At 45.3% G+C, this 120,123-nt stretch overlaps 5 protein-coding genes and 2 long non-coding RNA genes across 13 annotated transcripts; 4 read left to right on the top strand and 3 right to left on the bottom strand.

Moving 5' to 3' along the window:
- Window positions 1-37,468: 37,468 nt before the first annotated feature.
- On the top strand, window positions 37,469-40,453 carry Sdr39u1 (short chain dehydrogenase/reductase family 39U member 1). Of its 3 annotated transcripts, XM_046465196.1 has the most exons (6): window positions 37,469-37,553; window positions 37,789-37,895; window positions 37,983-38,065; window positions 38,442-38,563; window positions 39,284-39,427; window positions 39,712-40,453. In XM_046465196.1, exons 1-6 carry the CDS (start codon window positions 37,538-37,540, stop codon window positions 40,122-40,124), a joined length of 885 nt encoding a protein of 294 aa, XP_046321152.1. In that variant the 5' UTR covers window positions 37,469-37,537; the 3' UTR covers window positions 40,125-40,453. The 3 variants fall into 3 exon arrangements, with proteins under 3 accessions (XP_046321152.1, XP_046321153.1, XP_046321154.1); XM_046465197.2 differs by lacking the exons at window positions 37,469-37,553; window positions 37,983-38,065; XM_046465198.1 differs by lacking the exons at window positions 37,469-37,553; window positions 37,789-37,895; window positions 38,442-38,563 and having other exon boundaries at window positions 37,984-38,065.
- Window positions 40,454-41,550: 1,097 nt separating this feature from the next.
- Khnyn (KH and NYN domain containing) lies at window positions 41,551-50,323 on the bottom strand. 3 transcript variants are annotated; one of them, XM_046465195.2, is made up of 8 exons: window positions 50,144-50,323; window positions 49,308-49,525; window positions 47,701-48,821; window positions 47,439-47,569; window positions 47,260-47,356; window positions 44,270-44,377; window positions 43,962-44,063; window positions 41,551-43,273 (listed from the first exon to the last, which is right to left on the bottom strand). In XM_046465195.2, the coding sequence occupies exons 2-8, from the start codon at window positions 49,506-49,508 to the stop codon at window positions 43,024-43,026; spliced, it is 2,010 nt and encodes a 669-aa protein (XP_046321151.1). In that variant the 5' UTR covers window positions 49,509-49,525; window positions 50,144-50,323; the 3' UTR covers window positions 41,551-43,023. The 3 variants fall into 3 exon arrangements, 2 of the variants coding, with proteins under 2 accessions (XP_046321151.1, XP_046321150.1); XM_046465194.2 differs by lacking the exon at window positions 50,144-50,323 and adding an exon at window positions 49,646-49,971; XR_009228720.1 differs by lacking the exons at window positions 41,551-43,273; window positions 50,144-50,323 and adding an exon at window positions 49,646-49,972 and having other exon boundaries at window positions 44,195-44,377.
- On the top strand, window positions 50,256-53,807 carry Cbln3 (cerebellin 3 precursor). Its single transcript, XM_046465199.2, has 3 exons — window positions 50,256-51,509; window positions 51,841-51,960; window positions 52,256-53,807. Exons 1-3 carry the CDS (start codon window positions 51,210-51,212, stop codon window positions 52,451-52,453), a joined length of 618 nt encoding a protein of 205 aa, XP_046321155.1. The 5' UTR covers window positions 50,256-51,209; the 3' UTR covers window positions 52,454-53,807.
- Window positions 53,808-59,659: 5,852 nt separating this feature from the next.
- On the bottom strand, window positions 59,660-80,221 carry Nynrin (NYN domain and retroviral integrase containing). The gene is made up of 9 exons (XM_046465206.2): window positions 80,110-80,221; window positions 79,754-79,968; window positions 70,378-71,036; window positions 68,635-70,248; window positions 67,587-67,717; window positions 67,357-67,453; window positions 65,714-65,815; window positions 65,397-65,498; window positions 59,660-64,278 (listed from the first exon to the last, which is right to left on the bottom strand). The coding sequence occupies exons 2-9, from the start codon at window positions 79,949-79,951 to the stop codon at window positions 61,425-61,427; spliced, it is 5,757 nt and encodes a 1,918-aa protein (XP_046321162.1). The 5' UTR covers window positions 79,952-79,968; window positions 80,110-80,221; the 3' UTR covers window positions 59,660-61,424.
- Window positions 78,700-102,311, top strand: LOC124107256 (uncharacterized). Its single transcript, XR_006856346.1, has 3 exons — window positions 78,700-78,873; window positions 99,951-100,132; window positions 100,568-102,311. It is a non-coding gene; the product is annotated as an uncharacterized LOC124107256 (long non-coding RNA).
- Window positions 86,340-94,401, top strand: LOC124107257 (uncharacterized). The gene is made up of 2 exons (XR_006856347.2): window positions 86,340-90,249; window positions 91,781-94,401. It is a non-coding gene; the product is annotated as an uncharacterized LOC124107257 (long non-coding RNA).
- Window positions 102,312-102,922: 611 nt separating the features above from the next.
- Window positions 102,923-111,957, bottom strand: Nfatc4 (nuclear factor of activated T cells 4). Of its 3 annotated transcripts, none has more exons than XM_046465174.2 (10): window positions 111,698-111,956; window positions 109,533-110,628; window positions 107,966-108,128; window positions 107,172-107,281; window positions 106,716-106,888; window positions 106,123-106,263; window positions 105,177-105,232; window positions 104,776-104,902; window positions 104,018-104,599; window positions 102,923-103,324 (listed from the first exon to the last, which is right to left on the bottom strand). In XM_046465174.2, the coding sequence occupies exons 1-10, from the start codon at window positions 111,795-111,797 to the stop codon at window positions 103,257-103,259; spliced, it is 2,616 nt and encodes an 871-aa protein (XP_046321130.1). In that variant the 5' UTR covers window positions 111,798-111,956; the 3' UTR covers window positions 102,923-103,256. The 3 variants fall into 3 exon arrangements, with proteins under 3 accessions (XP_046321130.1, XP_046321129.1, XP_046321131.1); XM_046465173.2 differs by having other exon boundaries at window positions 107,172-107,371; window positions 111,698-111,954; XM_046465175.2 differs by lacking the exon at window positions 104,018-104,599 and having other exon boundaries at window positions 107,172-107,371; window positions 111,698-111,957.
- Between the last annotated feature and the right edge of the window lie 8,166 nt (window positions 111,958-120,123).

Here is a 120,123-nt window from a genome sequence, read left to right as displayed (position 1 = left end):
CTGGTCTTTCCCCCACTACAAGTCAGTGGCAACCCCTCTCCTGTCCACCAAGTTATTACAACCAAATGTTACCAGGCATTAATAAATGTCCCTGAGGAGGGGGTGGGGATCACCCTCAGGAAAAGACCATTGGTTTAGGTACATAATATAAAGAAGGCAGTTAGTGCCACACAGTGTCCTCCTCACAGTCCATGAGATAAGAGAAATCTTCCATCACCGCAGCTTCAATCTGAGATACAGAGGAGATGGCCTCTCACATGTTGCTGCAAAACAGATACCAGGAGCAGGAGAGGACAGCATCACAGAGTCTGCTTGAGCAGAGCTTTCCACAAAGGGCTCTGGCCACTCCAACAGGAAGACTAGAGCCTAGAGCCTGATTGGCACAAATATTTGTCAGGGGAAGGACTAGCTGGAGGAGAGAAACAGCAGGCCAGGGACATGCCAACAGGAGCCCGGGAATACCCACAGCAGGTGAGGTGTGGTGATTCCCTTTGAGAACATGAATTATTTTCAGGAATTTATCTTTAAGAAATAACAAAGACATTCATGAAGATTCATGTATATTTTCATCTCAGCATGTTTAATTATTTAAAAAAAAAAACTAGCATCCTGGCCATGAAACAACTTTAGTCATAAATTCATGTGACTGAATATTTTTAACTCATTAAAAGATTAAGTTCAAATACACTCTAATGAAAAAATTCAATATAATTTAATGCTTTTGAAAAGCAATATGCAAATCTCCCTATACTATAATCTCAATTTTTAATTAAATATTTCATGTATGCATAAGAAAAAAAACTGGAAGTAATTATATAAAAATAATTATGGTGGTTATCTCTAAAGGATAGAATTAATAGCCATTTTTATTTTGTTTATATACTGGCTCTGAGACCCATGTTTTACAACTATAGAGACTCACCACTACATATTAATCCACCAGGGGATAAACACACCCATCCACATTCCCCTACTGGTCAAGGTTTGCTCCGTGGGGAGTAAGCATCCTTGTAAGTCATGTCACTCAGCCCACCCAGGAAGCTACTAGGGAAGCTGAGGCTCTATGAGTTCCCTTTGGCCCATACTCAAGCATGGTGGTCTTTTCTTGTCAACAGGCACCATGTATGGGTGTTCTTTGTTCTTTAGCAAAGATTGTTGTGGCCAGGGATTTATGATCATGGAAATTATGTGAACTGGGAAGGAAAGCTGATTGAGATGATCAAAGAGAGTGGTTAAAGAGTCTTCGCTGTGCCACCCAAATCCATTTGCAACTTCCTATAGTATCTGGATCTTATTTTATCTAAGAACAGATGCTTATCCTTCTTTCCTAAAAGGGAAGGTACAAATAAGTCCAAACCTTATTAGCAAATCAACCTACAATCTCCACTGCCAAGTCCAAACTAATATTTTCCATCTCACCTCCATGACCCACTATAGATGCCTCCCACATCTAGCACTTCAGTTGGTCTGAGCTATATGTCTGATACAGGGACCAGACCTGAACCCCTAGGGTCTGAGCCTTTAGTTTTCTTGCATTTGTCAGGTTTTTATTGCTACTATTGTCCATTTACAATCATCACTGAGCACAAAGGTACAAGAGATCCCCCAGTGAATCTCCTGAGCTTCAGTCATACTCACTGTCTCCTGCTGCATTGTAGCAACCCTAGCTTCTCATGGGAATCAAGACCAATTACTCCAGTAACTCTTTCCTTTGCTTTCTAGCTTACTGATATGAGGAGCCCAAAATAACTTCCAGTTCAGTGGAGTCTTTCCAACCTCCCTGGTGAGAGTATATTCTTCCTGGAAACTTGGACCTCTAAGCTGGCAGAATTTGAGACTGCAGGGACAGAAAGGTATAAATTCCACAAGTCACTAGGAGGGACAACTAAAAGGGTCAATACTCTGACCCTTTCTTTGGTTTCTGGACTCACATTCTGGTTATGTGGGGACACTGAACTATAGATTGCTAATTGATTCAGTACATTTACCACAACCTGGGAGACAGTGCTCCAATCTCAAGAGTGTTACCTCTGAGTTGGACCTTAACTAATCTTTCAACAGACCAGTTTATCATTCCATTAGATTGATTGCTTCTGGGTGACATGGTATATGATAAGACCAATGAAGCCATCATTGTTCCTCCGTTGCCATAAAATGAGTCCCTTGGACTGAGGAAACACTGTGTAAGAGGAGTTTGATGGACTGGGTAATTTGTAAGCCCTAGGATGATGGTGCTGGCAGAAGAACTTCAGGCAGAGATGAAAAACTCAAAGGTATCAATGCTGGTAAGGATGAATGCCCATCCCCTCCAAAGTAGAAGGGGTTTGATATAACACTCTCTCACAAACGGCCTCTGGTCTCTGTAAAAGTGGGCTTAGTAATAGTCTCTCCTATTGGCAGCTTAGATTCAGATAGGACCTGCCTCAACCTTGGTGAAAGAGATTCTTGGACCCATGAATTCCTCTGTTCTGCCTTCATTATCACTCTATCCTGTTAATGGCCCATTGTTCTAGCAATGGAGTAGTCAAGAAAAAAATTTTTTCAACATCTACAGGATGCATTATCCCTTCATCTGGTTGTAACATTCTATGCACCCATCAAGCCAGCACTCAGGCTCAGCAATAAGCAGCACTATGAATGAGGCATCTTTGTTCTGTGATGGCAGAGGCAGCAAGAACCAGGGATTTATTAATATGAAAACAGTGTGAGTTGTCACTAGGAGTTTCTCCAAGCTAAAAGCAAAGCAGCAAAAAGTAGTCCACAAAAGTTGGGTCTAATGGATCTGGAGTGGTGCATACACTAATAGCTTCCCCAGAGCTTAGTTGGGAATGCTAATGAACTAAATTCACCTAGTTTTTGCTAACAATTAGCTCATCCTAGCAAGGGTATATTATCAAGTTTTGGACCTAATTATGAATATAAATACCATGTGCTAGTATGGGTGAGGAGTTGGGGAGTGATGCCAGTTGAGTGAGAAAATGAAAACTACCCAGTTGAATGTGATTTTTAAAAAAATGAGCCTTGGTAGTGTAAGGGTGGACTTTAGAAGACATCACTGATGCCCTTCCCAGGGCCACCTTATGAGCTGGTGCACCCAGTCCCAGCTGTTGTGACTACTAAGACATTCATCAATTTCTATGAGTCCATATATATGGACTGAGCCAATTTTCTCTCTGTACAAAGTGGGTGACCAAACTGATTTTTGACCAAGAACACACAAGCGAGAAAGAGCAGTCTATTCAATAAATGGTAGTGGGAAAACTGGATATCCACACACATTAGACCTTTATCTCATATCACACACAAAAAGCCAAGGAGCTGGGGTTGTAGCTCGGTGGTAGAGCACTTACCTAGCATGTGTGAGGCACTGGGTTCAATCCTTGGCACCACATAAAAGTCAAAAAAATAAATAAAGGTATGTGTCCATCTACAACCAATAATAAATTTTAAAAAAATAAAAAAGTAAAAATCTATTTGAAAAACTTAAGCATAACACCCAAAACTATAAAACTACTAGAAGAAAATATAGGTGGAAATGACATTAGTCTGGGCAATGAGATATTTTTTAAAAAATGCTAAATGTTCAGGCAAAAATAGACAAATGTGACTACATCAAACTAAAGAGCTTCTGCACAGTCAAGGAAAGAATTGACAAGAGTGAAAAAACAATCTAAAAAATGGGAGAAAATATTTGCAAATTGTACATCTATTAAAATGTTAATAACACCCAAAATACACAAAGGAATTCAAACAACTAATAGTAATCAAAATAGTCCAATAACAAAATGGACAAATAACCTGAATAGAAGACTTAGTTGTTATCTCTTGTATTTTTTTAATTTTGTTTAATTTTTTAATTTGTTCTATCTCTTGCCTTTTTGATAACTTTTTAACAATTATAATATTAGCTCTTGTGATATTCTGTATGCAACATAGCCACTATAATATTAACCATTCTAATAGCCAAAACTTGGTATCTTCTTTCTCTTAGTAGCAATTCTAACACTTATGAGGTGATATCTTATTGTGGTTTTAATTTCCATTTCCCTGATGATTAATGCTGTTGGCCATCTTTTATTTTGTCATTGTTGTTGTTGTTTTGTGGCTTTTTGTTTGGTTTTCATATAGCTGTTCCAGAAATCCTACTAAGGGATATATATCCAAAGGAAATAAAATCAATATGTGAAAGAGGTGTCTACACTCTCATTTTTATTGAAACATTATTTTCAATAATCAAAATATGGAATTAATCTAAGTATCCATCAGTGGATGAATGGATAAGGAAAATGTGGTACGTTTACAGTTTAATAAAAAAAAGAAATTCTGTCACTTGCAACCACGTGAATGAACCTAGAGAACATAGTTAAGTGGAATAAGCCAGACCTCAAAAGATGAATACTGCATGATCTCACTTACATGTGGAATCTAAAAAAGTCAGACTCATAGAAGTAGAAAGTATAATGGTAATTACGAGGAGCTGGGAAGGGTGGGGAGGAATATTGAGGAGATGTCAGTTAAAACACAAAATTTCAATTAGACAGAAGGAATAAATTTTGAAATCTATTGCATAGTACAATGTCTATAGATAATTAACATATATTGTATAATTCACTTACAGAATAGGTTTAAATGTTCTCAGTACAAAAAAATAAGTACATGAGGGAATGTTAATCTGCTTGATTTAATCATATATATTGAAATAATACATTATACCCATAAATATATACAACTATTATATGTCAATTGAACTAAAATATTCAATTTAAAAATTTTTAAATCAAGTTTCAAACCACAAATGTATTTGTTAATTTTTATTTGTTAATTTAAATTTTTTTCAGTACTGGGGATGAAATTCAGGGCCTCACACATGCTGGGGAAGTGCTTTAGCACTAAGCTTTAACGGCAGCCGTTTTTTTTTTTTTTTTTCTGGCATGATCTCACTAAGTTACCAGGATCGCCTTGAACCTGCAATCCTCCTGCCTCAGCCTCCTGAGTACCTGGGATTACAGGCATGTGCCACCATGCTTGTCTAAAACAGTAATTTTTAAATGGATAACGTGATACACACATCCACACGTTTGCATGCATACACACACATCATAGAACACAAAGATCCCATCAGAAAATCACTGAATGACATACAAAAGGACTTGCCCAGTAAATAAAATTGAGATCAGTGTTATTTTCACAACTTTTTCTCCCTACCTCCTTCACTGTTAATGACCTTGACATCTAACTTCTTAGCAACCACAGCATCATGGCTTTTAACTTTACTCCCTCCATCTATAGAAGAGGCAGTAATTGAAAGCAGTGCTTCATATAAATTGCCATCCCACTTCTCTCACCCCTTTTCATATTCTTTGTGTACCTTCTCTCCCCTCCAGATCTCCACATGCCCGCCCAAAAAAGGCCAGGTGACAGATAAACCAGCATCAATTCATCATAAAAGTCCCATGGCTTATGGCAATCTCCATTGCTCACACCCCATCACCTATACCAGAACCATGATGTAGCTAAACTCAGGAACAGATCCTGAGTATAAGACTTTAGGACAAAATGAGAATATATGTGGCTCTCAGATACTCTCAGGTCTAATTAAGTCATCCACAGTAAAAGAAAGATATCAAGCAATACATGAGAGTCCTATCCAGGAAGCGCAAAGTCTCCCCAACACAGGATCAGAGAAGGGACCTCAGGCCTCAGCTAAACCTAGCCCTAAAGCCACCTCTGAGTGCACCTCAAATCCAGACTGACCCCAAATTTCTAGAGAATTCCAGTTGGAAACTTAGAAAATTAAGCTAAATCTCCCAGCAAATCCTTTTTTTTAATTTCACATAAAACATATCATATGCATTACTACCTGCCCCTAGACCCAGGATCAACAGACTTTAGTGTGTATGCTCTCAAGCCCCAGGAGACCTGAGCAAAAACCAAAGGTGGCTATAGCCACAATTTTGAGATCATCAATCAGATTTCACCATGGTTTATAGGAGGCCAGGAAGACCAGTCTTCTCACAACTTGGGTAAATCTAGAGGAGTTTGTACTAAGGAAAATAAGCAAGGCACAGAAAGACAAATACTGCAAGCTCTCACTTATATGTGACATCTAAAAAAGTCAAACTCACAGTAGTAGAAAGTAGAATGGTAGTGTTACCAATGGCTGGGGAAGGCTAAGGAAGGGCAAGGAAGAGGTACTGGGGGCTGGGAAAATATCCTGGTTCTGAAGCACTTCCAGTTCTTCCATGGTCACCCTGCCCCAAAGGCTCCAAAAACCAAGGAAACTTCAACAACCCTCTCTCCTCCCACATTAGAGTTTGGTCATCCCAACTCTACTCAGTTATATGTTCAATACAATGTGAACTGTAAAAAGCAAAAAATATGCAAAAATGCATGCTCAATTTGATTGCAAGAGTATGGAAAACTATACATGTAGGGGGACTGGAAATAATCCTTCAAAAATAGTAGTAATTACATCAGAATTATAATTAAAATAATGGCCTTTGATTATTTAAATTATTTTTACAAACTACTAAAAGTTGAAAAAAACATGAAGAAGCAGGACTGCTAAATGCTTAGCTGATATTCTTATTCCCCATATAGCCTATACAAAGCACATTCCCCATGAACAAGGCAACTTCAGAACATAGTAAGTACTCTGCTTCCCAGGGTAGACCATGGGGAGGGAGGACATTCTCAGGGTCGTTCACAGCCAGCATTTGCTGAGAGGAACCCTCCAGGGATTGCTTTAAGGGTGCACTGAGTCCTGTGGCCACATCCACCCCTAGCATGAACCCAAAGAAAACTAGTTCCTCTTGGGAAGGGAGTGGAAAGAGCTGTTGGTGCCATTCTGGCCTCTTCAGCCAGCCCATTTAGAAAAGACAAGATCAACCAACAGTGCAGATTTGATTCAGAGATTTGGAAAATGATATTGCTCCTGCTGATACATGCTGGGGCTTGATAAGGGGAGAGAAAAATGTCTTCTGGAGAATCATCAGAGATGTAAGTGGGGTTCCCCCTGCCATGGGAAGGGAACTGTTAAAGCACAAACACTAGGCAACTGCAGTCCAAAACAGCTCACCTTCCCTGCATTCTGCAGAAAAGGCAGAGACAGAACTACCCAGGGCAAACTGGGACACACACACACACAAACACACAGCTAAGCTTTCACATAAAACACTGCAATATGTTCACCTCCCTCCAACCCATCATCTCCCTAACTATTGTGTGTCCTCAGAATCCCCTTTAATATCAACAAAAGGTATTGAAGAATTAAGTGTCCCCTATGTTACAAATTATTTTTAAATGATCACATAATAAATTATAACAAAAAATGAAAAAGAAAAAAAATGGCTTTTGCATTTCTATTGTAAGAGTTTATATAGAGTGTTGCTCCAGAATGTCCAGGGATTTTTTTATTCAAAATACTGTGCTGTTAAGTGAAATAAGGCAGACCCAGAAAAATCAAGAGTCAAATGTTTTCTCTCATCTGTAGAAGCTAGAGCCAAAAAAGGGAAAGAAGGCAGTTGGAGAGGGGATCTGATGTCCAAGTTATAAGGAAGATCAGTGGAGTAGAAAAAGGGAGGGAGGAAGGGAAAGGGGAATAAATATGGAATGAATTTAACAACTTCATTTTATATACATATATATACATATACATATACATATATATATATAAAGATACCAAAAGGAAATTCACTATTATATAGAAAGAACCCATCAAAAATAAATAAATAAATAAATAAAGGGGTGAAAGGAAGAACAGTAGAGGAGGGAGAATTGGGGAGAAGAAAGAGAAAGAAAAGGAGGGAAATAGAGATTGAAATCAAATTCCTTGCATGTATGACTTTGTCAAAACAAACCCAAATACCATGAATAATGCTCAAAGTTAAAAAAATATTGTGCTATGATTGTTCCCCGTACTCCTCTCTTGATGCACTGCCCACCACACTTGATTTATCCCAGCAGCTATCCCTTCTACAAGAAAAATTAGAGCCATTGTTCTCAGAAGTGAACATCTATCTCTGCCTGGCCATTTGATAACTAAATGGTTAACTTTTATCACAGGCAAAAATCAAAAAGGATCTACGTAGGCCTTGATGACCAAGGCCAACAGCATTTAGCAGGCCTGTGCATTTCAAATTGTCACACTGTACACCATAAATATGTACAAATATTATATGCCAAATTAAAGAAAAAAATTAAAACAAGTGTCTGTGTAGAGCAGGACATAGCAATAGTCTGGAAACTGTACTGTGTACCTGAAATTCCCTGGTGGCATAGGGGAGGTCCAAAAAAATGTGAGGTACGTGCTCTCTGATCTTTCCTCACAGGTTTTCAACTACAGGGGGGACCATCATTAACTGAAAACTTTTATAAGTAAAATATAATTAAATAAAGCCAGCTAACATAACTGAAGATCTATTTTAGAGATTTATTACACAATTGGTGACTACAGTTAATAACAATCTATTTTATAAATGAAAATCACCAAAAGAATAGATTTTTAAATGTTTTTATCACAAAATAGTATCTAAGATAATGAATATGTTGAATAGCTCGATTTAGTCATTCCACATGTATAGATATATCAAAGATCACATTGAAGACCATTGATTTAATCAATTTGTATTTTTCTACTTAAAAATATAACGAAAGAAATCTAATATGACTGCCACCTGAACCCTTCACCCTACAGATGGTGCCCCTGGGGGGTTCTGCTTTGGTCTCTTGTTATTGATTGATTTGGTGCCCTCAGGCACAGTTGTTAGATCACTTTGGTGAGAGGTCCATATTTCATCTCTGCATAACATCTCTGCCACCAAGCTACTTTGTCCACGAGCCCATTGAGTGAGCCCCTGCTGGCTGAGGCTAGCTGGCAAATATAGAATGAATTATCTTTTCAATCTGAATACTGGGAATCTTTTCTGTGGTGACCTTTCATGAACATTTACGTGTGATGCAACATCCACACACTTGAAGGCCATCCAAGAAACATCCCATCTCTAAGAGTGGTTCTCACCCAACACTGACCATACAGACAAATGACTGGGTCCTGCCTTTGAATCAGGGTGGGTGCAGATCTCTGGCCATCTGTCACTTTCAGACAAAGTAGTAAACTAGGTGTACCATTTGAGGTTCTGCAAGTGTCCTTCAGTGACACTGTGACTGGAGCTCTAGTGCTCCATTAGTCCTCACCAGCTAATGCCAACAAATCAAGAGGAACCACCTGTAAGCTGGGCCCAATTTTATCCTCTCTTGTTAACTGGGTATAGGTACCAGGGTTAAAGGTTTCCAAGAACTGAGGGTTAACTCAGGTTGAAAGGCCACTTAGTCTCAACAAGAACTCAACAGCAAACAAGAGGATGTTTCTCAAAAGGAGAACAGATATTTGTGAAACAGGACATGGCTTTGCTTTAAAATCTTAGGATTCTTTACTGCAATCCTCCTTCAAGATTTTCCAGAATCCATGGAGAATTCAAGCTCCATTAAGTCTACCCTGTCAAGAAGCCAGAATGACAATACTGTTTGCACTACAGCTGCTGAGCTTTTCCTCACTCTGGGCTCCGTTTTGAACTGATGGCCATGGGAGACTTTGTATCAGACCAGAATCAGTCAAGAAATTAGAATCACAGTACCCAAGAAACAAGGAATTATCATGGGAATTGGACCTCAGGCAAATGAGGGAGGAGCTAGAGAAGTCAGATTCTGGAAGGGAGGAGATCCCAGAAGGAAACACAGAAATCATTCCCTGAAACACTGGTACAGGTGGGCAAGTCAACATTTTGAGGAGAAATAGGTGGGGGATAAGCACATCTGACCACTGCAGTGGGACAATGAAGGGTGAGCTCCTGAAGAGGACCATAGAGACTGCCACCTCTAAAATACCTGCTGCCTCTGTGTAGCTGCTGCTTCTGTGGGTGCACAGCCATACACCGAGGGCGGGGGGGTGGGGTGTCCTGGGACCACCACCATTCTACAGCAGTTGGGAAGACAAGTTGGACACAGAGCAGAGAGGAACCAAAGGTCATGATAAGCTCTCAGGCACCGCTGTACTTTTCTGACTCTTGCTGAATGGTCTTAGAGGTAATTGGCTTCTGCGTTACCTTCTCCTCCTAAATCTTGCACACATTCTTTTTTTGGTCAACTCTAACCCAGAACCATTTAGGCAAAGGTATTCCCAACCTTAGCCAATCTAACGTAACACAATATGTTACACTGTTTATTCTTATAGATGGTTTTTCTATCTCTAGGAATAAAGAAACACATTATAACTATGTAGAAGATTTATGTCTAAAATGTTAATCATAGTTTTTTAAAAGAAAGCAGTAGATGGTGGGACTGCAAATTGGTGCAACCATTATGAAAAGCAATGTGGAGATTCCTCAGAAAACTGTGAATGGAACCCCCATTTGACCCAGCTATCCCACACCTTAGTTTACACCCAAGGACTTAAAATCAGCATACTATAGTGACGCAGACACACCAATGTTTATAGCAGCTCAATTCACAATGGCTAGACTATGGAACCAACCTAGGTGTCCCTCAATAGATGAATGGATAAAGAAAATGTGGTATATATGCTCAATGGAATATTACTCAGCTTTAAAGAAGAGTGAAATTATGGCATTCGCCATAAATGGTTGGAATTGGAGAATATCATGCTAAGCAAAATAAGCCAATCCCAAAAACACAAAGGCTGAATGTTTTCTCTAATATGTGGATGCTAATTCACAATAAGGTGGGGGGCACTAGGGAAGAATAGCATTACCTCAGATCAGGCAGAAGGAAGTGATGGGAGGGAGGGGAGGGGATGTGGGGATAGGAAAGATAATAGAATGAAACAGACGTTATTACTATATATATATATATATATGATTATATGATCAATATGATTCTGCAACATGTACACTCAGAAAAATGAGAAATTATATCCCATCTATGTATGCTATATCAAAGTGCATAAATGCATTCTACTGTCATGTATAACCAGTTAAAACAAATTTTAAAAAATTTTAAAGCAGTAGACAACTTATCCATCTAAAAATGACTTGCCAGTTAATTATGGTAAATCCAGTAAGTGGAATGCTATTCAGATAAAAATATGTTTTAAAAATAATTACTGAGATGGTAATTGTGATAGCTAATTTTATGTGTCAACTTGGTCAAGCTATGGAGCCTCTGTTTGGTCACACACTCATCTAGATACTGCTGTGAAGGCATCTCAGATGTGCCTTCCAAGTCCCACTTCAGTGGCCAGATGTAACTATGACTGCCAATTTTCTCTCCCTACTCCCCAGAGCTGAATTGCCTCCTTGTTGCTCCACCAAAAGTTTAGAGGTTTATTTACCAGAGAATATAAAACAGAGAGTATCTTATTTGAGGTTAAAAGGTAAAGTTTAAGTTTGGTATACTATACGGAAAACAGGAGAAGTAAGTCAACTTTGAACACTGAATTCTGAGACCTACCATCTGTCCTCTTCTCCATCACTCCTCCCTCACTGCTTCCAGAACACTAGCATCTGTCTTCACCATCCAGAAAAGCCAAAGAAGTGTCTTCTTTGGAGAGTCCCACTAACCCAAGAGGAGAAAAACTAAAGCCTTCTGATATGACAGGCTCCCCAACTATCTAACCAGAGCACCCTGTAAGGAAATTAATGATCAATGAGCTTTATTTAACTTTTTACTTCCCCACTATCAACCAGACAATCAAGAATTCCATCTGGGGATATCCTCAAAAATAAAAAATAGAAACAAACAACAGTAAAAAAATGTGAGGAAATGAAGAAAATTCATGGAGAAATTTTTTAATACGTATATCTTCAGACAGATAAAAGACAATACAACACCCATGAAACAAGAACAGAATACTATAAAAAATAACTACTTCAAGAATACACAAAAACACGACAAGAGAGCCTACAGAATAGAAGAAAATCTTTGCAACCTGCACCTCAGATGGAGCATTAATCTCCAGGATATACAAAGAACTGAAAAAACTTAACACACACACACAAAAAAAAGCTTAACACCAAAAAAAACCAAATAACCCAATAAATAAATGGGCAAAGGAACAGAACAGACACTTCACAGAAGAAGAAGAAATACGATTGGACAGCAAATATTTGAAAACTGTTCAATATCTCTTGCTATAGAGAATGTAAATTAAAACTACAGTGAGATTTCATCTCACTCCAGTCAAAATGACAATTAGCAAGAATACAACTAACAATAAATGTTGGCCAGGATGTGGGGGAAAAGTTACACTCATATATTTCTGGTGGGACTGCAAATTGGTGCAACCATCTGGAAAGCAGTATGGAGATTCCTCAGAAAACTTGGAATGGAACCACCATTTGACGCAGCTATCCTACTCCTTGGTTTATACTTAAAGGACTTAAAATCAGCATACTACAGTGACACAGTCACATCAATGTTTACAGCAGCTCAATTCACAGTAGCTAAACTATGGAACCAACCTAGGTGCCCTTCAACAGATGAATGGATAAAAAAAAATATATGGTATGTACATACAATGGAATATTACTCAGCCATAAATAAAAATGAAATTATGGCATTTTCCAGTAAATGGATGGAACTGAAAACTATCATATTAAGTGAAATAAGCCAATCCCCAAAATCCAAAGGTTGAATGTTCTCTCTGATATGCAATGAGTGTTTAAAAGTAGAAGTTTATTGAATTAGACAAAGGGGAATAAAGGGAAGGGAGGGGAGATGGGAATAAGAAAGTAGAATGAATCAAAAATTACTTTCCTATATTCATATATGAATACAAGACTAGTGTAACTCCATACCATATACAGCCATAAAAATGGGAAGTTATACTCTATGTATGTAAAATATGTCAAAATACATTCTATTGTCACATATAATTTAAAAGAACAAATAAAATTTTTAAACAATACAAAAAAAATATTGGATACTGAAATATGATAACAGAAATTAAGAACTCGGTGGAAGACACACTTAAGGAAATCTCCCAAATGTAATAATGAAAAATAACAGAAAAACAAAAAGAAAATCCATTGTCCAATAAATCCATTGTCCGAATGATAGAATATAAAATTAAAATATTTTCAAATAATTTACTCCCCAGATACCCTTTCTCAGGACTGAAGAATGTTCCACCAAAACAAGAGAGTAGGCCAAGAAACAGGAAGATAGGAGATCCAGGAAACAAGAGAGCAGAGGAGAAAAGAAGGAGATATCCTAGACAATGGCAAAGCAAGATCCAAAAACGACAGCATTATCTCAGGCATGCGGCCCAGATTAAAGTAGGTCAGAAAGCTCTGAGAGAGACCACTTCTAAGAGCGAAATTAATAGAATGCCTGCCGCTCTATATGTGTTAAGAGGATATTTAGACACCTGGAAATTTTAATTTGGGATTTAATTAGTAAGGTAGAGGTTGAAAACTAATCAAGGGAGGAAAAAGGTATTAATTCTGGTAAAAACAAAAGTTGAAAATTAAAGGAAATCTAGTTTGTTACATGGCTCATCTGTAAATGATATTTACATAATTGAGAAAGTATATTGAATATTGACTTAACCCAATTGCATCACTCCTATATGAAAAAGAGGAAAAAATTAGAAGAAAAGTAAAATCTCATTTTCCTCATATTCCTTAGGGAAATCAACGATGATGCCTTTGTCAATAACAAGGTGAGGCAGGAGACTGGAGGTGCTGGGTAATTGGTTACAATGGAATGGGGCACTCATTCCAAATGACAGCCGTAAGAGTTGGCGAGAGACTAAGGTCAGTTGGATGGATGCTCTGAACAGCATAGAGAAGAAGGCGTGGAGACTAAAGGCAACCCAAGTGTTTGCATGTGAGGAGCCTGGCAAGGGCGGACAGGTGATCAAGGCTCAGCAAAGTCAGCTGGCCTTGAGATTCTCCTTTGAACTCCAATGGCCTTTGCACAGAGCTCCAAACTGACAGTGACTGAAAGGCTGTGACTCTGAAAAAGTCAGCCCTATGGGAGTTGGGGGGAGGTGACCTTGGTTTTGGAGTTTGACCTCTCTTCCAGAAGGCCAGCTCCTCCAGCCAGATGTCCAAGCTGAGGGCAGAGGATGGGTCATGGGGCAGGGAGGAGAGCAGGCAAGCTTTGGCCTTGGTTCCCTAGAGGCCTCACTTCTGACACCCTTTCAAGAGTTCCCACACTAAGTCAGGCCCAGCTTAAGCAGTGATTTTCTTCTCCTTCTGTTTGGGCTTCAGGTTCACAGTTCCAGTTTCAAGGTGAAAAACCATGACTCTGACAGTAAACCACCCATGAGTCCCAGTTAGGACACTTGGCCATTCACTCGCAGACTCCACTGTACTCTGTTATCCTGTCTCCTAGGTTCATAAGTATTACCATTATCATCGTCATACTGAGGATCATTATTCTCACTATTGTTACTCATCATTATTGCAATTACTACTGTTATTATTATGTATCATTATTATTGCATTGAGTAAAGTTTCTCAATACGTTTTGGGGAAAAAAATCAGACCTGGGGACTCAGCACAGTCAAGAGGCAAGCAGTTGGCCCTTGGTCTCCAGGTACAGCAATCCACCCCAGGTCCCAGAGAAGTAATCAGCCCTCTTCTCTGCAAAATTTAAACCACTGCAGAGGTGCTTAAACCAAAGTCAGCAATCATGGGGAGGCACAGGGGAGAGGGAGTCAGGGCCTCCAAGGAAGCAGGACGCTAACTCTAAACCCTAAACCCTAGGGTAGACTAGCAGCTGATATACAGGAAGGACTGAGCTGAGTTCCTCACTGTCTTGGTGACTCATGACTATGAGAGACTCAAGCTGCAGCTTCTATTCACAGACCCAGAATCACTGGTTCGACAGAACCAAGACACTCCCATACTCTCCCAAATCTGCCTTCAGTCTAGTCACACTCAGAGGACACTCCGAAGTGGATCTGTGCCTTCCCTCTTATTCAGGAGTGTCAGTACCAGTGTCCAGGGACTAAAATGCCAGCCCAAGACCATCCCCCCAAGCATTTATCCCTCAGGAACAAATAGCCCCCACTCACCCAGAACCCTTAAGGGCTGCTCAGATATCCTGGGACTCCCAATATGAAGAAGAGCCTTCCCTAGTCTTCACAACTTTCTTTAGCTGTGTGGTACTCTAACAGGGAGGGAGTGGAGAAAAGCCATCATCCTCTAGCTCTGCATACTAACCAGTGCTGGGGGGTAGGGGGAGTGGGGGGTGTAAGCAGGAATCTTTCTCCCTGAGCCAGCAACAGCAAGCAGCATAGGCTGAGTCTCACCCAGCCCAAGAGCTGGGTCATATAAAGCGAGAGGTAGAACACAGTGGGGATGGGGGAAAAGGTGCTCTGGACCAGCCATGGGCACCAGCCAAGAAAAAGTCAGAATAACAGCAGAGCTAACACTCTCCTCAGCGGATGAAGTATCCCTAAAGGAGTCTTTCTCTGCACTTACTGCCGTGGGACAATTTTTAGGGGCAGTAGCCCCAAGAGTCAAAGTGGCCCTGGGAATTCTAAAAGTAGACTTCATGCACAAGGGCAACAAAGACAAGTTTAGAGATGGGAGTTGGGGTACTGAGTAGTAGAGCAGGTCGATGGAGTTCATGTATTATCTCATTTAACCCTAGAATCAGAATAAGATTAGAGATAAAACACTCAAACTTATCTTAGAAAGGTAGTACTGTATAGTGGTCAACTCTGGAACTAGACACCTGGATTCAAATCCCAGCTCTACCATGTAAGAATTATGTGACTTTGGACAAAATAATTATCTTTTTGTGCCTCAGTTTTCCCATATCTGAAAAAAAATAGATAATTATAGTACCTATCACATTCAGTTGTCAGTATTTAATGAACAAATTCTTGCTTAAAACACATAAGGGCTCAACTTAGTTACTCGCCATTGCTCCAACTGCTGTCACCTAATCCAAAATCCTAATTGTATGAACAGGACCCAGAAATGTAAAAGGACTTCTGTGGTCACACAAGGTTTCTGACTCTTAGCCAAGGTTGTTTTTCCTGTGTCATTGAGCCTTTAGGAACTGGAATATTCATTCAAAGGAATTCAGTGGTTGACTTTACCATGTCCCACCCTAAACAGATGTTTACATTCCTCATCCCCTGGGGACCACCCAACCTAGGTGGCTACTCCACTTTCTGATCACTCCGATAATTAGAAAGTTTGTGACCTAAAATCTGCTTTCTGGTAGTTTGTGCCCAGGAGAAACACCCAGGAGACATCCAGGAGCCTACATCTGCATTCTGTCTTCACACAGAATCAAGTCTAATACCTCAAACCAAGACCACCCTCCAAGAGCTTAAAGGTCTTCTCTTTCCCTTGCTAATAGCTCTCATTTCTCCAACTACCTCACTCACTTTACTGGAAATACCCTCAGAATGGAGCCCGTGCAATCCTGGGACAGGTCCCTCATATATCCAGCTATTGTGAGATACCACCTACAAGAGCAGGAGGCAAGAGCTCTGCCTTACCCTGACCCCCCACAATAAAGAAGGGGACAAGATGAGGTGTTGCTGAGGTCACTGGAGGAGTGGGGCAAGTCAAGGTCACAAATTGGAATCAGGTCCCTCTCCTGACTGAGATCCAATCATTCAAGTGTCAGAGTCATGGTGTAGCTGATGAGTGTTGATATCTGAGATTTGCTTCGATAATGAGGGGAGTGGGGGCACAAGAAGAGGAATGGAAAGTACAAATGAAACTAAATTGGCCATCTACTGATCATGGTTAAAGCTGAGGAACAGGCACACTATATAATCCTCCCCATTTTTGTATATTTGAAATTTTTTATAATAAGACTTTTTTATTCAATTCTTTTTTTAATTTGTTCTTTTTTGTTATATATGGCAGTAGAGTGTATTTTGATATATCATACATACATGGAGTGTAACTTCCCATTCTTATGGTTGTACATGAAATGGAGTTACAATGGTCATGTATTCATGCATAATAAGACTTTGAAAATGTTTCTGATATAAATATCTAACACAAGAATATGGCCCCCTCCTTTGTCCTTGAAATATATTCTTCCCTGTACATGACAAAATGAAGGCCAGACTCCACCCCCCACCTGCCCACATGAAACCATTGTCCTGCCTCTGGTCCACGTATAACACCATGTAGAGGCAAAGGAAAAAATGTTTATGTACCATATCTCCAACAGTGTGATAATGCATGCACTTGTTTGTGAGATTATATGTAATTTTAAATTAATTTCAAAGTTATTACATTGATTTTCTCCAACATACATGATTAAACAAAAAACCACAAAGAAGCAAGAGACTTTTTTAGAAACATCATCATAGGGGTGCAAATGTAAACTAAAATAGCACAAATACCAGAAGGACCTTCCCAAAAGATTAAAAAACTTGGTGCCCAGGGCAGAAAATGTGCAAGAAAAGACTCTTAAGGCTCCAGGCCCAGTGCTGGGAGAACCACTCAGGAGCAGCTGAAAGAAGGCCTGAAAGGTGGACACAGCCGAGCCCTGCCATCTGGGCCTAATGCCATGATTCAGCCCATGGCAGTGACTCTATAAACAAGCTCCATCAGGCCTGTAGTCAGGAAAGATGGGAGTAGCCAGAGGTAGAGACTGGATTCTGAGAAGCTAGGGTTGTTCCCATTGCTGGCTGCTGCCGGGCTGGAGCTAAAAGCCAAGAATGGGAAGTTGTGTGGGTTTTGTTCCTCAGCACAAGAGGTTTCACCAACATCCAGGAGACATCCAGGCGTCCCCAGCACAGGCACTGACCAAGATGAGTGCAACTAATGAAGCTCCATCAAAAGAGTGGGGGCATGTGGTAAAAGGGGGCATGGGTGTCAGTGCAAAGGGTCTAGGGGAGACTTGGCTTTTCCTGGAAAACCCTGAGCTGCTTCTCTTCTCCCTGTAAAACATCCCGTGACTAAACATTCTTAACACAAACCGACTGTGGCTGCCCTTCTGTGCCCCAGACCTCTCAGTCTGCCAGGCTAGAGAGAGGTGGAGAAAAAGCTTACAGATCTCCACCCAGATTATGTGATTTGTGGCTGGGGCCGTTATTTACTGAGTTTATGGTTTTAATTAAATGACAAGAGGCTCCTGTCCTCACTCAACCTTCCAGTACTTTCAACTTACTTGAATAGTTTGTTTTGGATTATTTGGTTTTGTTTGTGTTACATGGCTTTAGGGCTACAAATGCAATCAACCCCAAGAAGAGGAGATGGCAGCATTACTTTGGGGTTCATTTCCCCATCAATAATTGCATCATTAGGCCAGGATAGCCAAGAAGCTGAGATCTTTGCTAGTTATCATAATGCTTTTTCTAATGAAAATCTGCTGTGGTTTTCCTCTAGCACATGACCTTATCTTTACTCTGTCTGCCAGGCTCTAAAAAGTGTGCCATGACCAAAGGCATGTTTTCCATCACCATCCCCATCTCTGGGCTATAAAGCAGTGATAATGATTTGTTCTTTGGGCCTTTATCCTCAATGGGCCTTTTTGTCAGGTCCCAGCGGCAGCAGACGGCACATTCATTTGGGACAATCTGGGTAGAGTTCAGGAAACTAATGGGAAGTGCCAGACCCCAAAGCTTAGAAGGCTGGCTAGCACTGCCTTTTCAGCATGAAGAGGTCTCAAGAAGGAGAAGCTGCTGGAACTGGAGAGAGAGTTGAAGTGCTATTTCTACTAGCTCTAGTAGTAGCTACAGGACAGCATCTGTGGGCTGTGATAGAGGAAGAACCCACAGCTGATGATATCAACTCCACCTGCAAGCAGAGAACAGGAACAAGGACAGTTTCCAAAACAGCCCCAGTGGAGAGCAGATTGATCTGTTTTGTGCTACTATAACAAATACCTGACACTTAGTAATGGATAAAGAAAAGAGGTTTAATGGGCTCATAATTCTGGTATCAAGAGGGTCCAAACAGCATGGTATAGCTATCTGATTACATCATAAGAGAGCAGAGGAGTGGGAAGGGAGCCAGCCTCATGCAGAATGAGTCAAGCACAGGGAGCACCCCTGTTTTATAACAACTCACTCTAAGAAATATTTAATGCAGTCACATGAGACATACCACTGTCAAAAGATAAGCACTGACTTCTGACTGAGGTTGGTGCCCCCATGACTTAATCATTTTCCATGAAGCCCCATCTCTTGAAGATCCACTGCTTCTCAATATCAAAACATTAAGACCAAGATTGCAGCCCATAGAACTCTGGAGAGCAAACCACATCCAAACCATAGAAATGATAAATGGAAAATAACTAAACGTGGTCCCTTTACTGTCTGAGCCCAGTCACTAAGAGAGCCTTCCATAGAGTGCTTTAGCCTGTTCTCTTTCCCGTGTCTTTGGTTGAAACTCCAAAAATAAGCCACACTCTTTTTTAACAGGATGTTCCTCAACTCTTCCTCTTCAAGGACAGATGAAAAAGAAAAAAAAAATCACATTACTTAGATTTCCATATTTTCAAACCTATGCTAAGTAGGTTTTTGTACAAGGAAGGCAGTAAGCCAAGAGCATAACTCAATTTCACATGGGGGACAGGAAATGCTACTTTTTGAGGTCAAATGCCTCAAGAAAAAGACTTCTGGTCCCAAGGTAAAAGAGGGCACCAAGGGGTCACAGATATCACAGGAGCCAGGAAGACATCTGATCGCTCCATAGCAATTAACTTCAGTCTTTCTTTTCTTTCTTTCTCTTTTCTTTTTTTTTCTTTTCTTCTCTTCCCTTCCCTTCCCTTCCCTTCCCCTCCCCTCCCCTCCCCTCCCTTCCCCTCCCCTCTTCTCTCTCTCTCTCTCTCTCTCTCTCTCTCTCTCTCTCTCTCTCTCTCTCTCTATCCCTGTGTAATATTGGGGATTTAACTAAGAGCCTTACACATACTAGGCAAGCTTTACTGCTTAACCACTGAGCTACTTCACCAGTCTCTTTTGTTTTGAGACAGGGGCTTACTAAGTTGCCCAGGCCAACATCAAACCTGTGCCCCTCCTGCCTCAGCCAGCGGAGTAGCTTGAACTACAGGCAGGCACCACCATGGCCAGGAGTAACAAGTTCTAATCTCGGCTCCCACTAACAGTGATGTAACTTGGATTCCACCCTCCCATCACAGAAAGGGAATGTTCACCCATACCAGAAAACAGGGAACAACACTTACCAAAGCTCAGCTAACAGATTTAGGAGAACAAGGAATTTAACATCACTTCTGCATTGAATTTTGCCCTCTTTCTTCTACACTGTGTGCTTTTTCTAGTCTCTCACTGCTCCACTTACATCTGAGAGAGCAGATGACATTGGGTCCTCCCATTACACTTGATTGATCTGTAGGAGGTATTCTTCCAATGCTTTGCTAAAGAGAGCTATACTTTTAAGGGCTCTTATGTATAGGATCTGAGCAGGGAGTAGTACCAGGAAACCCAAAATGCAATCATGGCCTATCTGCTAGAGTTGAATTTAAAAGATGCAAAGTGATAAATGGAACCCTAGCCTAAATTCAACCCATAGTGGCCAATTAGGTACTTGAACCCCCCATATGATTGATCCTTGGTCCCTGAGGGTATATGTGGAATGTATATACATTACCTTGAAGATATCAGAACTCTCATAATTCCCTGGTTTATAAAATAAGAGACATTATAACAAGAAAGGTTGACTTCAAGCCCACCACCCCTGACCACGATGGTAAATCATAAATAGCACAACATTCTAGGTAAAATGGCACAGTTTGATGGCACCCTCAGTGACTGAATGCAGGATATGGTCCCCTGGAAAACCAAATATACCATGTGTTTAGTTACATTTTTTATCACTGTGACCAAAATATCTGACAAGAACAATTAGAGGAGGAAAAGTTATTTGAGACTCTTGGTTCACAGGTGGCCAATACCATTGCTCTGGGCCCAGGGTAAGGAAGCACATCATGGCAGAAGGGCTCAGCAGAGGAAAGCTTCTCCCCTTGTGGTAGCAAAGAAGCAAGGGGGTCGGGGAGGAAGGAAGAGGAAAGGGTCACGGAAAGAATAACCCTTTCAGGGCAAGCCCTCAGTGACCCACCATTTCCAGCCACATATACCCCACCTGCCTACAGTTACTATCCAGTCAGTATATCCAAACTAGGATGGACTGAGTAGGTTACAGCTCTCGTGAGCTAATCCTTTTACCTCTGAATATTCTTTCATTAACAGGAGCTTTTGGGGAAACCTCATATCCAACCATAACACCATAGATGACAAAGACCACCATCAATTTCACCAAGTGGTAGCCTCAACTGCCCAATTGCTGCCATTAGATTGCATGTCTTTTTAAAAAAAAAAAACAAACAAACAAACAAAGTCTTGCTAAGTTATTGACAGTGGTATGAGACATACCACTGTCAAAAGATAAGCACTGACTTCTGACTGAGGCCTTGAATTTGCAATCCTCCTGCCTCAGCCTCCAGAGTACTTTGCATTAAATGCACACATCAGCATGCCAGGCAGATGTATGTCATATCTCTACTGGAATACACCAACACAACCTCTAGCATTTGATATGTAAAGGTTTTGGTCATGAAGGTGTATTTTTTTCAATCCCATCAGGGAGAAGGATCTGAGCAATTTTCATTCAATTGGGATGGAAAGGAGTCTTATCCCAGCACTATGTTAACCCTCCTGTTCTCTCCCAATATAGTCCAAAGGGGCCTTTAAACATCAGACTGGCCCATTATATTGATGACGGGGCCCACAAAGAGGACCAGTGCTTACCAGGCCTCTTTGGATTTGTAAACAGATACAACATACTTGAGAATACTGCTCTAGACCATTTATTGGGTGTCTCAGAAGGCTGCTATCAGCTCTTAGACTATTTCTCACTTTAACAGTATCAACTGAGAACCAAAAATGCACATATTCTATGACATCAGTTCCACAGCAGGAATACACCCAAAAGAAATCTCTGCATCATAATGCATGAATAAGAGTTGTTGGGAGCTGCCACATAGGAGCTGAGCGCCCCCTAGTTTTGACCAATGGAAATGTGGAGACTGGCTTCACTGCGTACTTATGCAGGTGGATCCCCATCTCCACTCAGCAGAGGAGCAAAGCTTTGGAAGTGGGCATTACCCAATGGAATGGGCTGCCTTCTGTTCCTTTGTAATACTACCCCTTAATTTTTTTGGACAGAATTTTCCATAGAACCTCCCCATGTATACCCCCTATAAAATAAAGAATTCAGGTGGCTCTCTCTTTCCAATGGACCCCTAAAGTCAAGAGCCATCACTGGACCCTAAGAAAAAGGTATTTTCTGTCTGTGTAATTATTTCATGCCAACCCAAATTCACCTGTGGTGACCCTGAATGATTTAGCCACGTGTCACAGCAAAGAATGTTCCTAACATCTGTGGAAACAGCACAAAATTCCATCAACAGTACAATGAATAAATAAAAATGTGATGTAGTCATATAGCAGGATACTATTCATCAATAAAAATTAACTGTATTACAATAACAGATGAATTTCACAAACATAATGTTGAGGGAAGAAAAAAACAGAAGTAAATGAGCCTTTGAGTCATTCCACTTATTAAATTCATAAACAACCAACTAATCTATGTGTTAAAAGTCAAGATGGCAGTCACATTTTGTGAGGTGGGAATTGGGAGGAGGCACATGGTTGTGGGGTGCTTCCAGAGCATTGCAAATGTCTATTTCCTGATAGGGGTGGTGGTTATGTGACTAAAGTTCACCCCTTGATGAGTGCAAAACCAATAAGCACAACCAGGAGACAAAGGAATGAAGAGAAGTTTACTGCTTGCTGCAGGGAGAGCCCTGGGTTCATTTGTAAAGTCATCTTCTCCTCAGGGAAAGCAAGGGGTTTTTACCAGGGGAAACTTACACATATTCATAGAAGACTCACCATCACATGCAGAGGCAAGCATCTCAGGTCAAGGTCATAATCACACACTCAAAATAAAATGGCAGATGTGACTGCCTCTGGGCAAAGAATTTAGTGTTATAACAAAGTTTATTCTAAGTCACAAATAAAAATGAGTCAGAGTGACTCGGTGATTTTGGCTGGTTCCTTATAGGTTTCTCCAGAAGAGTTTTAGCTCAAACAAAAAGAAAAAAAAACTTTGAAGGAACACTGAAGTCTCTCTTAAAGGGGCTGCAGTTTCTGTCCTCCCCACACATACACACACCACTCCCACCAAGTACAGGAGATTCTCCCTAAGTGCCTGCCTTGCTTGGTGAGTAACAAGTACAGGCACATGTTCACTGCAGTTAAAAGTTTGTTTTTCATTGGGTTTTTTTAAAAGTCAGTTTTCAATCCCTCTAAGTAATTTGGCTACCTAATTTCTAGTCAACATTTAACTCTTGCTTTTTAGTGGCTTCACTTTTTTGTCTTCCAGCCAATTATACTACATTTTTAGAAGGTATATTTTTACTGTTGGCAGTCTTTTTGACATGCTGGTTAATCACAAAGGAAGATATTTTACATGCTTGGGAACATTGATCCCGAAATCTTTATTTCTTGAACTTTCACTATCTGTAATTTACAGGGTTCTTATAGGCTGTTGCCTTTTAATAGCCTATTTTTCAATTTTTCATTAACTAATTTCCCTATTATCTCAGTTACCTCTATTGTCCCACAAGGATGTTGAATTTAATTAGGCATAAACACTACTACTAAAGGAATTACAGCTAACACCTGGCCTGGTTTATATCCCAGTCTATCTCCACATCCCAAGATCTTAAAAACATCATCTTCATTTTCCACCATTTGTCTCCTTAACTATTTAAGGAGTAGTACTGTTTGTTAGCACAAAAGGACCCAAGCCATGCAAACTCCATGGATCAGCATAACCTTTATTCAGAAACAGAATTACCTCAGATGGACCCACTCCCCTGGTAGAAAATGAGCCCCTGAACAAAGGAGGGGACTAGACTTATATAGGTTATACTGAGAGGTGACTTAATTAGTGTACTTGTCAGTTTGGGGCACTTAGGAATTTGGGGTCTGTCTTACTGGAAGAGATGGGGGGCATCTAAGGTCAGCAGTCAATTTGGGGCACTCAGTAAACAGGCTTGTGAGAATTTGAAATTTTGTTTTTACTGGGCAATGTTTTACTTGGAGAAGAATGGAGAGTCTGGGGTCACCGTTCAGTGTGTATCTCTTTCCCTTCAGGGTCCCATGGTACTGTCACTGGGAAAGGATTTATTTGGGGAAGGATCAAATACTTTGGCTTCCTTTCTAGAGATCATTCTGCCACTGGAAAGAATCAATGCCATCAATGTGCTGCTTTTTCTTTGCTCCCTCTGCCCAGGTAATGATATTTTGGGGTTTGTCATTTTCCATATCTAATACTGTTTATATTAAACTAACAGCTTCTCTGATCTCATTTTTTACTCTGTTTTCTCAGACAGGTCAGGTGATCCACAAGAGTACGTCCACTTTTTAATATTCATGTTTCACCTACAAAATTGCAAATAATAGAAGTATACTTCACAGGCTGGGTTGTGGCTCAGTGGTGGAGTGCTTGCCTAGCATGTGTGAGGCACTGGGTTCAAGTCTCAGCACCCCGTATCAATAAATAAAATAAAGGTCCATTGACAACTTGAAAATTAAAAAAAAAAAAAGTATACTTCGCTTCTCACCACCTCACCCACTCAATGGATGCCAAATTTGTTCTAGTAGGTCAGTGGATGGATGTCTTATTCATCTGACAATGATCTTTTCTAAAGCAAATTCCACGTGTACATTATGTTGTCACGAGAGTGGGGTGTTGAAGCCCCAAACCTCCATTTTTGTGTCCCAATGTGAGAAAATTTAAAGTCAGACATGAAAAGACAAGCAAGAGAATTTTATTATGAGTGACAGTGTAGTAAGAGCTCTCCTGGAACAAAGAGAAAGTGAGGCTCTCAGTTGGAGTCTATATGCGCAAGGTGTGCAACTCTCCAGCAACTCTGTCCCGACTGTTACAATGTATGCTACCGTATAGAGGAAATAAAGGATCTAACATGTAAAGGGGGAACTAGCTGAAGATATATAAGGCAACATCCCACTGCAGTCCAGGCTCAACTTTTGGATGCTAACCTTCTGGGCCAGTGCTGGCTCTAATAAATGCTGCTTCCCTGCTGACAGCCCGAGTCTTGTCTTTCTGTGCCAGAATCCCACAACAAAAGTAAAGTAAGACTCGAGCAAAGAACACTCAGAGTGAGTGGGTCAATGCCCAGCAGAGAACAACAAAGGAAACAATGCTGTCTCCAAATTTATTACTGTTTGATGTTTACCAAAAGAACTGGGATCCCCCTTCTGCCATCTTTACCAATAAGATGTCTATCTCCTCTCACATCAGGTAGGGGAGTTTTTGACCCCAGTAGTTCCCCTCAGGAACTGTCCTGGAAACCATCCTGTTCAGGGAGACTTCAGCTACAAGTCAATTCTATGTTAGTGCAGGTGCTGGGATCAATAACTGAGAAGACTTTATATTAGTGCAACTGAGCTATCAATGAAATTTCTCTTCTGAAATACATTGAGAAATCTGTGTCCATAAATCCTAATTTTACAATGACCTCAGTAGACCCTGTCAGGAGTTATTTCCATTGATCTTTCCTTTTTGATGTATTTCTTAATCAACTTCCTTTGTTTCTACATGTTTATTCCACAGGTGTTTATACACCTGTTGTTGTTCTACAAGCTACTTGATTGTTCATTAAAAGCAATTCAATGAAACCCATGACGCTGCTTTGTTATTAGTTCATATTTCACTGTTCGTTACTAACTACTACCTAACAATGTCAAAAAAAATCCACAAACATATTTTTTATGTATGAATGTGATTTTTGACCCTCTTGGGAGAGTGTGATTTCCTCCCATAGACATTTTACAAATTTTTGCTTCAAGATTATTCATGTCTTCCCAGCACATAGCATCCCCTCCTTATTTCACTCTGGAATTATGTCCCATGAACCATCTTCCCATTACATCCCTGATCATCAGATATGTTGTAAAGGATTTCAGTCTCCTGTTTAATGATCTGCAGTCCAGCAATGAAATAGGAGGATCATTTGTCACCTGGTTCCTGGCCTAGCTTCTCCTGCCTGGATTTACTTGTTACAGTGTTGATCAGTCTTTTGACAAAATGCCCAGTTACTGTTGCTGTGCTACAAACTGTTCCAAATCTAGTGGCATAAAACAATCTTGGTATTGTTTCATGGATTCTATAGTTCAGGAATTCATACAGGGAACAGTGGGGATACCTGTTCTCAGCTCCATGAAGACTGGTGCCTCACTCTGAAAGACTTAAAGGCTGATGACTCAATAGGGGCAGGTGTCACCAGCAGTATCTTCATTCACACATCTGGCATCTCTCTCCTTCCTCCCCCCCCTCTTGGTTAGGGCCTGTTGCTCAGCTAGGCTGACAGCAGGAACACTGATATGTGGCTTTTCCATGTAGTCTATCTCCATGAGTTACTTTTTACTTCTTCATAGCTTAGTGGGTGGATGCCAAGAATGAGCATCTCAAAATAATAAGGTGGAAGTGTGTGATATGTCTAAGATCTAGTCTTGGAACTCATATTATCTAAGGCAGTCATAAATTTCCATCCAGGCTCAAGGGAAGGGACATGCCATCCACTTCTTGATAGGGAATGAAAAGATTCCAGAAAAGCATGTGAAAACGAGACATTGTTGCAGTCATCTTTGGAAAATACAATCTGCCATAAAAAGCTCCTACCAATCCCAGCCTCATGTTCTGCATCCTCTAGTTTCTCCTAAATTTGGAGATGACGATGGTGATGATGATGACAATGATTATAATTGTTGACATTTATCAAATCTACACACTGTGAACTGCTGTAGAAGAGTTAAATATATTAATTAATTGGTAAATTATAAGAGAGCTACCACTGTTACTTTCATTTTGCAAATAAGGAAACTAAGAGAAAGAGAGGTTAAGAAACTTGCCCATCACAGAAGAAATATGAATAGTCAAAAATACATGAAAAAATGTTCAACAGGGGATGTGGCTCAAGCGGTAGCGCGCTCGCCTGGCATGCGTGCGGCCCGTGTTCGATCCTCAGCACCGCATACAAACAAAGATGTTGTGTCCGCCAAAAACTAAAAAATAAATATTAAAAAAAAATTCTTTAAAAAAAAAAAAAAGTTCAACATCTCTAGCAATAGAGAAATGCAAATTAAAACTACAGTGAGGGGCTAGGGCTGGGGCTGGGGCTCAACGATAGGGCACTTGTCTGACATGTGTGAGGCACTGGATTTGATTCTCAGCACCACATATAAATAAATAAAATAAAAGTCTATCAACAACTAAAAAAATACATTTAAAAAAAAAACTACAGTGAGATTCCATCTCACTCCAGTCAGAATGACAATCAGCAAGAATACAACTAATAATTAATGTTGGCCAGGATGTGGGGGGGAAAGGTACATTCATACATTGCTGGTGGAACTGCAAATTGGTGCAACCACTTTGGAAAGCACTATGGAGATTCCTCAGAAAACTTGGAATGGAATCACCATTTGACCCAGCTATCCCACTCCTTGGTTTATACCCAAAGGACTTAAAATCAGCATACTACAGTGACACAGCCACATCAATGTTTACAGCAGCTCAGTTCACAATAACTAAACCATGGAACCAACCTAGGTGCCCTTCAACAGATGAATGGATAAAGAAAATGTGGTTTATACACACAATGGAATATTACTCAGCCATAAAGAAAAGTGAAATTATGGCATTTGCTAGTAAATGGATGGAACTGAAAACTATCATGCTAAGTGAAATAAGCCAATCCCCAAAAACCAAAGGTTGAATATTCTCTCTGATATGCAGATGATAACACATAATGGGGGGCGGTGTCTAGAAGAATAGAAATACTTTGGATTAGACAAAGGAGAATGAAGGGAAGAGAAAGTAGAATGAACTGGACATTACTTTCCTATGTTCATAAATAAATATATGACCAGTGTAACTTTACATTATATACAACCACAAGAATAGGAATTATACTCTATATATGTATAATATGTTAAAATACATTCTACTGTCATGTATAATTAAAAAGAACAAATAAAAATTCTTTTAAAATATTACTCAGCCATAATTTCAGAAGAATGAAATTATGGCATTTGCCAGTAAATGAATGCAACTGGAGACTATCGTGCTAAGTGAAATAAGTCAATCCCAAAAAACCAAGGGCCAAATGTTCTGATATGTGGATGCTAATACACCATAAGGGGAGGAGGGAAGAACAGAAGTTCATTGGACTAGACAAAGGGAAATGAAGGAAGGGAGAGGGATTAGAATAGGAAAGACAGTAGAATAAATCAGTCATAACTTGACACAACCAGAGTTAACTCCACATCATGTTCAACCACAAGAATGAGATCTAATTAGAATAAATTATGCTCTATGTATATATAATATGTCAAAATACACTATACAGTCATGTATTTCTAAAAAGAACAAATTTTTTAAAAAGAAAGAAACTTGCCTAGAGTCACTAAAGTGTTACCGAGAAGATAGGGAATTTGAACCCAGGACCTCTTCTTCCAGGGCCTATACTCCTAACCACCATTCTTTCATTTATCCAATTAATACTAATAAAGCATCTACAAAACGAAGAAATTTGTTTTCAAATTCAAGGGTAAAGCAAACAATGAATAGATAAAAGTCCAGCCCTTATAGAGTTTGTATTCTAGTGAGAGGAGACAGATGGCAGGCAAGTAAATACATGAAAAATGAGATGAAATGTAAAGAGGGATAAAGGTGGTAGGAAGTTTCAGAGGTGAAATTTACTTAAAATATGCTGATCAAACAACATCTCATAAGACATCAGATTAGAGACCTGAAGGAAATGAGGTCTGGGAGACCCAGGTGGATATTTGGAGGTATGGCATCTCCGGCAAGGAGGAGCAAACAGGCCCTGACACCTAAACAGGTTTGGTGTGTTCAACTAAAGTGCCAGGTGGCTTCAGCAAGATAGGCTTTAGGGAGAGTGACAGGAGGTGAGGTCACAGAGACAGGTGAGGACCAGATGGCTGCAAGTCTTAAAGGTCATAAGATCTTTGGCTTTTACTCTGAAAGCAGAGAGGACTCAGAGCAGAGGAGTGATATGATATGATTAAAAATTTTATGAGTATCACTCTGCCTATCCATGTGGATAGGCACCATGTGGATTAGGAATTGTAAGGAAGCAAGAATTGGAGCAGGTAAATAAAATAGAAGTTCTGATCATAATCCAGGAAAAAGACAGCATTAGCTTGAGCCAGGTGGTAACTGTGTTGGAAGTGGAAGTCTAATTAAGGACTGATTGCATTTATGGATTTACTTTAGAGAGAGACTAACAGTACCTGCTCATAGATGGCCTGTGGGAGAAGAACAGAAAGGAGTCAATGATGACTTCAAATTTTTTACCTAAGCAACTAGAAAATTTTCACTGACATTGGCTTAGACTGGGAGAACAGCAAAGAAGCAAGTTTGGAGCCATGGAAATGAAGAGTGAATTTCAGGATATTAATTTTAAATGCATTTTAATCATTTACAATGTGAAGTTGAATAGGTCATTTACTAGTTATGTCTGAAGTTCACAGAAAAGGTTCAGGTTACAGTCAGAAACCTGGGGTTCATAGTTCATGTGTGAGACAATGCAAAAAAGTTTAGAGGTGAAATGATTGGGTTATGGGAGACTTAACCTCATCAGTGCCTGAATCCTCTGATAGGGATTAACTGGGTGGTAACTGTGAGCAGGTAGGGTATAGCTGGAGGAGAAGAGTCTGTATCTCTCTCTCTCTCTCTCTCTCTCTCTCTCTCTCTCTCTCTATCTCTCCTTCCTCCCTCTCTCCCTCTCTCTCTCTTTCTCTCTCTCCCCCCTTCCTGGTTCCATGTCCTAACCTGCTTTTCTTCTACCATGATGTTCTGCCTCACCTCAGGCCCTGAGGAATAGAGTCAGCCATGTCCTGAGACTCCTGAAGCCCTGAGTTCCAAATATACATTTCCTCCTCTATAATTGTTTTTGTCATGTCTTGATCACTGTGGCAAAAACACTGATTAAAACAATTGGATACTACTTGAAAACATGAGATTCATACTAGGGAATAAGTGTATATGGAAAAGTTGCCCAAGGCCAGAGACTGAGGCACTCTTATATTTGGAGATGAGGAGACATTCAAACCTACCAAAGAGGACTGAGGAGTGGTTAGCAAGGTAAGAGGTGGGAGGATAGAGCAGGTCCTGGAAACCAAGCAAAGAAAGTGTGTCCACAAATGCTGCTGAGAGACACAGCACGTCGAGGTTTGAGAAGAGATCAATGAGTTTAGCAATGAGATGTCACTGATTGGAACGGTTTCAAAAAACAGAAGGGAGGCACTAAATGGGACCTAGCTTTCCTTCAAAAATTGTATTTCTCCTTAAAAAGTTCTTCAGTATCGACACTGAAGTCCCTGTTCTATGTACAGAACAGAGTCTTGTTTCTGTGTTCTCTTGTGTCTGCCTAGATGTGGAGTCTTATAAATGCTCCATTAAATGTCCTGGTTTAAACTTTCTTCCCCACAATCCATACCAAGCATCCTGAACTTTCCAACTCTGCCCTCAATCTAGTGCCCCCAGGAGCCCACCCAGACCCAAACTGGATACTGAGTTAATAGTTATCTCCTAATTACAGGGAATATAAGCCTTGAAGATACCTATGAGTCCTCTCTTGCCTTGGTCACCTAGTTCTCCTCTCCCAGTTTTTCTTCTTTCCTGTCATCTTCTCTATCTAATCAAGTCCTCAGTGAGATATCTCTGTGGTACAGGGACTTTCTCCCTAAACCAGCAAGAATGCCTCAGCCTCCCAGATGGATCTGGCCTAGGTTGATTCATGGAAGAGAAGATGGATCAATCCACATCTTCCTCCCTAAGAAACTCCACAGCTTACTGACTGCTGTATGGTCTAAGAAAATGTGAGCTGAATGGATAAAAAGTGGAAGAAGACAAAGAAAAAGGTAGCTTTGGTAAGCATTGCCTCAACCCCCCAGAGCCACAAAAACACTTCATCCCATGCCCTCACCACACACACACACACACACACACACACACACACACACACACACTTCAGCACTACTGACGGAGCACATGGAAAGGCAATCTGTATACCATTTCTTGTTCCCCTCCCTAGACACCAAAAACAGAAAGCTCTCAGATCCCAGCAAACTGCAGAAAGAGATGGGTCTGATGCTGGAAGCTGAGGTGGCAACTTCTGAGTCAAGTCCCATGGGAACAGATACTGGATAGGACTGCACAAGGAAGGGCGGCATCAAGAAATCTTTGTGGAGGGGAGGCAAGAGAAGAGAGGGTGCAGCCCCAGAGAACAGCTGACATCTCCACAAAAGGTGAAGTTCAGGGAATATAAACTTTAGTGCCACAGACCCTGGGATCAAGGAATACTATTTTTTTAAAAGGGGAGTAGGTGAATGGGGTATCTAGGATCCTTTATTTGATGTGTCTCCAGAATGAGGATTAAGATGGTTAGTTGGTTCTGTCACATTTTCATCCGAAACTATGTGAAATGATGATTATGATGTAAATACTATTCACCAAATAACATTCCAGAACCTGAGAGAAGTTGAAAAAATCTATCCAAACAAAACAAAGCAGAGAGCATTCACACAGTTAGAGGAGGCCTCAGCTAAGCTTAAAGAAGCAGCTAGGACTCGTCCCCAAGACCTGACTTCCTATTCTGCCCCACAGAGAAGGCCTGACCAACCAGAGGGACTGTGCTCAGTTCCTGTTGTTGTTTCAGGAAGCAGCTTTTGCAGAAACAGTCCCATTTTTTCAGTTATCGAAGTCCCTGTGATTGCCACAGACTTGGGAGGGACACCCACCTTCCCTCATGACAAAGAAGCTTCATTTGCCCCTATGCCAAGACATGCAAATGGAAATATCTCATGTCTTGCTGCCTGACTAAATTTGAATGTTTAAACAAAGTGTCAAATCGACAATGAGAGCTGCAAATAATTTAACTGAAACAGTTCTGTGGTTAAAGAAGTTGAGGAGGAAGAGAAAGTTAACTGACCCATCCCAGAAGATGAAAGACTTTAAGGAGTTTTTGAAAAGAAATCTGAGCACACTCAGCAGAACATGCTCCCCAGTCAGTCTCCCTGGAGAGGAGGCAGTGATTTCTGGGACAATGGTTCCTTCCCTATGTATATTGGGAACAAAGCTCTAGAAAGGATTCCTATCTCACTTTCATGAGGATATTGATGGATCCTCCACCTTGTTGAATCTATGATCCAAAAGCATGTGATTTAGTGAAACCCTCCTCACTCTTCCCACACCATCTCCAGTTCAGTGAAGGAAAGAAAGAGCCGGGGGAGACAGGAAAGGGTTGTCAATAACTAGTGTGTGTGGTTGAGTTGGGGAGGAGTCCCTGATATCTCAGCACTATAGTTGGGTTTACACAATGAAGTACAGTCAGTGGGGACTCTCTAAGCCAATAGTAGACACATGACCCAACCCTGGTCATTAAAAGAACTCTCCATAGTTGGCCTCATGATTAGTTCAGAGGTGGCTTGTAACCCAAATCAATCCAATGACAGACAATCTGAGATTTTTGCTGGGGTTAAGGGAAATAGTCACTGTGCTAAAAACAGAAGCCAAGAATTCATTCTTGCTCTAAAAGGGGGGGGGGGGGTTCCTGAAAAGGATACCAACCTACAAAAAGGAAGAGCTGAGAATTAAGAAAGATCAAGATTCCTGTTGACATTAATTTAGTATTTGCATACAGCCATGAGTGACATTAATATGGTTCTCATTATTATCCAATGCATTTTCCCTTCCCAGGACTTCCTTCTCTCTGCAGTGTAAGGGAACAAATAAGACAAGTATCACCTTTGACTTGATAATTAACTTCTTTTTTTCCCATTTATAAATAATATCCTGAAAAGTAGGGAATTCACATGCAAGAGCAAGGTTTTGTTCAGAGAAGAAAATATTCAGAAAAGATTGAGCAAAAAAATGATCCAATAAATCAAGAGAGTAGGAAAGAAACACCATATGACATCAGAGCAGTTGCCCATTATAAGCTTTTCCTGAGTTGGAACTAGAAGAGAATTAGAGAAGATAAAACTAGATTCTAAATGCTGCCTGGGTTCTCTGAGAAGGAGCTCAGCTAGGGAAGTATGCAGATGTTTTAAAACCCAGAGGGGCAGAGGAGTATATGAAAAAGACAAGGATTGGCCAGGTGCAGTGGCACACACCTGTAATCCCAGTGGCTCAAGAGACTGAGGCAAGAGGATAGTGAGTTCAAAGCCAGCAATTCAGCAAGGCCCTTAGCAACTCAATGAGACCCTGTCTCTAAATAAAATACAAAAAAAAAGGGCTGGGGATGCAACTCAGTGGTTAAGTGCCCCTGGATTCAATCCTTGGTACAAAAAAAAAAAAAAAAAAAAGAAAGACAAACAGACAAGGATTGCACCACAATTCCCAGGCATAGCTGAAAGACTGCAAGCCCCTCAGAGAAGCCCTTAATTGCAGCACAGAGCTTGTGGTGATTTTTAAATATGCCCACAATTATCCTCCTTTCAAAAGTTGCAGCCAAATTTCCCTGCCCTTGGACTTAGTGGCTCGCTTCCAATAAACAGATTGTGGTAAAAATGACTATATGCAAATTCTGAGACTAGGACATCATTAAATGCATTATGGCTTTCTCCTCATTCTCCCTCCCTTGAGTCACTCATTCCAGAGAAGTTAGCAGCCACATCATAAGGATCTCGAAGGAGCCCTATATAGAGGTCTACACAGCAAGAAACAACCAGCAAGGAACAAGACCTCCTCCCAACAGCATGTGAGTAAGCCTTCTGAAAGAGGATATTTTTGCCCCAGTCAGGTCTTCAAATGATTGCAGCCCTAGCTAAAATCTTGACCATGACCTCTTGAGAGACCCTGAACTATAATCACCTAGCTAAACTATTCCCAAATCCTAACCCACAGAGAGCACAAAATAAAATTATTTCAAACCACTATGTTTTGAAATAATTTCTTACCAGCAACATATAACTAACTGATGGACCACAGCAAATTGTCTGGCAGTAATAGCTATGGAAAATAAGCAAGAGATAAACCTGAAGAGAAGAGCAGACCCCTCAACCATTGCTGGTTGTTTCAAGATCCACACATTCTATACTGTCAGCCAAAGGGCAAAACAAGCATTTTTCTTCCTCTAGGGGACATTCTCAAACACTGATATCAAGGCAAGAATTGGGGGTATCAGAAATAGAATACAAAATACTATGCCAAGAGATCTGGCCTGACCAGCTGTGCCTTAGCTGGTCTCAGCAAGCAATATCCAAGATCCAAATGAGATGAGATCCTCTGAGCAGGCACTGGTGACTAAATGACAGTGACTGACCAGAGGACCTGCCAGACCCAGGTGTCTAGTTGTGAGAAGGAAAGAAGAGAGACAAAGTATTACAAAAGCTAACAAACTGAGAATGTGAGAAGTTTTAAACTAAAAATGACAGTTACCTTTGTTGGGTGAGTTTAATTTACTATCAAGGAGAATCGTTTGTAAGCAAGTTGTATTTAATTATAGAAAATAAAATTATGTCCTTGCGCATCAAAATGTGACTATAAATTTTAAATCCACTATATGTTTATTATTATGAAATATTTCAGAGATACCAAAATACAAAGAAAAATAAAATGAATATCCACATACCTGTCACCTGGCCTAAGAAATAACATCAAGTCCTCTATCTGCTCCCTGATCATATTCCCACTCTACCTCCACAGGTAAATGCAACCCTGAATTTTTTTTTATTTAGTTTTAGATGGCACTTTATTTTAAAATCTGATCTGCCAGTTTAGCGTTTTCAAACTCATGGAGCAAAACCTTCACAAGTTTGCTTTTGCTTGTGGAAGCCTTAGCAACAGTCATTGCTCCCTTTTCAAATGCCTGCTTAGCCTTTTTTGCTTCCATGGCAGTCCTGATAGCTTGCTCTTGTTGAGCCTTTCCAATTTCTGGTTTCTGATTCCTCAGCCATTACATCAGCAGGAGAGACACCAGTGATGACCCTCTGGAATTTGAATGCATATCAGGCTCACTTTCTTCTCTAGAGGACAGCCCAGTTTATCTGCTGAGGAAAGGAACACCAACTCACATTTTGCATTAAGAAAAGTGGAAAACCTGGGCTGGGGTTGCTGCTCAGTGGTAGAGCAGTTGCCTAGCATGTGTGAGGCCCTGGGTTCAATCCTCAGCACCACATAAAAATAAAAAAATAAAGGTATTATGTCCAACTACAACTAAAAAATATTTATTAAAGAAAGAAAGAAAGTGGAAAACCTTCCTGTCAGTCCTGGCGCAGAGTCTCCCCTATCCGTGTTATACCTTGTACCCACTAAAACTACACAGCCCAGCTTGCCCTTCATGGCTGCAGCTACGGAGAGAAGACTGATGGTGAAGAGGAGAGGATTCTGTGAAGAGCACTAAGCACTACTCTGAATTTTCTATCATTCCCATGCATTACTTTTTACTTTATAAATTTACTCATCCCAATAAAAATAGTGTTTATTTTTAATCATCAAATAAATGGCATTATAGTATAAGTACATTTCTACAATTTTGTTTTTGCTTAACATTACAGTTGTGAGAAAATATCAAGGAAAGGGAGATTCTGACAAAACCAGTCTAACATGATTCTTGCTAAAGATAAACCAGGGTTACCAGACATCACCTGGGGGTAGTGATAGAGGATGAGGGACCTAATAGTATATTGCAAGTGACTAGATATGGAGGGGAAGGGATTCTTGCCAAATTGACTTAGTAGGGCTTTTTGTGAAAACTGGATTTTACAAGTACAAAAATAAGCCTAAAAGAAGATTCATAAGTCTGACTAGGGCTGGGGTTGTGGCTCAGCAGTAGAGCACTCACCTAACATGTGTGAGGCCCTGGGTTCAATCCTCAGCACCACATAAAAATAAATAAGTAAAATAAAGGTATTGTGTCCAACTACAACTAAAAAAAAAAGTCTGACTGAAGTTTGACCAAGCAAAGCATCTTCATGTTAGCCTCAGTCCCAAATACTCTTTGCTTTTTGGTCTCTAGAGATTTCCTTTATTTTTCTGGAAAACCTCACAATGCATTCAAATGGAGGTATGTTAAATTCTAACCAACATATCCAGGAATTTTATATTTGGAAATGTTTCAGGATCACTGTAGTGTTCCTTCCACATGTTATTCTATTATCACTCGGCTTGCAATAGTATGGTGAGGAAAGACTAAGTAGGAATACCTATTAGAAGCCTATTACAAGAATTTAGAAAAGAAGAATAGCTGGAATGAAGGTTGTAGTGGCAGACACAGAGAGAAACCGATCTGGGAGATATTTAGTAAGTAAAATCAAAGGTTTTCAGGCAACCAAGAAGAGATCTCTAGTGGGAAGTTTTCTATAGGAGTCAAGAGGTCAGCGGACAAATCTGAATTGCACAGGAGATTTGGGATGGAGAAGCTACTGTAAAAAACTAGTAACTGAACTCAGATGTAGATATTTGTGAGAAAGCACAGGATGGGTAAAGAAGTCCTAAGACCCAGCTCTGAGGAATACTAATATTTTAAGAATTTAAAGGAGATAAAGCAAGCAATGGAGACTGAAGAGTTAACAGAAAGGCCCAGAAGAAAGTGTGGTTTTTCAGAGAGGTCAAGGGACAGCATTTCTAAAGAGAGAGAAGTTGGTAGGTGCCCAGTGATCCTGAGAGGTCAAGAAAAATTGTCAAAACTAGGCGTTAGATTTGGTGACACACGGGAAAATTGTTTTCTTGGAGAGAGGAAATGAATGACAAAGGCAGAAAACAGACCGTGTATTGTCAAGTACAAAAGAGAAAACACGTGTGTATGTATGTCTGCGTTTGGCCGGGGATTGAACTCAGGGATGCTCCGCCATTGAGCTATATCCCCAGTGTTGTTGTTGTTGTTGTTGTTGTTGTTGTTTTCAATTGTCCAGGCTGGCCTCGAATTTGTAATTCTCCTGCCTCAGCCTCCCCAATCGCTGGAATTACAGGCTTGTGCAATCGCACTGGGCGGAAAACACTTTTGAGCAGAAGAGCTATGAAGGTAAAAAAACAGAAGATGGGCAGGAGAAAACAAAAGGCTGGAGTGGATCAAGAATGAGAGGAATTTTGTAACTCTTTAAATACGAGACCAGAACAGTGAGAAGATAAAATAGGACGAGTAGGAAAAAAAATCCCTGTCAGCGGTGTATTCCTGACCCACCTAACCAACCGGATTTGCAGACTTCTGCAGTTTCAGTAGTTTTGAGCTTCGGGTCTCAGTTTTTATTGGTTCCTTTGGGCGATGAGTGAGATTGAACTTCCTTCCTCTGCCTCTTTCCCCGCCCTACGCCTCCCGGTAAAATTCAGTGTCTGTCTTTGTAAACTCTTCCGGGTTGCTGGGCAGGGCCACGCCCAGTCTCGACCCTGTCAGCTCCCAATTGGAGCGCGTTTTCCAAAATACGCATGCGCAGAGGGTCATAGTCGCGTCGAGAGAAGGAGGGGGAGCTTTAAATCTTGCGCAGGCGTGTTAGGATCTGATCGCTATGCGGGTGCTCGTGGGTGAGGGAGGGAAGAAAGGGAGAGTGGGGGGCGGCTTACCAGAGATGAAGGGTTGGGAGGCCTTGCCGAAAGGGCACAGTTTCCTCCACAAGCAACCTGACCTTAGTCTCCTAGCCCGAAAAACCGAACCTCCCTGACCCCTGTGACCTGTGTCTCCTGTCTCGAGGGGAGAGTAGGGGAAGCAAAGCATCAGCCTTCATCCCCGAGGCATAAACAGTTTGTATTCTCCGACCAGGTGGTGGAACGGGCTTCGTTGGAACAGCCCTAACCCAGCTGCTGAAAGCCAGAGGCCACGAAGTGACATTGGTCTCCCGACAGCCCAGACCGGGTCGGATCACGTGGGTATGCCCAACCTCTAGAAACTGGGTAGGGAGGCAGTTTGTCAGCACAGGGCGGGGCCCGCAGGCACTGTGAGCTTTTCTCTGACAGGATGAGCTTGCTAGATCTGGGCTGCCCAGCTGTGATGTCGCTGTCAACCTGGCCGGAGAGAACATCTTCAACCCTCTCCGAAGGTCAGTTGGGTCCCTAAAACAAATAAAATATCCCCCAGAGCAGAAAGAAGAGAGGGTACAAAGGAACCCTGTAAGCTGGAACTAATGGAGCTGTCAGAATGAGAACTGAAGATATGCTAGAGTATTCATCCCATCCCACCCCACCCGTCTATGCCCACCTGCTCCCCTACCCAGTCAGCCAGTTGATTTAAGTTCTCACGTATAAAATGCCCAAGGAAGATATGTCTTTTCCACTTTCAGTACACATGAACCATTTTTTCTTTAGCCACATGCAGGATTTTACTAGAAATTGGTATAGAATAAGTCCCAGAGACAGAGAGGAGAAGATGTGTGTATGTATTTAGTGGCTTTTCATTTCCTCTTATTTTTCCTGCAGGTGGAATGAAGCTTTCCAAAAAGATGTTCTCAGCAGCCGCCTGGAGACCACCCAAATGCTAGCTAAAGCTATCACCAAAGCCCCACAACCCCCCAAAGCCTGGATCTTAGTCACAGGTGTAGGTATGCCCCTAAATCACCAACTTCTTACATTAGCCAAGGGAAATGGGGTGCAGATTAAGAGGGTAGCTCAGCCCTTGTAGCTGTATACACTTTGGAGAGCTGCTCATTCCCAGATATGGTAAATTCTAGGCCCTGGATCCATGCATGTTTCTCCTGACCTGTGTCCTTTCACTGAGAAATGAAGAATCTCAGAGAAAGAGGGGGAGTGATACCACTCCTAAGGCCAAGGAAAAGCCCACCTCCTCCCAAGTCCCTTGCTTTTCATACCACAGTTCTTTAGGAAGAGCTCTTGACTGTTGTATTTCATTATAACATACATACCAGCCACGATTCTAAGTGTTTTATACATATTACATTGTTAATCCTCACAACAACCCTATGAGGTAGGTACTATTATTTCCATTTTTAAAGATGCAGAAATTCCATACAGAGATTCCATACATAGTTTGTCAAAAGTCAGAGCTGAATTAAAACTCAGGCAGTCCCATGTATTCTATTCTTAACCACTATTATGCTAGCAGCCTCTGAGAGTAGCCCTGCAACCAAAGTTGAGAGTTCTTCCAAGCAGGACCAAGTCAGGTCATAAAGAAGCTCAAGGGGAAGGTATCCATGGCTTTCTTCTCATGGGGTCTAATAGGAGAGGCCAAGTGGAGTCTTAGCTGCCTAGTCTAGGACTAGGCAGGAAAAAGACACCCAGAACAAATAAGTGCTTTCCAACAGCTTACTACCGTCCCAGCCTGACTGCAGAGTATGATGAGGACAGCCCAGGAGGGGATTTTGACTTTTTCTCCAACCTTGTAACCAAATGGGAAGCTGCAGCCAGGCTTCCTGGAGATTCTACACGCCAGGTGGTGGTACGCTCTGGTGAGAACCAAGGGCCTGGGTCCCAGACAGGGTGGAATGACTTCTCTAGGCTGTGGGTAGGGAGGATATCCAAGGAGCTAAATTTACAAAGAGAGTATGCCATCACTCTCGTCAGTCTGCGGAGGGAAGAGTAGAAAGTCTAAGGAGAGCCATAACCCTCAACTCTTATTATAGAACTGGGTCCACACGGGGAGTAAAAAAGGGAAAACTGAGAAATGGGAACAGCATTCAGGCTGCTTTAAGGCTGAAAGGACTCCCTATACCATCTCTCTTGCCTGTTCTAGGGGTTGTGCTAGGCCGTGGAGGTGGTGCCATCAGCCACATGATACTGCCCTTCCGCCTGGGTTTGGGGGGCCCCATCGGCTCAGGCAACCAGTTCTTCCCCTGGATTCACATCCAGGACCTGGCAGGAATCCTAACCCATGCCCTTGAAGTAAATCACGTGCAGGGCATCCTGAATGGAGTGGCTCCAGCCTCCACAACCACCAATGCTGAGTTTGCCCAGGCCTTGGGCACTGCCCTGGGCCGCCCAGCCTTTATCCCTCTCCCTGCCACTGTGGTGAGAGCTGTCTTTGGGCGAGAGCGTGCCATCATGCTGCTAGAGGGCCAGAAGGTAGTTCCGCGGCAAACACTGGCCACTGGCTACCAATATTCCTTCCCAGAACTGGGGGCTGCCTTGAAGGAAATTGTAGCCTAAGTAGGGAGGTGCATAGCAGGGGCAGAAGCCCATCCCTCAGCAGAGGCTTCCTGTGAATTGGTTCAGGTGGTCCTCTACTTAAGATTAAAAACTGATCTGGATCTAAGAGATTTCGTTCCCATTCTTCTTTCTTTTCCATTGTTCTTGCACCTTGTTTAAGTGAGAAACTCTCCACAGTTTCAAGATTATAATCTCATCAAGTTAGGACCTTAACTTTTTCCACTCCTTGTAAAAGAATTTCCAAGTTTGGTTTATGTGCTACATTGTTGTCCCAGTTCTGTGTAAAAAATGCTCTGTAGTTTTGGCAATAAAGATAAATTATCTCTCTAGCTTCTGCTCAACTCTTTGACCTAGATTCTCCTGGAATTTATTTCAAGGACTGTCACCCCAGATGATTCATTTCTCTACATAGAGTTTTGAAAGTTATAATAGGCAACATCTCTCCTCACCTTTTCTCTTCTTGGTCCCTCAGTAACCAAAAGACCGGGTCACAGTTCTGGGGCATGAAGTTATGATGAAAGTGAGATTAGAAGACAAGAAAAATGATAATCCATTTCCAGTAAGTTTTGTGGTCATCCTGCACACCCATTCAGAGTGCCATTAGGATGCCAGCAGAGGAAGAAATGAAACCCCATTGTAGGGTAACCTCCAACCTGTGTCATCAAATGGTGGTGAATTAATAAAAGCAATCACATGTTGGTCCCAATTTATCAAACTGCAGTAGAACACGAAGCCTAGGATTTGCCTTTCAACTAACGGGGGCCACTTCATTCTACCAAGGCCTTCAGCACAAAAGGGTAGAAAATACTTCTGTCCTCTGGGTATTCTCACAGTCATAGAAAGTAAAAAGGGCAGAGAACCAATCACAAACAACAAACTTGACCCTATTAGGAAGAAGTAAATCCCAAATGTTCATCTAGTATCCTAATCTACCTGAATTTGTGATATCTGCCACAGCTTAACCAGAAGTAATCCTCCCAGCTCCCAGTTTGGACCATATTAACCCATCATCTCCTTTCTTCCCAGGGTACTGTAGATTGTCTGAGTCATTGTTACCTCCCTAACTTCCCTGCACAGGTTAGGGAGCCTGTGCAGCCACAGGGAGACACACCTAAGATTTTGTCTAGGTACTTTTTTCTCCAAAGAGCTTTCCTCCATGATCTCATTTCTCCTCCCAACAGGTAGTTTACTTGTGATTTATAGGCCAAGGTCTCCAACATTTCTGCTCCTAGCATGAGTCAATACAATCTAGAGATATAAATCACCACTGGGGACACAGGCAGACACTGGAACCTAGGGACCCTTCTCCCTCATTCTGCTCCCCATGCAGTACACAACTTCCTGTGCCAGTCAGGAAAGCAGAGGAGTAAGCCTGAAAAGGTTCTTATTCAGGGAGACTGGGGGCCCAAACAAACAGAACTCAGGGTAACTGTCTTATCTTTTTATTTGGTCTTGGACTCTAGGAAAGTTGACTGTTATTCCTGGGGGAAGGAGCAGTAACATAAAAGCATAGTTTAGGCTACACTAGAAGACAGACTACTGATTAATACTGTCCCCAGGAGGAATGTGCTGCCTTGCTGGAAGAAAATGCCCCAGAAGAGGAAGAATTCAAACAGATACAAGGCACTGTCCTGTGGGAATCAGGATGGAAAGAACATGTTATGATGGACAGTGGGTTTGGTCTTGTGGCCAATCAGATCCTTCCAACTCTGATTCTTCAGTTTTCATTTTCTAGATAATTGGTTCATCTAATAAAACTTTCATAGCCCTCCCACCTCCATACATACACCAAACAGAACTGTGCCTTACTTTAAGCAACGTATGTCTTCCATAATGAAAACTTTAGGGGCCGATCACATCTACATTGTCATTGCACAGCATGGCTTCATCAATTTGGTGAATGCTGTCAACATTTCAGCTAGAGGATCTAACTGGGCTTTTTGACATATATACTGTAAACAAACCCTTGAATATAACAGAAGAGCTGCCATTTATAGGAACCCTGAGAGTATTTCGGTAATGCAAACAGTCAGTCCTAATTGAACTATCTTGTAAATGTGGACTTTAAAGGTTGCCCAAAAGGGACGCAGCCATTATAGGGCATGTTATACAAGGACACAGTGTTAAAATCTAGGGCATGGACGCTGGACATTGGAGGACCCACATCTCTGAAAGTGAGGTTTGGTTAGGGAGCCTGTGCAGCCACAGGCAGACATACCTGAGACTTTGTCTAAGTACTTTCCTCCAAGGAGCTTTCCTCTATGATCTCATATCTCCTCCCAACAGGTAGTTTTACTTCTGATTTACAGGCAGAAGTAAAGGCCAAGCAGCTCAAGGTCACAGGCAGGCATATCTGGACTGGAAACCAGGTCTCCCTCAGCCTTTGTCACCAGCTCATTGCTACCTCCCTGCAACCCAATACTCTATAGCCCCTCCAGGGTCCAGCATTCCCTTTGACACTCCCAGGAGACAGCCCAGCCAGCAGAGCTTCCTGTCCTCTGGCCAACCAAAGCAGCAGCAAGGGAGAGGAAAGACTCAGCTTTTTTGCCACCTCTGGCCCACCCTAGCCTCTGCCCAACTCAGCCACAGTCCCAATCTCCAGGATTTACCCTTTCTTGAAGCCCTGTGTTAAAAACAAGGTTGAAAAGTTAAAGCTGAGCAGACCTCTTGAGAGCTGGCTGCGGTCTTCTCTTGACATTGGGTCAGTTTGTGGATCTGCCCCCAAAGGGCCCAGGCAAGAAATGTCCCTCACTTACATATTCTTCCCCAGTGCTTCCCTGACCCAAATCACCAACTCAGAGTAAGCCTGGGTCAGAGTATGAACAGCAGAGGGACTCTCCCAGAAGGTGCTGCGCTGAGGGAGGCTAAACAGGGCAACAGCCACAAAAGCAAGTAAGGCTCAAAAGTTGAGACCAAGCAGGGCCTCAGACAGTTGGTTGATGTCCCGACAGTATGGTTCCCGCTGCAGGATGAAATCCACCTTGTGATCCTGACCCCGGAACACCTCCAGCAGCTGGCGCCGGAGCCTCTCGGTCTCCCGGGTCTTCCGAATGCCACCAGTACCTTTTTCCTCTTCCCTCCCCTGCTGCTGATTACCATGTTCTGCAAAGGCCCTGGAAGGATTCTGAGCCTTAGAAGATCCCTGTTTCCTGGGAAGAAGCAGAACAAAAAGAGGTGATGAGCATCTAGAGGGAAAGTAGCTCTCAGTGCGCCTCCTCCTCTTAACTAGCCTGCCTATTCCTGACTCTGGGAGAACAATTCTTAAGTTCCCTAAACTGACCACTGAGTGGCAGTATCAGTCCACTTCTGAAAGGGAGATAGACCCTTTACAAGGTGATCCTGGCCATTAATAATGTAGTTCTAGCCCTAAATTAACCACTTACTTAATGGTCCAGCAGAGAGCATGCTGAATACAACTGGCTATTAGTACAAACAACCATTTTCCAAAGAACTTCATCAAACACATTGACATTCCTGAAACAGGAGTTTCCCTCCCAACCAGGACTTCTGTGTCAGGATTCCCTACAGAGGTTTTATTTATTTATTTATTTTAATGATTTGTTTTTTAGTTGTAGATAGTCACAATACCTTTATTTTATTTGATCATTTTTATGTGGTGCTGAGGATCAAACCCAGTGCCTCATACATGCGAGGCAAGCGCTCTGTCACTGAGCCACAACCCCAGCCCCTTACAGAGGTTTTAAAGGCCATGTGCAAAGCAATTCAAACTACTGTAGAATGAAGCTGTCTCAAACTGAAGTCACCCTCCCACTCAAGTCTCCAGGTCTGCAGAGAGAAGAGAGCTCAGAGCTGCTGGCAGGGAGTCTGGGGCATTACCTGGCTGGCTTCTTCAGGAACTCATCCAGGGTGGGGCCATTTCGCCCCAGTGGGTCATCAGGAACCATGAAGTGGTTTCCCACAAAGGTGAAAGGCAGCAAGCTAGATGAAGAAGAGAAAGAGCGGTCACAGAGAGGCCCTTATCCACTTTCAGAGAGCTGAGACCACCACTACCAGAATCTCCTGGCTATCATCCTTTCAGGCAATTTCAAGCCCCTTCCCAGAGTTCTCACCCAGTGGCCAGAGGAGAGCTGCTTTTAGAGAAAGGTCTGAGTCCGTGCCCTAGTCTCAAGGGAGAGCTCCCTCACCGCTCTCTGATGATTGCCATCCACTTGTCAGACTCCTCTGCCAAGTCCCGGAATTGGTCATTGGAGACAATGATCCCGTTGGTCTCTTCTGCCAGCTTCACCATGAACCTGTCTCAAAAACCATGGCAACATTCCAGCAGTCTTCAAGGCCCAGAGTATTACCAATCCCTGTGACTTACTTCTGGGGATGGAGAAATGACGTCCCTACCTCACACTGACCGCTACAGGTGGCTTACTGGATACAGGTATCATGGGTTAGAGCAGAAATAAAGATGAATCCTAGGTGGTCCCCCAACAGCATTCCATCCACTAGCCACAACCCTTCACCCAACATTTTGTGCCTCATTTGTAAGAGACAGATCTGGTATTGACTCTGTCTTCCATCCTACCCAACCAATCACTTAAAAATCCACTATGTTCATCCTCTGAAACGCCCTCCACTCTGGAAGCCCCCTTCCTTCCTTACCACCTTAATAATTCAGATGTTACAGGTGAGATACCACAGAGCCTCTTCACCATTCACCTACCTCTCACCCTTCACCACCCTCCTGGTTCGCCTGCCCTCCCGCAAGAAAACATGCTCTTTCCCTGTACAGAGCTTTCCCACACCTGCCTTCATCTACTAAGTCCACATGCTCAGGCCTGGCAGCTAAAGCCCTCTAGAATCCAGTTCTACAGCACCCTCACAGACTTCTCTCTCCCATTATTCCCTGATGTGCCCTCAACTCCAGTCAAAATCAATTATCAGATTACACCCTGCTCTCTAAACATGGCCTACACTGTCTCTGACTTTATGTTTCTCAAACCATTCCCTCCATCTGGAAAGTGTTCCCCAAACCTTGCTGATAAACACAGTCACCAGGGGAACTTTAAAAAGGTAAGCCAGGCATGGTGGAGCACACCTGTAATTCCAGCGACTCAGGAAGCTGAGGCAGGAGGATTGCAAGTTTGAGGCCAGCCTCAGCAACATAGCGAGGCCCTAAGCAACTTACCAAAGACCTGTCTCACTAAATAAAAAATACAAAGGGCTGGGGATATGATTCAGTGGTAAAGCACCCCTAGGTAAAATCCCTAGTACCAAAAAAATATCGATGCCTGGTGTCTCACTTTAGCAATTCTGATCCCATCACGTAGATTCATGTGGTGAAAGCAGTCTTGTTAACAGTTTTAGAAACCAAGAGATCCAGCCCATCCACATCCTTCTCAACAAACAATTCACAAACTCTCCACTCCTGCAAAACACCAGTCAGAGAGGGCTCCCTTCCTCTGAGTTGCTGTAGTATCTGATTTATAAGTTTCTTTTGGCTCTTTGAAGTCAAGAGTCAGATCTTGTTCCCCATGTTCCTTTTGCAGACCATGTACCTAACACTAAGCAGGCAATTAGTATTTGACAGGATTAGGCAGGAGCAAAGTCTGGTTCTGAGTTTCTGGCTGGGAAGCAAATTTATGTATAAGGTATACAGATGGTATACAAAAGGTATTTTCCAGTTAAGCATATTTTACTATTAATGCATTACATGGCATGTTGTTCATTTGTCAGCCTATGCTGTGTAGCACGGTGCTTATTCACTGTTACCAGGAAAAACTCCCAATTTACATTGTTATCTGCCCATCAGGTCCTACACAACTGCACAAACACATGCCTTTAAAGGTCATTAAAACTGACTCAATTCAGTCTCAATTCTCTTTCAGTGCTGGTGTGGAAAGAAGGTCCCATCTTGGATTCACTGTGAAATCTCAGCATAAAACAAAATTCCACTAGAAGGAATTTTGTAAAACAGTATTTATTCATAAGAAGTTTTTTTTGTTTGTTTGTTTTTAGGGGGGTACCAGTGATAGAATTTAGGGGCACCTGACCACTGAGCCACACCCCCCAGCCCTATTTTGTATTTTATTTAGAAACAGGGTCTCACTGAGTTGCTTAGCACCTTGCTTTTGCTGAGGCTGGCTTTGAGCTCACAACCTCTTGCCTCAGCCTCCTGAGCCACGCGTGTCACCACAGTTGGTTAAGTTTTGAAAAGACAAAATGTATAATCACCGCAGTTTGAAATTAACTGTTTAAAACTAAATAATATCCTAAAGGACAAAGAACCTATAGTTGTTAAATTTTTAAACTGGTTAATTAGCTTTCAAATCTGCCCTTTTCCCCACACCATGTATGTATACTGCAGCTGGAATATGCCCTGGATTTAAACTATCTGGCAGTTCTGAGGTCTATTTTTCCTTTGTTAGGGTAGTTCACCATTCTTACCCTTTGTGTCCACAGCTTTAAAACAGAGATAATATTTTATGCAACACATAATTTGGTCCATACAAGGAAATGTGATGGACTCTTGCCCACCCCGTTGAGTGAGGCAAGAACACTACTTTTCTTCTTTTGATATTCATAAGGAAGACAAATGCATGGAGGAGGAACCTGAGCCAAAGAGGTTAATTCACTAAGGTATGGGCCTATAGATGAAATCAATGAGAAGTGAACTTGAAGCTCAAATTCAGATATTTAAATTCTACGTCCTATGATCTTTCTACCATACCAGTTTGTACAGTCCTATTGTTCACAGGCTGTGTTTCTTCCTCATACTTTTAATTGTTTACTCTGGTTTCTCCAGAATGTTGGGGGAGTTTCTCTACACATTTGGAAATTTAGCTTATAAAAACACATCTGTCAGCTATTTGTGTCAGTAGCTTTCCCATCTTTCCAATAAACCAGTATTTCCTAGACAGGAAGGCACTACACAAATACAAGATGTCATTCAGGTTGATGAATGAAGAAGAATGATGAAGGGGCAAACACGGTTGTCTAAGTCTATCCCATCTCAGCTACGGGGGAGGTTTACCTAACCCGTCATAAGAGCACATGGAGGAATAACTCTCTGCCCCTACTCCTGAGGCTTGGAGACAAAGAAAATGGTCAGGAGATTCTCTCTCTCCCTCAACCTCCTACTGGACTCCTTAAATAATCAAAGCTCGGGCAAGGAGGGTAGCAGTACCTGTCGTCATAGGAGGAGATCCTTTTTCCATCCATGACTCGTGAGGGAGTTAGGGAGAGCAAGCTGAGGGAGTACAGCTTTTGCAGGAAGTGACTCTCTATAGAAAAAGAACAAACAGGGTTCTCCTCAAGGTGGAAACAGAGCCAATCCCAGGACACAGATGATCAAACCCAACTCACCTCGAACCTTGGCATCCTTACTGAAGCGCCATTGAGGCACAAAGACGGTTATGTCACGATGGCCACGGTCCCAGAAGTACTGCACAGCAATGGCAATGCCCCGGCTGGAGAAGTAGTGCTGGAGCCCATGGCTACAGGGGGAAACCCAGGTGAGGGGCCTGACAGCCTCACTGCAGTACTAGCCCCTCAGCCATGTCCCCAGGACACATAAAGATGACTGTATCATCCTCCCTCCCCAACACCAGCCCCGCTAGGTACTCACACCATGGCCACATTGCTGCCATCAATGACAATATGGCGGAGGTCTGGCTGGCCAGGCACATTGGCAAGGCACAAGGTGAAAGGATCCTTCAGGGCCTCCTGGAAACGCTGTGTGCCAGTCACTAAGTTGCCCCCACGGGTACCTCGTCTCCCAGGAAACCCTCGACCTCGAGCCACGGCCTGCTGCTTATCTCCCCGGTCTCCCCGGTCTCCACAGGGCCATGGGGGTTCGGGCGCAGGTGGAGGGCTAGGTACTCTTGGAGGTGAGGCATTTCCATTGTGCAACCGCTGAAGAAGGGAAGCTCCCCGGGTTTGAGCTGTCCTCTGACAGGGACCAGGGGCACCAGAAAACTCACCCTGGACACTAAACCCACCTCTTTCCTGAGGTACCCCCTCCTTTCCCAGGGCCTTTCTTTTCAGGGGCCCATCTTCCCCTGTCCCTCCACCTGCTGAATATGGCCTGAAAGCCACTTCTCTGTCCCAGGCCTCTTCCTTAGGCAGCTCCTTCCACCACAAATCCATCTCCTTGGAACCACCTTGTTTCCCTTGATCCTTCTCAATAGTATGACTCCCTCCCTCTGCTCCTTTTGATTCTCTGCACCCCACAGATCCAGGGCGCAACGACTCCCCACCTCCACTCTGGAAAGCCCTGACTCCCCAATGCTGAGTACTCAGCAGGTCTGGGCTTCTCCCCTGCCATGAGGTTAACACTTGTGGCCCCTGCCCACTGGACGCCTCCTGCACTAGACTCAGAAGCTCCTCCTGAACAGCCAGGGGCAGCTGCAGCAGGGCCTCTGTGTGGACATCCTCCCAGGGCTGCAGCAAGGCAGAGAAGTCACTCAGCACTCCAGCACTCTGAGAGGCTCTGGGGCATGGTCCTGGCTGAAAGTCCCAGCTCAGCCGCCCCACTAGCTCCTCCACACGGCTCTGAGCCATAACAAAGGCCTCAGTTAGGCCACTGATCATCAGTGAACCAGGTGCCTGAGGTACCAGATGGGCTGATGTGCTCCAAGCCAGACAGTCAAGGAAGAAACCCTGGGCTCCCAGGAAGATGCAGTGCAGTCTGGAGGGGTAGTGGATTTCATTTTGAAGTTCTGGGCTGCAGAGACCCTTCAGGTACTCCTGGAAGGGAATGTCAGAAAAGGAAACTGCTTGAATCTACCCCTCATTATTCCCAAACTCCAGGATGCCTGCTATTTTTCCCATTTTATAAATAAGGAAACTAAGACTTTGATCACAAGGCAGGCAGGTAGTGGAGCCATATTAGAACCCCTGCCTGACTCCAAAGGAAGCAATGTGGCTGGACCTCCCCACCCCCACCCTACCCACATACAGTGACCTCCCACATACAGTGAATTCCTTGGCAGGGCCCACTTGCTCAGCTGGATTATCTCTATTCTTCAAAAGAGCACAAATAAGTCCTTGCAGAACCTGAGCTGTCACAGCAGAAATGAAACCAAAACTGAAAACAGAGCTAGAAAGTGCCTCAAAGCTCAGGGACACTGAGGTTGCTAGTGGAATGATGAAGTTTAGATCGTCCCCTGCCTCCTCCTAGAACTCTGCCTCTGTGCGGAAGGGCTCCCTGGGAAGGATCAGGGGAGGGTTCACCTTCGCTCTGCTGACGTTCTCCTTGGGGCCCTCAAGTTGCAGCCAGATGTGAGGATTCTCAGGGCAGTCCTTAGGGAGGACACTCATCCCCACGCTGAAGATGCGCTCCAAACGGGCCTGCTGCTCCCGAACCTTGTCTTCTGCCTCCGCAGACACCGCAAAGCGGTCAGGGGTTGAAGAACCAGCCCCCAAAGTAGGCATGGCTTCTTCCCCTTGTCCTGGAGGGAAGAAGGAAGCTCAGAGCCTCACTATCCCCTCAACCCAAAACTTGATCTCCCCACCTATATCAAAGATCAACAGGTAGCACCTAGTTACAATTCTGGTAAACAATTGCTAACCAGTATCTGAGTCCTTCTTGGCAGTAGGAAGAGTGTCAGAGTATCCAAACATGGGCCTTCTATCTTCCTAAGAAGAAGTCATGGTAAACAAGGCTATCTGGGATGGGTGGATGCCCTCTGGAGAATGACCACAGGCCTGAGCAGGAAGGGTGGGGGGCCAGCTCCGTCTGGAGGTAAGCAGGAATCGAAAGAGTCTCTCTCCTCGGGGAACTCTGCAATCTTCAGGTTTCAAGACTCTTAATGAATCCTCACCAGGGGCTTGTACTGAGCTGTACTCTGGGGCCCCTCATCTGCCATTTCCAAGGCTCTAGCCACTCCCACTTCTCCGCCTGCCCCTCCCCCAGCTGTCCACGCCCCACTCCGTCACGCCACGCGCCCCACCCGGGGTCCGCCCCCGCCACAGTCCCCTGCGGCCTCTGCCCCGGGGCAGGCCGTGCTCCCCGTAGCCGCCGCGCGAGCCCGGCTGCTGGCTCCAGGGCGCCAGGGAAGGGCGCCTACCCGCCTAAGCCGCGGGCTCCAGCCTCACGTCCCGCTGGCGCCTCTTGGTACCCCAGGGCCCCAGCTTCGCCCGTGCCCCCAGCCCAGAGCACTAGGGCATGGGGCCCGAATCTGGGCGGGCCTTCCTGGGTTCCTCACCCAACGAGCACCTCTTCTCTCCACCTCTCAAACTATTTTTTGAGTCACTTCCTGGGTTAGGGCGGAGTCAGCCCCGCTCCTCCCCCGACCGCGCCTGCACTGTCCTGGCACGCAGCCCAGAGGCGCGCTTCCTCCTCCCCAGCGCGCGCCGGGCCTTCTCTAGCCACCGCCCCGTGTCCCCGACTCCGCCCAGTCCTGTCGCCGGCAGTGCTCTAGGCCACTCAGCCTTCTGGCTTCCCTTCCAGCTCTCGTTTGTCTCCGGGCCTTCGGGGTTCTTGCGTGTTCTGCTCATTTGTTTCTTGGGAAAGAGGAATCATTCGTTGAAAGTTTGATCCCTTGGCATGAAAATATGGAAGATCAAAAAGAGAAAGTGACTGGGCCAGGGTCACAAGATTGTGAGGCTCTTGGTGCAAGCCCTTTCCATTAAAACAATTGTGGGGAAGACAGGACACCCCTCTCTCCTACTAAATGTAAAGGCGCTACAGGGAAGGGCTGCTGTTTTGTGAGGGGTTTTGAATAGAGGAGGAAAGGAAGGAGCTTTAGAACTGTATCTCACATGTTCACCTATACCCAGTTCTCCATCACCCCAGGTGGAGCCTCCCGTACTAGCCCATCCATAGGGGCCAACCTAGAACTCTGGCTTAGCCTTTCTGTCCTGTCTTCATCCCTCTTCTCCCTCCCAGAACCCAACTGCTGTCACTTCATGTTCTGCCAAGGAGGAGGGAACTGCAGTGACAGCAGGAGTAACCGAGTGGGAGGCAGGACAGAGCTGCAGGACACAGAGAGGTATGGAGAGGGAGGTCCAGAGGCTAGATGACAGTGAGACCCAGAGAGAGGGCAGAGGAGCAGGGTGAGGGGTAGTGAGTGCCCAGGGCAGCAGAAAGGGGGCAGAAGATAAGACACTTGTGGGCCGAAGAGGCACTCAGCCATGTTGGGAGCAAGAAGACACTGGCTGCCAGATCCCTTGCACAGCCTGGAGCTGCCCGTAGCCCTGTTGCTTCTGGCCCTGGGAGCAGGGTTGGCCCAGGAGGGGTCAGAGCCTGTCCTGTTGGAGGGTGAATGCTTGGTGGTCTGTGAGCCTGGCCGAGCTGCTGCAGGGGGCCCCGGGGGAGCAGCCCTGGGAGAGGCGCCCCCCGGAAGAGTGGCATTTGCTGCAGTTAGAAGCCACCACCATGAGCCAGCAGGGGAGACCGGCAACGGCACCAGCGGGGCTATCTACTTTGACCAGGTAACCTCCCCTCCACCAACCCTGCACCCCTGTCCAAAGAACCACAAAGACCTGCAATCAACTGTCCAAGCCCACTTTGCTGACCCTTCAAGAAAAAACTCCCTACATCTTCCCCTAATGTCGCCACTGATTGTTTCCCTTCCCTTCATACATACACACACTCCTCCTTGCCCCTTTTACCATTTTTTTTTAAATCTGTACATTCCTGTTCACTCCTGCTTACCACCTCTTCTTTCCCATACTCATTGCCCCTGTCCCATCCCCAGTGTTATCCCAGAGAGCCCCACTCTGGCATCCCTGAGCCCCACTCAGCAGGATCTGCTTCCCCCAGGTCCTGGTAAATGAGGGCGGTGGCTTTGACCGGGCCTCAGGCTCCTTCGTGGCCCCTGTCCGGGGAGTCTACAGCTTCCGGTTCCATGTGGTGAAGGTGTACAATCGCCAAACTGTGCAGGTGATCTGAATGCTGGGCCCATCCCCAGCTCTTGAGGGAGGGGAGGGGGCATAAGTGGAGCACCACTGAGCCCTGGGCAAACTCTCCACTGACTTGTGTCCTGGTGGCCAGGAGCAAGCAAGGAAAGGTCCTGCCTACCACAGTGTGGATAATGTTTAGAGTCAAACACTGGCCACCCCTCAGCACTACCAGGAGAGTCCATTAAGCCCCAGGTTCTGGAGAGGAAGCCCTTGGCAAAGGGAGGGTCTTGAGCTAGGGTGTGGGGGATGGATGCTAACTGGGCTCCCCTCCCCAGGTAAGCCTGATGTTGAATACATGGCCTGTCATCTCAGCCTTTGCCAATGATCCTGATGTGACCCGGGAGGCGGCCACCAGCTCTGTGTTGCTTCCCCTGGACCCTGGGGACCGGGTGTCCCTGCGCCTACGTCGGGGGAACCTGCTAGGTGGCTGGAAATACTCAAGTTTCTCTGGCTTCCTCATCTTCCCACTCTGAAGACTCAGATCCTTCGAAGACGCAGCCCCCATCACTGCCTTCTGCCCTCCCCTGTCCCAATAAAAACATCTTTGGGGCAGGAAAGTGGTTAGGAGAGTGATTCCCTCAGGTTGTCTATATCCCACCTCTTTGCATGTGCCAAATACCCAAGGTTAAGAATAGAGAAGAGCAGAGTTGGGCAGCTCAGACCTGGCCCTTCTCACAGTCCACCCCTCATCCCTGGTTGCCCTTCTAGTCTCCTGCCACATTTCTTTGTACCTGCAGCTCTAGAATCAGGGCAAGGTCTGGCAGGGAGAGAGACTTGCTCTATTTTGCAGTTTTTGCTCCTCCTATTCCCCTTTCCCAGCTTCCTGCTCAGCGCTATTTGGAGACAGGTGGTGCAGGTAGGCCTGACAGGCTCCTACAGGGGCCCAGATGGACCAGCCTTAGAGTACCCTGCAGGCTCCTTCCTGTGAAGAGTGCCAACATCGTGGGTCTCAGCCATCACCGTATGGGCTGGGGTAGGAGGCTCAGCTACAAGCAAAGTATGGGGAGGGCCACAGAGCACTCCACAGGGTTCATGAGCCAGGAAGGGGCATATGCCTAGCCTAAACACAGTACATATTTTGCATGTACTGGGACAACTGGCAGGCAGGGATCCTGGCTGTACACTTATACCAGGACCCAGATGGACTCTGGCCCTCATCTTCCCACCCAAGACTTGGGTGTGTATGTTTGCTCTGGCTGAGAGCAGATGTACAGAGCTGGAGATGCGGGTAGAAGGTCACACATGGACCATGGAACACATCTATGACCACATATCCTTTGCTTGACCACCTCCTAGAATTACTCCACCTTTGAAGTCTGAACTTAAGTCACTCCACACTTCAGAGTGACCACCACCTCCTTACTCCTGGGCTCTCACTCATTTACCTTCACTGTACCTGTTTCAACCTGTCTCCACTATCTCTCTTCTTTTTAATAATCTGTACTATCTTATGCTCCTTCTTAAGCTTCCTATTACCTGGTATTCTATAATTTGTACCTTCAGCTACTCTCTGACAGTATCATAAGCTCTTGCATGCTCACGTTCACACTCACACACACACATATACACCCGTCCCCCCCCATCCCACTATCCCATTGGTCCAGCATGGATGAATCTATCAATATAGTAATTACAGAATGGTAATCACTCTCCCTGTAGAGAGAAGATGTATTTTGGATCAGGGATTGCAAGATAAAAGCAGATGTGGTATGTTGTAAAGAAAATAAATATAAAACTATGTATTGCAGTCAAATAAAAAAGGATATAGTAATATTCAAGTTAAATAAGAAATGCTGATGTGAATTTATGGTTTTAAAAAGAAATACCGGCTGGGGTGTAGCTTAGTGGTGGGGCGATGGCTAGCATGTGTAAGGCTTTGGGTCAATCCCCAATGCTAGGAAAAAAAATTATAAACACACATGTACACACAACTTTTTCTTTCACCATTTGGCAATAATATATGACCAGGAAGACTAGCTTAAACAAGATAGGAGATTCTTTCTGTCTCACATTGAAGAATCTGCAATTAAAGAGTTCAGGAATGGATGGCTATTTTATGATCATCAAAGCCCAGCCTCCCTCCTCTCTTCTTGCGGTACTACTGTCTTTAGCATGCCACCTCATGACCCAAGATGGCTCTATGAATGTCAGCCCTTACACTAGTCTAACAGTCCCCAGGAAGTAGGAAGGAAGAAAAGGCACACCTCTTTTTTTTAAAGCAGCATTCTGAAAGGTGCAACCAACATTTCTGTTTGTTTTGTTTTTGCAGAGGTAGGGATTGAACCCAGGGGCAGGCTACCACTGAGCAATACCACCAGCTCTTTTTATTTTGAGACAGGGTCTTGCTAAATTGCTACAGCTGACCTCAAACTTGTGATCCTCCTGCCTCAGGCTCCCAAATAGCTGGAAATACAGGCATGTGCCACCACATCTGACCACACCCAACATTTCTGATTACATCTTATTGGCTAGACTTTAATCACATTTGTCCACACCAAACCAGGAAGATAGGCTAGGAAATAATCTTTTGTTATTCTAGGTAGTCATATCCAGCTCATAGTCAAGAGTTTTACATTAAGAAAGAAGGGGAGAACAGACACTGGGGAAGACAACTAGAAGTGTTTCAAAATGCAAATAGGCTAGATTGACTTTGTTAATTATTACGGTAAATTTGCTGTATTAGTTTTCTACTGCTGTGCAACAAATTGTGGCAAACTCCTTGGCTTAGAACAGCCCCTATGTATTACCTCAGTTTCTATAGGTCAGAAGTCTTGCAAAGCATTGCTGCATTCTCTGCTTAGTGTTTCACGAAGTCAAAAGCAAGGTGTAGGCTGGGCTGCTACCTTCCTTACTGGAAGGGAAGAATCTACTTCCAAACTCATTTAGAATTCAGTTCCTTACGGTTGTAGGGCTGATTCCCTGGGCCCTCTGTTTTCCTGCCAACAACTGAGCCACTTTAATCTCTCTGATTTCAGTGGAAAAAATTCTCTGAGTTTAAGGATTCACATGCTTAGATTGGGCATACCCACCTTATCCAGAATGATCTTCCTACCTTAAGGTCCGTAATCTGAATTACATATGCAAAGTCCCTTCTGTCATATGACATAACAGACTTACAGGTTCTAGGGATCAGGGCATGGACATCTTCAAGAAATCTGCATCATAGTCTTTAAACATAAAGATGACATCTTGTAGAGAAAAGGCATCCAGCACAATACACTAAACGCATGGAAAATGTGTGGGCTTAAAAAGTTCAGGTTTTACCCAGAAGGTAAATCAGTTCCCAGGTCTCAATCAAGAGTTCAGTGATTAATAATCCAAAATTTCCTCAGCATTAGGATAATATTCTTCTATTTTCTAAATTAAAATTTTGGTCTGAAGTGAGGTAGTATTCATCTCTGGGGTCTATCAACCCATTTTTATAATAGTTTCAGGTGTAGGTTAAAAAATTTTATACTCTTCTTGGGGCTGAGGTAGTGGCTCAGAGGTAGAGTACTCACCTAGCATGCGTAAGGCACTGGGATTGATCCTCAGCACCACAAAAAATAAAATAAAATAAAAGATATTGTGTCAACTTATAACTAAAAAGTAAATATTTAGGAAAAAAGTTTATTATCTTCTTAATGATGTGTTTGCTTTTCCAAAGTGTTTAAAGCTTTTAGAGGAATTGACACATTAGACTGGCAGTTCTATTGAAATATTTTAGAAGGACTCAATTTTTATGATTAATGTTTAAATAATTTCCCTTGTAACAGGTGTAGATTTTGATTTGTTGTTTATATAAAGTATTCAAGTGTTTTGGTGATTTTTGCTCAAGAATGTTAATGAAATATAGAGTTAATAAATAAAACCCAGGTGATGGTATGTGTTCCTCTCTAGGTACCAAAAGCTCCTCAGACTTAAAGAATCCTAAAATTAGAGTCCAACTGTTCACCTTCCCTCTGCCTGCACCATGGCAACTGAGCTCTACACAGGAAGGTCCCACTGATGAAGGATTCACTGTGAATCTAAATCCATAGCCTCCCACCCCACCTGGCCCCCAATATCCCAGGCAGTGACCCTCTGGATGCCTTTGTTAGCTTCTTTCCTCATCCTCTCTGGAATCCGCCTGCAGCCTTCTGTTCTTTCCTTTGACCTTTTGCCTTGGTTGCTGTTCCCCCTGCCAGCTGCTGACCCCCTGAGAAAACAGACTCATTTAGGCAGGAGCCTTCCCCCCACCACACCCACAAACTCACCTTCCTCCCCATCCCTGCTTCTTCCTGTCTGGTTCAGTGGAGACCGAGTCCCTTGTGCTGTCAAGGCGGCTATCTTCATCCACCAGCCATGGATTCCATTCCCTCCAAACATACTCCTGTCTTTCCTGTCCTTTCTGCTCACTCCTTTGCCTCAAGAGTTTAAGAGATCAAGTCTCTTAAATCTAAAAGGGAAACAGGTATGGAAGTAGCTTCAGATACAGATGCAGCTACCCTCAGCTCTGTATGCACCTACGGCTGGTCAGCATCATCTCATCTTCCCCTTTGAGCCAAATATCTTACTACACATGACTGAGCTGTCCAATCACTCGTGTGTTAATCATTGTCAAACTTTGGCCTCCACTGCTCCACCTAAGCTGGCCCTCAATCAGTCACTCACAACTTCTGTCTCACTAAAGTCCACAGACACCTCCTAGTCCTCCAAACATTTGAGCCTGTTGTCCACACCTTCTTAGGAAATCACTCTGCCCTGACTCTGTAACTTCCCTCCCTGGGTTCTCCCTCCACCACATGCCCATGTCCCAGCTTCTTTTTCAAAATTCTGTACTGCTGGCCTTTTCTGAAATGTTGGTGTTTCTCAAAGGTCTGCCCTAGAATTTCTTCAGTTCGAATGCACTCTCAGTAGCACCAATGTCCATCCCTACACTGACAACTTCCCTGCTAACCCTATCCAGATCTCTCTTCTAAACCTTGGAGTCACACATCAACTGTTGCTTGATAAAGTCAACATGCTGAAACCTGAACTTAGAGACTTGATTCTAAATCTGCTCTCCCTTTCTTATTCTCTTTGTATATGTCCAAACCAGAAACTGGTCTTTATCCCCCTGGGCCCCCGTCTCCTCATCCATATCCATGGGATCTGTTCATTGCTTTCCATCCACCCTGGCTCAAACTACCAACCTCTCATCTGGATTTCTATAAAAGCCTCCTAACTGGCCCCTTGGCCTCCAGTTTTCCCTACTCAGCCCATTCTCCATTTGGGAATTGCCATAATGATCTATCTAAATAAACTTTGCTGCTAACTAATGCCCTTTAGAAGCTCCCTGTGGGCCCCAGAATGAACTCCATGTTTCTTAACATGCTTTGAAGGCCCTTCCCAATCCAACTATTGCAATGTGTACTGCTCCATTTTTCATCATCTACAAGCATGTGAAGACCTAAGAAACAGCACCACTTAGCTGAGGGAAAATGGCACTCCTTGGAAAAGAAAGTGTGATATTTGAAAAACACAACAGGACCAAGAGAATTGTTCTTAGATCCAACAGAGGTAAACCAGGGCCTGTTTTAGTTTGTGAATCATCTTAATCTAAGCCAATGGAGATCTTTTTTTTAACATTTATTTTTTAGTTGTAGTTGGACACAATACCTTCATTTTATTATTTATTCATTTTTATGTGGTGCTAAGCATGGAACCCAGGGCCTTGTACATGCTAGACGAGTGCTTTACCACTAAGCCACAACCCCAGCCCTTGAAACAGAGATCCTAACTGATACTATATAATGCCTTAATGAAAGATGGAGAGGCCATAAACTAAAGATGGGGGAGTAACTCTAAAAACAATGTGAATGTAACAGGGTGAGAGCAATGAACATAGTGGTTAAGGTGGTGGGTATAGGAGGCAGCATTCAAATTCAGTCTGTCACTTAGCAGCTGCACATGACCCTCAGTGAGTTACTTCACCTCTCCATACCTCATTTTCTTCATCTGTAAAATGGATACATTAATCATATCTGCCCCACAGGAATAGGAAACACTTAGAACAGTGCCCAGCACAGAGAAAATACTCAATATATGTAAGTGTCTGTTTCCATGTGAATTAGTAAACGAGTTGAAACTTGCATATGTCCTGGGGAATCTTCCATAATCCTAAAAATGTAGGTAGAATATTTGTTTTTGCTAGTGGCCCTTTACCTGGTAAAATGTTTTCATCTTCCAGATTATGAACACAAGGACTTGGTAAATGGTGTGTGGGAGAGAAGATAGAGCAGGCTTAGGAGGTCTTAAACTTACAGATGTTTATGTATGGGTTAACATAGGAACAGGATGTCTTTATAATTTGCATTATCTTATGAGACTGTCACACACTGGCTACTTTATAATTTCTCTGTTGGAGACCTGGAGAAGCTCATCAGCCCGTACCCCTGCCTGTGAGAAGAAAAAATTGATAGGTGTAAACATAATAAGCAGTGCCTTATATATCTCATTATTCACCCCTCCAAAAATTGAAGGAATCACAGATTTCTACTCATACCTTGTCATGTTCAATTTCAAAAAAGAAAAATCTCAGAAATCAGTGGGGCTAAATTCTAATTATTGCTTAACTTCATCTAGAATAGAAAATAAAGGGATTGCTGAGCCTTCTGCTTAAGAGTTCTAAACCCTTTGCTCTCTGACCTGTGCCAAGAGTGGATGTACTACTTTTGGTGAATGGGCTCCAGGAAGAATATTGGAATGGGATGTGAGCTGAGAACCCAGGCCCCAGCTTCATGGACTCCTGTGCCACAGTATTTCCCTTACTACTCTGTACAGTACTTGTTAATTCAATTGTCTTTCTCCTTTACCCAACTATGGGCTTCAACAAGGCAGAGATTTTTGTCAATCATATTACATGCTATCCACCCACACCTAAACAGAGCCTGGCACTTAGTAGGTGCACTATAAATACTAAATGAATAATGGTATACACATGAACTGGGGAGTTCTCAGGAAAGGTAATTCCCTAGTGTCAGTCCATGCCAATGCCAGCACTAAGTAAAAAGGCAACAAAAAGCAGAGGCCAAAGGTCAGGTACCATGGCCAAGGCAAGAAGGTCTCAGAGCTCCAGGGAGGAGAACAGCAAGAGCAGGAAGCAGAGTGGTAATAACTAGCACATGGTAAGTACTTACTCCATATCCCAGCAACACGCTAGCCTATTCACACAGATTATTTCATGTCTTCCTTGCTCCATCCCATAATTTAGGAATTGTTGCCCTGTATATTTTTCAGATAGGGAAACAGAGCCTTCAGCAAACAGGCCATGTACTTATCCTGTTTCAGAATAGTCAATATCCAAACCTAGGTCCATCAGCTTTCCAATGTAAGTCAAGCTAGTTTGGCACTAATGCCATTCCCCTAAACCAGGAGCCATGTGTCTTCTGTACACCGTGCCCACTTCCAAGACATGAACTGGAGAAATCTTAGGGGCCCCAATCCTAGGTTTCCCTCCCAGCTCTGCCGTGAACCAGTCAAGGGGGCCTTAAGCACATCACTCCCTGTACCTGGTCTCCTCATCTCACACGAAGAGCTTGAGCCAGGTGATCTTAAAAAGACACTATCCACCTCTAGAAGTCTGTAAGTCCACCTGGAAAACAACAGCCATGCCCCCAAACTGTCCCCACCCTCCTCACTGTCCAACTGAGTCTGAAGCTAAGAAAAAGAACTAAACATTGGGCTCCAGTTTAATGTTTATTGACAAATGGAAAAAAAATTCATGAAAAAGGATATAAGATAAAAATGCAGTTAACAGAAACGTATACAGCTGGGAGGGTAGGGTGAGGTTGGACACAGTATTAGAGGAAAGAGAAGGCACAAGGGTGGAGGCGAGGTATCTACTAAAAATTCTGCAGCTAACCTTTCAGTTTCTCAGCTATCACCAAATCATTCACCCAATCAACTAATCCTGGATAGGATTCACAGCTGGACTTGGCTTAAGGATAATACTCAGGTAGTTTGTATACAAGTTTGGAAAATGGGGAGTTAGAGGGAACGTGGGCTAGGGTTTCAAAGGATTCTCTTGCTTGAACCTATTGCCAGAACACTTTTCATAGTGAACTGTGAGTCAGGAAGCTTAACCATGGTCCAAGCTCAGCCCCCGACAAGCTGTGGGCAAATTACTGTCCTTCTCTGAGCCCCTTTACTGAAAAACAAGTGGGCTGGACTCAATGGCAGGTTCCCTTCTGACTCTAGCACTCTGCCAAGTGTTTGGGCAACCTGAGAGAGGCCAGAAGTAAGTGTGGCCCAACTTCCTCAGAAATGAAACCACTCAGTGGCCCGGCCAGAGACACTGTGCTGGCCTTGGTCAAAGACTGGTTGTTCATAGCAGCAGCATTCAGAGCGGTGAGTGTAAGCACACCCACCTGGGAGAAACTCACTCTAACTGCAAGAGTGAGGCTTGCCGAGAATGGGAACTTGGGTTTGACTCTACACAGAAGGCAGATCCAGAGGACAGGGTGGGGGTGGGGTGTCCAGACAAGGCAATCACTCACGACGTGGGGTCTCAGGATACGGTGAAGGCAGGAGTGGAGGGTAATGGGCTTTGGAATGGTGTTGGGAGGTAAAGTCATGCCAGCACCTGACTGTGTGCCAGACGGCTCACTTCAGACACCTCCCCTACCCGACCTGCAAAACAGAGGCTGGGGACCCCTTGGTCCAGTAGAAGCAGCTCTTCAGGTAGAGATGCCACACTTGGCATCAAGATCCTTGATTCCTGTGGGGTCAACTCCATCAAAGCAGGGGCAGGAGTCATCTCCATCAGCTGGAGTCAAATGAGGTAGGGTACTCATCCCCTCCTGCCTTTCCCACATTGACAAATGGGTGGCTCGTGGCTGGTCATCTTCTTACCCTGAGCCAGCCCTTCCTTAACAGCGGGTAAAGCTGAGCCTGGCCTTACAAAACTCACCATGAGGCTGAGGAGCCAGCTGCCTCCTCACAGCCAATATGGGTTTATGTCAGCAACAACCCCAAGGGCAAGGGCTTCCCAAATACAGACTGAGGGAAGGCACCCAAATTTGAGGTTTCTGTTTGGGAGAGGACTGTGGTTCCAACTGTGAGGTCCAGAGTCACACTGTTTCACCGTTAAGTCAGCCAGGTGTCTTTACACCTGCATGTGTATATAGGGGGAAAAGGATACTTGAGGAACAAGACAAACTGACCTACTTTTTATAAGGGGACTTTCTTCTCCCCAATGTAAAAGTGCCAGAGGCCCATATTTAACAGCCTTTGGCAAATTTTCTGAATATCCCCAATTGGGGGTTCTTCCATAGGGACACTAGCCCTAGTTCAAGGCAATTCAGCAAAGCTTTATGAAGCAACATTTCTACAAAAGGCACAACTGAAGCCCCTCAGGGCGCGAGCACAGCTGAAGGGGGGGGGGTATGGCCTAGCAGCAGAAACCCAGGACTCCTGGGCAGGGGCCTCCACAACTGCTCCAGCTCACTGCTCCAAGACCTTGAAGGACAGGGGTGTGCCATTCTTGGCAAAGGCCTTCATCAGACTGCTGGGATAGATGCATCCCAGCTTCTCTGGGGTTGGGAAGCCCCACACTCTATAGAGCGACAGGCTCAGCCGGTCCCCAATATAGAAAGGACCCACCCATTTGGCACTGCTGCCATTCCTGGGGAGGGACAGCAAGAGGACCTGGTCCCCCACGTTCCACTCCTTCTCCTGGCTCTCCCGTTTGAAACGCCGGTTGTCAGCCTTCTCACTTGCCTTTTCGGCCACCCTGCAGTGGAGATCCAGCAGCTCCCTAATCAGCTGTAGCAGGAAGATATCCATCTTAAGCCCTTCGATGTTGGCACTGCTCATCTCCCACCACAGGGGCTCACTCACCCTCACCTCACCCCCAGTCAGGACCTGGAAGGGCGTGGCCTCTGAGGAGGAGGTTCTGAAGGCCAGGTGCAGCAAGGGCAGGGAGGCTGCCCACTTCTTGCCATGTAGGAAGATGAACTCCTTCAGGGCCCTCTTGAATTCCCAGTAGACCTCTGAGCTCGCCAGGCAGGGGAACTGGAGGTCCCTACTCAGGGTGGTCACCTGAGCTCCCAGGGCCAGCCCACAGCTCACCAGGACATGCCGGGCAAACTGAGGGCCCTGGGCCGCCTCCAGCCTCACAGGGACACCCCACCTGGCAAATACGTGCTGAAGCAATACCTGGGCCACAGCCACATGCGTGTAGGGCCTCAGTGGGAACGCTTCTACCCACCTGGTGTTAGGGTCAGCCACAATGAGCACATGCTTGTGGCCCTCCTCGCTTACAGTTACTGGACCCACCACCTCTATCTGCAGGTTGGACCAAGGGGCAGTAGACCTGAGGGGCCAAGGTGACTCAATAACCTTCAACTCACTGCCTATAAGATTGCGGGGGATGCAGAACAAACAGCTCCTGCAGTAATCTCTCACATGCTCCTGCATGCCAGGCCACCACCCCAGCAACCTCAGCTTCTTATAGGTCTCTTCTGGCCTCTGGTGGGCCCCCATGGGGATGTCATGCACCGAGAAAATCAGATCCCTCCGGAGTTGTGTTGGGACTACCCAGACCCTGGGCTTTTTATCTCCCTTGAACATCAGCAGACCACTCTCCTTGTCAAGGCTGAGGGAGTTAAAGGCAGAACTGAAGGGGGAGGAGCCAGATAACTTCTGCCCAGCCTGCAGCTTGGCGATGATATCAGCCAGGGTGCTGTCACTCAACTGTAATGCCAGCAAGTTGGGCTTCTTGCCCGTAGTATGGGGAGTCACTACAGGGACCGGCACATCCTTTGGTAAATTCCACCACTGCCCAGCCCCTTGGGCACCCTGCTTGGCCAGGGTATCCACTGTCACAGCAAACAGAGAGCCCCGGTAGGAGGTTCGGTAGATAAATGGAACGGATGACAGACCAGAAGTGAGGGATATGATGTAGGAAAGCAGGCTTGGGTGAGGTAGTGGAGCCCCATCAGAGGATAGGAAGCCCCGCGCCCTCCAGAGGGGCAGGAGCTCCCAAAGGAGGCTGAAGATCCAGTTGCAGTGGGTGAGGAAAACCACCGGGAGCTGGGACTGGCCAAAGCGCTCCAGGCCACAAGCCACAGCTGCCAGGTGGGCATAGGTCGGTGTGTAAGGAGAGCAAGAGAAGGACAGAGAGACAGGGGCACTGGTAGGAGACAGGACATAGAGACCAAAGCCAGCACACCACTCATCCTCACGGTAAAAGCAATAGCCAGACATGTGGATGCAGACAAAAGTGGACAGGTCAGAAAACGGAGGCAGAACCTGGAAGAAACGGGGCATTGAGGAAGCTGGCATTAGTAGCCGGTTTTCCCTCAGCAGGCCCTGGAGAAGGGTCAATTCCAGGGCCCTCTTGCCTTTGTCCTGTACCAAGAGGGACCATCGGATCAACCATGCTTTGGAAACCCTGCGGCCCTCCCTTGCCTCAGGGTCTGCAGTGGTCCTGGAGGCATAGCAAAGGTCTAGGACCACTGGAGTGTCTCCAATGCAGCAGGAGAAATGCTTGAGGGCCCAGGCCACCGCATAGGGGCTGTCTCCACCTGACTGGGGACCCTCGCTCTCCTCGTCGGGGAGGAGGGGTTTCGAGGTGTAGGCGATGGGGTGCTTCCTCCCTGAGTGTTCCTGGTGGAGGATGGCTGTCAGGGCCACTTGGCTCACCATCACCTCCAGGCGGAAGGGCAGCTGGGAGTTGGGGGCCGTCAGGCAGAGGGCGGACACCAGGGCTCGCTTCAGGGCCAGGAAGGCCTTTTCATGCTCCCGGTCCCACTGCCAGTCTGGCTTCTGCTTTAGGAGGCTGTGCAGGGGGCCCATCAGGGCTTCATAGTCAGGGATGGCATCCCGATGGGAATCCATGAACCCCACAAAGAAGGAAAGCGCAGTGAAGTTGCTGGGGATGGATAGCTGGGCCAGCTGGGTGAGGACCTGCTGGCAGGGAGCCCCCCCATCCCAGGGGATGCCCAGGTAGGGAGAGGCCACACCTGGCAGGAGATCGATATCTAGGGCCCCATCAGGGGGGTCGTGGAGACTGAGGCACCGGAGGATTTCCTCCGAAAGGGAAGGGCACTCGGCTCGGAACACTGATGCCAGGGAAGAGTCAAGGTCGTCCCCCTCCTCTTCCAGCTTTGGCCACCCCTGCTCCTCCCTCGGCTCCTCTTCCTGCTGTTCTTCCTTCTCCTCTCTGACTTCTGCCACATTCTGTGGCTCCTGCAGGGGCCCAGCGTCAACATCATCACTCAGCTCAGAGTTGCGGGCTGAGCTGGGAGGAAGGGTCTTCCACACCTTCAGGAAGTTGCCAATGTCTGTGTCCAACCTATACCAAAACAGGGAGAAAAATAGGGGGAGGGGGCAGCCCCACCCAAACATCATCCAAGGGAAAGACACTCCTCTGGATGCCCCCCAAAGCCTTACCTCATTGTTAAGTATCCCTGAGGCTAAGCTGATCGCCAGCCTCCCACATGGCACGGTCTAAGGCAGGGCTCTGCCAGCAAATCCCTGCTGTAACCCCTGCATCTGCCCTAACCTCAACTGTAAAGATTCATCTGTGCTGTGATGACTCATCAAATCAAAACCTCATGGACCGAGATACATTCAACCTAGTTTTCAACCAATGATTTGACCAAAGATGACTGGCAGCTTACAATCTACCCCAGGATAAGCACTCCCGGGGAAGATCAACATAGGAAGGAGAGCCCGACACTCAGTAAACAAACCTCAGCCTCACGTCCAAATTGGTGAAATGGCCCAAGAGGAAGTGCCTTGTTGGGAAGTTAAGGTCCCCTAGTGGCCCCAAGGCATTGGAAGGTGGGCAGCACGATGGCTCAGGTGGAGCCAGAGGATCAAAGTTATTGCAAATCAATTCTGCCCACACCAAAAAAGTAACCTCCTAAAAGTCATTTAAATCTCAAATTCCTCATCCAGAAATTGAGAGTGGTCATTGGCATCTAACTCAAACTGTGAGGATCAAAGGAGATACTAAAGGAAATAGCATATGCTCTAGACATAGCATCCCTTGGACAAGAATGAAGCTTTCATTGCTACATCACTGCCACATCAGCACCAACAGCATAAAAGGGAAACAGTCAAATAACCTTCAACCAGAGAATCAATAGATCCGCTAGATGGGGACTCACATAATGGAATACTATATGAGGGCTACATGATTTTGCACACATCTGAAAAAAATAATAAAATGTTGAGTGCAAATGCCAGTTGTAGAAGGATACACACAGTATTACAGCATCTGTGTAAAATGTTAAAATCTTCCTTACATTGCTTATGGAGGCATTGATGTATGGTAGAACTATAAGGTCATGAAAAGCAAATCACTCTGTTCATTTTTAAGCAGTAGACAAATATTGGCTAGCACTAGAAGGAAGTTCTGGTCAGTCCTAAGAGCACCTAGGAGGCAGGGGAGGCCTGACCTATTACCTGTTTGGCTTCTTCAGAAACTCATCCAAAGTAGGGCCATCTCGGCCCAATGGATCATCTGGTACCATGAAGAGATTCCCCGCAAAGGTGAAGGGCAGAAGGCTGGAACACAGGAGAGAAAGGGGCACAGTCATAGATGAGCCCTTAACTCACCCACACCCTGTTGCTGCCTGCCACGGTGGCTGAGGCCCCCATCCCCCCATAGGTTCTGTGAACCCTATTTCAAGACCCCTCTCTTTGCCCCAACATCTCCCCTGCCAGGAGCTGCCTGACATCAAGGGAACCAAGTGGCTCAAATCCCTAGGGAGCCGCCTCACCGATTTTTGACCATCAGTTTCTTGGAATTATTCATCAGGATGTGAATCTGCTCATTGGTGACAATGATGCCATCTGTCTCTTCTGCCAGCTTTACCATGAACCTGCAGGGAGAAGGGCCCCCTCACTTTCTGGGTCCCCTGGGAAAATGAACTAGCAGCTCCACAGTGAGGTGTCAAACAAAAACACTGTCCCTCACAGACAGGAAGCCAAAGCTCTGGAACACATGTGGGATAGCCAGAAGTCTACTGAAAGAGTGGACTGACTTGTATGCACATGTCCCCAACAATATATACAAACCCACACCCCTATTACACATGCAGGCACAGAAGCCCACCCACTCACTCACATTCACATCTGCCTATTTACTACTTGGGTTTTTGCACCTGTGAAATGAAGGCAAACAAAGCTATCCCAGATTGCTTTGAGTATTGAACCTAATGAGGTGATGTATTTAAGTGTCTAGCTCAGTGCCTGCTGCACAGCATACACATGAATATTCCAATATTCTTCACCAATGCATAACATTTATATATATGCAAAAACATATATACATATGCTAATGAATATAAAAACACATACCTGAATAAGCAAACCCATTTTTCAAGGCTCTCCCCTAAAGAGAGCTGTAACCAGGAAAGAAAACAAAGATGACCTACTTCAGCAATGCTGGAGGACTACCCCAAGCATGCCATTCCATAAGTGCCCAGCAGAGGGGGCCTTCTGCAGAGAAGGCAGCTTCCCTCACACCTAGGCCTGAATTTAGAGGCAGTTAAAGACCTTACCCAAGGGCTAGCTCCCCAAGGATGGATGCCTAAGTAGTCCTGTCCACGCCCTCCTGGGATGAAAGGCTGGGTGGATGTCAGGTTGGGAAAAGTAGGGGAGAAACAGAACTTCTCCCTGCCCAGCCTAAGTGAAGCCAAGACTTCTGTCAGCCTGGCATCAACTCCAGCCCAAGAGCAGGACTTTCCTTACCCCAACAGAGGTAGGGTCACAGGCTCCCCTAGGCTCACTGCTCCCATAGGCATTCTGGAAAGTGGGTAATTATGATCCATAGGCAAGGAAGCAATCAGGGTTCAGGCAGACCAGGGCCAATCTAGCTCCATTTCCAGAGCCCTGCCCAGGGCACCATCTATATACAGCCATATGCCTCCTCCCAGTGCAGGGCTTAGAGAAAGAAAAAGACTGAAGCAGTTCCTTGAGACATGAACTTCAACCCAAACTGGTAATGTCCAGGGTACCTCTCACTCTCACTCAGCATAAAGTACATCCAATCCAAAGCAGTGTATGTAGTCACACAGGCCATGGTGGAAGAAAGCCAGCTAATTCATGGAAAGAGCACCCGAGTCTCAAAGCCAAGAGCAACCCTTGGGCTTGGGTAGAGCAAACCTTGGTAGAGACCTCTCCTCTCTTATACCCCACCTCACACTCTAGGGCATGATTCCATGACACTTTTGCCTCCATTTCCCCCAGAGAAGATGGAGCAGCATAAAAGGGAAATAGTCAAATGACCTTCAACCAGGGAATCAAAAGATCCGCTAGATGGGGACTCACATAATGGAATACTATATGGCCCATGCTAACTCCACCTGATACCCATCCAGGCCCAACTCCTGGTCCCCACAGAGGCCTGGGTGTAGTGTACCTATAATCATAGGTGGTGATCTTCTTGCCATTCTCCAGCTGGGAAGGGGTGATTGAAAGCATCTTGAGTGAATGGAGCTTCGTCAGGAAGTGGCTCTCTGGCAATGAAAGGCAGACAGAGATGATTAGAGGAGAGGAGAGGTGGGAAAGGCTATGGTGGGAGCAGGGGCAGAAAGGGAGGAGAAAAGCATGGTGATGCTGGAGGGGCTGGGCAGACGGTGGACATCTCACCTCTCACCCTCCGGTTCTTCTTCAGCTGCCAGGTGGGCACAAATACAGTGACTTCTCGGTGTCCCCGGTTCCAGAAATACTGCACTGCCATGGCAATGCCTCGGCAGGAGAAGAAGTGCTGGAGGCCATGCCTGTGGGGTGGTAGGAGGTGAGGGGGCAGCTTCCCAAATGCAGGAGAAATGGCTCTGCCTCACAGTCCCTCCCTCAAAGCCCTGGGACAGCGAGCAGGCAATGCCAGGGGACCAGCTTCAGCACCAAAGACACCGACAATGCCCTGCTCCCTTATCTCCATCCTCAAACATTCTGTGAGCAACTACTGAGCACAGGGCACTGCCAAACAGTGTGTGTGTGTGTGTGTGTGTGTGTGTGTGTGTGTATGAATGAATTTAGGGTCATTGAAGACAAGAAGAGGACGAATGCAGACCTTCCATCCAAAGAGCTCAGTTTAGACCCTAAAGCAAACAAAAATCCTCTAACCACCTACTGTGTGCTGAGAGTGTGCTCAGCACAGATCACTACTCTACCATGTGGCAAATTAAATGGTCTTTCATGTATCTATCCTAATATCTCTACAACAGTCGGCTCCGTGCAGGGAGGGCCATCTCTAAGGAACAGTGTGGCCAGGAAAACCTTCAGAAGGGATCTGGGCTGGGCCTCGACATTTGGGCTAAATGTTTAAAAGCTGCCTGGGAAGAGCATGGGCCTTAGCAGTGGGCAGATGTAAACCCAAAGGGCAGCTGAGCCCCTGGCTGACTCAGGGACCTGAGGCAAGATTCTCACCTCTAAGCTTATTTCTTCATCTACTTAAAAGGAAGAAGAGTAACCTGCCCTGGCAGCGCTGCTATGAGGATTCAATGCCCACTGCTGGGTGTGCAGTGGCCACTTAACACATGCCATCTCCCACGAAGTCAGGCTCCCTTCTTTTCCCCATTCAAACCCTATACTTCCCATATGGAGGTCAGGAAAGGATGGCCACACTCAGTTGTCCAGGGATACCCTGCCCCAGCTCCCCAGCATTCCCATGCCACCCTGCCCCATGGCTACTCACACCATGGCCACGCTGCTGCCGTCAATAACCACTCGTCGCAACTCCTGGTTTCCAGGTTCCCCTGACAAATTCAACTCAAAGGGTGTGTTCAGGGCCTCATGGTACCTCTGGAAGCTGGTCACTGTGTTGCTTGCCTGTTGGTGGCGAGATGGCTGCCTTGGGGTGCCTTCCCAAGCCCCCAGGAGCCCCTCCATCAGGAACGGATGCTTGCTGCTGAGGGCTAGGGTACTGTTGGGCTGGGGACCCTGCCTTCCAGCCGCCTGGCCCTTTGGTGAGGATCTACTACCCCTTGATGAAGGGTGGACCTCACTCAGAAGTTTGGCTACATCCAACGTGGGCCCTGCATCTGTGGGCACTTTCTGGGGTGCAGGCATCTTGGAAGCTCTGGAGGCTTTAGAAGTTGCAGGTGCTTTGGGGATCACAGGTGTTTTGGGAGCTGCAGGTGCTTTGGAAGCTGTAGACCCTGATTTAGGCACAGGCCTGGCTTGAGCTTTGGGTGTTTGGGGACCTACAGGTGATGTTTTCATTGCAGGCATCTTCTGAGCTGTGGGAGTCTTTGGAGTTGCAGACAACACCTGAGCTGTCAATGCTGATTCCGATACCGGTTGATCCATGACTGCTTTTTCAGTGGTGGGCATCACAGAAACTGCTGGCTTTGTTGGACCCGAAGGCACTTTGGGAGCTGCAGGCTCTGTGTGTGCTGCCGGCATCAGTGGGGCAGTAGGCACTTTGGGAGCTGTAGGCAGTCCTTGGATTATGGGTGGGTTTTCAGCTTTGCGCACTGCTGCACCCAGGGGCACTTTGAGAGTTTCAGGCACTGTCTGAGCTTCAGGTACTAGCTGGGCTGTCAGATGACCTTGAGCCATGGGCCTCCCTTGAGTTGTGGGCACCTCTTGCTCTGTGAGCATCCCTTGCTCTGAGGGTAGTGCTGGAGAGGGCCCCTTTTCTAGGCCCTTACAATCCAACGGCATACTTCCTTGATCCCCAAGCTCACCTCTAGCTTGTAGTTGGGGTGCAGAGGTCAAAGGTGGCCCTATCTGTGGAAGTCCTGGACTAAGTTTGTCCTTTACAGCAGAGCCTGCTGGGACCACCAATAAACTTGTGATTTTAGGGGAGGTCTCTGGCCTTGGTAAATTCCGTAGGGCTGTCTCTCCTCCCAGCTCCCCATCCAGTCTACAAGCTGGGCTTTCTGCACTGGGCAGAGGAGTCAGCTCCTTCTGCTTCCACTCCAGATTTAAGGGCAAAGGATTCTGCCCTGGCAATTTCAGCTGAATGGGGCCCACTGGCCTCTGCCAGAAAGGGAAATTGAAGCCCGCCTGGGACAGAAGCCAAGCCAGGTGGAGAGAATGCAGTTCATTGATCCTCCAGAAGGTTGCAGCAATAGCCCCAGGCCACAAGGGACCAAAGGCTGGCCCTGGGGCCCAGGCCTTCCAGGATGGACACACTCCCAGGGCTGACACAGGAGCCTGGAAGGGGAGTTTATCTTCCACCCTCTGGACCTGTCTTTGCTGTAACAAGGTTTGTGAGTGGTTCGAAGAGTCTCGGCTGCTGCTGGCTTGCAACGGCCCCTCCTCTTGAGCACGGTCCTTACCACCTTGGTTGCTGGAACCGACCCTGGAGAAAATTCAAGTTTGTTGAAAAGGTGGGAAGGCCAATTCAATCACAAACTACCTACTAATATTTCACTGGGGTAAGGGAACAGGATTAGGGTCAGAGAAGCCAGACTCATTCTCCAGAACTTACCGTACCAGCTGGTTTGCTGTCTCCTGTTGTGTGCTCTGGGTTGGGATCAGGGACCCAGTGGCTCCTAGGCTGGTTAATCTCTTTGGACTTTCCAGGCCCCCTTTCTGCAGGGTACCCATCTCCAGAAAGGACCCAGGACTCTCTCCCATGGACACCATGGCCAGGCCTTCCTTCTTTTGCTGAGGAGGGCAAATCAGCACCTCCTGGTTGGAGTGGGTGTTGGAGATGCCAAAGTGGCTGAGCCACTCAATGATGTCCTCCTTCCCTGCGGCATCCCGTACCAGGCTCAGCAGCAGCTCCTGGACTGCTGGAGGCAGCTGAAGGAGGTCCCCCGCATACTGGTCACCACGGATCCAAACCAGGGCCCCAAAGGCCCGGGTCACTTCAGCCTCCCAGATACCACGAGGAGTCAGCAGAGGGGCAGGGCCCCAGCGCAGCCGTGCCACCAGCTCCTCCAGCCAATTCTGGGTCATGGTGAAAGACTCGGTCAGCCCGCCCACCATCAGGGAGCCAGGGGGACCAGGCACCAGGTAGGCCAGGGTGCTCCAGCAGAGGCAGTCCAGGAAGAGGCCCTGGGCCCCCAGGAAGGCGCAGTGCAGCAGCGGTGGGTAGCGGACCTCCTTCCACAGCTCTGGGCTGCACAGGCCCTTCAGGTACTCCTGAGCAAAGTGGGGAGAGCAAAAGGAAGCCAGCCTATTACAGGGCTGCTACTGGCTCTGCCCTCCCAACCTGGAGGCCAGCTCCTTGGTAAGCATGTGCCCTCTGTTGCTTTCTTCCCCAGGGCATCCTCTCTCCCCATCCTGTCCCCTCACACACCCATTTCTTTTCAGGGAATACGAATAGAATCAGAGAGACCTAGATAGAGGAGAGGAGGAGGAAGGCCCAGGATTGGAGTCAAGGGAGCTGGTTATAGTTACAACGTAGCCTCAGTAGATTAGGATTCTGGGAAATCCAACATCTCCTCAGGGACTCAGTCTCCTCACCTACAAAATGGCAGGCTGAACTAGATATGTGTGGGTTCAGTCCTCCTCTGACATTCCAGTACTAACAGCACGGGGGGAAAGGGCCACACACCACTGGGCACTCTGTCAGGAACTTGGGCCAAGTTGTTTATGTCCCCCATCCGCCTGTGTTTCCTTATCATAAAAAGGGGGATAATAATGGTTCCTGCCTCACTAGGCTACTTGAAGTTTCAGTGAGCTTATACATAAGAAGTACTTAGGATGGTACTTGGCACAACCCACTTCCATTTTGAAGCTTAGAGCGCTATGCAGTTTGCCCAAGGGCACACAGCTCAAAGGTGACTGTGCCAGGATCACAGTCATGGCTGTCTGTCTGTCATGTCTGTCTGACTCTAAAACCAGAGCTCTTTCCACCTCCTCTGACTGACTGCACAGTGACTACCAGGTAATCCCATGGGATTCTGGCTTAATCCCCCTCCAGAAGGTCTCTAGCACAACCTGTACCCGTAACCATGGTAACTCTGTTCCAGAGAAGAGAGAAGATAAGTTGCTGGGCCAGTGTCCAGGGGAGGGGCCCACAGATAACGCACAACATCTAACCAGAAGGAAGGCCTCTCACTCTCTGGCTGACCAAGTCCTCAGGTTCAGAGGGAAAGGGCCTGAGAGAGGTTGTGTTCCTTCACTCTTTGGCTGAGTTCCACCACCACAGCCCCAGGAGCTCCAAGGATGCATGAGCGCCCCACTGAATCCACCAGCCCATGTGGACTGCATTCAGTCTCATGTTCCTCCCTATCCCTGTGTCTGTGATAATCATCCCTCTTCCTATTTTCCCCTGACAGTTCCATTAAGAAAAGGTTGCTCCATTTTGGATCTCTAAGAGTCATCCTGAGGCAACATCAGCACCACAACCACCACCTTTGCTCAGTATTCATGCCAACCCTCCCTGCTCAGGCGGATGCTTGCCTCTTCCACACAGTTGAGGCCGTGGATCTGCCACTACTTCCCCCAAAAGGCCTGAAATACACCCAGATGTAGCCCCTTTTTAACCAGCAAAAACCAGAACAAAATCTGAGGGACATCCCAAGCCAATCCTCATCAGAGCCTCAGATGGCCCCACTCCCCTGCAAGGGAGAATCTGACCAGGTGTGAATAACTCTCACCTTGACAAATGCCCAGTCATGTGTACTCCACATTCCAGTGACATGAAAACAGTATGCAAACATGAAGAGGAGTATTGGGGAAGAAAAGTATAGACGGCCTCTTTCTCTTTTTCAAAAAGAGCTTAGAATATTTATTGTTTCCTCAACCATTGTGTGTGTGTGTGTGTGTGTGTATTTTTTGTACCAGGGATTGAACCTAGTACCTTTACCACTGAGCCACATCCCCAGCCCTTTTTTATATTTTATTTAGATACACAGTCTTGCTGAGGTGCATATGGTTTTGGTACATTGCTGAGGCTGGCTTTGAACTTGCAATCCTCCTGCTTCAGCCTCCCAAAATGCTGGGATTACAGGCATGCGCCACTGTGCCCGGCAACCATTCGATATTTTTAGTTGAAAGATATAAGAACTGGGATAATTTTCAAAACAATAAATGTGAACTAACATTTATTTAGAACTTACTTTGTGCCAGGTACTTTACATACATTATCTCATTTATTCCTCTCTCAGACCTACAAGAAAATCACATTATTATCCACCCTCCACACACACACAACTTTTTTTTTTTTTTTTTTTTTTTTTTGCTGTGCTGGAGATTGAACCCAGCAGGGCCCGAATCTGAGCTCGGTTCCCAGTCCTTTCTATTTTATTTTGAGACAGGGTCTCTCCAAGTTGCACAGGCAGGGTGTGATCCTCTTGCCTCAGAGTCACTGAGATTACAGATGTGCACCACTGTGCCTGGCATCCTTTATCCCCATTTAATGAGAAAAGAAGGCCACATGTTTAAGATCTCAGATAAGATAGGATACTAAGTACTGTGACCCCAAAGTCTAGGATTTCAACAGTGGTGCTATCCATACTGAAAGGCAAGAGACCACAAGGAAACAACAAGCATTTATAGTCCAGAAAATACCTAGAACAACTTTACTGCCTAGACCTCCCCCAGACCTTTTTCCTCCAAAAGAAGAAAAAATAGAAAAGAAATAGAAGCAACTGGATAAATGCTGCAGATCAACAGAAAAAGAGAGGTGTATTAGCAAATAGCCCAATGTTCCACAGGTCCTTTGCCAATTTGTAAGCTGAATAAAAAATTAACACCAAGTGTTATATTGTTCTATACTTGTCCCAAGGTGCTTTATCCCTTGACATCTGACTTAGGATTTGCCTTTCTCCTAAGTCAGTTTTCATTCATTGTCTGCTTTCTATCACCCCAACTGACATTGAAGAATACTCAAAAGGCTAAGAAAATGACCACACCAAGAAACTATGGAACTGGCAGTGAAGAGAAATAGGAAAAAAGGCCAAGTTCTTAGAGGGGCAGAGATATAGAAGCTCAACCACCCCTACACACACACACACACACACACACACACACACACTCATACACACATGCAGGCTAGGCAAGTTCCTCCCCACTCCTGAAGAGTTGTTTTCTAGAGAGTTAAAACAAGGTTTTAGGATTAGAGGTTGATCAGCATACTTGAGGGTGCAGGCACCATATAGAAACAGGGAGGGAAGGAGGAGGAGGACCAAATAATGACATATGTAATGAAAACTGAATGCAGAGAAACTCATTCTTCCCATTTAAGAGATTCAGCAGCCAGACCCTGACCCTCCGGGTTGCAGAAAAGAATACATTCTGGGAAATCTGGCCAGCCCTAAAGCAAAGACTTAAGGACCATGACAGAGGTTCTCCAACAGACAATTGTACCATCAAGCTCCAAATCAACAAGCCTTCTCCACAGCCACAGCTCCCAGTCAGCTTTCTGTCCTTCACTATTAGTTAAACAAAGATTCCCAGGCATATAAGGAAAATGTCTAATGCAAAACACACAGAACAACACATAAAGAAGAAAGAACAACTGAAAGAAGAGAAAATAGGCAGGGAGAGGAAAACTTCAAAAAGTTTACTCTCATTACTCTTCTTGGAGAGATACTAAAGAATATGGTACACAGTGGTGAACACCTGTAATCCCAGCAGCCCGGGAGGCTGAGGCAGGAGGACTACAAGTTCAAAGCTGGCTTCAGCAACTTAGAGGGGCCCCAAGCAACTCAGCAAGACCTTACCTCTAAACAAAATACAAAAAAAAGTGGGGGGGACCTGGGGATGTGGCTTAGTAGTTAAGCATCCCTGGGTTCAATTTCCAGTGCAAAAAAAAAAAAAAAAAGAAAAACGAGGTACACACTAAATAAGAAGAGGACAGTGCTTTTAAAAAGAGAGAACACAAGCAACTGTTAGACATTAAAAACACAATAGCAGCAAAGAAAGACCCAAGAAAAGGAAAACAGACCCTCATGCAAAGGAGTCTCACTGGGAGACCTCAGAACATGGGGGAAGAGGGAAAACATCTCATACTATGACCGGCTCCAGAATAGCTTCAGACTTCTCAAAAGCAAGATGTCAATTGAGTAATGCCTTCACAGTTCTGAAGGAAAATAATTTCACACTTATAATTCAGAAATAATCATCAACCAAGAGACCTTCAGATATGAAACCTATCTGTTATGTAACCCAACATTTTTCCTCTATAAAATCTTTCTTAAGAAGCCACTTCTCTTAGTTTGCTGTTTTCCACTTCCACAACAGAATACCAAACACCCGGTAATTTATAATGAACAGAAATTTATTTGGGTACTGGTTCTGGAGGCTGAGAAATATGGGAACATGGTATTGGCATCTGGAAAGGACCTCTGTGCTATGTTGTAACATACCAGGAGGGCAAGATGAAGAAAGAAGCAAGAGGGAGCCAAACTCATAGCAAGCCCACCTTGTGATAACTCGCCCACTCCCACAATAATGGCATTAATCCATTCTTGACAGCACAGCCCTCATGATCTAAAGGCCCCACCTCTTAATACTATTATAATGGCGACTAAATTTTAACTTGAGTTTTGGAGGGAATATTCAAACCATAGCACCACTGCAGAACAATTCAAACAAATCAAGAAGGAAAATCAAGAAGGGAAATCCAATGTAGGGAAGAAGCAAAGACAATCTCCAGAATGATGGTGAAGAGAAATCTGAGTTTATTCATCCATTTAACAAATCATTGCTGACAACTCACTGTATGCTACTCACTGTTTCAGGATGATGATTGTCATCACAGAGAGCAATGAGTTCAGATTGAGTATGACTCAACAGACAAGCATGTTGAAAGCAGTCACCAGAATCCCCTTTGCCACAGCACCATATTTTGAACCTAATGATACTACTGATGGACGCACTCCATCAACCCAAGAAAGAGAAAGACATGTGGTGCAGTAAACAAAGAATTGAGTGAAGGAAAAAAGGCAAAGGGACACCAAAGAGAACACTACACTGAAGTCTCAGTATGACAGGCTGCCAACCTTGAAAGCAACTGAAGAAAGGATGTTAAAGAAAAAAAAATGGAATTAGATGAATACCTTGAATGGATAGATTGACTGCTATAGATTGGATCTATATCTAATGTCCCCCAAAGGGCCATGTTAAAGGCTTGGTCCTCATCTTGGAAGCTGTTAGGAGGTGGTTGAACTTCTGGCTGGTGAGGCCTAGGAGAAGGAAGTGGAGTCATTGGGAGTATGCCCTTGAGGACAACATTAGGACCCCACCATTCTCTATCTTTGCTTCACAGTCACCATGAGGTAAACAAGCTATCCCCACCATGTGCTCCCAACATGATGTACTGCACTGCCAAAGGTCCAAAGCGATAGGGCAAAGCAACTATGAATGGAAACCTCTGAAACTATGAGCCAAAATAAATATTTCCTCCTTGTAAGTTGATTATATCAGGTATTTTGTCACAGTGATGGAAACCTTACTAACACATTTACCTTAAAAAAAAACACCTTGTAAGAATTAGTAATAGGCACAAAGAAAAACAAACAAATTGAAAAACAAGGAGTTCTTAATTTCAGGGAAACCCAAAAGTAAAAATAATATACTTCAATGCATACATATGAATGATATGGGCATAGGTAAAAGGAGGCAAATAGTAAGTATCGATTTGAGAAAAAAATGAAACAACTGTATTGGGAAGATAAAGGGAATGCAGTGTAAGGGAATTAAATCCTCACATGCAATAATTGGAAGTAAAAATAAAAACATCTAAAATTGGTAAAAATATGACATTGTTTATTTGTTTATGTCCTTTTTTTTTAAAGGAAGTGGAGATGCATAAATGCCAGAGCAGATATGTCTATGGGGAAGGGCACCAAAGAGGGAGTTGGGATGGACAGAGCAGTCACTAGGTTCTTTGTAAAATATTTTTCAAATTATTGGATTTTTTAAATACATATTATTTGATTAAAAAAAAAACTTTAAAGAAAAAGAGGAATTAGTTGCTCACAACTCAGGTGTGCTGGTAAATGTTGCCCAATCAGCTGGGGGTAAGCTCTGATTTGTACATTTGCCAATGTCCATGGTTAGATACTCCCTCCATGGCTGTAAATACTCCTCCACTGGCTTACCAAGTTCCTGAGATTTTGACCATGGGTCAGTAGGAGCCAAGTCCAGCACTCCCCTGACCCCAACAACTTCCATGGTTCTGCTCACAGTATGGAACCAGGACAGATCAACTATCATCTGATGACCAAGTCAGAGTTGGCAAGCCTCATGCTGTCCTGAAGTTCTAGAACCACCTCCAAAAGTCACCTCTACTACTACCGGGGTCTTTGGGCTCCCCACCACCTCCCTCCATTCTCTCCTAAAAAGGAAAGAAGCAAACATGCCACTTTTCTTCTCTGCCACCAACCCATCCTCACATTATTGTCAAGGAGGGCAAAGGGGCTTGTCCTTGGGTTCTTCTAAACATTATTAAAACTCTCCTCTCCACTTGTTGATTTCACCCAAGAGAAATCAGGCCTCCCCAGCGTTTGTTTTGCTGCCTGGAAATGTGATTACAGCAACATCGTTGATATTTTCTAAATTCCACTACTAAAAAAAAAAAAATTAAAGGCACTCAAGTTTAGAGATTTTCCTGGAAACCCAAGTGCACAAAATGTAAAAACACACCCCGGCCAGGCCCTTCTCCAGATGATCCTATATACTTCTTGACCCCTCCTCCACTCAGACCCAGACAAGATCCACACTCCCACAACCCCTCCCTATCCTGCAACCTCCAGTCTCACAAGTCCTCTACACCAGTTGGCTTATGTACAGGAAGGTCATTATCAAAGTCAAAATTTCACATCTCTGCAGTTGGGATTGGGGTCAGCCACACCATCTCCCTGTGGAAATCACAAGACATCCTTACACTTGAGAAATATTCATACAGTATTTAATACAAGCCTCTCACTTTACAAAGGAGACAAAGACCCCGGAAGGGAAAAGGACTTGCTCAGTTTTACAGCTAGTTAATACATGACATATATCTCCATAGCTCTCTGCATTTTGCATTTTGAACAATTCATTTTGCACACATTATTTCAGGTGACACTCACAACTACTTCATGAAGTGGGTGTTATATTCTGTTAAATAGATAATGAAAAAGGCTCAAAGGGAGCATATTATTTGACCAGGTAGCTCAATGAGGAGATAGCAAACCGGAACTCAAATTCTCTGCACCACACTCCTCTATCTGGCTATAATATGGTGACAGCACATCAAACCCAGATCTCCTAACCCTTAAGACAAAATCTTATCCTCCCCATCTTCTCTGTTCTCCTTCCCCCAGAGTTTCTTCTCCACTCATCTGTGCAGTAAAGAAGAGAGTTATTCACACTACATTCTCACCTTCAACAGTGCCTTGCAAAGGGAGGGTGGTTAAGGGAGCCACTGGATTCATTTAACATGGTTTTGGAGTGAGAGTCTGGGATGTTAGAACCTATGGCCCAAAGGACCCTGAGGAAGCAGTGAGAGCTAGAGCTGACAGGCCTGGAGAAGCCAACCCAGGATTTAAGCAAGCAGAAGGGAACACAGCTTCTCAGAAAGTGCAACCCCATAAAAGGGTGAGCTGTGTATTTCAAAGTAACAAAAAAGATTAGGAACCCAAACTTCTCTTGTTAACCTACCCCATCCCAGCTTCCAACACTTCTTACTCTCAGGGGCTCCTGCACATCTGTTGTTGGGGCAGACATCCATCCCCTTTTCCAGCACCTCGTCTTGAAAAAACCTTCCCCTCCCCCAGTACCACTGTCAGAATTGAAAACCTTCTCCTCCCCCAGCACCTCTGTCTAAATTGGAAGAACTGCTGACACAGCAGCTCAACTAAGGGGCAGAGGGAGGAACTTCTCAGCCTGCCTGCCCTCCAGCTGACTGCTTTGGGCCTTCCCTACCCAAAGCCTTGACTAATTGGTTATTGGGAAAGACCCACTTGCATGCAGGTGTGGGTGTCTGCTGGGAGGTGATCTGAAGCAAAGGGAGCAGGTAACAGTCCTACCAGGATGAGATAAGGTAAGAGAATCTGAGTAAAGAAGGAGACATTGGCCACAATCAGAGGATGGGAAAGGAGAGGAGAAACTTGTGAGAGAAGCCAGGGAGACTGCAAGAGAGACAAGCTGTGACCTGGCCTGTCCTACATCCAACCCCACACAGCAGCCGCTTTCATTCAAATGCCCGCAGTTCTCCCAATCCCCTCCCACCCCCAAGGTTTAGTGTCCCAGAGCAGTTACATATCACCCTGAGCCCTACAAGAGGCTGCCTGGGACACCAGAGTATGAACCAGGGAAACCAGAGTCCTGTGTTCTGGTCTAACCCCCACCATCCCACACCTACTTGACCCTGAGGACTCCGGCAGGCCCCTTGACCTCTGATTCCCAATGTCTGATCTGTAAAATGCCAACAATGCTCCAAAAGTATCTGGAAGGGCCCCCTTTAGTTCCAGCAATCCCAGGGCACCCCAAGTATTTAAGGAGACAGGAATGTAGGCCTTCCAGGGTCTTGGTGGAGAACAAAGAGGTGTGTTGCAGAGGCCACAAAAATGCAGAGCCTTAAATTGCTCCCCAGATGGAAAAGCAGGGTAGTGAACGCTGGAACCTGGTCAGGGAAGGCCTGTGAGGAGTCACACCATGCCGGCTCTCCCAGCACACTTGAGGAACAGAAGTGACACGCAAGAGACGGGTGGGGTAGAAAAGAAAGAAGGAACTAGAGGGAAGAGGCGGATGGGGAAAGAGCCAGGGCTGCAGATCTGGAGAGACTGGAAGATGGCCCATTACCTGCAAGCCAAACTGCCCGACCTAGGTCTGGAGACCTCTGAGGACCACCTCTCCCCTGGGTGGGGGAGGAAGGGATCTGGCTGGATGGGACGGGTGGGGCGTGGAGAGAAGCTGTTTACCTTGGCTTTGCCGGTGTTCTCCCGGGGCCCCTCAAGTTGCAGCCAGAAATAGGGGGTGTCGGGGCGGCTCTGGAAGGCGTTCAGCTTGACCCTGAAGATGCGCTGCACTTGCAGCCGCTGCCTCTGCACCCGAGGCTTCGATTTTGTCTGCACCATGAACCATTCCTGAGTCGGGGGGTCACCCCCAGACAAGAGCATGGCTGCTCAACCCTTCCCTAGAAAGAGGGAAACGACAGTGTCACCGGGGTCCCAGCACCGGAGGCGCCCCAGCCCCCAGCCCGAGGAACCTAAGCCACGCCCCCTCCCTGCGGCGCGCCCCCCGCCACCGCCTCGGCCTTCCAAGCCCTGGGACCCACCCGCCACCGCTCAGACGCCCGCCCTCCCGAACTCCGTCCCTCTCTGCGGCTGCTCCAGCGACAGGCTCTTCCTGCCAGGGGTTGTAGCTGGGGGTGGGACCGGCCAGGCTCCCGCCGCCCTTCCCTCCTCCCCCCGCCCCCTCCCCTCCGCTTTCCCCCTCCACCACTCTGCCAGTCCCTTCTGGATAAACTCTCCGTCTGCTGGGTCGCTTAAAGGGGCGCGGGAAGCCGAGGGAGGGAGGGAGGGAGAGAGAGGACCGGAGGAAGGGGGCGGGGAGGGTCCTGAAAACCTCTGCCTTCAATCCTAGTTTGGGGCCCAGAGCCAGAATCCAGGGGTCAAAGTTAATTTCCTTCCACATTCCCCTTTCCCTTGTGGAAGGAAAGAGGAGGGAAGAGTTGGTCTAAAGGACCCTTTCTTGAGATTTGAAACTGGGCTACCTCCTCCCCTCTACCCCCAGGGCCACCCAGGCTTCCACAGAGAACAGGCACTGCAGCCACCCTTCCCGTGGAGGAAAGGGTTAAGGGAGTTCAGGGTGGGGAGCCCCGGGAGGCTGGGGACTGAGGAAACTCTGGGCTGGAGACCAAGCAGGAAGGAAAGGGGAATAGCACTGACTCCCCACCCCCACTCAAGAATGGGCCAGCCTGGGGCTGGCGGACAGCCCAGAGCCTCCTGAAGCCCCCCAGGGCTAGAGGGGCAGGGGGAGCTGCCGGAGTTTTCAGACTTGAGTTGTTTATGAAAGCCCTTTTTAGCAAGTATGAGTTATGCTGTGAGGGGAGTGACAGGGAGGATCTGATTGGTAGCATAACCTCCCGAGGTCTCCTTTCACCCTTGACCTACAGCGGCCTGCCAGCCAGCTGACATAAGTGGTCTGGGACTAGACCTGGACTGGGGGCCACCTTCAAAACTCAGGTCCCACAGGCACAAAGAATACCTTATACAGACCTGTGCCCTGACAAGAACCCAGTGATGTGGAGGCAGGGTCTGCATTTGGAACACAGAGAACTTACTTTCCAAACCAAAATCAAGAGCCAGGGTCAGATAGGCACAAGTGTGCCTATGGGGACAAAGCAACGTGGATTTTAAATTAGGCCTGCCCTGGAACATCTGGGCTGCAGGGCTATCCATGTGTCTGTACAGGCAAGGGGCCCAACTGGGACTGGGGAGGAGCTTAGGCTACTCCTAGTTGGGACTTGAATTAGCCCACCACACGCCACCCCCAGTTCTGGTCCCCAGATTGGAACTCAGAGAGGGAAAAGGTGATCTGTGTTAGCTCTAGCTAACTGACTCCTGGTCTTGCCTCTCAAGTGGCAAAGAACCTTAGGGTTGATCTCTAATGCTCTCTACCCTTCCCATCCCTAATTGTGCTCTGTGTCAAAGAGGCCCTGCCTTATTGTGCTTCTGTTTCTCTCCTAACCAAGATAAGAGCCACACACCCTGCTCCTCTGAATGAATGCTTCATTCTTGTATTCCCCTTCCCACTTCCCAGGCACAGTGGCCATCATTCAGGAAAACCCCCAGATTTAATCCTATGTCCAATAAGGCCATGTGGAAGAAGGGAAGAGGTCAAACTTAGGCATTAGATACTTCATAAATGGGTAAAAGAAGGCAAATTAAACTCCTGTGCCTCTGTTTCCTTAGTTTATAAAAATGGGGATAATGGGGCTGGGCCTGGGGCTCAGTGGTAGAGCGCTTGCCTTGCATGTGTGAGGCACTGGGTTCGATCCTCAGCACCACATAAAAATGAATAAATAAAGATATTGTGTTCATCTACAACTAAAAAAGAAAATTTAAATAAATGGGGATAATGATTCCTACAGCAGAGGTATAAATCACACCACACAGGTAAAGCATCTGGCATAGTGCCTAGCACAGAGTAGGTGCCCAACAAGTATTAATTTTCCTTTCCTAGATGTTGTCTCTTCTTCCCTATCTCAAGTCTGGTCCATAATCATTATAACTTCCCAGAAATCCCCTCCTCCTTTCCTCACCCTTTCTACAAACTCACTCCCACCTCCTGCCTGTTCATGTATATGCAGTGAATATGGCCAGAGAGCCTGGTTTTCACCCAGTTTTGCCAGTAATGAGTTGTGAACCCTTAAACAAGTCACTGTATCCCTTGCCTGCTCCAGGCTTCCTCATCTGCATTCATTCATTACACCAAGTTGATTCAACAATTTCTTTTTTTTTTAAAAATATTTATTTAGTTGTAGATAAACACACAGTATCTTTATTTATTTTTATGTGGTACTGAGGATTGAACCTAGTGCCTCACATATGCAAGGCAAGCACTTTACCACTGAGCTACAGCCTCAATCCCCTGATTCAACAATTTCAACACCTATTTATTGATTATCTACTAAGAGCCAGGCCCTCAGAGTATCTCCTTGCCCTTATGGAATTAGGGAAAGGAAGAAAAAGGAAACAGTGTGATTTCAGGGAATGATAAATACTCTACTGGAAATAAAACAGGTAGAGAGTGCCTTGATGGCACCTCTCTGGGCACCTCTCAGCTAGAGGGAAAGCAAGAAGCTAAACTCTTTAACAATTTTTGATCCAAGTCTCTCCCCAGCTCAAATATATTCCATTCAGTGATTTTTGAACTACAATATTAGGTTAAAACTTGTTTGATTGGAGGCCTTCTGCAGCAAGGGCCAAATCTACCTTCCCAACATTGTCTAGAAGGATCCCAGCCCAAGTGTAAGTAGAATTAGATATGTCTAGGCATGTCTGGCAACAGGGAGCTCACCCTGCCAGGAGTCTGTTTAAAATGAGAAATGAGAGGCCTCCAAGGAGAAAGCTCATCTCAATTAAAGGAGGTACCTGCCCTGTAAGCTTGATGGGGTGAATGATCCTATCCCTCTAAAGCTCCAGAGGGAGGAGCAGTTCTGTCACTCAAATACCTAGCAGTTCAGGTTCACACCTATCTAAGTTCCTGGATGGGGTGGAAACCCCTGGGATACAGGCAGCCCTGCTTGGGAATTTATGTGGGAGTAACCCAGAAAAGAAGACAGGCTTCTCCTAGATTTCCATAGTTCCTCAGCAGCTTTCATTCCTAGGGGGCTCGGACTCCCATCAGAGCAGAAGTGGCTTCCCTTAATTGTCAGGATTGTTAAGTTGATTCCAAATGAGCAGGTGGAAGCAAGAGCCCAGAAGGCTGGAGTTACTGCTTTGTATGTCACTCAAAATGGTGGTTCCCCCAGATTGATTAAGATCTGGGTAGAAACACCTGGTATGTTCAAAAGGGAGTTCTGAAGGAAGTTTAAAGTATAGGTCTTTTGAGGGGATGTGGGCAGAGTTGGGGAAAATGAGTAAGAGACTGGTGTAGTGTTCTGGGGCTAGTATCAGTGGGAAGCTCTTACCATCTGGAGATTTGAAAGGGAAAAGACAAGAATGGGTGCTGCAGCCAACCAATAACAAGAACTGAATCTGCAGAAGGTCACAAGACCAGAGCTAGGAGTTTAGGCATAGATATGTACCTAGGACCCCATGTGGAGGGAGCCACCTTCCAATTACTTGCTAATGCTTGGCATTGGCCAAACCCAAGAAGAAGCAAATGGCAAGAAGTTGGGTGGAGGCAGTCCTAGGAGGTCAGCCTCCTGGACACAGACAGTGGAGAGAGTGAAGAGTACACAGAACACAAAGCTCACCCCTTCATCCCTTAACATCCCACAGGCTATTGAGTTATATGGACAACCTCTCCACTTCTCCTCACAAATACTCTTAACAACAGAGATAAATATCTCTGCATATCCATTCAGAACGTAGCTTTACCACCAAATCTGTTTCCTGGTAGTTTCCTGTTATACTGCTGTAACAAATTATCACAGACTGGCTTACAACAACAGAAGTTTATTCTCTCACAGTTCTGGAGGCTACACATCCAAAATCAAAACATTAAAAAAAACTACTGTGAACAGCTGGTTCATGAATAGACAGACTGTTTTAATGAAACAGACTCAAAAATCTAGAAAATAAGACCAACGATAGACTTAAATGTATAATGGCAAAGATGATCTTTCAATCACTGGAGATAATGATATATTTTACAATAAATTATCTTGATGGCTATAGCCTTCTGAGATAAAATAAAATAGCCATACCTGACAACATACCAAAACAAATTCCTGAAGGGTAAATACTTAAAAATGAAATCATAAAAGTACTACAACAAATCATGAGGGACTTTTTATACTGATGCTCTTTTTTTTTTTTTAAATACTGAAAATTGAACTCAGGTACACTTAACCACTGAGCCACATTCACCAGCCCTTTTTATATTTTATTTAGAGACAGGGTCTCACTGCTTAGGGCCTCACTAACTTGCTGAGGCTGGCCTTGAACTTGTGATCCTCCTGCCTCAGCCTCCTGAGCTGCAGGTCCCACCACACCCAACTATTGATGCTCCTTCACTTATAATGAAGTTACATCACAATAAGTCCATATAAATTGAAAATATCATAAGCCAAAAGTGTACTGAATGCACCTAACCTACTGAACATATAGCTTAGCAACACAGTTTATGATAGAGTCGGTTGTTTGCCCTCGTGATCTTGCTCATATCACTATGAGAGAGTATTGTACCACACATATCGCTAGCCAGGATAAAAATCAAATTTTGAAATACGGTTTCTAATTAATGCATAATATTTTTGCACTATCACAACATCAAAAAAATCACAAGTGGAACTATCATAAGTCAAAGATCATGTTATTTCACATTCAGTTATGTAAACAGAATTTTCCCATGGGAATATAAACATCATAAACAGAATCAACAGACAAATGACAAACTGGGAAAATATATTTGTCAATTATATAATAGACAAATTTTCTTAATGTCTGAACAACTCTTACAAATAAATTTAAAAAAGACTAACTCAATAGTAAGATGGACAAAGAATAAAGCCAGTGTGGAAAAAAAAAAAAAAAGCAGGGGAAAGACAGGGCTGTGATGCTGGGGATGCAGCTCAGTGGTAGTACTTGCTTAATATGTGCAAGGCTCTGGGTTCAATCCCCAGCTCTGGAAAAAAAAAATTCTCTCTCACACACACTTCTAAAATATGAAAAGTTGCTCTACTTTTCCCTTAATAACAGAAACACAAGTTAAAACGTTAGCAAGATATTATTTTTCACCTACAGAGTGGCAAGAATCAGCAACATTTTCTAACACACAGTCTTAACCATTCTCATTCCTGCTGACATGTTCTCCCAACCTCCAAAGACAGCAGTTGACAATATCTTTCAAAATTTTAACTAGACATCCTCTATGACCCAGCAATCACACTTCTAAGAATTTATTTTATAGACATATTCTCACCAGTGCTAAAATATATCTGAGCCAGGCACATGCCTGTAATCTCAGTGACTCAGTAGGCTGAGGTAGGAGTATCACAGGTTCAAGACCATCCTTGGCAATTTAGCAGACACTGTCTTTAAATAAAAAAGTAAAATGTCTGGGAATGCAGGTCAATGGTACAGTGCCCCTGGGGTGAATCCCTACTACAAAACTTAAAAAAAAAAAATCTGAACAAGAATGTTCTTTTCAGCATAGTTATAGAGGATAGAAAATGATCTAAATGCCAGTGTGCATACAATGGAATGCCATCATTCAGAAAAAGTAGAGAATAGATTTAGGCTCTCTCTTCATGCTAATAGGGAAGTAGCTCCAAAACATATATAGGTGAATTTGAGGAAGTCAAGTGCAAGGAAGGAGGACTGGAGGGAACTGTCCAGCTGCTGGCTGCCCCGCCACCACCCAGCACCCAGCACTCACACCCATAGGCATAGTGACAGTGTCATTAAGAAAGCTGAAGCTGCAGGGCCCTCTCTTGCACAGGTCCCTGCCAAAGTCCTGGGAGGGGCCCCAATGGGGTGCATGATCCTGGGTTTGTTGTTGTTAATTTGCAAAATAATAATAATAATAAGGGCTGGGGTTGTAGCTCAGAGGCAGAGTGCTTGCCTAGCACGTGTGAGGCACTAGGTTCAATCCTTAGCACCACATAAAAATAAACAAATGAAATAAAGGCATGCTGTCCATCTACAACTACAAAAAAAATTTTAAATGATGGTAATAATAATAATTTTTTTAACCATAGTTCTCTTTTTTTTTTTAAGACCACTAAATCTTTCCTTTCTGAGTTCCCCTGTCATAGCTCCCCTTGCGTCTAGTGGCACTGGAGCAGCAGTGGGCATTTTGGGGACTTTGTAAAAGGGAAGGTATTATTATTATTATTATTATTATTATTATTATTATTATTATTATTATTTTGTGTGGTGCTGAGGATTGAAACCAGGGCCTTGTGCATGCACGGCAAGCACTCTATCAATAAGCTATATCCCCAGCCCCAAAAGAAAAGGTATGTTGAGACTCATTAACTGTAGGTTTAGTGGAATGTACTCATGTGGCCTGCAGTAACCTCCAGGCACAGTTAAGTTACTGCTTGCCAACCTGCGCTGAAATGCTTTTCAGAAATATCTTTAACTGCCCACTGTACTACCTCACCTGGGATGGCCACACAAAGGTAGGGGTCACAAACTGCTTGTCATGCAATTAATAATTTTTTAAGTACCATTCTATTTTTCTGGGTTTAGGGTATTTATGGTATATTTTCTAAAAAAAATTTTTTAAATATGTAATTTAATTTGATTTGCCTATGTTTTTTACAAAAATTAAAAGAAACATGCAGAAAACCAGGCAAACTTCTACCTTTAATTTAAAAAGAAAAAGAGAAGAAAGAAAACTACTGTCAGAAGTGCCCTTCCTATTTGCTTAGAGCTCAGAGGTCCAGTTCACAGGTAGCCAGATAATCCCTTGTTTGTCTTCCTAAAGGGAAATTTTTCATTTTTTCCCCAGTACTAAGAATTGAACCCAGGGATACTCCAATACTGGGGTTATATCCCCAGCCCTTTTTATTTCTTATTTTGAGGCAGGCTCACTAAATTGCCCTGGCTGGCCTTGAACTTGCAATCCTCTGGCCTTGGCCTCCTAAATTGCTGAAATTACAGACATGAGCCACTGCACCTGGCAAAAGTAGGAAAGACAAATGCACTATATGATAATGGTCTCTACAAAGTCATCAAAGTCAGAATTTCCTATACCTAAGTATTGGTGTCATCTCTCCTCAATTACATCACAAATTAACAGATTTATCTCGACTCACTATGGACAGTCTTATAATACAATCTTTCACACTAGCGCAAGTGTTTTCAGGGAACAGGTTTCTACAAGAATTGATGTATTAAAGGCTATGCACACTCAGGTTGTTCTCCATTGTTACTATGCGCCTATACATTGGGAAATTATGAAGCCAAAAAATATAATGATGACAAGACATATGGCATGATTTTCTTGCTTCAGAGTCCTTTCCATTTTTTCTTTTTTAAATTTTTTTGATAAGCAGGTACTGCCTTTATAATTTTTAAATATTTTAATTTTTAAATACTAACACAAATATGCCAATCCTTGAAGAAGAAACTCTGTCTTTTGCTATTAATAAAAGTTCTAACCAGCTGGGCATGGTGTTGCATGCTATAATTCCAGATACTTAGAGGCTAAGGCAGGAGGATCATAAGTTTGAGGCAGCACAGGCAACTTAACAAGACCCTGTCTCAGAACAAAAATTAAAAAGGGCTAGGGATGTAACGTGCACCAGGTCCTGAGTTCCATCCCCAACAATGGGGGGAGAAAAAAAAAGTTTTAACTAACATAAAGGTACTATTTTCACCTCTCCAGGACTCATTTCTGAAATAGACACCATCATTATGACTTTAGAATTACTATTTTTCTTGGCCTGCGCTGACAATGAATGTCTCTGTCCCTGACATCACATTAATTCAGTGATTTCTGCCTTGCTTCTGCCCTTGCATATTTCTAGCCCTTCCTAGAACAAGCCTAAGGTCAGGCTCATAAAGATCTACTTCCTGGCTGCCCAGGACATCAGAGGATTCTAATGGCTCCTATATTTGCTCCCTATTTACTGCTATGAGGCAACAGTGTTCTTTAGATAGTTGGTGCAAAAAACCATAAGGCCCAATTTGTAAAAGTACTATGGGTGCTGGACTGGGGCTTTGAGGATGAGTAGAAAGGACTTTTGGGGTGAGTATCTATGTACTGAGTGCCAAGCATGTGCCAATCTCTATTGTGGGCACTGCTCTGACAGAGCCTATATCTGGAGTTGAAATGTTAGTGAGTATGTAATTATTTCATTATAACTGCATTAAGTGTTATAAATGTAAAGTGGTGCTATTAAGTCCTGCAGTTAAAAAAAAAAAAAAAAACTTTGTTTACCTGTGTTTCCTAAATTTACCTCACAAATGCCCCTCCCAGCCCCACAGACTTTATTTTTAGAGTAGTTTTATGTCCACAGCCAAGCTGAGTTGCATATGCCTTCTGCCCCAGCATGGGTGCTGCTTCCTGGACTCTCACAACCTGCTCCATTGTGATACTTTTGTTACCATAGGTAAACCAACATTGACATGTCATTATCAACCAGTCAACAGCTTGCATTAGGGCCTTCTTGTTTGTTCTTAATATAGCAAGGAATTAACACTGAGACTCACAGGTATGGGGAGCCTATACAGTTTCTCAGAGGAAAGTGGCACCATTGGATAATTGTTGTGCATGAGAGGTTCACTAGTTCTCTGGCAGATTCTCCTTGTCTGACAAGAAATCTGTCCTCATCTTTGGAAGTTTATTTGGTCAAGGTGCCACAGACATCACCCTTGCCCAGCGAAGTGCAAAACAACATTTAAACTGGTCTGATAGCCACCCATCTTCCTCATCCCATCCACCCTGAATCCAGACCCTGGTTAATTGAAAAGCATCACTTTCTCTGTATTTCTCAAACATATTCAATAACTCCAGCAGTGGTTTTCCAATACCATCATCCATAGAGCCCGTTTGGTGATGGCAATTGAATATCAGTTCTGACATACATCCAAACTAAAAATCTCAACTTCTTTTAAAGAGTATTGGGTTCTGTGATGAGCTAGAAGTGAAATGTCCAGTCTAAATGGGCTAGCAACGACTCAGCTCCAGAGGTTTGTTGCCATGTGTCCCCATTTTTAAGGAAAACAGAATAAACCTGATATGTATTAGAAATCTAATTTTGTTTTCAAGTTAACAACTATAGTAGACTGCAAAACATGGCCACACATTCCTTCCATCCCTGTGTGTACACCCTTTGCAATGTGATGTTGCTGATTCCCCTCAAGTGAAGTCTATGATTCTGCACACTCATAGGGAGTAATATTTGCAACTTTGAACCAAGACCCCAAGAGACCTTGCAGCTTTGGTTTTGACCCTCTCAGAATTCTCTGTCTTCATGTAAAAGGAGCCCAGGATAGCTCGAAAGAGGATGAGACCCTATGTGAAAGAGGTCACATAGTCACAGAAAAGCAAAGTCATCCCAGTCAGCCTTACCAGCTGACCCAGCTGAGGCCTCTGATGTGGAAGCTAGGACCAAATAGCTGCCCAGTGAATGCAGCTGAACGAGTGTGCCCAGGTGATATCAGAAAAGAACCACCAGGAAAAAACACAAAACTGTGAGGAAAAGTCAGTCATTATTGTGTTAAGCCACTGAGTTGAGATGACTTATTACATAGCAATAAATAACAGAGAAATCATTAAAACACCTTGACAACCAAACAAATGCCTCACATGGCCAGCTAGTTACCTCTCGAGTGTGAACCCCTCGAGGACAGGAAGTGATCTTATTGATTTTCGTATCCCCAGTGCCTATCATTGGCTGGTAACTTAATATTGAATAAATCCTTTGTGAACAAACTAATGTAGCCACATGACACTGAGGACAAGCGACAACATCTTTAAGGATAGGGGATTGACTCACATGCCTTTCTGATGCCAACAGAGATCAATATTTCCCCCTGCAGTTCTATAATCCTGTATTAGAGTTCTCCAAAAACCAAAATCAATAGAAGATAGAGATGAGAGGGAGAAAGAGAGAGAGAGAGGCAGCTACTGAAACTTTTCATGGGAATCAGCACACGTCATTATGGAGACTAAGCAGTCCCATGATCTCCCATCTGCAAGCTGGAGAACCAGGAAAGCCAGTGGTGTCATACAGGCCAAGTTCCAAGAATCAAGAACCAGGAGCTCTGATGTCTGAGGGCAGAAGAAGGTGGGTCCTGGCTGAAACAGAGAATTTGCTCTACCTTCCCCTTTTGTTCTTTTCAGGTCCTCCATGGATTAGGTTATGGCCACCCACATTGATGAGAGCAGATTTTCATTAGCCACTCTCTTGATTCAAATGTTAATCTCTTCCAGATACACCCTCACAAATAGAGGCACCCAGAAACATTTTAGCAGCTATCTGGGCATCCTTGGCCCAGTCAAGTGGACACATGAAGTTAAACAACCACAAATCCTCATAAAAAGACAGTCTGTTCAATTAAGTAGTAGTTCTAATTGAATGACAAAATGGATGGCTAATTGAGTAGATGGGAATTTTGGTGACAGTGGGCTAGATCTGAGAAGAAAAAGAGAAGGTCATCCTAACCAAATACAGCCTCCAAGAGACCATGGGGGTTCCTGATGTAGACACGAAGTGAGGTATAATAAGATCCACCCCAAATTGGGAAACTACCAAACCAGGCAAGACTATGAGCAGTAGCTAATGGGATGTTAAGTCAGGATGTGATAGAATTTTCAGAATAAAGAAAACAATACAAAAACAACCCAAAATGGAATTGAAATTTATCTCCTCTGCCTTGAAAAACCTTTTATGTTCTATTCCATCACACATGTGAATGGAGCTGGGGAAGGGGTCAGTGGAGACTAAAAGCAAATTCTACCCCTATTCTACATACACCCAGTCACTATTCCCCTTCTCTCACTCAGTCTTTTTAGGTAAGGCCTGGGTGGTTGGAATTGGTTATCCTGTATCTGGCAACCCCAAGAGGGAAAATAAACAGTATCCAAACAGAAGCATGAATCCTAGGACCTTTGATTAAAAGTCTGAAGTTCATTCTCTGGGCTGTCTGACTGCCTCATTTGAAGGCTGCCCTGGATGTTTACTTTTAATTTGATTTCACCCATGTGATAAGGAATCAGCTGCAATGTGGTGAAAGGGGTCATTGAACCTGGAGTTAGGAGATAGGGCTTCAAATCCCAGTTCTGTCCTTAGCAAACTGTGTGACTCCAGACTTTACTTAAGTCCTCTGTGCCTCAGTTTCCTCATCTTGGAGACCAACTGCCCAAGATCTTTGGGAGACAATTAAATGAGATGAGCTATGGATGTAAAGGGCTTGTTGAGGTGGCTGGAACAGAGTGAATCTTCCTTAAGTGTTATGTCCTTCTGCCACTGCCTTAGTCTTGCTTTGGAATGGCAGCATTTCAGTCAGAACACGTAAAGCACTCCCCTACTGCGCATCACAACAGTGGCAGCTTTTGTGATTAGCTGCACAAGGAGGTACAAAGTCATAAGCCCTGCCTCTGCTCTTCAGGACTTTGAAACTAGCAGAGGAAACCGGGAGACTTCCCTAAAAATACAATTAATGATGCAAATCTATGCTTATTAAGGGCCAAAAGACTAATGATTCTGAGAAAGAGGAACCACTCTGCGTGGGTGGTCTGAGAAAATGCAGGAGGACATGACATGGACTGTGAAGTTCACACAGGAACAGAGAGTTTCTTTTTCTCATCTTTCTCAGATGCTGTTTCACTGCCTACCCCTCCTCCACCTTGTCACTGCTGCCGCCTGGTGTCAGTCACCTTCCTAGCACCTATCTGGGTGATAACCTCTGAGGCAGTCTAGGGGGAGAGGGGCAACACCCAGCACAGGAACCCACCAAGCAGGACTTGAAGCTGAGCCAGGTCCCACTGGGAAGAAGGGGTCTCTCCCCTCCAGATTCCCCTGCCGCCGCCAGCAACTGCCTGGCTGGAGGGAAGGAAAGAAACCAAGGAGATTTACTGTGCTGCGAAAACTCTGCATCCTGTGACACGACACGTGCAAACAGACACGGGGCTGCACCCTCCCAGGCGAAGGTCTGTGCACAGCAGACGTGGGGCTAGTGTCACAGATCCAAGGCTTTAGAACGGCTTGCTCTGCCCCCTGCCAGAGCCCCAGCTTCTCTCTCTTGTGGGCTGCTTCCCTTCAACAGAGATGTATACTCAGATCTTCTCACATAACAAAAGCTAAAATCCCAATGCTTTTCAAGATTCAGGGTTAGGTGTTTAATAGAATGTCCCCCCAGGTGGGGTTTGTCTGATGTTTTTTTCATGAAAAGACTAAGTTTATGGATTTGGGGAAGAGGGCCACAGAGGTGATGTGCCCTTCTCATTAAGGCACATCAGGAGGCACGTGATGTCAGCATAACTCATTGCCCATGATGTTAACCTTGACCATCTATCTCAGTAAGGCACCGTTTGTGAGGTTTCTGTACTGAAAATTTGATATATTCCCTTCCCATACTCTGTTTATGAGAAGCAAGAGAAATTAATTTCCACCTCCTGGAGAAAGGGGTATCAAATAATTTATGCAGTGTGTTAAAATCACCCAGTAAGTAGTAGGTGTAGGGTAGACCGTTGAGGGTTTTTCAAATATCCTGTTCTTCCTTAAAGCTTCATTTACTGATCTAGCATTCATCAATGAATCTTGCTTATAGCAATCATGATTGTGATGGCCTAACAGTGATTTTCTACTTCCTTCATGCCTTCTACATTGACTTCTGAATTCTTCTGCAAGGAAGATTTGTCCCTCCTCCCCCATTTAGTTATGTATTTAATCATTTATTTATATCCATATGGATTTATAAACATCTATTTTATTCTTAGAGTTATAATTCAATATTATTATTGTTTATTACACTGCTTTAATTGTTTCAGCTTGGCCATTGGGAGCTCCTTCATTTTGGCTCATGTGGCCTTTTTATATGCTCCCCTCCCCTTTTTTTTTCTTTTTTTAGTATTTTCTTATTTTATGGTACTTCAAGTTGCTTCAGGATCATCTTGTATGTTCCCTGCCTCTAGTAGTCCATCTTTTGTTACTATTATGAAATAGTTTTGTAAAGAAACAAGTTCATTTAGCTTATAGTTTGGGAGGTCTAAAGTCCAAGATCAGCTGGTCCAGCCTCTGGTAAGACCTCATGGTAACAACACACTTGAGAGGGCAGGCCTCGAAACAGGAGATCAGAAAGGTTGGGCCCCACAGTCCCATTAGAGGACATGTCCCCGTTGAGAGCCTCCCACTAGGACCCACTTCTAAAAGATTCCACATCACCCACACTGAGGACAAAGTCTCTAACACATGAGCTTTGGGAAACACACCTAAACCATATACAAACCATAGCACTGCCCCAGTTCACGAATTAGCCACTTTTCCAAGGAAGCTTAGTCCATTTTATTGGGAAACCAAGGTCTGAAGTGTTAAGTGTGCCTGATGCTAATGGAGCGTGACACTTATATCAGGCCCTCATGGCAGACAAAGCTAGCAAAACTAAATACACACACACACACACACACAGAGTACAACATATCTATATTTATCTCTGCATCTGTTTGAATGTGCATATACACACATACACCCACATATATAGAATCTGTGGATTATAAATCTATGTATACAGATCTGTGTCTATTTAAATCTATTACACGTATAATATCATGTGCGTATGTCTGTATTTAAAGGGAACATGAGCTCATACTGATGTCTACAACTCAAAACCAGCTACACAGGTTTCCTTCTAGCCTCCCCATCCCACCACCATAACAACCTCCCTCTTTCTCTGACAGTGAGAAACTTGCCTCCCATTGTATACAATTTACCTACTTATTTATTCAACACCAGTATACACATAAAGTAATTTCATTATCACTACCTATAACCCAGGACAAATTTACAATTGTTTACTTATGAGTCTTTATTCCTACAGTATCTGGTTAAAACATTGTCTTCCAAAATTATTTATTTCAACTCCTCCCACCAGACAATACCATCAGCCATATATATAGTTCCATATATGTGGTATAGTTAGATTCACATGTTACATATGTTAAATGTTAATTTTATCCTGGAATTGAATGATTCTATATACTGTTAAGTTCAGTCTTTATAGAGTTCTGTGGGTTTCAACAGTTTCTTAGTCTTGTGTTCATTACTCTGGTACCTTACAGAACCGATCTATTGCCCTACAAGTTCCCATGTGCTGTCCATTTGTGGTCAACCACTTACTGTTCCCTAACTACTTCCCTGAAAAACCACTGATCTATTTTCTATCATTTTCCCTTTTCAAGAATGACATATAATAAAACCACACCAATTGTGACCATTCAATCTTGGATATTTCCATATTTAATATATCTATTTTGTTTTTATGATTCAATAGTTCATTTGTGTGTGTGTGTGTGTGTGTGTGTGTGGTACTGGGGGTTGAAACCAGAAGCATTCTACCTCCAAGCTACATCTCCAGCCCTTTTTATTTTATTTAGAGACAGGGTCTTGCTAAGTTGCTGAGGCTGGACTTAAACTCATGATCTTCCTGAATCGGCCTTCCAAGTAACTGGGATTATAGGTATGTGCCTCCATGCCCAGCAAATCTATTCATTTTTTATTGCTAAATAATGTTCCATTATATGGATATACCACAGGTTTTCTGCTTATTAACAGAAGAACATCTTGATTGTTTTTAGTTTTCAGTGATTGTGAGTAAAACTATAAATCTATAAATCTTTGAGAACAATCTTCTGTGTGAGTGTAAATTCTTGATTAACTGGGGAAAATATCTAAAGGAGATATTGCTGATGGTATTGTCTGGTAAGCCTATGTTTAATGTTACAAGAATAAAACATTAAACATAAGCTTACCAGACAATACCATCCGCCATTGCTATCTGGGCATGGTGGCACATTCCTATAATCTGAGCAGCTAGGGAGGCTGAAGCAGGAGGATTGTGAGTTCAAAGCCAGCCTCAGCATCTTAGCAAGGCCATAAGCAACTCAGTGTATACCCTGTCTCTAAATAAAATATAAAAAAGGGGTCTGGGGTTGTAGCTCAGTGGTAGAGTGCTTGCCTAGCATGTGTGAAGCACTGAGTCCGATCCTCAGCAACACCTAAAAATAAATAAAATAAAGACATTGTATCCATATACAATTAAAGAAAAATATTTAAATATATATATAAAGGGGCTGGGAATGTGGTTCAGTAATTAAGTGCTCCTGGATTCAACCCCCTATACCAAAAAGAAAAGAAAAAAATGGCTAAGCTATTGATACATTCCTTAAGTATCTTAAACAGTTCATTTTCCATATATTTTCTTCTTCCTCCTGAAATAAGCTTTCTTCTTAAAAGAAACCATGCCATTTTTTATGAGGGCATCATCATTTTAAATAGCTGGATAATTTTCTTCCATGTCAAGGTACTAAAACTTATTTAACCATTCCCCATTGTCTAAAAACTGGACACTGAGGATATTACAATAACAGTACACTGATGATGTTTCCAAGAACCAATTTCTTAAAAATATTTTTCTCTTTGGAAGTCTCAATTCCTCACATTTCAATCTCTCATCACTCTATTTTTACCTGTCCCAGACAATCCTCATCAAGTCTACAACCACTAGCTAATTACCATCTGTATGTGTCCCTCCCTCCTCCTTCCCTAATTTCCCATTACCCACACTCTCCTAGTTTTCCTCCTACCTCCCTAGATGAGCTATCCTCTTTTGTGGCATCTTCTCTCTCTCGTCACCCCTTAAATATGTCTCTTCCTCATGTTGGTGCTCTGAGCTTTCTCATTCTCTGGATCACACACTCGGTGAGCTCAGATAATCTTAGGTACTTAATTGTCCTCTCTATAGGTGTGGTGTCTGCATCTCTCTTTCCTGGGCTTCAGGTCCTCTGCTTTTCTCTAAACAGTGAAAAATAGCTACAATTTATTTCCTGGTTTGTTCAACTCTACTAAAGCAGTTGAAGAATTGCTAATTGGAAACCCCCAAAGCAGCTCATCCTCAGCATGAAAACTTTTTCATCTTATAAACCTCATAAACCTCTCTTCTCTCCATTCCCCTCTTTCTACACAATCACTGTGGTTGGCACCACCTCTCTCTACCCACCCATGTGCTACCTAAGCCAGAAACATGGACTCTTATTACTGACTTTTTTCTGTCCCTTCACTCCCACCACATATCACTGAATCTAGTATCCTCTTTCAACACTTCACTTCCCCACATCCATCTATCTATCCATTTCTCTCTCTCTCTCTCTCTCTCTCTCTCTCTCTCTCTCTCTCTCACACACACACACACACACACACACACACACACACACACGCTCTGTTCCTGGCATACTTAACCACTTTCAGTTCCCCAAATATATCAAGCTTTGGGGTGTGGTACATGCTGTCCAGTCTTCCTGAAACACTCTTTCCTCATCACTACTCCTCCTTTGCTTGACTTACTATATAGTTACCTATTCCGGGAAATCATCCCTGACCATCCCCTAAGCCTAGTCCTAGGAGCCCTGGTTCCCTTGGTAATGTGAGTTCTCTCATCTAAGCATTTATCATTCTATATTCATAATACTCACTTAATGATCTAAATCCCTGTGAAGCAGCATTTTCTAAATTATCTCAAACAGATGTTAAGTGAGGTGACACTAGAATGAGCTCCATGAGGATAGGGATGTGTATGTTGTGCTGATTGCTGTATTCTCAGTGTCTAGAACAATGCCTGGCACATAAGAGGCACTAGTCAACATTTGCTAAACGAATGAACAGTCAAATTTGTGGCACTCAGCCTCCTCGATGGCCTCATATTACCCTCACCTTCTGGTGTTGCCACACTGAACCAGGGCTGGCAACACCAACAGGATATAGTGGAGGAGGTACTATGTGACTTCTAAATCTAGGTTGTAAAGTTTCTACTATAGCTTCTTGGATGTCTCATGCTGGAGAAATCCAGCTGCTATGTCCTGAGGACACTCAAGTAGCCCTATGGAGAAGTCCAGGAGATTAAAGAGCTGAGATGTACTGTTAAGAGCCAGCACCAACTTTCCAGCCACATGAATGAGACATTTAGAGAACAGATGCTCCTGTTTCGGTAAAGCTGTCAGTGACTGCAGCCTCATGAAAGATACCATGTCAAAACTGCTCAGCCAAGCCACACCCAAATTTCTGACTCCCAGAAACTGAGAGATGACTTTTCTTGTTTAAGCCACTAAGTTTTGGGGCAATAGATTTTACAGGAGTATATAATTAGTATACTCTTGTCCTATGGAAAAGAGCTTCATGATGAAGTCAAGTTTGGGAAGCACTGATTAAATAGTCCAAAGTACTTATTTACTAGAAGATTCTTCAGCATTTCCAGCATATGAATGCTCACTGAGAATTCTCTTTAGTGGCTTACTCCTGTTTCATCTTGCTAACTTCTTCCAGTTTGAAAATGCAGTTGTTAAATAAACCTACAATCAACCAGCATCCCAGAGAATAACACTGAGATTATTCAAAGACAGCAGGAAAGGGAGAATCTCCTGAAGACTTGGTCTTAAAATTCCTACCCTTCCTCCTTTGAAGTCACCTTTCCCTCGGGACTCCCATAAATCAGGGCTACATCCACCAAGCTGGGGTCAGAGGATAATGCTCTCCCCTGTGCCACTCAGGCCCAAATGTGGATATCTTTATTTAACTTTCCATAGCACAACTGGTGTGTGGAAGGACTGATAAAGTTTTGTGAAAAACTCAGTGTAGTGGATTGAATCAGTCCCCCAAAAATCTTATCTTCATGTCCTAATCTCCACTACCTGTAAATGTGGCCTTATTTGGAAACAGTCTTTACAAATGTATTCATGTTAAGATGAATAGTCATGCTGGATTAGAATGAGCCCTAAATCCAGTGACTGGGGTCTATAAGAGAAAGGAGAGGGAAATTTGGGCACAGAGGAGACATGGGGAAGGATGCCATGCGAAATCAAAGGCAGAGATTGGAGTGATGCTTTAACAAGCCAAGGAACACCAAGGGTCGCCAACAGCCATCAGAAGCTGGATGGAGAGCCTGGAACAGATTCTTCTGCAAAACCTTCAAAAGAAGCCCTTCTCACCAGAAGCTGGATCTCATACTTCTGGCCTCCTCAACTATGAAACAATAAATTTCTCTTGGTTTAAACCACCCAGTTAGTGATTCTTTGTTACAATAGTCCTAGGAAATGAAGACACTCAGGAAGGACTAAAAGGAATAACTCAAAGGAACACAGAAGTGTAGTGTCCCAGCCACAGAACTGTCACCTTGCCCAACCCTAGCCCTGGCTTCCTGCTGTGCCAGGATCCCGTGTCACTGTGGAAGAGGGTGCTCCATTACACTCAGGCCTGACTAGACGCCTCTAGTTCAGGACCAAGAGAGAAAAGCATAGAGAGATGTTTCTTCCATCTCTATCCGAGGCCTGAGAAGCAAATCTATGTTCCTGACCCTGTATGCTGTTCATCTTAGGATGCTGACACTGGGAATATTTGTTCCTTTCAGAGAACATCTTGTCCCTCCCTATAAGGGATGAGTCCAACAAGTCATCTCAAACATAATGATCTACCATCACTATACACAAGCATCAGGAAAGGGCAGGTTATGTGGCCCTTCTCTGAGCTCTCAAAGCACCCAGTGCTATCCTGACATTACACATTATTCTGGAAGAGCATATTAAACTTGAAGTCCAGGAAGAAAGGAATTTTTTTTTTTTGGTCTCATCCAGTGTTCTATCCCTGGAAACTACACAGAAGTTGATACCTAGCAAGATCTCAGTAAGTATTTACAGATGAGGCAGCTAGGGCCTAGTTAGGTCTGGTGATGCATTAAAGATCATAGACTGTTGATGACCGAGCCGGGATGCCTGCCCAGGGCCTTTCCTATTCTTATCCTCATTTTAGCTAATCCTGCTTAGCTGAGCAAAGCAGTGGGTAGAACCCAGACTTCTCTTGCCTGAATTACTACAAAACCCTTCTTTCTGGTCTCCCTGCACTATATCTTCAAATAGGTTCTAAATCATAAATCATACACACATGCATTTTCTCTCTCTGTCTCTCTCTCTCTCTCTCTCTCACACACACACACGCGCACACACACGCACGCACACACACATACACACTCCTGTAGAAAGATGCTCTTATCAAATAAGTGAATAGTTTCCTATTATCACAGAACACATGGCACACTTAACATGGCCAATTAAAGCATCCCAAGTGTGACCTTATGCACTTCAAGTCCCAAGCACAGCCCTCTGTTTCTCTTATCTCTTTCTCATCTGTCTTATTTACTCAAAACACTTCCACTCCTTCTCTGGGATCCAGTTCAAAATCATCCACCTTGATAAGATGTTCTTTGACACTCTCACTTGGGCCAGGTTTCCAGTATTCCATAGCAATAGGTCATTTCTGCCTCTCAGACAAGTTCTGATCAAAGCATCGCACCCTGATTTCCAGACAGGAAGGTCTCTCCCTCTAGTGACAGAATAGTACACTCCTCAGGTTCAAGGCTTTGTGACGCTCAGGTCCATCCTCTAGCATAGGACTTGGCACAGAGCAGGGGCCCTGTAGGACTTTGTGTGGAGTTGGTTAGTCAATCAGACACTGAGGCCACTAAAACAGATTTCCCCCAAAAAAGTGGTCAAACCTCTGTGCTTACCTGTCCTTCCTTCCTTCCTTCCTTCCTTCCTTCCTTCCTTCCTTCCTTCCTTCCTGATCTAAGTTGCTCCAACTGCCCATCCTGCCTCAGCCTCCTAAGTAGCCAACACTATAGGTAAGTGCCTCAGTGCCCAGCTCTCCTGTGCACTTTCTGCATCTGGAATTTCCAGGATATGCATGAGTGTTGTTTCACTGTGGTCTTTTTCTCTGTGCTATCTCAGTCCAGCAGCGGGCTTCCAGACATCATAGAATCCATTCCAAGAATGGCCAGAACCCAACTGGAAGGCAGCCCTACATTCTACTCCACAAGTATCTTGAAGGTCCAGAAGTTCCACTCGGAGAAGGAGATTTAATAAGTCCCAAGAACAGATGCTCCTGCACCTAGACTCCAGGACAGAGCCATGTGAGGGGAAAGATGAGTTGCAATATGCAGCAGATGTGCCCCCCTTCCCCTTGCCCAAATTCTTTTCCAGGCAACCCCACCCCACCCCACCCAGGCAAGTCCAGACAAGATATAGAAAAGGAATCAGAGAAGCTATTTTAGAATCTGACACTTAGTTGGCAGATGACTCTACTTAAACTTTCCTGTGCTGAAGAAGCATGTAGAGTGCTCTTTAAAATGCAAATACCTGGCCCCACCCCTCAACAATGTAACTGAATAGATCAGGGATGGTCTAGGAGTCTGCTTTAAAAGAAAAAGACAAAATAAAAAATCTGCCAAACCTCCTTGGTAATGCCAATACAAGTAATCCTCAAACCACACTTTTGACAAACTCTGGTGAAGGGCTTTCCTGGCCCTAGCTGGGACCCAACTTCCTTTTCTCTCTCCCAACTACAGCCTCATGGAAGCTAGATGTCTGTAGAGATCCTGGGAAGAGAGGATAACCCTGGAGTCCCAGAATGACAGCTTGCAAAGACCCCAGGAGGCCAGCCCACATTAGGATTCTACTAAACAGAAGGGTCAGGCCTGTACAGTGTGGATCCAGAGGTCAGGTGACGGCCCTGGCAGAAGTCACAAGGAAGCTGATATGAACTCCATGTGAGGAATAATTTTATGGCAAATCTTGTGTGTCACTCCCAGCTTAAGGTCTAGCAGGAGCACTCCCACAAGCCATGGACAGCTAAATCCCCAGCAAGCTACAGGGCCCTTCAGAATCCAGACCCTGCTTCCTTCTCTGGTTTCTTCTTACAGCACCCCTCTTCCAAAACTGCACCTGCCCCAATTTTCCCATGCTGACCCCTCTTAGTTCCCCAAGCATGCCAGGCCCTCAAGATCTGTTAACCTTCCTTAATTGCCTATCTACTCCAAGATTTCACCTATTCCGATAAGTTTTCCTGGCCTATCTTTTCCCTACTCTTAGCTTAGTCAATTTCTAGTCACAGTTTAGAAGTCCCTAGTGCCCACAACTAAATGTTCCCTAATCCCCACAACTAAATGAAGTGGCCTCTGTTCTCTGTTCCCTCTATACCCCATATAAAAATTGCTCTGACCCCCATCCCCAGCTCTGATGTACTCCCTGTACAAGAAATATTTACTGAGTTGAACTGTTGAATTATAATGCTGTTTACTTACTGTTGCCCCAAGAAGTTAAGTCCTCCAAGCCCCATAGGCTGGTACTTAGTAATTGCTCAATAAATTTCTGAAAATGAAAGCATGCAGTGCCCAGACATAAAATGAAATAGTCCACATTGAAAGGAAGTGAATCCCCATTGTGATGGTTTTTCATTCATATAGAGACTGACCCAGCCCCTGTCAGAGACCTTGGGGGTGAGCTAATTTAAAGAACGCTGGAAGTGCCCCATGGTCCCTCTGACATGAAGATTATAGGGCAATGACTCTGGCTGGGGTCTGAAGCTATCTGTTTGATAGCTTCTAAGGCCTGTTGAAGCGATCACTTGATGTCAGTTTGGTTCACAGCAGTTCATGTTCAGGGAATTCATTACAAAGCAGCAACAGGCATGGGGGGGGGGGGACAGGTCACCCAGGTTCTCTTGGCCTCCAATCTTTAGGCAGTTTCTGTCTTATTCTTCTCAGCACTCCTGGGAATTGCCAGAATTGTCTGGCTTCCCTGAGCATAGAGGCCTCACCAGCATTGAGGTAAAGCCAGTTTCCTGAGCACTAACTACCTGGATGTCTTTTGGGTACAACACTCTGCAGCTGACGTTACCTGGTTGTACTCAAAGCCTACTGTATGCCAGGTTCCAGTGAGCAGGACAGATATAATCTGACTTTCCCCAGCTCACTTGGACTTGGTCTCATAGGCCATCAAGATGGGGGCAGATCAGGTTTCCAGGCTGGGCCTATCATGGTGAGGGATTTACCAGCTAAGCAGAAGGCCAAATGTAGGACAAGTCAGGAACTTAGACAATCAATGTTCTGAGTCCCAGGCAGGTAGCACTCAGAGCTGCTGGGGAGGGTGCTTGGCTTTCTGTAGTCTACCCCTGAAGCACAAATCTTTCAGAATGTATTCACAGTCTGCAAGAGTATAATTATTGAATTATAATACTGTTTAACTACTCTAGCCCCATGAAGCTAAGTCCTCTAAGCCCTATAAGCTGGAACTTAGTAGCTGCTCAATAAATGTCTAACAATGAAGTAATGGCAGTACCTTGTCTATACTTTGGAGAATACAGCAGGGCCTAATCTATACTTTGGAGACCCAGAGTACAGACAGGCCCATGCCAGCTCTTCCTCATCTCCCTCACTACAAGGAATGAGCCTCAGGATCCCATATCTTTGAGGTCAAAGAGTCCAGGAATGCAGCAACCAAGATGCTACTATTTAGTTATGTGGTCTTGAGCAAGTCCCTTTCCCTCTCTGAAATTCCTCCTCTGTATATGAGGGAATGATTACACTAGTGTTTCCTCACATTGGCTATGAATCAGAATCATCTGGGTGGCAGCAAGACAAAAGAATTTGGAGAAAAAAAAAAAGATTACTAGGTCCCATCCCAAAGCTCCTAAAAGAATATGAATCCCACAGAAAACAGGGTAGAGAGGCCTACTCAAGTCCTGTTCTCCAACCTCAGCCCCAGTCAGGGAGCCTCTGGAACCCCTTCATGCCTCCCCTTGTCACCCAGGAAGCTCCTTGGCATGCGATGTTCTCGGCCATCTCTTTCCAATTTCTCAGCCTCCTTGGGCCAGGACTGGAGTAAGCTGCATCACCCTCTCCAAAGAGCTCTGGAGCCTGAAACACTGGTCAGTGAGCAGTTTATTACCCATCAACCTGTCCCCAGCCTCACAGCACCATAGCCTGCACACAAGCTGGACATCATCTCCACCTGTCAGTTCTGGCACCCAGCCTCGGTCTCCACCCCCTTCCTCTGCCCTCTACACAATCCCTCCCCCAGTCCTTCAAGGCAGCACCAGGCCTGGGGGCCACACCTCATTTGGTGGGAGAGGAGGGGAGACAGGCAGAAGCTGGGGAAAAAGAAACTAGAGTTGGCCCAAAGCTTCTGGAGCCAGCATCCAGGTAGAAGGGGAAGCAGGCAGGGCTGAGACTTGGGCTGGGTTTGCCAGGTGGTGGTTCAGGCAGGAGGCTCTTCTCCAGGAGGTGCAGGGAAGCCACTCAGGTCTCGGCCAATGATCTCACTCACTGTAAAGGAGGGGCAGTTGAGAGACTGGCCTGGGGCAAGCCCAGAGATCCCCAATCCATTCTAGGCAGGCCTTGGGCTAGAACATCTCTAGGTTCCTTTTCCACTGGCTTCTCTTTCACTGAGCCTAGGTTTCCCCAATGTGTCTTGACACCCACTCCTAACCAAATCTTGCCCAAATTCATCCATGTGGACTCCCAGGCCCCCATCCCAGCCTATTCCTGCTGGCATGTCAGGGCCATCGGTGTCAGTGGGCATAGCCAGTGGGGGAGAGAAGAGGCAAAGCACGAAGGTCCCTCATCATCAATGCCAACCACAGTCACCATGCTGGGGGAAGGCTGAGGCAAGGAAAAACTGTGCTTGACTAGGACCTCAGCAAGCCACTGTCCCCAACCCCCAGAACTGCAAATTCAGAGAGAAATGAGATGGCCTTGAAAAATACTTCTTGCTTTGAGATTTTGTGATTTGGGCAGAGGCAGGTAAAAGGCTGGGACAGGAACTCCATGCAATCTTCAGAATAAGCTAACTGAATTCAAGTGGTCACACACACCAAGATCTTATTCCTGGGGCCTTCCAACTGGCTCTGAGAGATCAGGAATGCCCAAACTCTGCAAAGCCAAGCTCCAGCCCTCAGCAAACACGCAGAGCAATCTCTCGCACCCACTCACACTCACATTCCCCGGTCCCACACCCACCTTCCTCCAGCGTGATACCCTGGATAGGGACACTGTCTCGGAAGCCGCTGCTGTAGCCACCCCTGGATTTCTCCTGCTCCGGAGCCCCCTCCCCAGGGCCATAGCCTGGCCCTACCTCATTGTATCCCTCAGCGGGTAGGGAATGAACACTACTTTGGGTAGAGAAGGGGCCTTCAAGTGGTGGGGATGAAGGTAGTGGAGGCCGAAAGGGGGCTGGAGGAGAGAATGAAAGTCCCAGGGGAAAAGAGGAGCCCCGTGCTCCATATGGGTCACTAGGGAAGGGGCGGGGAAGGAAGGAGACTGGAGGTGGGCGGGCACAACCTGTGGTACCCCGAGATTCAGGGAACATCCGCAGGCCTGATCTGTAAGATGGTGGGGGCCCTGTCTGTGGGTACATAGGGGGCGTGCCATAGCCAAAACCTTCTGACAGGTAAGGATTTTCATAAGCAGGGTCTTCATGGGGATAGGAGGGGTAGGGGGGCCTGGGTGGTGAGAAGTCCATGTCAGTGCCAAAAGGGGGGCCCGATGCTGAAGGGAAGCCCCGGAGAGATGAGTCTGGTAGGGGCTCCTCCTTGAAGATCACTGGGAAGATGGGAAGCAGGAGGACATGCTGGTGAGAGTCTGTCAATGTCCCCTCTGCACACCTTCCAATCACCTTCCCTTCTCAGGTTTCATTCATCCCTTGACCCCTCAGGATGGGGCACTATATCCCTCTACCCCCATGCCTCAGTCCCCACCATAGCTGTCCTACAGCATACCAGGCAGGAACTTGAAACTCTGGGTAGGACTGCGCTTCCTCCGCCCATTGGAGACATAAAAGTAGACCTGGACTGGCCGGGACACACGCTTGTTGCTGTACTCAGGGACAGTCAGGGTCAGTGTCACCTGGAAAAGAGCAGAAGATGAGGCAAGGGCCCTCAAGAATCTGGGCTCTGCCCAGCCCTTCTAAGGACCCAAACCTCACCTCCTAGTTTTTTCCACTTGCTGAGGAGCAAAGTTCATTCCCTAGAGATGAACCTGCTTCCAGAGTGGCCAGACTCCTCCAGGAAAGAATACGTAGCTCTGGAATCCACTCCCATGGCCAAGGGACCCACTTGAGAATTTCCTGACTTCTCCCACCCTACAGCCTCCAGGATGGGTTCCCCAGTGATACTGGTACCTCATTGCTCTGCAATCGGTTCACTGTGGCCTCCTCCTCCCATTGCAGCTTTCCATCTGTGCAAGGGGAACAGAGAGCTCCAGCCCAACTCCAGGCCCCTGCCCCTGCCCTAGTCCCCTACCCTTTCCCCTTCTACTGGAGCCAAGACCAAATCCAGAAGGTTTTTAGAAGGTCTGGCACAAAAGAGGCCATTTTGTGTTTACTCAATTGAATGGTTTAAAAACTTCCCTAAGATTCAGGGAAATAAACTAAGATCAGAGGGGATCACACGACCAGCAAAGGGACTAGAACGAGTTAGTGACAGAAGCAACTCTGGAAACCTCCCACCCAAGTCCAAACATCCTCTCCCATGCTGAGAGGGGATGTCAGCATTGAGGAAGGCAGAGAGACCCTCAAGTCTCATGAACAGAACCTCTGAAGATGCTCTAACATTGTCCCAGGGTGCTAAATGTGGGTCTAGGGGCTGAGATTCTTGGTGAGCATGACTGAGGTTGGGGAAAGGCCTCAGGCTGGTGGTTGTATCTGAAACCCTCAGTCTTTCGTTTCTTCACACTGAGCTCCACTTGGGACACATCATAGGCTCTTACATCTGTAACTGTGCTTATGTCCCATAACTCAGGAAGAGCTCTGGAGAAGCTGTGAGGGTGAGTTATCCCTTCTCTTTATTTACTATATCTATATGGGGGTAAATCATCTTAAAGCTGGCTCCTCTTTAATAAACAGGATGTATATTTCTTATATTTACTCAGCATTCTCAATGTTTTAGATTGCTACCCATCTCCCCATGGGAAGCAGACAGTACAGTGGTGGGGTTGGGAGAATCTGTCCCATTCAACAGATAAAGAAACTAAGGCTCAACCAACTAGCTTAGTGACAATGCCAGAGATCTTTCACCACCAGTTACAAGCTCTTCCTGCTTACTCTCCCCTCCCAGGTGGGTACTCACCAGGGCCCCTCTCAATGAACACCACCTTGGAGTCCGGCAGGAAGTTGGAGCCAGTCAGTACTAGTTCCTCGCCTCCTCTCACTGAGCAAGCACTGGGACTGTAGGCTTCCACCTGGGGCAGCTCCTGGGCTGAGCGCTGGGCTGCAGAGCAGTGCAAGGAAGAAGCCTGGCTGGGGTAGGTGTGAAGGCCTCCTCTGCCCCAACCCTCTTTGGAATACATGCCACCAGACCTGGGGAGCCATCCTCAGTGGCAGACACACAGTAAATCAAAAGTATCCATGAGATACTTTTCCATTGTACTTATCCATTATAAGGGACCACTCCTGGAGCTGAAAGAGGTGAACAGGGTAAGCTAGGGAGTTACCCAAACAAGTGCACAGGCCATTCTAGAGGAAGATGGGGTGCAGAGTCACTTTAGGTCAGCCCAGAGACAGAGTCCATAGCAAAGGCAAACGAGAACACCATCCTTACCACTCCCACATCCGTTGAAAAGAGTCTCTAAGAGCAACCAGGACAGAAAGGACACAGGAAATAGGTGGCAGCAAACACACAGTCATAAGAGACAGAGAAATAGCCAAGGCCTCTTTGCTCACAGCACTCAATGGGCACCGATGCTGCCTGCACCGAGACGACCTTGCCTCCGCCCTGTGGCACGTGCACCCGGAACACCAGTCGCACACGCGTGTTTTTGCGTCCGATGTCTGTCTCACCCTTCCGCAGCTCAATGTCTGAATTCCGAAGCTTCAAGATTCCAGCACAGTCAATGCTGAGGGCAGAGGATAGATGGCCAACCTTTCTAGCTAAAGCTAGGAGGGAAGCCCCTGCTCTCCATCCAAAGCCTTGTGACCTTCTAAGGGTATCTAGGGGGACTATTTTCTAACCCAGAGATGTCCTCTCCAGAGTGCTTCCCAGACCCCAAATCTAGAAAGATGATAGAAGGCTAGAAACCAGCTCTTAGGGATAATGTCTATCTCCTCTGGGAAGAGAAAGAAGTAGGCCTCACTGGTCCTAAATCCTGCAAATTGAGAGGAAGTTGAGTGGGGACTTACTTTGCAGCCATGTTGTTCTCAGGGAGCAGGGTCATCTCCAATACTTTGGTACCACTGACGACAGCTTCATAGCTGGCAGTGGCTACCATCTTCCCAGTAATGCGGTGCACCTGATAGAATGCATGAGGCCTCAAGTTCCTTTCATCTGCAGTGCCAATGAACATCTGTAGGGTCAGTGGCTTCTCACTGTAGCCTAGGAGCTGGCAGAGGGAAACAGGCCACCTAACTGGAGGTCCCACTGTCCACTGTCTCATCCTTTATCCACCCCTGGATTTTTAGTTCACCAGGGGTTAGGGACAATAAAAGATAAAGGATATCCTGGAAGGGATCCCCTGGGGGAACTGGGCACCAGTTGTGGAGAAAACGTGGCCTGGAGTTCAGTGTTATTCTTGGAATAAGACCTAAACTGGGCTGGGCAAAAAGAGGAAGAGATTCCAAGAGAGACTGGCCCAACTCAATATAGAGAAAACCTAAGGCCCAGTGACCTTTGGCCTCAGCTGAACCCCTCCCCCACATCTGGCAAGCCACCATTTTCCAGACTAGACATGAAGCCAATGTCCCACGGGATGAGTTGAGTGGGGGTGGGAAGACAGAAAAGTAGAGAGTATATCCGGGTCCTTGAAGTGCACCCCTCCTCCCCCAACTCCAGCCCTTCCCCCAAGCTGCCTGCCGGGTCAGAGCTGAGAGGGAGTGTGGGAAAGGGCAGTGCCATGGGTCTATACAGCTAGGGCCCATCTGCAGAGCTGTGAGATGAAAGAGGAAAAAGGATATCAGAACTGCCCTCTGCCCCTTACCTTGACTACAGGGTGACCACCAGGAGCAGCTTTGACAGCTCCCCGGCTGCCCTCTGTCTCATAGTGGGCCCTGTGGTGGGCTCTAGGCTGCACCTCGATCCTCAGCTCCAGCTGCTCATACTGGCTGGGCAGAGGCCAGTCCAGAGGGGGTAGGGCAGAGGTCCTAGGTAGAAGAGAAGAGCACTGATCATTTGCAACCTCAAACCCCAGTCAGGTTCCCACTGGGTCTGTGAAGAGAGAGGGAATTCAGGTGTGGGAGAAAGAGGAAATCACAGTAAAGTCCAAAAGCACAGAGCAGGAAGAAATAGGTAAGAGATCCCTTGAAATAAGGAATGCAAGATGACAACAGCCCTTCTCCCCTGCTCTGAATACAGGGTTTGAATTTGGGATGAAGAAACTTTACCTGGTTACAAAGGAACCCCCAAGTCCACCCTAATCCCCAGAATGAGAGGGCAAAGTAATATAAAGAAGTGCCAGTGCAGACCAGAAAAGCCATCAGACATGAACCCCCTTGTTTTACAAATAAAAGAGGCCAGCAGTCACTGACAGTCCTAGGACTACTTTCTATTCCCAGGTCATCTCCCTTTCCACAAGTTGAGGCTGGTAGGCAGAGTTCTGGGGAGCTGAAGCCTTTCAAATGGAGCACCCTTTCTTAGAGTATACTCTCAGATAAGCTAGGCCAGTGGCTGTCAACTGATAATTGCCCCCCCACTGCCACCCCAGGAAATATCTGGCAATTCCTGGGGACATTTTTGGTCACCACAACTGGTGGAGGGGGTATTAATAGTGTCTCATGGGTACAAGTCAGTGAGGCTGCTAAACCATCCTACAATGCCCAGCACAGGTCCATACAACAAATTACCCAGCTCAAAATACAAGTGATGCTGAGATTGAGACTCCCTGTCTTATGGGCAAGCTAGAGGATCTCATGTTAAGGTCTCTTTCCTTTAGAAGCTTTTCTGGATGGAATCAGTTCAGTCTGACATCTCAGGATTTAGGATTATTGAAATAGGCAGGGTTCTTTGAGAGTGGAAGGGGTAGAACTGCAAGTTTTAACAGTAATTCTTTGACTTTCAAACATATGCCATTTTATTCAAATTGGCAGTTATGCTCTGAAGCCATGAGGTCAGACCCTACAAATTAAGAGTTAGATAGAGAAAGGGAACATTCTGTAACAGAACATAGGGCTAGCAACTTGAGTATCTTAAGGACCAGAGAAAAGACTGAAATCCAGCTCAAGTTCAACACCCAGCTACAGCAGGACAGAGGTGGAGTTGTTGGGTATCCTAGCAGAACTCTGCCTTTACCTAACTGGTCCTCCTAGAACAGCATGGGGAAGGGTTTTTTTTTCTAATGGGCTTAAAGGTTCTGCAAATCAGTCTAAAGAGGCTCATGTTTTCTAATTGTCCCTAAAATCAAGGTTGGGGGAGGGGTATGATCATGGACTTCTCTTTTGAAATGTGAAAGGCACCAAGAACTAAAATCTCTCTTAAAACTCATCCTTTGACCCTCCCATTTCCCTAATGGGATGTTTGAAGTGAGGGGTAGTGCCAGATGCAACCCTCACCTGAAGATAGGGCTGTGTCCCCCAATCCGGGCCTTGGACCACCCAAGGGGAGAAGGCACTGCCAGGTAGTCCATACCAGCTACCTCCTTCCGGGAACCACCTGAAGGAGCCACAGCCTCCTCTGCTCCCGAAGGCAGCTTTCCATTGCACGAAGCAGTCTCCTCGGACCGAGGCAGAGCCACTGCCTGCTCGCTTGAAGTCCTTCGGGTCTTCTGAGGGATGCTCTCTGATGTTGGGGCCCCCACGTAGTCAAAGGGGCCAGGGGAGCCAGGGTCCCGTGCCAGAGGCAATGGGGGAGGAGGAGGTGGCTCAGGCCCCTCTTCCCCCAGACTGCCACGGCGGGATAGGGCTGGAGAAGCCGATGATGGGGTTCCGGAGCTGGAATAGCGCCGCTTGCCACAGGGAGAAGCAGGACGAGGGGAGGCTGGGGTGGGCCCAGGAGCGCTGAGGAGTAGCCAGCTGTCCTCAGGACCCCGCCCTCCGGGGCTAGGACCATACAGGCTCCAGGGATCCTCAGGGGTCCATGGCCTAGGGGAAGCCCTGGGCGAGGGCAGTGGCGAGCCCAGGCCAAAGCGGGAAGCGGCCTCATTTAGCTCAGACTCCACCTCATCGCAGGCGGCATACAGGGCTGCCTCATCCGAGGCGTCGGAGAAGAAGCTCCACGAGGACAAACTGCTGCTGCCTGGGCTGGGGCTGAAGAAGGCCCCTCCACCCTGGCCTCCGGCCTCTCGGTAGCCCCCAAAGCCTTCCGGCGGGGGATAATCTCTGGGAGAACTGTCCCCCCAGGCATCAGGATTGTCTTCTAGTGGGGCCGGTGGCTCAGGAGTGGGAGAGATGGAGGTGATGCGAATGCTGGGACACTCAAGAACACGGCCACCCCCTGTACCCCCAGCACTCCCTCCTGGCCCTCCCAGCCTCACCGACCGGGCAGGCTGGCTCTCCCAGGTGCCAGGTGAAGGAGCCGGACGGGGCGGTGGTGAGTGCATGCCAGGCCGAGGGGGTGGAGGTCGGGGAATGCCAATAGGGGCAGCGCCATAGGGAGGGGGCTCCCCCAGGGCCAAACGGCAGCATGGTGGGGCATCCTCGGAGTCCAGTTCTGTCAAAATAGGAAGAGGGTAGAGAGAGATGGGGAGAAGCTGGTGAGATGTTTAGGTTCTTCCAGTGGTCAGTCTCTAAATCCTGCTATGTACCCCCCTCCTCAGCTACGAGGGGTCTTTACGGAGCCCTTCAGAGCCACAAGACAAAAGCAAACTTGGACGTCAGAAGATGGAAAAGACAGGTAGGTGTGCCAGGCCTTTTCCCACTCACAGAACCTCTCACTCTTGGGATGCTGGCCCTGGGACCTAGGGTACCAGAGGGGGCGGGTCTTAAGGTGAGGGAAGTGGGTTGAGAGGGGCCGGAGCAGGGCCTGGAGGCGTGTTTAGCGAGCCTATGGGCTGGGCTGGGGGCGACTCACACATGAACCCAATTAGCAGCGGTTCCCAAACCCCCAAACGGCGCTGGCAGAAGCCCCAGTTGCCATCGCAACTGTGGCCTGGGCGGGGTGAGGGGGATGGCTGTGGTGACGAGGGGGAGGTGACTCCCTCGCTCCCCCCAACCTGGGGGCGGGGGTGCAGCCAAGGGGGTGATGCGTGCCGGGCCCAGCCGGGAAGGGGGGGCAGCGGGCAGCGCGGGTTTCGTGCGAGCGGCGGCCGCCGCCCCCGGCTGGGTCCCCGCCATCTGCCTCTCATTGCGGCCAGACGGGGGAGGGGGAGGGGCGCCCTGGCGCGGCCTGAGAGCTCCCCCAGCCAGGTGCGTCCCGTCTGTAGGACCAGGTTCAGTCCGAAAAGCGCAAACTCCAAAGGCAAATCTCCCCTTACCCTGCGTCCGAGGTCCTCGGGGCCGCCATTCCCGCCCGTCCCCCCATCCCAGTGACAGTCAGCCCAGCCGGGAGGCGGCGCGCAGCCAACGGCACCCCCACCCCCACCCCAGTCACGACCTAAAAAGGAGAAAGTGGTGTCCGGGCCCCCAGCCTCACTTTAGCAGACTAGCAAGCCCCCCGACTCCCCTCAACCTCTAACCCCTCACCCCCCCACCCCAGGCTCGCTGCCTTAAATTCTCCAGACTCAAAATCCCGGGGCCTTTCACTCACTGACCCCAAGACCCCTTCCCAGCCCCGCACTAACCTTCCCCCGACCCCCCCGCGCCCAGCGGGGGGGCCTCCTTTTCCTCCCCGAACACCAGCTTAAATTCCAGCTCCTCATCCTCGCAGCTCGCTGCCCCCATGGATCCGGACAGAGCCCCCAGGTCCCGGCCTGGGTGGGAGGGGGGAGCTCAGGAGGCTGCTGTATCTTCACGCGAGTGGCTCCCTCCCTCCCTTTTTCTGAGACGCCCCCTCCTCCGTCTCTGCCGCCTCCCTCCGGACGCCCCCTCGTTATTATAGAAACTTTTCCAAACTTTTTTCCCCCAAACTTCTTCAAAGCGGCCCCCCCAGCCTATCCCTGATTGGCTACTCGGGATGCTCCGGCCCCTCCTACAGGGATGAGATGGGAAAACCACGCGCCCCTCGTCCTCCCCCACCTCCCTCCCTCTTTCCTCTCTCCAGTCCCTCCCCCTCAATTAAAAAAAAAAAACTGAATTGGGAAACGATCCCTCCAAGAGTGTTACGACCCTAAAGATGCCTATTGGCCAGGAGTTGTGACAATCATTTCCCGCAGGGCGCCCAGTCCCCACCCCTCTAGGTCTCTTTTCGGGGTTGTGGGTCCGAGCGTCTTAAAGGGGACACATCCTGGGGCCCTAATGTAGAAGGCCCAGGGTACACAAATTCCCTAAGTTCTTAAAACTTGTGTAGCCAGCACATAGCAAGGAAGGACTACCTCTCCTCCCCTTTCCCTCTTAACTTGGGGTCAGGCGGCCTGTGGGGTAAAGAGTGGTTCCAAGTTGCTTTGAAGAAGAAAAGGACTTTCCTCCTAAGTCTCTGGCTGAGGCCACTTTGCCTGGACCTTATAGAAACCTTTGCCCTCCTGAATCAGCAGCTCCACGCACCATCCCTCCCCATTCCCGGAGGTGAAGAACTTCTAGCAGAATTGGATGTCTCTCAGAGAAGTCCGAGCTCAAGAGGCTTGGAGATCTAGTCAAAGACCCACAACCCCTGATGGGCGTAGATCCAGGCCGGGCTTTGCAGCTACCCTAGTCCCAGTCACCCAGAGGGGTCATTAATTAGCCTCCAAGGGAAGTTGGCTCCCTCCTCTCTAGAACTGTAGTCTGGAATGAATCTTTGAATCGATGGCATCCCGCTCCGGCTCTCCTAAAAATCCTAGCCAGGTTTACTAGAGACCGGGGGCCTCGAAACCCAGTGGGCCTCGGGACTGGACACCTGTCACCTGGCTAGGGAGAGAAAGGAAGACCCGGACTGGACTTTCCAGGAAGGACAGGCATGAAGTGGCAAGGGTTGTGTGAAAGTTGAGTTGGGAGATACGTGACTCGGACGAGTCAGCGGAGAGGCATCGGAGTGCACGTACCATTTCCCACCCCCATGCATGCCACGTGGTTCAAACTTCGAGAGGCCGGAGCGATGTCAAATCTCTAAATTCCTTCGGCTCCGGGGCGCACCCCCCCTCATAGCAACCCCAGACCAGCGCCTGGAGGGTTAAGCGACCGCCCTCGGGTCAGACGTTTACAAACACTGGGAGCCGGGCGGGGACCGCGCCCGTTACTCTAATGAGAAACAGGCTCGGAGGGGCTGGAGGAAGGGGGAGCTGGCCGGGCGGGCCTGAGCTCCACTGCGGCGGAGGCGGCTCCCCTCCCTCCCCTCAGTGCTCCCTCGGACCCGCCCAGGGGACCCCCCCCCGGCCCCCGGGGACCCCAATGACGTGCGGAGCTGCCCCGGCTGCGAGCCCAGGGCCGCGACGCAGGAGGGGCGGGAGAAGAGGCCAGGCAGGCGGGGAGAGAAGAATGTTCCGAAGCCAAGCGGGGAAGCGGCCTGGTTTGATTTTTCTCCACCCCCCCCCCTCCCCGCCTTTTCTGTTGGTCTTCTCAGGTTACATTTCCCTTCCAGCTTCAACGCGGAAATAAAGGAGAGACCTACGGGGAGGGAGCGTGGGGAACACCTCGAGACCCTTTACCAACCTGCGCCTAAGCGGGAGGCAGAGGAGGTGGGCGACTGAGGCCAGAAGATAATGGGTAGAGACCCAAGACTCAGACCCTCCCTGCTCCCCTTCAACCCCCGCCCCCAGAGCAGCACAAGCAGACGCGCACATTCTTTTCAAATGTCATATTTCCTTTGATCCTGGGCAGCGTTTCTCCATGTGTCTGGCTCAGCTCCTGCCCAGCCAACCTCCCCCCTCAGCGCCCGCGCCTTGTTTTCCTGGAGAGCCCGCCCCCTCCTCCTAGCATCTGGAAGGCCCCGAGGGCTGGCGTCGGCCCTCATTCCCCTGGTGACTCAATTTCCCCTCTGCGGTGTTGGGGGATGTGACGGGGGCGGTCAGAGGGAAGAGTTGTTTAGCCCGAGTGTGGTACGAAGGAGCCCAGAGACTGCTCAGAGTGCCAAGCTTCTTTTGGTGCAAGGCGGGGGGCGCCCCCAGACTCTGAAAAGCCTCCAATCACTCTTGCTTTCCGCAGAGGGATGGAACATATGACTTCTGAAATGTCTCAGTTGGCCTTGGAGCCAGGGGGAGAACTGGTAGTTTTAGATTTAGGTTGTTCTACACTCCTGCCCCCTGGCGACCACACAGACCCAGCCACCTTTCCTCCCACCTCGAGGTTGCTCTGGTCGCCTGACCTTGGTTTTAGCTTGCTGCCCCCTACCGCGTACACCTGGGCACTGTTAGCTTTTCATACCGTGGCTTATGGCGCGCTTTGCCTTCTGCTGTCTGTCAAGCATGGTTCAGTGGCTTTGGAGGCGGATTTTATCTTTTTTTTAATCACACAAGATACATTCTCTTTTTAAAGACTCCAGCCATACAAAAATATGTTGTAAACTGAGATAGTCCACCCTTTTGTGTATATTTACTAATGTGTATGTACACTCATGCTCTTTTTATTGAAGCAGGCCAGAGACCCCCACCCAGAAGACCCTTACTATAATTAAATAAAAACCCCCACCATATTGTGGCATGTAAGTTCTTCTTATCAGAGAGCTTTTTTTCACAGGACATCAGCTATCAGCAAAAATCTGCAGAAGATATTGTGGTTTGTAGCTTCCTCTTTGCTTATAAATGCCAGGTTTGCAGAAAAACATCTGTGAAACCCCTGTCTGTCCAGAGTATGGAACAAACGCACTTGTCATATGAACCTCTTAGTCCCTCCCTGCCACTGGATATAAAGTTCAAAAAATTTCTATACTTATTGCTCAGAGGAAGAATTCTTAGGGCAAGAGCCACCTCTGAACCCTGCAGTCAATAAACTTGCTTCCTGAAAATTCCTCGAGTGTCCAGCCTCTTCTGTCCTACTTCATTATGAGAATGAAATAATGCGAAAATGCGTGGGCTCTCTCTCATCCAGCAAGGAGGTCCATGGAACAGGGTAGAGGAGAGTGTGGCTGCGGAGTCACTAATCAAGATAATCAAGACCTCCGGAGACCAAGCAGGAAGCAGGTCTGATTTTATTGTGCAGTTACCATGTATATCTAGGTAAGCAGATTACAGGCAGCCACCAATACAATTTCTGGCCAACTGTGCTTGTAGCAACCAATCGAGGAGTGGGCCGTGGAGCAAGAATGGGCACTGCAACACTCGGCCTCATACCCAGGGCTGTGCCTACTGGGTAAGCAGTTTGTGGCTCACACGCCTAGCACAGGGGAGTGGTTTGCCACTTAGACACCGTTAACATATGCCATGTATGCAGTACTCCATGCATTTGTCCCCACACTAAAATCCTGATTTGTTTTCCCCCCTCAATTAATGAATGTTTTGCAGATCTCCTGCTAGTATAGATGCATCTGAAAATGGTGACCAAAGTGCCACTTTTCCTATTAATAAAATAAAGTGGCTTTCACAAATCAAATTAGTAGCATTTAGGTCTGGAACCCAAGCCTCCTAAGTCCTTTTCCAATGCTAATTAACTACCCCACATTTTACATAGAAATCTGTCATAGGCTTGGTCTACCTACAAAAATGAGCCTGAGACAAGATCAAGATGCAGGCAGTTTATGGTGGAAATCAATCACAAAGAACAGAAATGGAGAGCTATAAAGAGTGAAACTGGAAAATATGTAAAGCCTACTCAAAGGTGTTTGTTGAACTGGTGACCACTCTGAACACCTGGAAGATAATTTCATTGTGGTTTCTGTGGAACCATATAGAATGTGAAGAGACAGAGAAGAGGAATATTTATTCTCTGGTTCCCAACATCCCACCCCACCCCCCAGTGAAAAGTTGTGAATTCCCTTGCTCTTCCAGGTTTACACAAGTGTCAGCATGATAGGTTTCCCACAAGGCTACAGCAAAGAAGCCCTTGGGCAAAACACAAAAGATAGAAACTGCAGGTGGAACCAAGTACTATGAAGTGACAGCTGCAAACAGTTGGTTACCACAGCAATAGCTAGAGCAAAAAGATGAATGGAATGTACATGAGGCAAGGTCCTATACAAGATCATGCATTCAAATTCATATTAACCTTTGTATTCAGAGACAACTCTAAGCATTGAATACATGTATTTATAACCCAAGCTCCCCCAAATAGCTACTTTTTTAATCAGGCTGGATACATACACACACATATGTGTATGTATGTTTCACCCTTGACGTTTCCTTCTTCCTTGACCTCTAACTTTAGAAACCTATCAGTTTTATTCCTTCAGTATGTATATTCTTCATTTCCATTGGTATTATTGCCATAGTTCAGACCAGATGCTGTGTTGCACACCCATCAACTCAGTAGAATTGAAAGTTCGAGGCCATCTTCAGCAATTTAGGGAGGCTCTAAGTAATTTAGGAATATTCTATCTCAAAATAAGAAAAATTAAAAAGACTGGGGATGTAGATCAGTGTAAAGCATCCCTACATATAAAATTCCCAATTAAAAAAAATTATATGTGTGTGTGTGTATTACCATTGGGATGCCCACCATGTGGAGGGCAGTCTATTTATAGTTCACCAATTCAGCTGTTAATCTCATCCAAAAATACCTTCTAAATTGATATGCTAAATTAACCATTAGAAGGTTCTTCTCCCACACAACAGGAGCTTGCTCACCTCCTCAGCCACACTGTTACAAACAGCCAGGAAGTACAGAGAGTTAGTGCTCCCAGGTTTAATAATTACCCAATGAGTACATACTTTGGTGGATATATGTTCCATTCCAGCCTCCCACCTTTTGTGTGGACAATTCTTGGAGGCTTTCTCTAAATGGAGCTTCTACTTCAGTGGAGCCTCCATTGACTACAACAGCAATCTCAATAAAACCTTTGTATCAGCTGTTCCTCCTTCCCTATGTCACTCTCTGTTCCCTCCCTCTTGCTTACTGGGATCCCCTTCCAGAGCATTATCTGCATTTAAGCCCATGTTTAGATTCTTTGGAAAAACCCAAATTCAGACGCTTTCTTAGTAGCAGCTAACTAAGATGATTTCTCTCCTCTCTGGATTCATTCTGCTCCTGCCTCTCTGTCCTCAGTTTCTCTCTCTCTCTCTCTCTCTCTCTCTCTCTCTCTCTCTCTCTCTCTCTCTTCTCTCTCTCCTCTCTCTCTCTCTCTCTCTCTCTCTCTCTCTCTCTCTCTCTCTCTCTTTCTCTCTCTCTCTCTGTCTTTGCAGGGGGGCACTACTGGAAATTGAACTCACAAGTGCTCTACCACTGAGCTAAATCCCAGACCCCCACCCACAACATTTTTTTTTTTTTTTTTTGAGACAAGGTCTAAGTTGCCCAGGCTGGCCTCAAACTTGTAATCCTCCTGCCTCAGTCTTATGAATTGCTGGGATAGGAGGCATGTGCCACCACACCCTGCTTACTAGTTTCTCTTCTGCTGGCTAACCTTGAAGATTCGAGTTTCTCTGTCCTTCATTTTCTTCCCTTCTCCCTCAAAGGTCCTCCTGATTAATTCCATTCATTTCAGCTTAGATCTCACGTTCACAGGAGGAGAAACATCTCCAGAAGAGTGTCCCAGGAGTTCAGTGGGGGTGGGGGACTCCACTCAGGACAAGTAAGGTTCTTGATATGTGTGACTGAAAAGAATGTCAGCATGTGTCAGTAGAGGCACAAAGGTTTATCTAGGAAATCAAGGAATACACATTCACTGGAGAATGTGAGCCATCTTGAGAGTGAGAAATGTGTTTTCAGGATTCCTGGCTCTTCTTTCACAGGAAACTTGGTGAGTTCAAGGTTGGGTATGAGAAGGTATGTAAAGATGACATGAGTCTGGTGATCTCAAGATAGTTTATAGTGGTCTTGATGTTCTCAAGATCCTCAGGCTGACATGGTCTCCATGACCTGATCAATAGATAATACTGAAAGTCCCCTATATTATAGGTTTCTCAAAATGTCATATCTCTCCTAGCTTAATCTATGTATTGGTTGGCTAATTAACAGTGCACAAGGCAATTACCATAATCTGTTAAATTTAAAATTTGCAGATTTCTCAGAAATCTGGAAGTGACAGGCCTGGGAGAGAGACCGGTTTGGGGAGTGACAGGAAAATATATGAAAATATATGAAACTCTAACTTAAAATTACATTTCTTGTCTTTCCTCTATGTCTTCTTTCTACCTATTTTTTATTCCTTCCATCCTACCTTATCACCACTCTCCCTGATCTGGTCTCATGTTTTCTCCTGCCTGCTGGGGGTCCCTTAAGGCAGCACATAGCACATAGTGTGTGCAAGCGTTCTCCCCACCTCTCTCTCTCTTCCTCCTTCTCTCCCTCCCTTCCTCCAGATCCCTCTATTAATGCCTCAGATTTAGCTCTAGACTGGGTTTCCTCCTCCCTACCTGCCCTCCCACTGGCATTAAGGTGGTTCCGGTTCTTGTCTCTCATTTTAATTTCTCTGTCTGCGGTCCTGGTTTTCCCAGTCTTTAGTTCTCCCCATCTCCATCCACCCTCCAAGCAGCCACTGGCTTGGTCTTCCTGAATCACATGTTGCAACCTAACTAAAACCTTTCCACAGTTTTTAATCTTAAAGCACAACCCTTTAAGCCTTTGGTAGAGAAAAACTCTTGAAGACAATCTTCAGATAAGAACAGTGGTCATGTAAGCATCCTTGACGTTCATCTGGGTTACTTCTCCACTCCATTCCAAACTTACAGATGTGGAAAGCACCATTTTCCACCTGAAACATGGCCTAAGCTACAGAAATTTCCTGTTGGTAGTTCTCTTATCAAAAGTGAGTCAACCAAAATAAATAAATAAAGTGAGTCAACCTAAGACTTTCAATATGAACTTCCTTAACAACTAAGGGAAAAGTTTAAAGGACACACATGCACTATAAGCAAAAATGTCTAAACCTTTAAGAATGGATTTTTTTTGGGGGGGCGGCTACTGGAGAATGAATCCAGTACTACCACTGAGCTACATTCCCAGCCCTTTGTATTTTTATTTTGAGACAGGGTTGCTGGGGCTGGTCTCAAACTTGTAATCCTCCAGCCTCAGCTTCCCACACTGCTGGAATTATAGGTGTACATCTCTATGCCAGGCTTAAATCTATTTTTTAAAAAATTTAATAAATATAAATGTAAAACTTAAACTCTACAACTTAGAAGAAAACATAAAAGGAAATCATTGTGACCTTGAATTATGCAAAGTTTTCTTACAAATGAAACCAAAAGCATGATTCATAAAACAAAATGATAAGTTGGATTTCATCAAAAGTTGAACTTTTGGCCTTCAAAAAACACTTAAGAAAATTTAAGGATAAGCCATAGACAGGAAGAACATTTTTTAAAAGATACTATTACTATATGGGGCTGAGGCTGTAGCTCAGTGGTAAAGTGCTTGCCTTGTATGTGTGAGGCACTGGGTTCAATCCTCAGCACCACATAAAAATAAAGATACTGTGTGTTCATCTACAACTAAATAATTTTTTTAAAAAATACTATATCTATGAAAGGATTTATATCCACAGTTAAGAACTCTCAAAGCTCAATAAGAAGACAACATAATAATCCAATAAAATGCAGGCAAAATTTTTGAACAGATACTTCACCTAAGAAGACTCAGGAGTAGCAAGTAAATATGTGAGGAAAATATGCCTGTATTGTTAGTCATAATGGAAATACAAATTAAAACCACAACAAGATACTTATCAGAACAGTTAGCATTAAAAGGACTTGAACATAACAAATGTTGGCAAGGACACAGAAGTACTGGGACTCTTGTACATCCTGTGAGAGTGTGAAAGAGTATACCACTCTGGAAAATGATTTGGTAGTTTCTTAAGAATTTAAACACACAGACACACACGAGATATATATATATATATATATATATATATATACACACACACACACACACACACACACACACACACACACATATATATATATATATATATATATATATATATATATATATATAGTATGTTAGGCATGTTGTATTCATACAATGGAATACTACCCAGCAACAAAAAGAACAATTTATTGAGACAACAACATGGATGAATCTCAAAAATATTGCATTGAATGAAAGA

This window comes from Marmota monax, unplaced genomic scaffold (genome assembly GCF_021218885.2).
Source record: "Marmota monax isolate L192 unplaced genomic scaffold, Marmota_monax_Labrador192_F-V1.1 WCK01_AAM20220418_F8-fsc00079, whole genome shotgun sequence".
Classification (NCBI taxonomy): Eukaryota; Metazoa; Chordata; class Mammalia; order Rodentia; family Sciuridae; genus Marmota; species Marmota monax.
The sequence above is the reverse complement of the archived record's forward strand: the minus strand, read 5'-3'. Positions and strand labels throughout refer to the sequence as shown.

Coding starts and splice junctions, on each gene's coding strand:
- Nynrin (XM_046465206.2), bottom strand. CDS start 79,951: ATGCTCTTGTCTGGGGGTGACCCCCCGACTCAGGAATGGTTCATGGTG. Junction 70,249..70,377: donor ACAGCAAACCAGCTGGTACG/GTAAGTTCTGGA, acceptor AATTTTCTCCAG/GGTCGGTTCCAGCAACCAAG. Junction 64,279..65,396: donor TTTCTGAAGAAGCCAAACAG/GTAATAGGTCAG, acceptor GTTTTGGTATAG/GTTGGACACAGACATTGGCA.
- Cbln3 (XM_046465199.2), top strand. CDS start 51,210: ATGTTGGGAGCAAGAAGACACTGGCTGCCAGATCCCTTGCACAGCCTG. Junction 51,510..51,840: donor GGGCTATCTACTTTGACCAG/GTAACCTCCCCT, acceptor TGCTTCCCCCAG/GTCCTGGTAAATGAGGGCGG. Junction 51,961..52,255: donor ACAATCGCCAAACTGTGCAG/GTGATCTGAATG, acceptor TCCCCTCCCCAG/GTAAGCCTGATGTTGAATAC.
- Nfatc4 (XM_046465173.2), bottom strand. CDS start 111,797: ATGGGGGCAGCGAGCTGCGAGGATGAGGAGCTGGAATTTAAGCTGGTG. Junction 108,129..109,532: donor GGACACAGCCCTATCTTCAG/GTGAGGGTTGCA, acceptor TCTTCTACCTAG/GACCTCTGCCCTACCCCCTC. Junction 106,264..106,715: donor ATCGGTGCCCATTGAGTGCT/GTGAGCAAAGAG, acceptor ACTGCTCTGCAG/CCCAGCGCTCAGCCCAGGAG.
- Sdr39u1 (XM_046465196.1), top strand. Junction 38,564..39,283: donor GATCTTAGTCACAGGTGTAG/GTATGCCCCTAA, acceptor GCTTTCCAACAG/CTTACTACCGTCCCAGCCTG. Junction 39,428..39,711: donor CCAGGTGGTGGTACGCTCTG/GTGAGAACCAAG, acceptor TGCCTGTTCTAG/GGGTTGTGCTAGGCCGTGGA.
- Khnyn (XM_046465194.2), bottom strand. CDS start 49,697: ATGTTTGGATACTCTGACACTCTTCCTACTGCCAAGAAGGACTCAGAT. Junction 49,526..49,645: donor CAAGAAGGACTCAGATACTG/GTTAGCAATTGT, acceptor TCTTCCCTCCAG/GACAAGGGGAAGAAGCCATG. Junction 44,378..47,259: donor ATCTCCTCCTATGACGACAG/GTACTGCTACCC, acceptor TTTTTGAGACAG/GTTCATGGTGAAGCTGGCAG.